The sequence below is a fragment of the Mustela putorius genome, unplaced genomic scaffold (assembly GCF_011764305.1).
Source record: "Mustela putorius furo isolate JIRA1106 unplaced genomic scaffold, ASM1176430v1.1 tig00537350_pilon_pilon_pilon, whole genome shotgun sequence".
Taxonomy (NCBI): domain Eukaryota; kingdom Metazoa; phylum Chordata; class Mammalia; order Carnivora; family Mustelidae; genus Mustela; species Mustela putorius.
This window is the reverse complement of record NW_025422471.1, coordinates 18971835-19116013: the sequence shown is the minus strand read 5'-3', so window position 1 is coordinate 19116013 and position 144179 is coordinate 18971835. Positions and strand designations below refer to the sequence as shown.

Here is a 144179-nt window from a genome sequence, read left to right as displayed (position 1 = left end):
TGGTGATGATTACTATCCAAACTTTGAATGGACCTCTGGTTTTACAAGAAAAAAGTGAGATAATCTTTCTCTACAGAAAACAAAAAACAAAAACAAAAAGAAGTGAATAAAGCAGCATGATTAAAAATATTTATTTCTTAAAGGCTAAGCCTGAAACGAAGTCTGAAATACAGGAATTAAAAACTACATTATTCAACGAATCATTCTGATGAAAAAGTTAAAAATTGAAAAATAGAAGCAAAGAAGATATATTGTAACTTCCCAGCAACTGAGTTGAGGAAAAGAAATTCAGATTCTGTGGGGAGCCCCCCAAAAATGCAGAAATGGGAGAATCCTTGGGAGTGAATTAATCTCAGAATAACTCCAGTTCCAAATCAGACCACCCTCTCCTGTGCCCATTAGCCAAGCTGAACCCACCAGCTGTTCAATAATATGTAGCGAGGACTTAACCATATGCCAGGCACCGTGCTAGATCTCCAGGAGAAACAAAACAGGCCAAGTCTCTGTCCCTGATGGGGCTTAGAGTCATGGGAAAGATTTGCAATGGCACTAAAACAGGAAAAGGTCTGATTTCTCAAAATGTTGTTGGCCAAAGCCTCCATTCTTGGCTGTCTCTTTGTGCTCCCCTCCATCTTTACCTGATTCTACCATCATCATTGCCGTAACGACTTTCTACATTATGATAACTTCCATATCTCTTTCTTGTGTGTGATGGGTCTGTATCCGGTTGGTTGGATTTTGTAGGCACATTAGCTGCATATGTCCCTAATTGAATCAGTATCCACCTCTTCCAATAACCATCTACACGTTTGTTGTTTTTTAAAGTAGGAGTCTAAGAGTCACTCTGCACTCATAATTTAATGCTCATATTCAGTTAAGAATGGAATCCTATTAATGTTACCTCTGCAAATTTCTCATATCCCTTGCCTTCTCTTTCTCACAAATGTCCTCAATATCTCAAAGAGTATTACTATCTCTAGACGCATCACTTTCAAAATCAGCTTTTAAATACTATAGGCATTCTTTAAAATATGCAAATAGAGTTTGGCATTCTCCAGCTCAAAATTCTTCAGAACCTATGACCTACAAAGTAAAATCTAATTTCATAGTATACCAAAATGCTTTAGGAGAAACAAAACCAAAAACCCTGTTCTAGGTGTTATGTGCCTAAGAAGAATGGAGGAATTGATTTTTTTTTTTTTAAATCGTAAGTAAATCAATCATTAAATTTATTTTTTTCTTTCTATTAGACCAGCGTGGCTTCCTGTTCATTCTCTGATCAAAAGCCAGACTCCCTTTGTACCAGTTGTGTACAAGGCAGAAGTGGAAGACCAGAAAAACTATCTGACTTAAGGAGACATACGTTTGCCCCTCCAGATATGCTCTATACCCTTCTCCTCCTGCTTTGTGCCCTGTGAGACTCTGTGAGACTGTTCCTATCAGGTTCAGCCATGGGAACCAATGGTGGGTGATCGCAGGGAAAGAAGGCTGACATCAGCGTGTGTTTCTTCTTGGCTTCTTCCCGACACTGTGGGATTTTCATAGGCTGCCCTATCCCTGCAATAATGTCATTAGCTTCTACAAGGTGCCCATCTCCAGATAACCTTCTCTGCCCCCTGGTTCCAACTGTTCTCTCTTCTTGACCCTTCAAGACTGAGGCAGTAAGACCTCACCACTATTGGCCCACTAGTACTGCACTACCAATTGTGGTTTCCTTAAGCTGCCCACCATTATAAATAGTTCCTTTATTAAACTATCTTTAAGTTATCCAATTTGATTATGCCATCTGTTTCCTACTAGATTCCTGACTGGCAGAGTGTTTTAGATGCATTTCTTTAGAGAAATTATGGCAGCAATCCAGTTCATATCAATCATAGGATGGGCATGCTACATTACAGTCTGGAAGACTATGTGTGAGTTCCTCTTGATTTCTTCCTATTGTGTGCTTTTATCTTTAGTTATCTTTAGTTCCTTCCTTACAACTACTAAACACTAACCACGTAATTGTCGTAACTGCCAGTCTTCTCAGTCGGGCCCCAGCTGTGCATAAACATAGCCATATGGCAACTGATTGGTCCTGGGGTTGTTTTCTCTGCCTTAAATTTCCAAAATAAAGTATGACACTCCTTAGCTTGAAATCATAAGCAGGTTTGGTTTTCAATGCTTGTCTTACAATTAGGAGTGAAGAAAAGAGTAGGAGTCAAGTTACACATGTGCGTCACAACTTTCTCTGAGGCTAAACCCCAATATTTTTGAAAGTGTTATGGCCATATATGGGGAAAGTGTGAAGAGTAGGGAGGGGAGGTTATTTTAAAGCTGCCAACCCATCCTGTTTCTCTGGATAGAGGCATGCCTTTATCCTTCAGAGAAGACTTTTCCCCCTTTGTTGTTGGAACACCCATTTCAGTAAGTCTTTGAGTTCTACAAGTTTAAGAATAAGCACCTACCTTGGAATGAATTGGTAAAAAAGAAAAGCTGGGCTGGTCTCCATTAAGAAGGTGATATTACTTTCTTTTACAAAATGTATTTTTAGAGTAAATTTTTACTTTAAGAAATATTCTTTTTTTTTTTTTTAAGATTTTGTTCCTTTACTTGTCAAAGAGAGAGTGAGTGAGCACAAGCATGGGGTGTGGCAGGCGGAGGGAGAAGGAGAAGCAGATTTCCCACTGAGAAGGGAGCCCAATCCGGGGCTCCATCCCAGGACCTCGGGATCATGATCTGAGCTGAAGGCAGCCACTTAACTAACTGAGCCAACCGGGAACCCCAAGAAATATTCTGTTCATTTTCTCTGGGGTCTTGATTCCAAGGAGTGGAAAATAATTGGCAGAAGGGCTTCCCTCTTCAACAGAGGTGATAGATGTGCTGAAAGGAAGAGAAACCTCTAGTGGAGTTCACTGGAACAGCCTGTAAACTCTGTAAGTAGTCCAGTAAAATACACAGTTTTAAGTGTTGCCTGGCTGGGTCAGAAATCTTTCTGTTCCCTCAAGTCCTCAGCATAATTTTGTTAAAGCTTAACTGACCTTCTCAGAAGTAAAGGTTGGGCCATTCCCTCACTGGGGAGGAATAGGGAGAAATCAGCTCCAGTTCCAGTTCGCCACCTAGCCACCTAGGGATGGTGTGATGCGTATGCATGGTATCGGACTTGCTGGGGTCAGAGTGACATGCAAGGTGGATTTATGAAACATACCGGTGTGCATTGAATGTTGGGGGAAAGGAGACTGCTAAAATTTTTCTGTATTTTTTTCAAGTACCATGTGGTCTTAGGAATATTGTTTTAGCGCTAAAAGGAGGTGCAATTTTTTTTAAACCTACATTTAAAAACACCTGTATGACATAGGCTTTCTTATAAGTAATATCTTCAATGCTTACTACGTGGCAATACTTTTGATTTTTTTAACTTTGAGTCTTTTCTCCCGAGAGTATTGTGGAAATTAACAGATACTTTTATTTTGTACAAGGATGTGTAGAACAAAAGAGTACTTTGGGAATTTAAAAAGGAATGTCATGAGCAAAGCAGAAAGGTAACCCAGGAAAATAAATAGCCAAGTAATTTCTGCAGAATGAGAGTAACACAACAATGTCATGGTTTTGGGAAAAGATTTAGGAAAGGAAGATCATTTTCTGGGATTGTTAGAGGTTGTACTAATTTAGGTAGAGCCAAAACGTGTCATTAAAAAGAAGGTGTTGTGGTTTGGTGAGGCTCTAATGAAGGCTGAAAGAAGAAAAATATTAATTGTAACATTTAGCATCCATAGTTAAGGAAAATAAATACTACAAAGGATTTATGCTAAAGATATAAGACAGTTCCTCTGAAAAAACAATAAATAGTTGAAGCTCACTAGCAATAGGGCAAATAGTTGCCTGGGATTTTCTTGTTGTATAAGGATGAAAAAAATTTGGAGTGATTTTTTTTTTTAACTAAATGCAGGATCAAAACACAAAAATAACATTCTTGTCCATCCACAAAGGAGAAGGTTCAGGATAGAGACTAGACCAAAGGATGAGAGATGCTGAAATAACAGAAAAGCTCGCAGGGCTGAAAAGAGCCTGGGCAGTGGATATTCATGGAATCATTACCAGAACCATATCTCTCTCCAGTAGACACCATGAGGTATTTGTTAAATTATGTCATTGCTCTTTTTGTTGCTGTTGTTAATTGACTATCTAAGTAACCAGCGCTCATTGTAAACGTGTTGGAAAATACAGAAAAACACAACTAGGAAAGAAAATGTTCAAGAGCGTATTTGCTTGAGATCACTATTTTTAACCCTCATGACTCCGAAGAGCGCTCAGTAACTAAGTGCAGAAGGACTGTTTATTGGGAACCAGTCACTCTCCTAAGTGTATTTCCAACTGTTTCTTCTCACAATAATGTGAGCTCCATGAGCACAGGGACTTTCTTTTCTGTCTTGATCATCACTCTGTTCCAAACACCAGCATAGTGCCTGGCATGCAGTGGGCACTCGATAAACATCTGTTCAATGGATGACCAAACCACCTTCCTTAAGATTCACATTGATGTTATGTCATTCCTATTTACTGACAGAGGAACAAGAACAGGGAGGTTACAGTGACAGCCCCAAGTCACTTGGTGCATAAGATAGGAGGGATACCCAGGAAGTTGGACTCTGGAGCTCATTAATACATTTGATTGTTACTCCTTAGGTGTGGGAGTTAAGGGGGAGCCTGTTGAAATTAAGGTCAGTGGGATGATGTTAATAACAGCACACCGAAACTAAGACAGAAACTCGTTACCTCCTTGCCACAGGTGCCATCAAGAACTTATGTTTTATTCACTGAGCAGCTCTACTAACCAGTAGCTTCAGAAGCTGAGGACAAAAGAAGAAAAAGGTGAAGCTGTTTGCCTCTCTGTCTCCCACCATTCTGCTCCAGGAATGTGCCATCCACGGTTGTCAGCCACCTAAGGTAAGTGGCTGAATGGTTTAGCAGATGAGGATATATGGACTATTGGGACTTGTAGACTATCACAGAAGTGAATGTTTTGAAAAATACAGGTGCAATTCATGTCTCAATAAGCCTATGTTGTCAGAGTAAATATCAGTGCCCTTTCTTGCTGGAGGTCAGTATGTTGTGACTTTCACTCTTGCCTGTTAAACCGAAGGAAATATTTGTCATTAGAACCGAACCAGAATTTGCTTTCCAGAAAGATGTGGGCAAATCTCCGTATAGCCATTTAACTTGATCCCAGAGATCAAGAAAGTATTGGAGGAAATTTGCAAGTATAACCCATATCATAACATGCACAATAGTGAAGTCCTGATACACTTTTACCACGTGTCCTGAGAATGCTTATCTAAGTATGTGAATATGCGAATTTTTGAAGTGAAAATAGAGGTCAAATAAAATATCCAACTTTTTACTTTCAAAGAAAAGATAACGAAAATAATTAGGTAAGTAATGTGCTCCAAGTTTTCATAACCCTTAGAAATCTCTTTAGGTTTAGGCTACCAACATAAAAGCAGAAATTGATTCATTTGTACACCAGTTTTTTCATTCACTCAACAAATATTTTTTGAGCTGGAACTATAACCCAGGAATGATTCTATTGACTTTCTTTGATTCATTTCTGACTTTATTACAAGGTTATGACAACAAAACAAGGTACCTCTGGCTTTTCAGTAGTTGCTCCTGAAAAGTTTGAAAGTTTTCAGCATTCTAGAAACAATTTGAGAACATTCTACATCTACAGTGACACACTAAAAACATATATCATCTCCTTCAGTATTAAAGACATTTTGGAACAAAACAGACTTTGCTGGAAACTAGAAATAGCCTGGGAGTTCAGAACGAAAATAAATGTTTGAGTGTGGAAAGGAAGATTTGTTTTCAAGCAGCATGTAGTTTGCGATAATTCTGTGGTAAATAAGAATCTTCTTGAAAACACTGTCTCAAATATTTCTCTTAAAGTCATGTCTTCTGCCATCTTGTAAGTTGATTTACAGTATACTGACATCGTGCCAAACAACATTTTGGCCCAACTTGATGTATTTACGTCTGCCAGTTCCTTGCTTGGGAGTTGGAAACTGTGTACTCAATGCTCCAAGTGGATGGGGAAGCCCCCTTTGTGTCTGGAACACCACGGAAAGATCCTAAGTTAACTCCCCAAAAGGTGCAGGGGAGGAGGGATTGTCAGACCACAGGAAATAGTGGCAGGTGAGGCGTGGCAGGAAGCAGATCTGCCTGAGATCAGCACCTGTGGAAATGTGGGCTCCAGCATCTCCATCGAATTTGGAAGGGGCTTCTTGAGCCTTGGTTCCGATAGGACTCAGTTTGCTCCCAAAATAGAACTGCTCCTACCACGACCTAAGCCGGTGTTTAGGATCTGGTGGTGTCTGATATATCCAAAGAGATAGTTCTGGGAAATCATGTACCTTGCTATGGGGAATTCTCATTTCGCTGAAAACTAAAGGGAAAGGTTTTTCATTTCTGTTCTTGGTGAGGAAGGAGGAGGACAAGGATCTACCCCATCTATGCTCACCACTGAAGCTGAGGGACTTTTTTTTTTTTTTTTTGAGAGACATTGAAACCAAGGCTTTTGCAGTGCTGTGGCTTTGGGATAAAAGGAATGACGTGTGACCCATAGTTAGGGGGAGAAGAGCAGAGCAAATCTAGTGGCTCTGGCAGAGTGTGGACTTTAGGGAACATACCACAGTGTCTGTGAGAGTGTCAAGACTCCCAGAAAGAACCAGAGGCTGCTTTGGGATCTAGGGATACTGCGAGGCCCTCTGAGCATAGCCAGAAGCAAGAGTTGTACTAATTTAGTTATTTCAGCCATCATGAGGCTGTTCTAGTGAAAATAGGGTAGATGAAGCCCAAAGCATTTCGTTGCAGTAGAGCCCTTATTACAATAAGAGCTTATTGCAAAATGGTGAAGGTAGAGCTTTGTGCGCTGAAATAGGAGAACCAGGAGCTCCCTGCTCAGCCTAGCTGTAATTTTTACAGCTCCTCCAAATGCTTCCGATTTGTAGCCAAGATTGAGAACGATTATGTCAGAGTAGTGCTTCTCAAACTTTAACGTGCCTACCTGTCACCTGGGGATTTTGTTCTAATGCAGACTCTACTTCAGGAGGTCTGGGATAGGTCTGAGATTCTGCATGTCCAACAAGCCCCCACGTGGTGCTGATGTTACTCGAAGGAAGGTAAAACATGCTCTGAATGGCAAGAGCTTAGAGCGCTGGTTTTCATCCTTTAGGGCATATCAAAATCTGCCAGAGGGTTTATTAAAGCACTGTGTCCTGCTCTCAGCTTCTGATTCACTTGGTCTAGTGTGGGGCCTGATGACTTGCCTTTCTTATAAGCTGGCAGGCAGTGCAGCTCTGGACATGATCTTGTAGGACAAGGGTTCTCAAACCTGCCCATTGGGTACACTTACAAAGCATGCTGAGGTTAGGCACCTCCAGCCCTCCCCAGCCTTCCCACCTCCCCATACCCTGCCCTCACAGATCTGATCTGATCCCCTCCCCCAGCCCCACGGATCCTGTTGGATCCTCCAGTTGGCTGGGAGAACCCTGGATAAAAGGCCTCCTAGGTCATGCGAGGACTTCAGACTTGATTCCAAATACAGTACTGTGTACTGGAGTTGATGAAATCCTGACATCTAAACTACATGCCTCTCTCATGGTGAATAAGTCATCCCCACGAGGCAGACACTATCTTCATTATTATCTCTTTTATTATAAATTAGGGAGACTCAGGAAGGTTAGCCGGACAGCTTTCTAATTCCTGCAGAGAAATACATTAAAAGGCACACAAATTGGTTTATTTTGAAATCTACTCATGCCAAACTGGCTATGTAGTTTTGTTCCTGCTTTCTATTAACTTTGGTCTGTTTCATTATGGGTTATGTGGCAGAAGCTAATTACCGAGAGTCTATAATTTGAAGTGGCAGGTAATTGAAACTTGGGTTCTCTGTGACTATCCCTGTAATGCATAATACATTATTAAATACTAATTATTTAAAACACAAATGAAGCCAATTGAAGTCAGCCCCAGCAGTTAGTGGTTAAAAATAAAATTGAGACTACAGATAATTACATGCATCCAAAAAAGCTCATTTCAAGTTAGCCTGCAAAAATTATTTTTTGTCATTTGGCATTAATTAGAGCATACTAATATATCTATTTTCATTTATTTTAAATTAATTTTATTTAAAATTATGTTTCATTTTATTTTATCGGCACTCACCTCATGTACTTGAAATAAAAAGCAGAACAAAGCTCTGAATCCAAGAAATAAAGAACATGATCTATCGCATACTTTTATTAATATTTAATTTTCTTTACTGAATTAATACTCTTATGTTGCCAATGCAAACCTCAGTGGAAATGGTGACTCTTTCAAAAGAATATGAAATTGCATTTTAGTTTCAAATGGGATGTTATTATCTTGTAAAATGTGATCGCTTGATTGTTTTCTAAAATTTGGAGGGGGGGAGCAGCAGAGGGAGAGAGAATCTTAAGCAGGCTCCACACCCAGTGAGAAGCCCAACACGGGGCTGGATCTCACAACTCTGAGATCATGACCTGAGCTGAAATCAAGAGTCAGATGCTTAGCTGACTGAGCCACCCAGGTGCCCCACACTTGATTGTTTTCTAAATGCAAAAATGTCTAATTAGAACAGTGAGATGTACACACTAAAGTAAATATAATAAAAATATAACTATAAAAATAGACACTATACAATAAATATTTACATAGCATATACATGATTTATCCATGTCTATATCTGTATCCATAAATTTTCATCCTGGATTTTTGCTTCTGAAATTGTCCACCTGAAAACTCGGACCCTGCATGGCATCATTTATAATGATACATCTTGTAGAAGAGCAGAAAAAATGTGCAGATTTCTAAAAGTATAGTCCAAGTAATCACTATTGCTAAACATATGTCTAGGAATTACAGAAAAGATTCCAGATTCTGTAGGGTGCACTTCTCCAGTAAAATTCACCAGGCTGCAGGGAAAATAACAGCTCGAACTTCCTCTGACATCTATCTGCATTGGGGGATTGGTAGCAAAATCCAGTTCTAAAATTGACAAAGACAAGACTTTCCAAAGGAACCCCAGCCAAGGAGGACACAACGGTTGTGTTTTATGCCAGTAACATTTGATCCAGTTGATTATTCACTGACGCTTCACCTGTAAACACTGTCTGCATTTCACTTCCAGGAATCACATCCTTCTCGTTTTTCTTCTACCTCTTGGGTGTCTCCTTTCCCTGTTGGTTCATCTACATCTTTCCTGCTTACATACTTTCTTTTGTTAATCTCATACAGACTCTTGTGACTGTAAACGTCAGGTTTATATTTATGACTCAGCCCAGATGTCTTCCTTGAACTCCAGACTCACAAAGGCTGTTGCCCATCTTACATCTCCACTTGAATGTTACTAGGCATCTCCAATGTAACATGTTCCAATACGAACTCCTTCCCTTCCCTTCTGTCTCATCTCTCCGCCGTCTTCCTAGCTCAGCACCTCCATTGCTACATACTGGTCCAAGCCGCTGTTATCTCTTGTCAGGATTAAGCAATAGCTTACTATCTGGATTCACAGGTCCATCCTGACTCCACTTTGGTTTAATCTTATCAGAGCAGCTAGACTACTAAAACCTAAGTCAGAGTATGTTCTTCCACTGTTGAATATCCTCCAGTGGCTCCCCATAGCTTTTGGAAAGGCGGCCACAAATGGGCCAAATTTGCGGAGGATCTTTGCACACCTGCCTCTATAATACCTCTCTAATTCCTTTTTCTACTGCTCTGCCTCATGTTCAGTCGGCTCCAGCCATACTGGTCTTCTTGCTGTTCCTTAAAGCGTACTGAGTCCGCTCCCACCTTAGCGCTCTATACTTGCTGTTCTGTTTGCCTGGACCTCTCTGCCTCCAGATACCTGCTTGGCTTGTTCTTTCATCTCCTTCAGATCTGTATTAAAATGTCACCTTCTCAGTGAAGACTTCACTGGACATCTACTGAAAATCCCAACTCCCTTGTTCAACACTCCTTGGCTCCCTTCTTTGATTTATTTTTCATGTTTAGCCTATCATTTGTTTATCAATTTTGTTTATTACCTCCCTCTAGATTGTATGGTCCAGGAGGGCAGGTATTTTTGTCTGTTTTGTTTACTACTGCAGTGACCAAGTACACCTGGCCTTTATGAACTAGCCAATAATACCCGTTGAATGAAAGAATGACTGTCTTCTTATATGCGGTTCTTCTAAACTTTTGAGCAATGTGTGACGTGGTTTACAAAACGATTTCTTAATATACTCTTTCTCTCTATTCCTCGTTATCTGTCGGTTATCTTTACCAAAAACTAGGCTTCCATTTTCAGGTTTTCTCATCCATGGCTTACTGAGTGATGGCTATGTTTTCAACACTGTGTTGGGTGCCGAAAAATACTGTAATGAAACACACGCTGTCCCTGGTGTCATAGAGTCTATCATACGGTTGTTGGAGAAAGACACTGGAAGAAAAAGGACACAAATACATGTAAACCATAGATTGTACTAAAAGATTACGAGGGCAGAAACAGAGTAGTGTAATAAAAAGGAAAAGAGTGTAGGGAGGGAACTCTAGACAGGATGAAATGTCCACCGTAGGGAGGTGACACTGAAGCGGAGGGAAGGTGTGAAGGATGAGGAGGAATGAGTAAAACAGGACATCAAATCTGGTGGGGGTGCATTTCAGGGAAAGAACACAAACCCATATGAAGTCCCCAGGGGAATAAAAAGACTATGACATTTCTGAGAAACCAAAAGAAAGCTAATGTGATTTAGGTGAGAGATTGGCAGTTCCTGTGGGTTCTACGACATTGTGTAATGGTAAAGAGATTGGAACTCTAGAGCCAGACCCCTGTGAGAGGCTTCACCTCTTACTTAACCTGTAATATTCAACAAGTTACTTAACTACGCTGTGCCTTAGTTTGCTCATCTGTAAAATTGGGATATTTATAGTGCCCACATCATATGGCCGTTGTAGTATCAAATGAGCTATCGCATGAAAGTACTTAGAACCATATCTGCAGTGTTGGAAATATTTTAATATAAATTTGAACGTGTATTCCAAATTTAATTGCTTCTCATCACACCTACAGCTGCCACTCGGGTCCACCATCGTTTCTTGCCTTCAATTTGCCTTCTATGTTGGCTCTTAGTATTCACTCCAAACCCAGTATAATCCATTCTCCACCCAGAAATCAGGGTGAATTATTTTTTGTTGAAATTTAATCATGTCATTCACTTGCTTAAAACGTTCTTAGATTTAAAGTAAATCCACTTAGAATAAAATACCAAGCTTTTTCCATGGGCCTTAAGGCCCTGCATGATCGGGCTTTTGCCTGCCGTTCTGGAATCATTTTCTACCAGGTTCCCGTCATTACCATGTTCTTCTGTCTCAGTCTCATTCTCCTCTCATGGTCTTTTGATGTCATGTTTTTCATATCCAGAATGTTCTATAGCTCTCTGCTCATCACTTCTCAGGTCTCTCAGCTCAAATGCCCTCTTAAAAATGACTTGTAGGGGGTGCCTGGGTGGCTCAGTCAGTTAGGCAGCTCAGGTCTTGGTTGCTGCCTTCAGCTCAGGTCATGATTCCAGGATCTTGGAATTGAGCCCCGCATTGGGCTCCCTGCTCGGCGGAGGGCCTGCTTCTCTCTCTCCTTCTGCCTGCCACTCTGCTTACTTGTGCTCTCTCTCTATGTCTCTGTCAAATAAATAAATAAAATCTTTTTTTAAAAAAATGACTTTTAGGATTATCATGCCTAAACAGGCACATACTCTGTCCTCAGTCCCAATGAATCATTTACTCTTTTATTGTTGGCTTTAGGCTCTTTCTCAGCGAAATTGTGTTACTTATTTCATTGTTTACTTGTTTCTTGTTTGTCTTCTTTACTGGCTGTGACAGCCTATAAGGATTATAAGGGACTCAATGCCTATTGTAGAATAAATGGATTCTTTTACATATTCTGAAAAATGAAAGAAGAATGATTGAAGATGTTTTCCCAGAGGTTGTGAATTATTTCCACTTTCAGCCATACAGGTGGAAAGGCATCATTTTAGTTGTTTCATTTGTCTCTCCTCTCTCAGGGGCTCTTGTCAGGTGCTGGAAACCCTTATTTTATAGATTTTCTCTGTTTTGTTGTTGTTTAAAAATGTAGAGTAAATCTGGTCCTCATTTCTCTGTCTTGGTGGAAATGAAATAATTCCACATATGTGACCCTTATGGCTCCAAATGACTGTTCTCTGTATGGACTTTAACAAACGGAGAGCATCTCGATAAAGGCAATTCATTTAGATTATTTTGTTTTCTCTCCATTTGTATCCCAGATCCTTGATATCCAAGTCAGTATGCTCCCTTCTTGGGATACCATGCATGATGTTGTACGGATGCAAACTTAGAAGGGTCTATTTAGCATTTCCTTGCTCTTGTCCTAGCACTCATTTTTGTTATTTCAGATGTAGTTGGTTGGAGAATTAGGGCAGATCCCAGAGTAGATGCTTCTGGGAGACCCCAAATCCAACATGTGTCTAGACCCTACATGGTGCTTTGAACAATTCTTGTTAATCTTTCCCTAAACCAGAGAGTGCTAGAAATGAAACACGCTAAGGTAATCTCAGTAAGAATTTAATTGTTCTGACAGTCAATACTAAAGTTTTTGTTGTAAAAAGAGTGCCCCTACCTCCCACCCTGGAAATAGATTTAAATGCTAAAATTGAATAGATGTGAAAATTTATCCAATCTATACTTAGATCTATACTTAGAGTATTGAATATGGTTCAAAACAAACAAAAAAGAAGGTATTTTTTAATAGAAAAATCAGGCTTCTATTACATTGATTTCTAGGCAAACTATTTCAACTTAAATAACCTGGAATTGCCTTTCTACAAACTAAGATGTGGATAATTAGATATGAAGTCATCCACTAGCCATTATACTTTCTATTTTCATTTAGAACAAAAAAAAATCCTCTCCATCAGTTAAAAGGCTGAAAATGGATAATATTATTATAGCCTAGAAAATTATTTGTTATTTAATCATTTGTGTCATCAAAATAAAGAACAAAAAGAACTTGTTGTCGGTAATTGTTCTAGTATGTGATGCCAGTTTCTGCAGTCAGACCTAATCTGGCTCCAAGAAGTTGTGTTAGATACATTTAATGTATTTTTTATTATATTTATAATATTATATTTGTAAGGCATAAAGAACATAATGATACCCTGGAAGGAGGGGGAAAAAAATCTAATTTAGACTGAACAACTAGTTCTAATATAAGTGGAGGATATCAACTAATGATTTTTTTTAATCACATAATTTGAATTTTAGATGTAAACAGAATATCAGGGTGCCTGGGTGGCTCAGTCAGGTAAGCATCTGCCTTTGGGTCAGGTCATGATCCCAGGGTCCTGGGAATGAGCCCCCTATCTCTTCCCTGCTTCTCCTCTCAGCTGGTGCTCTTTCTTGCTATCTCTGTCTCTCTCTCTCAAATATATGAAAATAAAAATCATTATTTAAAAAAAAGATGTTAACAGAATACAAAGTGTACTCTTCCATACTACTAGGTTAACCACAATGGCCTGGCATTGGCATCCAGCATTTAGGTACTAAATTGGATTAAAAGCTTCATTAAAGTATTTTGGTTAATAATCTGCTTAGAAGGCTTGACCTGTGAAAATCTCATTCATCAGAAATCTCTGGGTACTTGCTATTATTGAGCAGGAAATAAAGGGAGAATTATGACAAGAAAGGAAAGGAAAAAATCGTTTTCTCAGTCAAGCTTCCATGGGCCAGTCCTAAATTATTGCTTCTAGATTCACTTAGGGGTACCTGGATGATTCGGTTGGTTCAGCATCTTTTGATTTCGGCTCAGGTCTTGGACTCTAGGTCCTGAGATGGAGCCCCACATTGGGCTCTGTGTTGGGGATGGAGCCTACTTAAGATTCTCTCTCTCTCTCTTTCCCTCCTCTCTCTCTCTCTCACTCTCCCTCCCACTTGAAAAATAAATTAATTAATAAATAAACTTATTTTTAAAAATCGACTTAAAAGTTTTTCTGGGACCCTAGAACAAAATGTGAATGTACACTCATTCATTCAAGATATATGTAAATATACGATAGGCAGGAACAATGTTTCAACCATTGTTCTAGGTGATTTTTGGAAGCATCAGTAGACAAAACCAAAAATGCCTATAATTCCTGCCTTCATAGAGCTTAGGTCCTATTATGGGGTAGACACACAATACAAATAAACATAATAAATGAGTATATGACAATGTAGAGAAACTACATTTCCCCTAATACTTTAGGGGAAAATAATAGGAAGTGTGGTGGGGGCAGGCAAGCTATACTAAGGCATGCCCCTTCTGAAGCCTTGACTAAAAGTTTATAATGTTTACTAATGCATGTCCTCCTTGGTAAGGCTTAATGGATCTGGGTAGATCACATGGAAAAAAGAATGGTTTGATCAAAAACTTGAAGGAGATGAGGCATTCAACTCCAGTGATATCAGAGTAAATAGTGTTCCATGCTGAGGGAGTGGTCAGCACAAAGGCTCTAAGATGGGTGATTCCTTGCGAGTGGACAACAGCAAGGCCATGTGCACAGCAGTGGGAGAGAGAAGGGAGAGAGGAAAAAGATAGAGATAATACAGAGGTAGACCTGAGAGAGATAGTGGATCCACAATGTGGAGATGTCTGTCGAATCACCTCCCCATTCTTAAAGGGTTCTATGCTCGGAGACCTTTTTCGCCCTCTCAGTCGAAAATTAATTATGGGGGTGCCTGGGTGGCTCAGTGGGTTAAAGCCTCTGCCTTCGGCTTGGGTCATGATCCCAGGGTCCTGGGATCGAGCCCCGCATCGGGCTCTCTGCTCAGCAGGGAGCCTGCTTCCTCCTCTCTCTCTGCCTACCTCTCTGCCTACTTGTGATCTCTGTCAAATAAATAAATAAAAATGTTTAAAAAAAAAAAAGAAAATTAATTATGTGCATTGGTCATTATGGCCGACGTTGGACCACATCCTATCCTGAGCACCGACCACTTTCTTCTCTTCCACAAAATCAGCAGCATCACTCACTTTATGTTAAAGAGTGATAAGTTTATGGTACTTAGTTAATGAAGAAATTAATAGCAGTAATAGTTTCATACATTGCCACAGTCAAATTCCTTTTTACAGTGAGCTAGGGCATGAGTCAGCAAGCATTTCTTCTGCGAAGGAGTCCAGAGTAAATACCGTTAGCCTCTCTGGCCATAGGCGGTCTCTTGGAAATACTCAGCACCGCTGTGGTGGTGTGAGAGCAGCAAGAGATAGAGCGGAAATACAGAAGCACCGCTGGGCTCCAGTAAAAATTTATTTACAAAACCCAATGGCAGGCTCTAGTCTGCTTGACTTTATGACAGAATATGGAGGCTATATTAGCTTTGGAGTAGGGCCAAGTGGGTGAGGAGGGATGCTGCATGATCCTGGCAAGGAGCCATCATTAAACTCTGGCATCAGACGGACCTGTCCTTCAGGCTCAATTCCATGTGCAGAGTGCACACAGCAGGTGTTACGGGCTGAATGTTTGTGCCCTCCCCCGCCCCACCTCAAATTCATATGTTGAAGCCTAACTCTCAGTACAATAGTATATAAATGTGGGGCCTTTAGGAGGTAATTAGGTTTAGATGAGGTCATGAGGATGGGGCCCCAGGATGGAGTTAGTGTCCTTATAAGAAGAGAAAGCGAACCCAGAGCTTTCTTTTTTCCTCTTTACCACATGAGCACACAGCAAGAGGACAGCCTTTACAAACCAGGGAAAGGATCATTAATTAGGAGGAACTGAATCTGCCGGCACCTTGATTTTGCACTTTCCAGCCTCCAGAACTGTAAGAAATAAATGAGTGTTGTTTAAGCCTCTCAATCCTGACCTTGTTTTAGAGCAACCCATGCTGACTAAGAGAGCAGGTGTTCAAAATTACAATATGATATTTACCAGATATCAGGCTTCGAGCAAAACTTATCACTTCAGGATATAGTGATGACTTCGGAAATAAGGCAGCAAAGATGGTAGGATAGACTATTCCCTCCGAATTTTTCCTTTGTCCCCTTCTCTTACCCCCTCTTCCCAGTACACCAGTTACACAGATTTATCCCTTTTGCCTGTGCTGTACATGTCTCTTACGTTCTGTCTTGTTTCCTTTTTCTTTTTATGCCTCTGTTTTGCATATTCTTATCTACCTGTCTTCCAGTTCTCCAACCCTGGCTCATATTGTGTTCTGTCTGCTGTAAAACCCACCCAGTGTTTTCCCAATTTCAGACTCTAAAATGTCCATTTGATTTTTTTATGTATTCCACTTTTTCTGCTTAATGCTCAGTCTTTTCTATTCTTTGACCAACTTTTTCCTCTAATATATGAATTACCTGTGGATCTTCTTTGCCCTCTCTTGGTTTTTAGCAAACCTAATGTGTCCCATGTATTAGCATGCCTCATAAGTTTGGATATAGTGGATTAAAAAAAGAACCGTCAAGGCTCTGTTATTTCTTTCAAAAAGAGCTGGTTTTTGTTTGTTTTTGGCAGGCAGACAGATCCTGCTGAGGTGTGATTTTAGGCTTTCATAGGGCTAGACTGTTAAATTTTTTTTTACCTCATTTGACCTTATTTCTTGCGGGTTCCCTTTGCTATACTAAGGCATGCCCCTTCTGAAGCCTTGACTAAAATTTTATAATGTTTACTAATGCATGTCCTCCTTGGTAAGGCTTAAATTCTAAACTCTGTTTTCTTTGTACAGCATGCTGCTGAAATCTATGATCAGATTTTTATCTGTCCAGCTGCTGTTTTCATCTGGTTTGGCAGAATCTCACTGGACTCCTGCACAGCTTAGACACAGCCCAACAGCTTGTGGGAAATATGTACATCAGTTTCTGGGCCCCTTTTCTGAATTTCTCTCACTGTCCAGAAATTGCTTCTGGCATGCCTCACCCCTGCAAGACAGACACTCTCTACGTGGGCCCTATTTCCCCATGCTTGAAGGTAGAAAACTACCTCAGAGAAAAAGGCAGGGGGGAATGTGGAGCTCACATATTATGCTTTCTTCTCAAGGCTTACAGTACCTATATTGCCGGCTCCCCCGAGCTGTTGTTTTGTACCTTTTATCCAGTTCTTATGACTGTTCCAGTCATAGAATCCCATACATGAGACACTGCCATGGCGGGAATGAGCTCCCCATTACTCTTCAACTCACTGTCATGTAATTTCCATTCCGCTCCTCCTGTGAAGCTTCCTGCTGGGATCACCCGTGGCTTCCATGGTGTTTCTCCTATGGGTACTCTCAGTCCTTATTCGACTCTCTCTCTTAGTAACGTTTGACACAGTTGACTGATTCCTGTCTGTGGCTTTCTTGCCATACACTCTTGGAATTCCTGCTACCTCTGTGACCATTTTTTCTTAGTCTTATACGTTGACTTAATTTTCCTTATCCAACGTTTTCATGTTGGGGCCCCTCACACCCTCCGATAGCTGCTCTCTTCTCCTCACTCCATAACCCTTTTGTAGGTGATCTCATTGAAATCCGATGACTGCCACAATATCCTGGAAACTTTCAGTCTGTAGTCTCAGGCCAGGCCCCATTTCTCAGCTTCGCAACTTAGATCGACTTGGATGACTCATAGGGTTTCCAAATTTAGTATGTCTAAAGCTGAATTATTTCTGTGCTGTGTGCTGACCTCCCCCTCTTCCCGGGTTGTTTGTCTCAGTAAAGGACATGGTTCTCCCCAGCCTCCCTGCTCCGCCTGGTAGTTCTTGCCAGGCACTTGGGCATAACCTGAATTCTTCCCTCGCATTACAGCAGGGTACCATAGCTCACCTTTTGCTTAGTCTTTCAACTTTACGAGAGTCCATCTTTTTGCTGGATGACGACCTCGCTTTGCTCTTCTCTGGGCCAAGTGCACAGTTCTGGAGCCCATCAGGGTCTTTTTTGTTAGGGAGTTTGAGGTTTCAGGTGCTGTGAGCCTTGAAATCACACTGTAGGACAGATACAGAAAATCATAGGCAAGACCAAAGTCATCAAATATAGATTAATTTATGTGTGCTATGATTTGTGTTAGATGTTTAGAACATTTGAGATTAATTTTTAAATAACTTCTAAGGAACTTAGAAATTTGGAGCCTGCAATATGGTTTATAAGGTAAATTCTGTAAGACTTGTTTTACAGAAGACAAGCTATCTTACAGAAATGCATTTGCAATTTGTGGAACTTCTACCAGCTGGGTGGACTATCAATTTATGTTCCACAGGCTGGAATTTTAGGCTTTTTTTTACTCATGGATAACTGGGAGTTTCAGATTTATGCATGCCATCGAGTTTACTAAATGTCTCAAAAAAATTAAAATACTTTTAAAAAAGAAGAGTATGTTTTAGTTAATGAGTTTCTAGAGAGGTGATCTAAATATAATGATACTCTTATTTATTTTTTTTTTAATTTGCCTCAGATCCCTGAGATACAACACAGTACCCACTGACCCTGGGTGACCTTGGGCAAGTCACTCACCTTCTCTGTTTTTATTGTCCTCATTTATAACTTGGCAATAATCGTGCCTACATTGATTGTTCTGAGGCTTAAGTAATTTAGTATTTATAAAGTGCCTAGAATAGCACCTGGTACAGGGTAAACATGATGATAACTAGTAAATAAAGTGTGCCTGGCTTTTCCTTTTTCATTTCTGTATTATTTTGTGGAAGAACTAAGGAGTCGGCAGCCCTGGATTCTCACCTTGGAAGTATATGTTTAACCTTGTGGCCTTAGTACACTTAAATTTAGTATCCTGTTCTGTGTCTGGAACATAATAACACTAACTGGCTACTTCCTTTATGCTTCTATGAAGCACTTGACCTATATCGTGTCACAACTGCACACCTAGATAGACTGTAGGATAATAATCTTTATTTTATCTGAGGCTTAGAGAAGACGATAACTTACCTGAAGTTACACAGCTAGTAAACATGGCCCGCAGGCAGCCTTTCTGATTGCAGAACTCAAAGCTCCTGGCCACAGCACTCAGATGCCTCCTCCTTTCTCAGTGCTGCTTGCTTCTTACAGAGCTTTTAGGCATTGAAAAGCAGCCCAGATTTCAGCCAGGCCTCTGCCTCTGAAGACGTCTGTGACTTTGGCTGTGGAAATCCTTGAGACTGTCTCTTCAGGACAGAGTGAGACATCTCCATTGCCTCCTCCTGGTGCAGGCTCAGGGCCAGCCCACCTGAGCGGCTCACCAGCTCTCCCCAGAGATGTGGAGTAGGGCAATCTGGGCTGGCCTGCCTTCCCCCTGGGCTTCTGGCTCTCCTCAGTCTTTGCTTTCTTTTGGGAATGCATTTGCAATGATAAGAAAGGAATCGTGCAGACCCTAAGCCCAGAGTTTTCTCTAAATCATGTCCTCGTTTCTCTTGGCAACCATGTAGCTTGACCCCCCACAAAGCAGTTCTCCCTGTAGTTCCAGCATTTCAGGACTGAATCCTGTTGTCAATAGAACTATTGGTTTTCCAGAATCTAGATGATCCTAAATCCACAAGGTATTACTTTATTTGTCATTTACTACCTTTGTGATCCTAATGATGAGAAAAACAGGAGAGGAAGGAAGCATCAGAAGGTGGAGGGTAGTGTTCTGGGATCAGCAGAGTCTTGCGATAACCTCTTAAACCACACTGTATCTGGGCCAAGGGGAGGACTCATCTACTTCTCCACTCTGGGCCAGTAGAATCAACCGTCAGTGCTAGAAAGAATCTCAACCATAGAGTTGAGGTTATCAAGACCACTAGAGGCTAATTGCCTTGCTCAAGGTCCTATGTTCATCAACTTGGCTAGATCAGCCTCCTGGACTTCAAGGCTCTGCACGGTGTCACCTCCTTCACACCAAACTCACATGTGTAGCAGGTAGGAACCCCAGATCACAGACTCAGGTGTGTGGACCCCTGAAAAAGATGTTCTAGCCTTACCTCCTGCAATCTGTGGATAGGAATTTATTCAGAAATAGGGTCTTTTGGGACACGATCGAAGTAAGATAAGGTCGTACTGGTTTGGAGGAACCCTAGATCTGATGACTGGCGTCCTTATGAGATGAAGAGAGGACACAAATGGTCACACCCAGAGGGAAAGAGACAGTGTGAAGGAGACGGCCGGGGATTGTTGGTGAAGGGGCTCCGGACACACAGCCCTGAAATAGGCTTCTTTAGCACAAGGATTATTTTAGGTTGATGAATTTTAAGCAGGAGCAGCCACAGGAATGCTCTGAAGCCTGAGTCAAAGTTACCCTTTTGTAAGAGACATTTACATTTACAAGGGCAATCTCTGTTTCTAGTGTCTTCCTGTCTGTACCAGGAAGAGGAGGATAACCAAATCTCTAGAAACTCTTACCGGTGGAGAAAGCAAGGATGCAAATCCAAATCCGCTTAGCCACACTCGCTCCTTTCACTTACCGGGCTTTGTCTGGTCGCCTCTTATAACGGCCCCCCGCCAACATCTTCTGTTTTGAGCTGGAGATGGGATTTAAGGTCATGGCTTGGGCCATTTGGGGAAGTTATTCAATTTTCCTGGGATATCTCCCATGTGCACATGTTATTAAACTTCCGTGTGATTCTCTCATATTACCCTTGGCTCTCAGCTAAGACCTAGAATGGTCCGGGGAAATTATTTTTCCTCCCGTACACTGGTAACCACCAGAAGCCAAGAGGAGTCCAAAAGGGAGCTTTCTCTATAGTTTTTAGAGGGAGCATAGCCCTGCTGCCCCCGTCATTTTGTGTTTCTAGCCTTCAGAACTGAGAGAATACACTTCTTTCCTCTCAAGCCACCCACTTTATGGTAATTCATTACAGCAGTCTTAGGAAGCTAATACAAGGTGGCTATTAAATATACCTTTATTTCTCTGTAATCCAACATGAAATTTATTTAGTCCTTCAGTTCTTCCCCAGGGTAAACCCTTAAGCCCAGTCCAGTTAGATTCCCCACACCTCCCAGGGCTGTGTGTTAACTGTGCTCCATGCTAACGCAGCTCTCGGGGACGTGCCTTGTCTCTGCGACCTTGGCCTCTCCAAATCCGATGGTTCTAGCAGCTTCCAACCTACCACAGGGTGTGAGACTCTCAGACAGGTGGTTTATATTTACATACACCAGTTGAGATGCTACGGACATTTCCACAATGAATGCTTCTACCATGATGGCTCTGCCAGGGAAGAAGCCTCAGGGCCTCTCTTTCCATTGCATACCTGTCTTCTCTCAAATTTATCCCACCCCTTCCAGAAAAGAAGTAGACCCAGTTCCCTCCACCTCAATTCTGGGTACTTTTCCTACACTCTTCCTGTATGCCCTGAATCCTCTAACTTCCTAACTTAGACTTTTGCTCCCAAATATTTGCTGATGTTCACAGCTTTCTGTTTCCCCATAACCCTCCCCTGAGCCAATAAACCCAGATTATTTTTTACAAGGCAGGGGAGTTAGAAAAGTGGAAAATACTGGTGGAAAAACAAAGAATACTAGTTTATAAAAGCTATAATCTGGATGAATGCACTTTGGAAGAAAAATGGCTTCCTGAAGCCAAAGAGACATGGAATCAGTTGTCGACAAAATGCTCCTTTCTAGCTGTAACTAGAGCAGGTTACAGACTCTCTGAGATTTTTTTGTGTTCTCACTTACCAAAACAAGGAAGTAAAACACCTGCCTTCTAGAGTTGTTGTGGGGTCTAAATTTAGGGAGATCACCTATGCAAAAGCACAAAGAGGATATCAACTAGCCAAGTCAACATGGTCACAGAAATGACCGAAGACTGGGTCAGTTTCCCCGGTTCTCTCCCAGGAAGCCAGCCTCCAGGAATACCTCAGCCATTTAGCCAGAAGTTGCAGTCTGTGCATTTCCTCCCACTACTAGGCAAGATGCTGCTGTGGAGGATTGCGGGCTCTTTCATGGCCTTTCTTGTGCTAAGTAGCCTGAGGATGGGAACTGGGTTTCCCACTTTTCCCTATTCTTATTATTTCCTACCTTTGGTGCACCTCTGCTTTTGTACTTTCTTAAATTCAGATAAATACTCGGCAGATAGACAAACACCTTCTATTTCCATCTACTTTGCTGTGGAACTAGAACACTGCTGAACTTTTCTGGGGAATTAGGAGTGCTTTCCTGTTTTTTTTCAGGAACTGGTAAAACCCAGGCAGAGCCACTGTTGACTTTACCAGATTTTCCTTCTTTAAGAGGTTGTCATTCAGATGCAGAGCCACTAGATGTCACAAATGGGGAAGTGTTCTGCCCTGTCACTGTGTTTCTCCTGCAAGGAGAAATGGTGACGTACTATAATCCTTCTTGAAGAAATAAAACAAATCAAAACAAAACATTTTAAACAGACTTAATTTTGCAGACCACTTCTAAGTTTATAAAAAAATTGAGAGGAAGGTACAGAATTTCCCAACTCTCCGCTGGCCCACACACATGTGGCCTCTCCCAGCATTAACATCACTCACCAGAATGGTACATTTTTTGCCAGGGTTGAACCCACACTGACACATGATTATCACCAAAAGTCCATTGTTTACTTTAGGTTTACTCTTTTTGTTGTGTATTCAATGGATTTGAACAAATATGTAGTGACATATATCCATCATTATGCTTATTTGCCATCCGTCTATCTTCTTTGGTGAGGAGTCTGTTAAGGAATTTGGTCCACTTTTAAGTCAGGTTGTTTGGTTTCTTATTGAATTATAAGTGTTCTTGTATATTTTGAATAAAAGTCCTTTATCAGATGTATCCTTTGTAAATATTTTTCCATTCGGTGGCTTGTGTTCTCGTTCTCCTGCCATTGTCTTTCACAAACTAAAGTTTTAACTTGTAATTGAAGTCCAGCTTAGCAATTATTTCTTTCACAGATCACGTCTTTGCTGTTGCCTCTAAAAGGGCATCACTGTCCCAAAGGTCATCTGGGTTTTCTCCTATATGATCTATTAGGAGCTGTATAGATTTGCATTTTACATTTAGGACTGTGATCCATTTTGGGTGAATTTTCGTGAGGGCTATAATGTCTGCGTCTAATTCATTTTTTGCATGTTCAGTGGTTCCAGCAACATTTGTTGGAGAAATTACCTTTGCTATACTGTACATCAGTCCCCTCCCCCATATCCATGGTTTCACAGTCTGTGGTTCTAGTCAACCTGTCAAACACAGTCTGGACACAGATGATCTTTCTTCTGACGTCAGAAGGTCATTGGAAGCTTAATGCTACATCACAATGCTTATGTCATTCACCTCACTTCATCAGGCATTTTTTCATCTACATTATAATCAGAAGAAGATGAATGAATATAATCAGAAGAGAGAGAGAGAGAAAGACCACATTCACATAACTTTTATTATAGTATATGATGATAATTATTCTATTTTATTATTCATTATTGTTAATTTCTTACTTTTGCCCAATTTATAAGTTAAGTTTTATCACAGGTATGTATGTAGAGGAAAAAAACATAGCATATTCAGGGTTTGGTAATTTCTGTGGTCTTGGGCATCCACTAGGGTCTTGGAATATATCCCCAACAGGTTAGGTGGGGGCGCTGTTGTACCGCCTTTGCTCCTTAATTAAAGATCAGTTGACTAGATTTATAGATGTTTATTTCTGGGCTCCCTAGTCGGTTTCCTTGGTCTGTCTTCCCATTCTCTTGGCAACACCACGCTGTCTCGATTACTGTAGCTGGAGAGTTAAGTCTTAAAGTTGGGCGACATCAGTTTAACTTTGTTCTTCTCCTTCAATATTGGGTTGGCTGTTCTGTCTCTTTCACCCTCCATATAAACTTTAGAATCAGTTTGTTTATGTCCATAAAATAACCTATTGGGATTTTGACTGGGATTGCACTGAATCTCTAGGTCAACTCGGGAAGAACTGACCTCTTGTGTTTTGTGCCAGGCTCAGCCTGTCCATAAGCAGTGTTGTGGCTGGACCCACCCTTGCTGTTCTCATTACGACTGCAAGACACCCTCAGCAATAACCATCAGGAAACTTGTTTGTTTGTTTTTGTAAAGAGTGAGAAAGCGCACATGCATGAGGGTGAGGGTTTAGAGGGAGATGGAAAGAGAATCTTAAGCAGGCCCCACACCCAGTGTGGAGACCAATGTGGGGCTCCATCTCATGACCCTGAGATCAGGACTTAAGCTGAAATCAAGAGTCAGATGCTTAATCAACAGAGCCCCCAGGGGCCTCACATCAGGAACTTTAAAAAAAAAATGCTTATTCCTTTTAACTTCTGGAAATTATACAGCACACTGCGAGCATACCGTGAGGTTGTGGATAGAGAGAAAGAGATCTGCTTATTGGAGGGTAGAGGATTGACACTTAGGGTTTTGAGAGCTCACTTTTTTTTATATTTCTGATTTTTAAACCGTTAGAGAGGAAATTTAAATCACAGGAAGGGAAAAGCAAACAAACAAAAACAAACAATTGGTCCAAATGATCAGCTATCTAAACCAAGTAAGATCTCTAGAACAAAGGAGTCCCAGGCAGTGGGGGATAGGTAGCCTGGCTCTTTATCTAGTGTGGTTCTGTGTGGTTCTCACAGGGAACAAATGCTGAAGAAGCCAAGAATTGGTTAAATGAAGGCAAATGGCCCTTTTTGCTAGAATGATGGGGCAGAAGGTGGGAAAAGACAGAGCATTTCAGGGCTGGGGCTGGCTATAGGTAAGTGTTGCTGCTTATGCAAGGGCATACTTCCCTGAGGAGGCTCCCATTCAACTCCCATCAGGTGGTATATAAAGGCTCAGTCATTTGCCGTGAAAGACCATTTTAAGTCTAGAATTTCCTACAGGGTCAGCTGGAGCTGGTCTTAGGCCCACGTCACAGCTCGTGTTCTCCCTCAACGAACCCTGCTCCTCTCTCCCCCTTTCGGCAGGCACTTCCTCATATCCTTACCACGCGTGAGCCTCTGCCTCAGAGTCCGCTTCGCGGAGAAACTAAGCCGCATCCATGCGCATGGAAAACAGGGTTCTTTTCCCTCCCTCTCCCAAGAGTGAGAAAACCGAGTGAGTCAAATAATTGACTTGTTATGTTAAAGAATAGCAGCGGTACTTTTTTTTTTTTTTTTAAAGATTTACCCATTTGACATAGAGAGAAAGAGCATGGGGAGAAGGGCAGAGGAAAAGAGAGTCTCAAGCAGGCTCCATGCTGAGTGCAAAGCCAGACACCAGGCTTGAGCCCCGGCTCTGAGATCATGACTTCAGCTGAAACCAAGAGTTGGACTCTTAAACCAAGAGTCGACCCAGGCGCCCCAGCAACGGTACTACCTTCTTAGCTGACTACGGCTGAAGGTAATACTGGTAAATGAATAGTAATACACCACACAGAACAATGGGTTCCAAAACCCAGCAGGGAATTCCTATTTCATATTATTTAATTCTAGGTAACTAGGGGAACTCCTAGTTCTTTTCCAAATTCAGTGTAAATGTCACCGGCCTTGCTCTTCTTTCTGTCGCTTCCCCAGAAAAAGTCAATCTCTTCTTTCACTTTGCCCACACAGCAGTGGGAATCAGTGCCATCCACACTAAAGCTGGGAGAAGTGGGAGGGGGACAGCCACTGCCCTGGGAGCAAGCAAAAAAGGGGATATGTTGTTTGTGGAGAATTGAAAAACAATAATAAAACTGACTAGGGGTCAGCCGCTTTTTATTATCACCATGCACTGGCAACTCTAAACAATGTCAGTAACTAAAGATTCCTTCCTTCCCTGAGAAGTGCTCTGCCATATCTCTTACACCCCTTCCCACCTTGGCCTACTCTGACGCCGTCTCTACATCAATGATGGCACCTGTCACCTCGTGTATTACACTGTTCACCCCAGACTGTGGGTTCTTTATGATTTCGCTCCTTCTTTGTCATCTCTGTATCGATCCCTATTCTAGGTCCTGACCAAAGTCACCACCAATAATATTTAGTTGACTAAGTAAAAGATAGTAGTTCAGTTCTTCATCTACATGTGGGAGTTGCCGACAATTACAAAGATAGAAGTCTTCTAGCCCTAACGCTAACAACCAACCAGCCAACATCCAAAATCAATATCAATACCATCCTCTCAAACCTGATTTTCTTATACTTTTTTTAATGATTAAATCAAAACTGCACTTTTCCTGGAACCACCAACTTATTGGAACAGATGAAGTCAGGTAACAGTAATAAATTAGATATCCGTGTCCATGTCCCTACCTGGCTACTCAGGACTACCAACCCCACGCATTCATGCATGCTCTCCTGCAATGGGTAATTGTTCATAGTGAATAGATATTGATAACCATGTGCCAGGCACTGGGCTAGCACCCCTGAAATCTCATCCAAGTATGTCTAAGAGCTCCAAGTGAGTGTCTTAGCCATGACTGCAAACAGAGTAGATGCAAAACCCACATTTCTCTTGCTAAGAGTGACTTTCTTCCACAATGCAACTTTATTTTTTTTTTTTTTTAAGATTTATTTATTTGACAGACAGAGACCACAGTTAGGCAGAAAGGCAGGCAGAGAGAGAAAGGAGGAAGCAGGCTCCCCACCGAGCAGACAGCCTGAGGCAGGGCTCAATCCCCGGACCCTGGGATCATGACAGGAGCCGAAGGCAGAGGCTTTACCCACTGAGCCACCCAGGCGCCCCCACAATGCAACTTTAATGCATTATTTCATAGCAAGTCTCTGATGTATATGACTCTTTGCAAAGACTCCTTCTTAGGATTACTAGAAGAGGAAAAAAGGGAGAGAAAAGTCTCTTTTGCCATCTGTGTAACCCTTCATTTCTTCAATCTATCCTTTAGCTTTCAGCCAGACTACCTTGTATGTACATGGATAGGTTTAAACCACTTTCTTCACCAAATGTCATCAGTGGTTTCCTATTACTATAAAGTAAACCCAAATCTCATGACATTCAAGGTTACTTGAGGCAAAAAAACATACAAATACATGTCCTCGAACCCAAATGACTAATATAGGGAACTCACAAATTTCTTCTTCTCCTTGCCAACTGAAGAGTGATCTGTCTTTGCCCTGTTTGGGGTTTTCTTCCCCTTTTTCTCTTGAGGAAGGTTCTTCAGTGTTTTGTGCATAGCCCCTGACTGGTGATACAGTGCGGCAACTGCCCAAAGGCACCAGGGACAGTGGGGAGTGGCCCGGAGCTTTATCGTGTATGGCAAGTTTGTTTTACTGGCACAAAAGTCCTGCATAGTTGGTTTTTGTGATTTAAAATTGGGAGAACCTAAAAAGTCTGGGCAAGAGGACAGAAGGAAAGGGGACAGAGCGAGAATGGCTAGAGTGGGGAAAGAGGATTTTAGGGGGGTTAGAGGGAGAAAGGACCAGGTAAGTTGTGGTCAGTAAGGAAAAAGGGAAGACATGGGATTTTAAGAAGCATTGCTCAAAGACAGACTCTGAGTTAATTTGAAATTTCTTTTGGTTGCTGGACGATGCTTTCTTTGTCTGCCATAGTGTTAGAAAAATCATTTTACACTCCAGACTCTGTCTCAGTCTAGCTAGCTAACCAGTTAGCTAAGGTCTGCAACTGCCTTCCAGGAAAATGAGTGTTGGAAGAGGAAATCCTTTCATCCTTGCATTTTATCAGCCGTTTGACCTTGAGAGAGATAACACTTTTCTGAACTTCCATTTTTTTTTTCCCCCATCGGCAAACTAGGGTTAGTAATAGCATCTGCCTCGCAGAACAGACGTTAGGATGAAGTGAAATCATGTTTACCGAAAGCTGTCTGCTCAGTGTTCGGCCTAGTGTGAGTACTAAATGAATGATCCTATCCCATTACTGTTTATGTTGATCGATGGGAAAGATAAAACAGGATCCTCTTTTCTTCTAGGAAGCAATGACGTCTCCTGGCAAGCTGGCTGGGACCAAGAAGAGATCCTTGGGCTTGCGGACTTAGAGGGATGAGAATCCAATCATTCTACTCCCGCAGTGGTTCTTGTCGTCTGTAGACACAGCATCTTTCAATTTCTAGCTACTAACATGTCATACTTTCTCTAAGTAGTGGTTTCTTTCTTTCTTTTTTTTTTTTTAAGATTTTATTTACTCATTTATCTGACAGAGAGAGAGAGAAAGAGCACAGCAGGGAGAGCAGCAGGCAGAGGGAGAGGGGGTGGGGGAAACAGACTCCCCACTGAGAGAGGAGCCTGACGTGGGGCTCGATCTCAGGACCCTTGGATCATGACCTAGGCCGAAGGCAGACACTTAATCAACTGAGCCCCTCAGGAGCCCGCCCCTACTCCCAAGTAGTAGTTTGTTATGGTAAGCCTTTCATATAATTTTAACATTGTTCTGTATCTCATTTGCTAAGTTTGTTTGTTTTCCTTTTCTCTCCCACATTCTATCTTGTTTGCTTGTTTCCACTCAGCCCTATTTCTAAGAAGAGTTGAGGATTGCAAAGCTTCTCTGAACTTGAATTTAAGTGGTGAAAATAAGCTACCATCCCATCCCTTTCTCTCAGAACCGTCGCCCCTCCTGCAGCCTAACCCCTTGCCTCCTGCATTTCGCCCAAGAATGACTTGCTCCTCAAGATCTCAGCTCTCACCTCCAGAGGGGAAAGGATAGAGCCCTTTAATCAATAATATCTTTTTTTTTCATGTGGAATCAAAAACAGTAACATCAAACCACACTCCGTCAACAGCTAGTTGTAATCATAAGACCAATACAACTTGCAATTCAGACAAACACTGAAGCAAAAGCTCTTTGAGCCAGAGGGGTCCAGAGGGACACTGCTTCCTTTCTCGTGGCGTTCTTCTACTTTTTCCTAATGCTCATTCTTTGTTGTCTTATGGGGCTCTGCCCTCTCATACCATTTTCAGAGTCTCAGTGTTCTTAATCTGTGGGCTGAGGTTACTAGGGCAAAAGTTCACTGCTGGAATCCACAGATGATTTCAAGGGGAAAAGACCCTTTAAGACTCTCTTGGCTGGGTCCATATGGTGCTGTTGGTTAAGCATCCAACTCAGGTCATGATCTCAGGGTCGTGAGACCGAGCCCCTACTTGGGCTCTGTGCTCAGCGCGGAGCTGCTTGCCCATTCTCTCTTCCTTTCCCTCCCCCTCTGCCCTTCCCTAGGGTGCACACACATGCACATACACACTCTCTCTCTCTCTAAATTAAATAAAAATTAAATATATATTTTTAAAAAGTATCTTTTTTTAAAAAAAAATATCTTATTTATTTGACAGACAGAGATCACAAGTAGTCAGAGAAACAGGCAGAGAGAGAGGAGGAAGCAGGCTCCCTGCTGAGCAGAGAGCCCGATGCAGGGCTCAATCCCAGGACCCTGGGATCATGACCTGAGCCCAAGGCAGAGGCTTTAACCCACTGAGCCACCCAGGTGCCCCTTAAAAAGTATCTTATAGGGTTGTGTGTATCTGTGTGTGGGGAGGTTCATGTGTTCATATGTACAAGCAGATGCGTTTTTTAGGAAAAGGGTCATATTTGTAAAATTCCAAAGACCCCTCCAAAATTACTAAAAATGTGTAGGACTTTGAAATGCCAGTTGAATATTACCCCCACCTTAAAAGACCACCAGAGACGTGAGTCAAAGCCAATCAGCAAGGGTCGTTTATTGCAGGTTCGAACCTGGACCTCTGCGGCGCTCGTTGCGGATAACACCGAGAGGTCCAGAGCTGGGTTGGTGCAGGGTTTTTATAGACAGATACAAACAAGTTTCGGGTGGGGCTGAGCTGACTGATTGACAGTTTGAACAGGCATACTTGGCGTCAGTGAATTGGGTCAGGGGACCCCGCGCGAAAGCAGACAAAGCAATCTTACAGAAGCAGAACTGGCCGGTTAGCCCACGCATGCGGAAAAAAGCACTGTCAGGATATTGAAGGCCTAGTTACTATCAAGTAAAGACAATTGGGAGTCTCCTGGTGGAATCTTACATTCCTGCTATCAAGCATCCTTGTTAGTGAGAATTAGGTTTAGAAGAAATTTAACTTTATTTACTTTTCCTTCTACCTCCACCTCCTTCCATTTTTCATGGAGGGGAGGGTGACATTAGGGCTATTGATAAGGTAATTTCTTTGTTGTAAATCTCAAGGACATTTGCAAACCAAGGGAGACTCCTACCCTGCAGGATTGTGATCTCTGCAAGTTAACTATTTATCGTTTTATGGCAGTCAGGGGTGCCTGAGGAATGCTACACATATGGAGGGGAGCGAGTGAAGGGGGGGTGCAAGGCACCAGCTTTTGCTTTGTCCTCAGCCAGCCTCCTGCTCCTTCAACTTCAGTGGTTTCTTTAAACACTTAATTCCTTTTGTTTTGTTTTGTTCCTGCTTCTTTCATTGCACTTTTTTTCTTTATACACTAACAAGTCTTTCCAGGCATTACAGATCTCAAAGAACTATTTCTTCCTTATTCACTATCATTTGAGAGGATGACCTCCCAGTTTGGGCCTAGGTAATAGACATTTCAATTAAAATGATGGTTTCAAAGATGGGCCTAGGTAATAGACATTTCAATTAAAATGATGGTTTCAATTAAAATGATGCTGACACAAAAGATAATTCATTTGGCTCTTGCTGCTTGCTGTCCAGAAACTTATAACAGGAAGATAGACATATTTAAAAAAAAAAAAAAAAAAAAAAAAAAAAAGCTCCTCAACACTGCCATCACAGAAATCCAGAAACATATATATGGGCCATTAAGGGGGGAAAACTGATAAGTTTTTAAATCTTTTGGGGAGAGTTAGGATAGACCTGTTGAAATAGGTGATGTTCAAATGTATCTTGAGGGGTGCCTGGCTGGCTCCATACAGTGGACGGCTCTTTTTTTTTTTTTTTTTTTTTTTGAAGATTTTATTTATTTATTTGACAGAGATCACAAGTAGGCAGAGAGGCAGGCAGAGAGAGAGAGGAGGAATCAGGCTCCTCGCTGAGCAGAGAGCCCGATGTGGGGCTCAATCCCAAGACCCTGGGATCATGACCTGAGCCGAAGGCAGAGGCTTTAACCCACGGAGCCACCCAGGCACCCCCAGTGGACAGCTCTTGATCTTGGGGTTGTAAGTTCAAGCCCCATGTTGGGTGTAGAGATGACTTAAAAAAAAAAAAGTCTTTAAAAAAATGTATCTTGAAAGACCTTGGGGAATTTTTATAGGGAGATCAAGTGGGAATGAACATTTTTGGCAGGAATGAGAGCAATGGTTAGTTTGGGTATATGTGGGACCTGAGGTAAATGAGTAAGTATGAGGGGGTCTGTGACTGGTAGGAGATGTTGGAAGTAGGTGAACCATCCCAGGTGAATGACTTGGGATTCTAGGTAGAATCATGTGTGTGTATCTGTGTTTCTATATATATATATATATATATATATGTATATATAGACACACACACAAATCTAAAGAAAATGTACTTCTGCTCAGTTGCCAAGAACTTCCAGGGTGTGAGATGTGAGGAGGTATAGGGTGTGCAGACAGAAACCATTTGGAAACTGAGTGATCCAGCATCTGAGCCCTAGAAAGCCTCAGGTCCAATGGAGAGCTAGGGGGACAGTTCCCTTAGCCATAATTAAGAACTCAAGTCTACCAAGGGAAAGAAGACAAAGCTGCTATAAACACCATTGAATGCTATGAACACTTTAAAAGCCATCAATGAATGTAGAGCCTTAAACACTTCTCAGTATGCTTATTTAAACCAGGAACTTTTGGCTTCTTTTATCAAGAAGTATCTTGGGTTTTGTGAAGACAATTGTGCAGAGCACACAGTTTAGGTCATGCAATTATGTTCTAAATGAAATTCTATTATTCGCTTGTACAGGTTCGAAGTAAAATGACTATTTTTGAAAAGGTGACCTTCACATAATTCTTTTGCATTTTCACAGCATGTTCATGGACACTTTATTCTGAGGACATCTTTAGTGCCTTGGCAAACAGGCCTACGTAGTATTTTCACCGATAAACGCATTACTGATGGCAGAGCCTATAGACCAAAGAAGGCAAGACTAAACATTGTAAAGCTATTTGTAAGTTATGGCTCTCTGGAAAAGAACCATACATTTGTATCCTTTGCCTTAGGCTGCTTGGAGACCGTTCAGCTGTCAAATAAAGTTTCTAAATGGGCTTTTAATTTACTGTATGTATCACAACCTGAGGATAATGTTGCAAATATCTGAGAATTGGCTTGTGGAAGAAGCTAAATTTGACAGCTTTCACATTAAAGAGGCCATATTTGATTCATTGTTTTAGTTTGCAGAACTCAAGTATTTTTAAGGAGGTGCTGGGATAATATATTTGATTTAATTATGGGGAGTAGAGTTAACTAGGGAAAAGAGTTTTGGTCTGAAAATGACTTCTATTCAGATAAAAGGGCTTTGGCCCTTTTTCCATGGGGGGAGAAAACGGGAAGAAAATGTATAGGCTGTTGTTTTGTTTTTGTTTTGTTTTGTTTTCTCTGCCAAGTCCTATCTACTAGCTACCTTTCTTGATGACACAGGCCTTGCTTCTTCCCATTATTACCCTTGATGATTTTGTCTAAATGTGCTGCTAATATAAAAGTTTAAATCAAGAAACGCCAGGGATTTGTAGGCAGGAGGATACATAATGTATTACAGGTATAATCACAGAGCATAGGATTTGCCAGGAGTGAGGGGAGGTTGTTGAAGAAGCATCCACCTGAAAATTGCACTCCTCTTACCAACACCTACAGCAGTCTGTGGTGATCATGACCAACAGAGCCACAGAGAGAGGAGCCCCTGTGGGAGACCTCCCCAAAGGGTGCATTTGCAGATGGGAGTAAGTAGACAGAGACCCTCTCAGAGTCTAGCCCTGTAGGACTCTGGACATACCGGATACAGACTTTTTCCAGAAAAACTGAACTGTGTTAACAATAGCTGAAAAGTATTTCTTCATAGTTGGTATATTATCCCTAACACGATGATGTGATACGCTCAGGGCAGTCCAGTTCAGGACACAGAAGAAGTGAAGCAGAAAATAAAGATCATAAGGTCAGGACAGATGAAGCCCTGGGCAAAATCTTCCTCCAAGCCTTTCTCCTTGCGGACCAGGAACATCCAGCGTGTGCACTTGTTTGAAACTCGCTTAGGTAGATTTCTCTATAAGCTATAGATATTTGCTTGGATAGTGGGTTGAAGAAAAGATCTTAGCCACCCACAGTGGAATTTCTGTTGAAGAGAAGTGTCTTTCTTTAGGGAAATCATTTGTGCAGTGGCTCGGGGTTAGAGATGAGAGCATGGAGGCAAAGGAAGAGATGGGGGGTGTTTGGGGGTTGGGAATGCACCGGGGTCTGGAGAGAAGGGAGACAAAAGAAGAGGAGAAACAGAGACATGGTTGAAGGGGACACATGCCAAACAACACTTCAGAATAGATACTCTTAATGCTCGATTTGAAATTTTCACGACACATCTCATCCTGGCTCAGGAAGACAGTCGATACAGTTAGCTGGGTACCCCGAGGCTTGGTGCAGTTGCTAAGACATCTCTCTTTTTGGCCATTGGAGCCATGTGCAAATAAGAGAAGAATAAAAATATGTGCAAGTGTCTGACATCTGTTCTTCACCCCTTTAAGCAGAGTTTTAAGATGTTAAACTGTTAATCAGAATGTTAATATACATATCGTGTCTAGGGCCTTACCAGAATTATACAATAGTTAGACACTGTTTGCAACTGTGCTTTTCTACTTATTTTCATTTTTTGATAACTCATTAGAAATTTTGTCTGGACTATTTAAAAAGTAATTCTACCTGGGGGTTTAAAGTATCTTTGTCCTACCTTATATGGCAAGTTATGATTATTATTATTTAAAAGGCAATTTATTATTCCAATTTGGCAAATTGTCATAACCAATTGACTCTGGATACTGGCACTCTACTGTGATTTCTAGAGCCTTACATATCTTTTGCATATATGTTGTTAGCTAAAAACATTTTGACCAGAAATCTTACCAGTTAGAAATTTAACTCTTTTCAAAGGTTTCTCTTATTTAAATGTGAAATCACAGCTTCAACTTTTATCTAGGGACTACTTATCTAAAAACAGTCTTTTTTTTTTAAAAAAGATTTTATTTATTTATTTGACAGAGAGAGATCACAAGTAGGCAGAGAGGCAGGCAGAGAGAGAAAGAGAGAGAGAGGGAAGCAGGCCCCCTGCTGAGCAGAGAGCCCGATGTGGGACTCGATCCCAGGACCCTGAGATCATGACCTGAGTCAAAGGCAGCAGCTTAACCCACTGAGCCACCCAGGCGCCTCTAAAAACAGTTATTTAAATTGTGTAGAAACCTAGTCTCATAAAATTGTAGGATATGACATAGGTCAAAATATTACCACCTTTTCCGATCAAACTTAGTATCAGCAGCATTATTGCCCTGAATATTAGAAGAACCCTAGTTGCTAGTTAAGAAAAGTTTTCTCTAAAGACAAAGATGCTGTCGATGCTAGTTCAAAAGGATGTTAAGTAGTTGGTGTGTGGCATCTGATGCCTGAACACATTTTAAATGTGAGTCTAACAAATAAAATTAATCCAAATAGTCATTTTTAAAAATGTAATCAAATCAGGGCCTCTTGGTGTGAACGTGAGCACACACACACACATACACACACACTTTTATTTCTCTCTTCTTACTCCAATCTCAAATTCCCTGGGCATGTTTGTCTTATATCTCTGCCCACCTTAATCCCATTTCTCCAGCATTCTGTTCAGCAGTCCTCTATTACCATGAGGTTGTCCCCAATACCAATTTCGCATTCACTTTGAATTCACAGAGTTTCCCAGCTCTCAACGCTGAAAGAAAATGTTTATATGTGAAAAAAAAATTAAGTTCGTCTTCAGTGCTTATGTGGAAATTATTTACTTAAAATGCTTATTTCTTGAATTTTCATTCTATGATGGTATTTGTGCAATTCCATACCTTTCGATTTTTGCTGGAACAGAAAGCATAAAAAAGAGCTCTTATAAACATTAATATTTTATTGCCATGGTACATCAGAATCTTGAAAAACAGTCATTTGACCTATCAGATGAAATACGAAGGTAAATTAACTATGGAAGTCAGGAAAACCGTCTTTTGGACAGACCATTTCTGGGAAACAGCGATGGTGCAGACCTGCCCCCGGGACACTGTAGTCCCTCCAGAGAATCCCTTCCAGCAGGAGTGATGATACTGGCTGGCTGCTTCCAAGGGCTCTGCAAGGCTACAAAGAGAAAAAAGGATATGAGCTAGAATTTTAAAGTTTTGGCTCAAGGCATGGTCAGAGGATCAGGATTATTTTAGAATAATTTATCTTTTATTACCACCGGGGTGTCATAGCTAAAATAAGACCAGAGGCTTCCCAGTGATTAAGGAAGTTGACCTTAAAGCTTCCCTGGATCACTTGTCTGTGGTTGGGAAAGAAGAAGACCACGACAGGGACTGGGCAGGGGGCATTTGTGTCAGTGTGGATGGTGCTGAACATGGTGGTCCGTCCCTACGGGGCCTCTTTTGCCAGCACAGTAGCCCTTCCCTTGTCTGGGAAGCTGGTTCTGCCTCACCTGGAAGCCTGCAAAGGTGAAGCTGTCTCCCCCTCCTGGCCATCTTCGACACTTTCTTGTTTTTCCAAATTTACAGTTAGGTCCCAGCATGCCCTAGGGGAACAAATCCAGAGCGTGACTTGAGAGAGCAGGCATAAAAAAGTTGGCAAGACTTCGGCAAGTCCTGTAGGTAACCCAAGAGGTAAGGCGAGGGGGCGTGGGGATTGATACTAATGATCGTAGACAGGGAGGAATGGACCTGGTTTGGGGAGTTTCTCATTCTCCCCACAGCTGGGCATCTTGGCTGTGGAAAACTCACACCTGAGTCCCTCCCTTGGAGTTGATCTCTGCTGAAGGGACTTCTTGGGGCAGCCTGCATCCAAGGACTGGCCAGCTCAGGGACACGTAGACCTTGCTCCTTTCTTAATTCACTGCAAGCATTAATTCAGGAAAGCCCAGTCTCGCTCTTAAGTGCCGGTGGCATTGGCCAAGGCTTCTGTGGCTCCTGCCTTACAGTTTAGCGTTTCCCTCAGTTTCATTCTGCTTCTGTTGCTCCCTCAGTGTTATTGTGAGAGCACCGCTCTAGAAGCTTCCTGTGTACAAGCTGCAGCCTAGAATCTGGATGGTTCTAGAAGCAGACCTGAGACAGCTATGGCCAGGACTGATCCACAGAAACGGACTCTACAGTGCAATATTGGACCTGAGTCCTGGGCTGCTGGCTGGCAGGAAAAACCCAGCCTCCTCTCACAGGAGACACAGTTAGTGAGCCCTTTGGCTGGTTAAGGTATTGCAATTGTGAAGACTCAGTGGTAACAAATTGTTACGGAAATGTACTCGTGGATGTGGATGCGTTATCTCAAAAGAGACTGGAGAAAAATAATCATTATAAAAGCTGTGGAATGCGATGGCCAATGGCCCTGAGTAGTGGCCGAGGATACATTAGCGCGGAAACACAAAGAACAGCTGAGGGTGATTAATCACCCCCCTAAAGGCAAAGTGTGAGTCAGCAGGTGTTCTTGGAAGCCTGTGAAGCAACTCAGCCTTCTGTTACCGCGAGGCAGGGAAAGCTAAGGATCCGGCTCAGGAAGTCATTGCAAGAGTAGCAAAGCTGTAGAGACGCAAGAGACGCCCATCCCCAGCCAGTGTGCCTCTCAAGGTCGGGGCTGCCACAGGGCAGCATGGGGCCCAGAGACGGGTCTTTGGTGCACTGAAGCACCTTACGTGTCTGAACCGTCCGAGTCTGCAGGAGGGACCCACTCCCCGTGAGAGGCCTGTGCCCTGCTCTTGTTCTGACGATGACACACAGGCCTCTTTCTTGGGGGATCACAAGCAACCCACTCAGGATGTAACCCCACCTCTGCTACCGGCAACCAGATCAAACGCTCGAGTCGAGTCACGACCTAACCTGGCCAGAAAATGCCAGAACTACTCAGGGAGGAAAGCCAAGTATACTTTCAAGAAACCATGGGACGTAGCCCACCCATACCGGCCGGAGCTGGGAGACCATGGACTGGACCAGATTCTGAGGGTGCTGGGCCCAGGAATAGAGCGTCAAGTCGAGGAAGGGGTAGTTTTTCACTCTGTGACACGGGAGTAAACACCCTGACTGGGACCTGGGAGACGGCGCCAACGCCTTCTCAAGACAGCTCTCGGAAGCTTGAGAAAGGTAGCGGCCCACACCGCGTGAAGCAGAAATGTGAGAACAGCTGAGACCAATGGTGGAAAAAGACGAGGCTCGGGCTTGAGGTGAGTGTCCTCGGCGGCTAGGTCACGTAAGAGCAGAAAACACCGGCCTGATCGAACTCGTGAAGGAAAACAAAACTTGGGTTGTGTTCCGTGAACGCCGGGGTCCATGTCATCTACCCTCGGTGACCCGACCTGTCACATTCTGAGCTGTCCTTACTAGTATATGGTTCATAGGTGGTTTTGGGTTGGTTTTTCACCACATGTGTGTCCTGAGGAAGAGAGTGGGACGGGGGCAGTGTGTTCCACCTCAGGTCCCATTCTGCATAGCTCCCCCCTTGCTCGGGGAAGGGGCTTTCCCCTCTGTCGCAAGGTGTGCCCCTCTCCTGGCTGGTGGCCAGGTCTGGTAGGGGGCTGGGCAGTCTACAGACGCAACCCGTCATGGGTAGTGGGTGGATGAGTACGTGGCTCAGCGCGGGAGATGGGCGGCCTCGGTTCTGCACAGGCTCGGGCCCAGACCAGAGTCTTCCCGGCTTTCTTGATGCACTCTCCTGCATCATGTTTCTGATCCTGTGAGCGGTACACCTGTCTGCAAGCATGCGTCTGAAGCTCTCAACTCCTACCAGGCCAGAGTGTGGTTGAAGAATGGAGTATCTTGCTTTCTTTTTAGGCTCTGCATAGGTGACTTGCCTCTGTCTCCCAGCACTTGGGGGAGAAAGGAAACCCTCGGGGTGTACGTGAGCACATTCTGTATTTGGGAAGGAAAGACACAAACGCTACTTCAAAATATGATCGCGCCGTATCACAAAACTCCGTATTGTTTGTGGTGTGTGAGGTGAGAGAAAAATAGTCGGGAGAGCTGCTGAAATGGGTGACGTTGACTAGACCAGTCAGGACTATTTCCCGTCCACTTGGAAAATGGGTCTGCTTTGAAAATTTGTGGACTCTCGTTAAGTTCCACTGGGACAAGTTGCGTACATTTCCACTCCTGTATTTACCAAGCTGAGGAGCACCTGCAGACTAGCAAATTTATCTTAGGACCCTAAGATCTTCCCATATTTACCAAGACTAACTCACATTAAATCACCCAAGGAAACCCGAACAGGCATCCTAAGTTTGCCCCTCACACAATTTGCTTTTCATTAAAAGCTACATGAAGAGGAGAAACTCAATTATTTTGAGATAAAAAGTTAGATTAGGTGGAACTCTGCATATTTGCCAGCCATCTGGTTCAGTCTCAAACACCCCAGGGATCCTGAACATATTTGCAACTGAAAAGAATTTGAACTTGAATGACTTTTAAATTGGGATGTAAAATGTGGCAACCCAGACTATGCACAGATCTTTAGCAAGAACTAATGAATACAACTATTTTGAGCCTTATGCTCTACCATGTTGTTTTTCCTTCAGAGAGAACTGAAAGGATGCAAACACTTGTGAATCTTGATTTAAAGACTCTTTCCCTAAAATTAAACCATGCCTGCAAAATTGATTTTAAATGAATCCATTAACTATCCAAACTGTATTTACCTCCGCTGAGAGACCTCAGCCTTTATCACCACAGACCCAGACCATAGGTGTCTCAGGATTATCATTTAATGATATCTGAAACCTTCCATACATATAGTTGACAGTGAACAATTTCAAGACAGTTGACTCTAATTTTAAATCCCAGAGGGAGGATCTTAGGTCAATGAAAGAGAGCTTCAGGAGGAGTTGCTAAATTGGGGAAAAATATTTTCAGTTCACAGGTTATTCATCTTAAATTCATCTTAAATCTTAAATCCACCAGTTCAGCCCATGAGAAAACTATAAGAACACATGGATGCATAAATGTACATTTTACTTGATTTTACAACTCTAACTGTAAAAACATCTTTGTTAGAAAGCTTGGTAATCTTTTTTGAAAAATATGTTGTTGGGGCGCCTAGGTGACTCAGTGGGTTAAAGCCTCTGTCTTCGGCTCAGGTCAGGATCCCAGGGTGCTGGGATTAAGCCCCACATCTGGCTCTCTGCTCTGCGGGGAGCCTGCCTCCCCCCCTCTCTCTCTGCCTGCCTCTCTGCCTACTTGTGATCTCTGTCTGTCAAATAAATAAATAAAATCTTTAAAAAAAATACATTGTCAAGGATGAAATCATTGTGTCTATTAGAAATGTGGGTACAATTTACAGGGCTCAAATTTTGACTGTTGGGCAAGAACCGTTGAGGTCTTAAGCTGACCATTGCCAGATTGGAGATAACCTGCTTTGTACAGAACAGGGCATATAGGAGACTAAAAGGTACACATGGTCAACATCTGAGCCTGGGTCTTTGGACAAAATTGCTGTTTTGTATACTGAGCTTGAAAAGGAAATCACAGATGATGATGATGATGAGATGATGATGATACTGATGACAAATAAAGCATTTATCAATCACTTAGTAATGCCATAATTTAACATTTACTGAACACCTAGAAGTGCTTACACACATTAGCTGATTTCATTAACAGATAATCTTTACCAGTGGAATACTGAGATGAATTTCTTTCTTTCATAACTGAGGGCACTCCTAAAAGGATGGCAGCAGATAAAAGATTAGGGTTGGGTAAAATATCCCGGGGCTTCTCGGAGACTGTTCACCTTGACTGAGCCCCAGAGTAGTGGCTGGTTAAGGGAGCAGCACCCCCACCCAGCTCTGGTGGACATTAAGGCAGGAGTTTGGCTGTGGTCATCTAGCAGATGTCATGAAGGTCCACTGGAGAGCATGACTGTTGCTTTAGTTCCCCTTCTACTCAGATCTCAGATCAGTAAGAAAAAAGCTAGGCAGTTCTCAGGCGCTGCTATCTTGGGGATGTAGGGAAATGTGTGGTGTTTGGAGTTGTTATAATGATTGGAAGGGAGGAAATCTCTGGCCGTGAGTGTCTCGAAGAGTGAGGGATGTTAAGTGTCCTGAGAAGTGAGATAATCCCACCCAGTCGAGAATTACTGTATCTGAAATGCCCGTGACATTTCTTGAGAAGCAGGTCGTTCAGGCCATCTCTAAGAGATCTCAGATCTGACATAAAGGATGATGCAGCGGGGAGGAGTCTATGGAATTAAATATGGAACGTTTTTTCCAGTTCTTTTCAGAAATGGTTGGGCTCCAATGCACTAACATCATAGCACATTACTTTGTTAAATGATTTTTGTACAATAGAACTTGGTTGTGGAAACTCACGAAGTAGTTTCCTAGGCATGTAATTGGTTGATTACAGATAGTTGAGATCGTAAAGAAAACAGACTTTGTAAAATTGATATTTTTGATTATTTGCGTAGACATGAAGAACTTTCAAAACTCAAGTTAGTACTGTATACTTGTAAATGTTTCTTGAAGGCTTCTATATGGGAAGAGTCATTAAATGTTTACATATCAGAGGGGAGTAAGCTTTAATTCTATTTGCAGTGTTTTATGTATCCTTGTATTATTTCAAATAAGATTGGAGGGAGTTTATGCTCATTACGTGTCAAAATGGACTTGTACAGTCAAGCTTGAGCCAGTAAGAGGCAGGCGTTTCTCCAGACCAGTTGTCCCTGATTAGCTTTCATCCACGGACTCTCGGAAGCATAGGCTGCCGTCTCTGGACACTGTTAAGCTGTTTACTGGTTTGGTATTTCTTCTTTTTTTAAAAAGACTTTACTTATTTATTTGACAGAGTTCACAAGTAGGCAGAAAGGCAGGCAGAGAGAGAGGAGGGGAAGCAGGCTCCGACTCGGGGCTCGATCCCAGGACTCTGGGATCATGACTTGAGCCAAAGGCAGATGCTTAACCCACTGAGCCACCCAGATGCCCCCAGTTTGGTATTTCTGTTTCCAAAATACATCCTTAGGAGTGTTCTCCCACCAAACCCTCCAAACCCTCCAAACCCTGATGCCTCCACTTCCCTCCATGGAAGCTTTACTATGGAGTCGGCTCTCAGTGAATTTGTCAGATTTTGGTCACTTCCTTTATCTTTTGGTAGGAACTAACTGTTACAAGGTTAGTGTGCCTTTCTAATTAACGTTTGTTCTTTTTAATCCAGCCAGGTAATTGGTTATCATTCTTTTCTTTAAAATTTAGATTTAGTCTTGCCACTAGGGAACATACAAAATAGAACTTTATTCTTTCTTTTTGAATGGGAATTATTCTGATAGGAAGTCTTCATGTCTTTAGCCCCTAATCTTTCCTTTGTTTTGTCTAAAGCTAGGGAGGGAAGGTCTAGGCCTTTTCCCCTCTGCCGATGCCAGTCCACTGGCCTCTAAGCTCTGTATAAACCATGGAATTAAGGAAGCTGAAGGATGGCTAAAGGACATGTCATGCTAAATTAGCATCGAACTGCCTTGTTCATGGCTTACATTTGCCTCAGAGAGTTGTAGCAGACTCCAGTAGCTATACCAGACCCATAAGCCAATTAGGAAATCACCTACGGTTTTATTAATGGCATAGTGTACACATTTTATAATTTGTAGAATTGATTAATCAATTTATTTCGTATTTATTTATTTTTTTTTTATTTTTTTATTTTTTTTTTTATTTTTTTTAAAGATTTTATTTATTTATTTGACAGAGAGAGATCACAAGTAGACGGAGAGGCAGGCAGAGAGAGAGAGAGAGAGAGAGAGAAGCAGGCCCCCTGCTGAGCAGAGAGCCCGATGCGGGACTCGATCCCAGGACCCTGGGATCATGACCTGAGCCGAAGGCAGCGGCTTAACACACTGAGCCACCCAGGCGCCCCTTTATTTCGTATTTAAATAAAATTATAATGATCAAAATTTTATTAGAAATTATGACCTACTCACATGCGTAAGGGAAAATATGATACAATAAAACAAAATTTAACAGTGATTCCCGCATCCCCGGGTATATGGATTATGAGTGATCATCATTTTCTTGGGTGCTTATCTGTATTTTCTGGTATTTTTACTATAAATATGTATTATTTTGTGATAAAAACATTAATTTTCAATTTACATGTAGAGCACTATGCTAGCCTTTGCCGTGAAGTCTTATTAAAGTGATATTATATTGTCTGTGCTTTTGGAAACTTAAAATTTAGCATATTGGCCAAGAGAATATGCAAATAAAAATTTAAATAATTATATATTAAAGAGTTATATAGTAACAAAATGAACAAACCAAAGATACTCCAAGATAATATGTAATGATGAGTGATAATGAACTTTATACCTTCAAATCTCATTTCATTATGAGAAAAAAGAAGTTGTAATGTTGGTACCTTTTTTCAGGTGAGGAAACTGAGGCCTGTGTCTCTATTTGACTTGTGAATCTATGTATAGACTCTAACATGAGAAGAACTAATACCTACTGAGCTCTGGGCCAGGAGCTATTTTGGTCATTTGCCATGAGGTTAATTACGGTGCGGTGGTTAGGAGGGCAACTCTTTGAACCATCTGCTATCTTTAAATCTTTATTTTGCTACTTCTAAGAAGCCCTGGATTTGGGTGAGTCATTTAACCTCTCTGGGCCTTTATTTTCTCCTTATAAAAATGTAGGTGATGATACATATATACATTATAGGGCTAAGTGGATTAAATAAACTGGTGTACATACGTGCTTTTACTATAGTGTGGCATATTATGTTCGCTATTACCAAAATCTGCTAACCCAATCAAATTTTATAACCCTATGGGGCAGGAGCGCATAAGATCATTAATACTAATATCGCCACTTTTAGATGGGGATAGTGCATGATTTTCCCAGAATCAGTCGGCGGCAGATCTAGATTCAAATAGCAGCACCCTCGCTCTGGCGTCTGTGCCTTTAACTCCTGAGCAGAACTCTGCCTTCAGATTATTAATAGCCCGATATCTTTCATTTGGTGAGTGAATTAGTGATACAGTACTAAGGAATGCCTGCCACGGAATAAGCCTGTTTTTGGAAAATGGCCGTGTTTCTATATTTTAATGTGTACTCTTAAGAGTTATAGTAGAAAGTTGTCTCTGGTACTTGATAAGCTATTTTTATTGAACCATATGTCCTTACTCAGGGCACAGTTGCAGAGAATTCTTTCTCTTCTCTCCTTTATTTCCTGTATCTCTCTTAATTTTTGTGCCCTTCCATCTTCCATCCCTGAACCCCCAACCTGTTTTCTCCCTCACTGACATGGTGTTGGCTTTCTTCCCTTTTTTTTTTTTTTTGGTCTGAGTGTCCATGTTTGTAAAGTTCATGGTGAACATGGATCTTTTTTTCTGAGATAGAACTGGAATCTCAGAAGCCATTGACTTCAGCATGGAGTTTCTCGTCCCCAGAATGTTCTCCACCATTATTGCTCTAGTCTTTGACTAGCAGTACTGTAGATAGGATAGAGTTTGATTTCAGGATAACATATAAGTGGTTTCAAGTCCTTCTTTAGAAGGAGTGACAATCATAGGGCAGGCAGGCAGAAAAATAGCTTGTTAGATACACATTTGCTGACACGGATGGGAACCATCACTAGAAGAAAAAGCAAGGCGAATGAATTAAATATTTATACTTGAAGGATAGTCTTAAGTTCAATAAATTCAAATGAATTATACTGGTTTAAAAATCATTTATAATTATGAGCTATAAATAATCAGTTGAATCATGTATCCATTGAATGGCTTTGGTGTTTCATCTTAAATCTGTTAAGACTGGTGCTTCTCAGGGGCACCTGAGTGTCCCCGTCGGTTGGGGAGCCATCTCTTGGTTTCAGCTCAGGTCGTGGGATCAGCCAGCATCTGGCTCTGTGCTTAGTGCAGGCTCTCCTTGGGACGCTCTCTCCCCTGCTTGCTTTCTCTCTCTCTCTCTCAAATAAATAAATAAATCTTTAACTAAGATAAAAGGAAAAAAAAAAAAAGGGCAGGTGCTTCTCAACCCTGGCCACATCTTAGAATTGACTAGGGTTGGGAGAGTGGTTTAAAAATTTCCAAAGTCCAGATTGCACCCTTCAGCATCATCTAGGGAAACCTGTGTATCTCTGTGTCTTTTTCTAAAGTTCCCTAGGTGATTGCAGTGCACTGAATACAACAGCTTTAATAGATTACTGAATTTTCATGTGTATCGAACTGAAAGGTTGGCTTTTAAAAACTTTGTTTCTTCTTTTTAAAATAGATTGTATTAATTTATTTGAGAGAGAGAGAGAGCACAAGCAGGGGGAGAGGCAGAGGGACAAGTGGGTTAAGCCTCTGCCTTCGGCTCAGGTCATGATCTCAGGGTCCTGGGATCAAGCCCCACATTAGGCTCTCTGCTCAGCAGGGAACCTGCTTCCCTCTCTCCCTGCCTGCCTCTCTGCCTACTTGTGATCTCTCTCTCTGTCAAATAAATAAATAAAATCTTTGGAAAAAAAAAAAAGAAGACTCCTCACTGAGCATAGAGCCCGATGCAGAAATCAACCCCAGGACCCCGGGAACATGACCTGAGCCAGATTCAGACACTTAACTGACTGAGCCGCTAGGTGCCCCTAAAAACATTATTTCTGTCAGAACAACAGTATTTTCTTCTCAGCCATTTGAAATTTGGCTCTCATCACAGGATTAAGCATCTTCCCATGGAATAAGGGTATTCAGTTTGGCAGAACTCAAACACAAGAAGAACCGCAAAGGACTTTATTTATCTTTTCTCCGGGCTCATGGCAATCATTACACTTGAATCTGTTTATTTATCAGAATAATAAGTGAGTGGTTCTGCAAGCTCCGTTTTAGATTCACACACAAGATTCTCTCAGCATCTTCAAAGAAGAGCCTTTTAAAGACTCTAAAACCTCAAACTCAATCGCTTTTTATCTTTTTCTGCTCTCTACATATGTATGAGTTTGGGTAGGCAGAATTTTCATTGATCAAAATCAAAAGGAGAAATATTTTACAACACACACATTTTTAAAACCCAGATATTTTAAGCAGGATGGGGAGCTGATGATTGGGGCTCTTTCTTAGAAAGAAAAACGATGGGCATTAAATCCTCCTGGAATTCTTCGGCTGTCCAAGAATCTTCTATTTGTTGTTAAAGCCAGTAGATTTTCACTGTTAGGTACTGGGGAATCTGAGCTTTCTCTCCACCATGGGAGTATCCCCCTAAATAAACAGAGCTCAGCCTGTAGTCAGACACCAACTAAATAAAGAGTCATCTTTTAATAGCCGAAGCCACTGATGCTGAACAGCCCCAGTGGACCGAGAGAAGCTGAGAAGGAAAATTGGTTGATTTCAAGAAAGACATGGAATCACCCTCTGGGCTGACCCGAGTTGATTCAGATGACGAGTGGCTATGGAGGTGACACTTTATTGGCTGGAAAGAAATATAGAGAAGATAAATAAGCTTTGTTTGCTTCTTAGTGAAAAGAATATGTGTGTAATGAATTTCCTCCATCAGATTGGGGTGTGTAGCCTGCTGACAGTTTCCTAAATACATCATCTACAGAGAAGTAAAGACTGTAGAGCCATCTTAAGCTGTGCCTCTAAGTAATTCTAAATAGAGAGCCCAAGAAATCGAGACATAAAAGATTCTTTTCTTATGTTTTTGTATCAGTTTCTTCTTAGTGCTTCCTTCTCTCCCTCATCCTACCCATAATCCTTTACTGTTTTTAGTCTCCTTGTGTATATGACTGTCCCAGACAGGGACTGTTCTAGTTAAGAATTGTCTCAGGATTAAGGGTTATCACTTGGTAGGGAACTAAGAGCATCACATGTGAAAAGCTTCACTTATTTAAGCACTTTGAAATTCCATACAACTCTTTGATACTGGTACCAAGTGGGCTTTGTATTTGACCACGCATTAGTCAGACATGAAATTTGCTGGCAAAGTCGAAGATGGTATCTTTCATCTCTGTTAGAACTTAAGCACTTAAATATTATTTAACTTCATATTTACTCTTGTTCTTTCGTCTCCAAGGCTGTTTGCTATATTCCAAATAAGTATGGGAAAATTTTTAAAGTGTAGTTTAGTGTTTGAATGTCAATGGCTCAAACTGTTTTGGGTGTGTTTGCATTCAAGTCATTGTACCGGCTATAGATTCTTACACCCAAGAAGGGGTTTCTGTATGCCAGTGATCTCCAGAAAGTATTCTCCATGTTGAAAATTCAGGGAAGGTATATTCCTTGTTATTGGGGTATAAGGACTTTACTATGAAAATAAGGATCTTTCTTTTAATTCAGTGCTAATAATTGAGGTCATAAAGCATGTCAAGCATATTAATTTAACACCACAGATTTCTGGGATTGCTAACATGGTGAGCAAAATAAATGAAGATTTGAATCATATAAAAAGGAAAAAAAGCCAAAAATTTTGGGATATACTATGGGTGATTTAGCATTACCACAGATAGGCACTTTCCTCCCAACTTTGCAAAAATAGTAAGAAATGGAAATTTTGTTATGTTGTTTACAATTTGAACTGAAATGTATCAAAACAAGGATGGGTTAAATGTCTTTTCTTGAAATAATGTATATTTATAGAGTTTGACCAAAGATTAATAGCTAAGATTCTACAACTCAGACGAATCAAAAGATACTGGGGTAACACAAAATTGACTTTTAATGTTTGTTTACCAGTTCATTGTATCTTACAGAAAATGAAAACATTTTGTGGGGGGTAATACAGATTGGTTCTTCTCCTCAGATTTGTACTCAGTAGGTATTAAATGCCTTTAAATACTGGTTTTTCTTTTAATCATGTGGTTTAATGACTTGAATTTCTCATTTCTTTTGTTGTACATCATTGCTGCTCTGGCAGTAGTGAGCTATGATACAGTTCACTTCTCAACACAACTCTGTCAGTTTTCCATTGATCATTCTTGATGCATTCTTTGTTGAAAACTGATAGGTAATTCCCTTTTATTTCTCTCCTACTTAGTGGTCAGCTACTCTATGGGACCACCGTATTCTTTGGAGCACTGATCTGAAGAAACCCAGTATGGCTGCCAGCAACCAAATTGGAATCTCCTTTGAGTCTACTTCTAATTGCCAAAATAATAAGCAACTACATTACTGCATAAAATAAAGCTTAAACATAGGTACCGGCCCCCTTTCTATGACAGAAGGTTCAAATTTACAAATACCATATTTGACTAAAGATTACCATGATAAAATATGGCAGCAGTCATTTAAAGATGGTTTCCAGTGTTAATATGACTTATTTTCATTCCCATTCCCTCTTTCCATGCAAATCATTTCTTTTGGTTAGTGTTCTCAAATGTAGGTATCTCATTGAAATTTGCAAGTCAACTTTGTTCCTTGTATGGGCCACGATTGTTAATTATGGACAAAATGATCAAAACAAAATTTCCTAATTGAGACTCCCACCTCATCCCTCTGGTACTCTTGGAACCCAAGTCTGAGGAGCAATTTCTGAATTCGTCAGTGCTATACTGACTTTCTTTTAGGAATTATATGTATTAGGATAGCTTTTCTTTTTTAGAAATCCTCAGTGAGCTATCTTGGGGAATGAAGTAGGAAAAGAGACATTGATGGAAAAACTGTAAAATAAGAACATTTAAAAAACCCTCCTTCAGGAAGGAGTCCAAAGGAGGAAGGGGACTCTGATCCTTTGGGGGAAGTTAGGAGATAAAAATTCTGCCCAGCAGTATTCATTCCGTTAAGATTTTTTTTTTAATAAGCATGGAAAAATGGTGTTCAATCAGTATAGATTTTAATTAGCTAACAGTCACTCCAGAGATTTTGAACAGCACCAATTCCAATACTAGTAAGTATTCAAAAGTTAAGAAACCCTACTATGCTTAATATTATAAAGGTAGAGTTCTGCAGCAATAACTGAAAATTATATACCTGCTTCAATAGAAATGTGTTCCCACTTGCATTTCCAATAAAATTCTTGTAATGTGGGTCATAATCATTCGCACATGGTCTCCCTCCAATATGCTACCCCCCATATTTGAGGTGTTAAAGTTGCTGTTTTGGAGATGGTCCCCTCTTTAAATGATGTATTCATCTGACCCTAGATCATTCCGGTATTTTTAATTTAGAAGTTTGAATGCTAGTTGTATCAGCTGTGTTTGAGTTAAATTTTACGACCTCTTTGGATTTATATTTTTGTACAATTTGCATATCCAACCTAATGTAAAAATGTGCATGCATACACTCTCCTCTTTTAATATTGAAGCATCTGAAATTTCCCAGATATGCTTCGATAAAAGAAATGATCTACTTTTATTTACAATATTTTCTCTAGATAATGTATGGGTATAATTATGGTTTCATGGACTTCCAATTGTTCTATACCTTCCACACATGTACCTCTATAGAGTAAATTTATTAGAATTATTACAGAGCTTTAAATGCAACCACAATCAATTCAGGAAACAGATTTATTTACTCATGTTCATGGGAGGAAAATCTACATAAAAACATTCATGAAAGCATACCAGCTATGTCATACTTGGATTATTATACTAAATCCCATTTATTAGAACTCATTGTGAAACAATGGGAAACCATGAAATGTAATTTGAATACAAATATTGGTCCCTGTGGGGTCTCACAGTCATAAAAATATAGGAAAACAGAGCTTTATTTAATATTGGAGCTGCTAATGTCTAAAGTTGTTTTTCTAAAGCTGGCCTTACCCTTTCATTTAAAGCCCTGAAGATTTTAGTGTAAACTCTTTGATGGGAGGTTCTGCATTTCATTTAAGCCTAATGAAGGAAAGTGACATCACTGACCACGTTTTCTATTTGGAGGAAGGTTTAGAACGACTTTGTTCTCTTGTTTCTCCCCCCCCCCCCCACAGGCACCATTTGGGCTTTCTAGTATATACAAAGAAGAATAATGGGAATTTTGAAAGTTGGGTCTATATTTGGTTGTCTGTTGTTGGTTAGGCAAGTGTTGAGTTACTCATTTCTTTTGTGGTTTAAATTTCTTTCCTGTAAGGTAAATAAGAAGGAAATATTAAATAGCTTAAAGTTATTTTTATAGGACAATATATTTCATAGGCTAACATAAAATCAAGCTGCTAAATTTTACAATTTTTCTGTCCAGCAGTTTATCTATATAACTGCCCTGAGTAGATGCTAATGCTGCTTAGCAGACGGCCCTTAGAATTTAAATATAACTCGGTAAAGCTACTCAAAAGATTTAATGATTTTCTCAGGTACTTGTCATTTCAATTAAAAGAAGATAGGAGTCTCTCATTGGTTAAATATTATCTGCTCATTTATGTTTCATACTTCATATAAATGGGGTTATTAAGGAGTTTTAACTGTGCTTGTCACTATGCATTGGAGTCCATATAAATTTCCTTCTTTTTTTTTTTTTGGTCAAAAAGGCAGGATTTTAAAGACTAAAACGTTCTGTTTATTGGAGACTTGAAATAACATATTTTAGAAAAGTGTAGATTGTTCCCTTGTGAAACTGAGTTTTGTGCAACCCCTCGGAATCTCAGTTTCTGTAAAGAAGCCTGTATTTCAAATCCGTTGCTCTAATCTGTAGATTGTAGTGCATTTCAAAATTGTACAAATGTGTAAAATTTGTGCTTGTGGAAGCTGCTGCTCTGAGTAGCTGCACTTTCCTTAACGTCACCCTCACAACCCTCAAGCTATTGCGTGCCCCGTTCATGAAAGGGTACTTCACCGGGATGATGTAGCCTAAACAATTTGGCTCTAAAGCCTCCTTATCTAGCGCTTCCCTTAAAATTATATTAATTTATAATATATATTGAATGATAGCTTTACAAAAACAAATTCATGAATTGGTCTTTATGAAAATGACTCTTTCCAGTAAGTAAAAAAGGGTTATCACAGTTTTGGTAACTTGCACGAGTTCGTATTGAAAAAACAAACAAACAAACAAACAAAGAAAAAAACCAAACCCAAACAAAAAAAAACCAAAAAACCTTTCACATGTTCTTAATGACTTTAAAACTGATGTGCTCTAGGGGCACACTCAGTTGTATGCTCTGAAGCAGTAGACACCATACAGCTTATGCTTTTTATCTGGGAACCCCACGAAGCGCACGGCAGCCTCCGTGGGACTGCAGCGCCTCCTCGGCCGAGAGATGGGGTAGCGGACGCTGCCATCCGCCAGCCAGCCCGCATCGCAGCGGTCGTATCCCAGAAGTTTCCAGGCTGCGAAGATCTGGCCCACTTTTGCGATCTGAGCACCGTCGTTGAGACAAGCTTGCACCGCTTCTTCGTAGGTCAGCTTGGTGGGGTGGATCAGGTAGTAAAACCGGCCTGCGGAGAGAAGGGGAGAGAGTCATGCGTCGGTCTGCTGCTGAGCCGCCCAGAGATGGAAGCAGCCCAAACGGAAGTGTTCCCCATGGAAGGGGGAGATAGAGCGATGCAGGGTTGTGGGTTAAACGTAGCGCCCCCCGGGTCATTCTCCATTAAATTAGTTTTTTCCTTGTCCCTTAATATGAGTTCAGACGTGCCCTTTTAGAGCTTTGAAACCGAGAAGGGAAATGACAGATGCACTTTCTGTTAGCTAATTAGTGACTAAAAGGGCCCTTCTGTAGCACCACAGAAGACAGAATTCCATGTTAAAAGGAAGAGCTATTTAAATTCTAGCTGTACAAGACTGAACCCTAGCACAAGTTTCTGGAGAGGCAAAATTTGAATGTGAAAAGATCAAAAAACATTCCTGACATAAAAGTCCATTTAAAAAAAAATCAAAAGCCCACAAGTCCTTTTCATTACAGGTATCAATAAGACATTATTCTGATTCAAAGACTACAGTATGAAAATGCAAAAAATACAGGAAGTCACTTGCCATAAATAATGCGAACTCAGAATGTGAACCGAGTCTGTTCAGTTACTAGCAAAGAGGATGAATTTATGTATTCAGTGGGAGCTCTGACACCTAACCATTTCTTGATTGCACAAGAAAGAGCGGATTAATCTTAGCCACTCATTGAATAAAGTTAATTACTGAAATACCTTCAGTGTATATTAAATATGCATACAATGTATAAAGTAGGACATCAATTGGCTGAAATGCTACGCGGAAGATTTTCTCAGACTTTGAGTCTCAGTGGAATATAATCAGACTCTCTTACCTGATTACCCATTGTAGTGGGACATCTCCTCGCCCTCCATTACATATAACTTCCTGCAGTATAAATTAATGCTTGCCTGTTCTTTCGGGTGAGACTAAGACAGTGTGATTTGGAGGAAAGGTGGAGGCCACCAGAGCATGAGTTAGAAGGTTGACTCTGTCATCTATACCAGAGGTCCGCACACTACTGCACACGGGTCACCAGAAGTTGTATTGAAACACAGGCATACCCTTCCTTTTCATACTATCTGTGGCTGTTTTGCATTACAACGTATAAAACTACACTGAGTAGTTACAACAAGACTGTGCGGCCCACAAAAGCCAAAAATATTTATCTGGCCCTTTACAGAAAGTTGGTTCATCCCTGATCCCTCGCTGTTTTTCCCAAAGCATGTTGCCAGGGAACTAACATAGAAAATGATGGGGCCAGGGTTTGCTTTATGGGCGTGTGACCTGTGCAGTTACACAGGGCTCCATGTATGTTGAATGTACTTCTGTCACCATATTAAAATGCATAATTTTTGAACATAATTATGACCATAAATTTTGAAAATAAATATGAACATGAATTTTGAGCATAAATTTTGAACCCACATTTTCATTCTGCAATAGGTCCCACAAATTGTGTAGCTGGTTCTGGATGGGGAAGACTGGGTTGGGAGTTACACTGAAGGCAACAGACTTACCATCAACAACACAGAAACAACCCGTGTATCTCTTCTGCTTTCGTCTCCAGTGTCATTGCTACTTTTTTTGTTTCTTACTGTTGTCGGGCTTTTGTTTTTGTTTTGCAAAGTCCTCTTTACTCTGAGCTCTCTCATTATTGTGAGTTTTACTGATCAACTATGAACATAATTGACTTTGTAATTTAGAGTGTGACAGAGAGGCTACTCTCCCTTCAATTAGAGATCTGTAGCCCATGGCACACATCTCTATTATACTCTATTGTCTGTTCAATAACAGACCCTGTAGAATATCTCAACTTAAACCATTTTATAATTACAGTCAGATGCAATAATACCTAGGAATAGTGGAAATGGACATTTTTGCTCAGGTGAATTTTTTTTTAATTATGACATTAAAGAACTTTTCATCTTTTCTAACTCAGGGCAATACATCAAAGCATGTAAGATTAAAGATTGAGTGTGGTGTTATAGTACGTTTTGATCCCCAGGACAGGAAAGAAGGCAGTGATATCTTACTATTACTGAAGAGCTTAATAGCTTACCATTGAAGTTAGATGTAAAACAGAAAACATCATATCTGCTTTTGTCTTTATCCCAAAACCCGTAGTTCCTGACACCAGGCACCGTGTTTTGGCCCCCGCAAGGCTCTCTGGGCTTCGTGATGGGGTACTGCACAGACCCGTCGCTGAGCCAGCCGGCGTTGCACCAGTCTAGCCCGCCCCGCCAGGCATCGTAAAGCTGGTCAAAGGAGGCAATCACAGCATCCTGGTCCAGACACGCCTGCTGTGCCTCGTGGAAATTGAGATTGTAGCGCCCGAGTCGTGGGAAGTAAGGGAATACCACACCTGTCCAAAGGAGAGACCAAGGGATTAGTGGTACAGAAAGTAACAATCATGAGCAAATGTCACTTGAATGGTGAAAACAGAATACAGTCTCCATCAGATGAAGTTACAGTTTTTGGTCAGCTTGCAGGGATTTCTCGTGGTCCCTTTCCCCTACAAACAGCCTCTCAGCTCTGAGCATTTCACAGTTAAGGTATGTGGTTTGATGACTTCAGTGAATTACCCTTTCACTTAAGAGTTCAATTCAAACTTTAACATTCACCTTTTTGGAATGATTCACCCATGGGTTATATTTTTCAGATAGCTTCCTTGAGAATTTACCTTCTACTACTTCTTCTGTTAATAACTTTAAAATGGATTACTACTGAGTCCTTTGCAGCTAGGAAAAAGTCAATATTGAATATTGATAATGGGGGAAGATATAGAAATAGTGCTCAGAGAGAAGGAATTTATCAGAATTTGCATGTTTTTTGTTAGTAGTTATATAATTAGTAATTAGCTTAGGATAGCCTTTTTTTTTTTTTACTTATTTTTAAAAAGATTTTATTTATTTATTCGGGGAGAGAGTGCCTTGGGGGTAGGAGCAAAAGGAGAGGGAGAGAGGGAATCTCAAGCAGATTCTATGGCACAGAGTGTAGAGCCAGCTCAGGGCTTGATCCCAGACCCTGAGATAATGACCTGAGCCGAAATCAAGAGTTGGATGCTTAACCAACTGAGCCATCCAGGTGCCCCACTTATACAGCCTTTTATTTTTATTTATTTATTTATGATTCATTTCTTCATTTTCTTTTTTTTTTCTTTTTTTAGATTTTATTTATTTATTTGACAGAGAGAGGCACAGCGAGAGAGGGAACACAAGCAGAGAGGAGAGGGAGAAGCAGGCTTCCTGCTGAGCAGGGAGCCCCATGTGAGGCTGGATCCCAGGACCCTGGGATCATGACTGAGTGAAGGCAGTTACTTAAGAACTAAGCCACCGGGGTGCCCAGGCCAGCCTTTTAAATGTGTAAACAAACATGGTAACAAGTGGATTCAAATTAGATACATTATTTTATATATGCTCCTAAAAACTTACTTATCTAAGTAACTTTCACTTAGGGGGTTTCTTACTTAGAGAAACTGAAAAAATCATTTTACATATTTAACAAAAACCTAATTAAGCAGCTTTATTTCATATTAATAAGCCAATTCTTTACAATGGAGCATACCTCACTCCATACTCCATTGAGGGTATCCTGGCTCTGTTATCCATTTCAACTTTAAATTGTAGCCTTTGATCTTATTTTTTATTCTGTTCTGTATGCACAATAAAAATGAGAACTTTTGTTTAAAAATAATTCTTCAGCGTCCATATTCATATGTTGTAAATTGAAACGAGTTTTTAAAAACATTTTTCTCGCAAATAGGAAAAAAAAAAACCCTTCTCAAAGCTTGTCTTGTACAAGGCAGATACAGAATAAATATCGGTGGAGTTAATGCCAAAGAATTAAGTTAAATATTTGAGAGGGCAAAAACCCTTAACAAATATGAACAGTGTGACTTGACTTTGCCTGGGAAGATACAGTGGCTTCCCCAAAGCCTTCTTTGGGTCAGATAATCACTGGAGATGATTGAGCCATCTCCTAACTTTCTGTGCATTTTCTTTCAACGATAAGAATTACGTCATCAGAAAGCAAACTTGTATCATTTGCTGGACTTTCAGAAGGACTCCTGCCTCAAAATGTCTCCCCAGAAAAGACAATTAATTCAGAATGGCTATTTAAGGCCTTGCCTTGGATTTTTGGTTATAATTAGAAATAATTAATGCTTTAACTTGTGGAATATAATAAATTGTCCCACTGACACAGTAATGGGTGAGTTATATCACAAGTGCTGTTTTATGAGACCGCAGACCCTGTTCAAGATGAATATACAATTCACTAATCGTGTAACCAGGACACAGGAAATGTTTTCTTTTATAAATTGTCCTGGAAAACTCTACAAGAAGAAATTTCAATAGCCTAAATCCAGTCGTGTCCACCCAAGGCCTCTGCAGGACACGTTTGTCCCTCTAGGACAGTCCAACTGGCAATGTTCCCTAGAGGCAGGGATCCAGGAAGGCTTCCTGATCTCATCCTGCCTTCTCAGGTTCTTGGCTGAGGGATCTGTAAGTTGAATCAGAGCCAAAAGGAAGGAGGAAAAGACTCTCTCAGTTGCCACTGCCCCCTGCAGTGACGGGGGTTGGGGGGAGCCTGAGATGGTTCTATCGAAGAAGAGCTATTTCCAGGCATCCAGCTAAGAACCCAGTTAGGGCTGGGAAGGAACTGCTATAGCTCTCCCTGTCCCCTCATGCCTTTCATCCTCTTTCCTCAGAATCCCAGCAATGCCAACGAAAAGAAAAATTTTAATTTATCCAAGAAAGATTTCCTTGGCAGCTAGACCCCAAGTGAGAGAAAAATCTCAAAGTGTTTCAGTCTGGAGGGAGAAACCATTTGGGTTGGAGTCCGTTTCCCAAATGTCTCAAGAAGGGAATAGTGGAGACTGTCGAATATTTTAATTTACAATGGTTTTTAAGACTTAGATGGCCTTTCTGGTTTTAAATTCACTGTGGTGGTATTTGGTGGACTCTCGTGGGAATTAGGAAAAAATTTTCTTGAGTAGTTCTTGATTAATCGTTGAATGTTACCATGATTGATTCAGTTCCAAATTCAGTGTAATGTATTTTTATTTAAGTTCCTTTCAAATTTAACATAACTTCATGCAAACATTTCTTAAAGTCATAATGAAAAAAAAAAAAAAAAAAAGTCATAATGAGGGGCGCCTGAGTGGCTCAGTGGGTTAAACCTCTACCTTCAGCTCAGGTCATAGTCCCAGGGTTCTGGGATCGAGCCCTGTATCATCAGGCTCTCCGCTCAGCAGGGAGCCTGCTTCTTCCCTCTCTCTGCCTTCTCTCTGCCTACTTGTGATCTCTGTCTGTCAAATAAATAAATAAAATCTTATTAAAAAAAAAAGTCATAATGAAACCCAATACTGAAACTTCATTATTTTGCAACTGTAGGAATGAATGGCCAACTTATTGTTATATTAATTCAAAACATTTACTTGAATTTTAATTAATGTTTATGTTTATGGAAAAGAATGCATCCCAAGTAAATCAAGGTCTATTTCTGTGTCTCAGCCAAAGTTGTAAAAGTTTCACCATACTGTGCTCACTTGGTGCACACATTTCAATAATCAGATGTTTCTTACAAGCAGGGACATTTCTGAAGCTGCATGTTTGCTAGTGTTTTATTTATTTACTTATTTTACTTCCCCCGAATTAAGATTTCAACATCTAAGACTGTAATTGCCGAAACCTTTCTCTGTGGAAAAAATGTGCACTTCCTGTAGCTGAATTATAGAGGGAATGGATATTGCTTTCATCCAGCATTACAAAAATACAAAGTAAACTTCCATCGGTGGAAATGAAGGGCATGTGATTATTTTCCAAGTATGATTATTTTATCCTCATACGTCAAAATGTAATCAGAAGTTGTCTCTTTTCCCATGAACGGCTGGTAAGCATCATGACAAAGGAAATTAATAAAGATGATCTACGTATGGAGAAGAATGTGAGTGGTTTAGTCAATAGAAATACATTTTGAAAACATACCCTTTAATATTTATAATTGCACAGTCCAGTTCATCCTAGTTGTTGGCAAATGTCAATTTTCAGACATCTGAAGGATGTTCATTCCATAGCCCATATGAAAGCTAACGTCAATTCCAGTAACTTGAGTAATAGACACCACGAGTATAATTTTCCCTTCCTCAATGCCCCTTCTAGTGCCTCTCAGTGCTCTACACATGTCTGAATTTTTTTCTATTTCTAAAAGTTCTCAGACTATATTTTTTTGTAGCTAGCCCCATTGTCACTAGCAGAAAACCAATACAATGGGAGATTGGAAAAAAAAAAGTGTCACATTTTTCGTTTAGTTGAGTTGAGTTTGAATCCAAGACAGAATAAAATCTTGTACTATAAATACAAACCATATAATTTGGACATCTTAAAGAAGAATGACTTTTGTCCTAACTGGAGGAATTCTTTGGAGAACATAGCATTTAGCATGTATTAAAGGACCAATATAATTTAAAACATTGTACAAGTATAGCTGAAAAACCATCATCATGACATTTAAAATGATATGTTTCCTTGGCCTTATTTACATACATTAGCAGACTGATGAGGACTTTGACTGAAACTTGCCTAATGGTCACATGTAAGAATGTAGCTGATAATGAAAAAAAGTCAAACACTGGGTTGGAGCTATTAAGGGCTAACCACAAAATCTCTTTTGCCACATGGTCCTTAAACTCTTAAGTATATAATCACGGCACCTTGCTCATCTGTCCCAGACTATGTGGAAATTACCAAGTCACTCTCCATGTCTACCTTCAGGTTAGACCAACCAAGCTTCTTCAAATATTATTCTACAGTAACTATCTTAAATTTATTTTAGTAATTTCATTTTAAAATACGAGTCCTTGCCTCATATTGCAGCATACATAAATAGAATAATATGCTATCTGAGTTGTTCTTGAAAATTATTCAGTGCAAATGGGATTATCCAAAGCGAGATAAAATAAGGTGTCTTTAGGGTGCCTGGGTGGCTCACTGGGTTAAAGCCTCTGCCTTCAGCTCAGGTCATGATCTCAGGATCCTGGGATAGAGCCCCGCATGGGGCTCTCTGCTTGGCGGGAAGCCTGCCCTCTCCTCTCTCTGCCTGCCTTTCTGCCTACTTGTGATCTCTGTCTGTCAAATAAATTTAAAAATATAAATAAGGTGTCTTTATCATGGTAGTTTTTAAAAAAGATTTTATTTATTTATTTGACAGAGATATATCACAAGCAGATGGAGAGGCAGGCTGAGAGAGAGAGAGAGAGAGAAGCAGGCTCCCTGCTGAGCAGAGAGCCCGATACGGGACTCGATCCCAAGACCCTGAGATCATGACCTGAGCCGAAGGCAGTGGCTTAACCCACTGAGCCACCCAGGCGCCCTATCATGGTAATTTTTGAAGCTGGACAATGGTATACTGGGATTCAGTATACGAGTCATAACGTTTTTCTAAATGTTTGAAATTGGCTGTGATAAAAAATGTTTTTATCTTATCCTATTGCCAAGCTGAGAACCTTAAACCAATCCATGTGGATGCAGACTGTCTATAGCACCTGCTGCTCACATTTTTCCCCTTGAGGAGTTTCTCTCTCACACCCGTGATGTCTTCTCCCTTGCTTTTTTATGCTCTCTGCCTTTGGAAGGACCAGGTTCACCCAATCAAGTGTTCCTTGCTTTGCAGTACTTTCCATGGCCCGTCCATGGTGTGCATGTTTTGTTTATGTCTTTGAACATTTAAATCCATTGTATACAACATTCAATCTTGTAAACAAGTAGTTTACAAGAACAACTTTGTTCTTGGCACCTGACACCCTCAACTAGATTGTAGGTACTGGGTGGAGAAGGCCAAGTCGGCAAACTTTGCAAAACAAAACGTGATGAGAGCTATAATGGAACTTTCTGTAAGGTGCGAGAGCTTCACAGCTATGGAGCAGAAGGGACAGCGTGAAACTCGAATCTTACTCTTGGGAGATGTGTATGTTCTTCATTTGTTCAGAAATGGATTCGTGTGTGCCGAAGGTTAAAATGTTAGCTGTTTCAAGGCAGGTGCTCTGGTTAATGACTGCTTCTACCCTTTCTACCGCACACAAGAAAGGCAGAAAAAAACGCTACCTTCAGGGAGGGGAATGGAACCACCATGAGCCACCATGAGCACACCAATTAATGCAGTGTGACCAAAGACAGCCCGTAGATGATCACCCAAGTCACTCTGGGTGCTTTAAGAATCCTCTGCAGCCAGAAACTGACAAAGACTGCTACCTTTTGGAAGTCTCTGGTCTTCTCTCCAACAGAGAATTTCTCCTCCTTGGATAAAAGCAGAGGCTTCTTCCAGTGTTCTTGCTAGCAAATTCCAGTTCTAGCTCTTACTACTGGCCATGTTACCATAGAAAAGGAGTTCTCGCTAAGTCTCCTCTGTCAAGGGGGATTACTGAGGTGAACCAAACAGGGCGCATGGGAGTAGAGCAATGGCTTTGTACCTGCTTACTCTATAACCCAAGTCTACCTTATTTCCTTTATTTATTTATTGTATTTGAAGGGTAGTTGACCTACAATGTAATAATTTCTGCTTATTTTAAAATACTTACTTTCGAAAGTGTATTAGAATCTTTAATAGCCTGTCAGACTGTTGGATGAAAAGAACCAAGATTTGGAAATCTTCACATCTCCTGGCACCGAAATAGCACTTATAAAAATATTTATCAGTTAAATTGGTTTCTTGGACACATTTACTTGGCTCATATGTTAATGGGTTATATGGTAGGGAAGTGTTCCAATAGCATGGAAAATGTGGTGATTTGGGATGGGGAAGGGCCTAGGCAGAAAAAATTACTCTTTTTACATTTCCTTTTCAACACCTCTAAGTATGTCTTGAATACAGTCTCAGTTTGACCTTGGAGTGCATCATCCTTTGACACATTGTAAGTTTCCTTTTTAAACAAAAGTATAGCAGGCTCCATGCTCAAAGCTCTTAGCAAGCAGGGATCCAGGCGGAGTTTGGATATCTTATATTCACTGTATTTACTTTTTGGTTTCCTTCTATTTCTGGAAAGTTCTACTGCTTTCTAGTCACTTAAAATTTCATTTTAAAGTAAATGTAGGGAGATAGTAAATGTGGCATGGTATAGAAACAGAATTTTAGAAGAAAAAGTAACTGAACAAATAATGTAGTTCAACCTGTTTTTCATAAATGAAGAAGCCAGGTACAAGGATTAAATAACTTTCCCCAGTTTCAAAACTCATACTGGTAGAACTGGGACTAACCTGAAAGTTTTGGTTGGTACTACTAGCTCGAGGGTCTGTCCACTGCCTGCTGCCCCTTCGATAAAGAAAACTGGTTGTCATTCATATTTGATGATTAACTGTTTTCCCTAAACCAATCACTTCTTTCATCTTGAATAATGCCAATGTTTATAGATATTCATGTGACTCAATAAAAAAAAAAAAGTACAAGGTGATTCAGAATCAAGAGCCAAGAACTATGACTAAGAGAGACAAGAGGAAAAAGGAGAGACAAGAGAAGATCCAAAAAATGTACTTTATGACATCATGCAATTTATTAGATACATAAAGCTGAGAAGTCTCCATGTGTGTGATGGGATTCTGTGGGATTCAGAGGGTCACCTGTTCAGGGATACGCTAGTGGGGCAAACAGATGCTTTTCCAAAAGCACAAATCTGTCCTAGGTTACAAAAGGGACTTCTAGCAAACACACACCTCTAGTTTACACGCATAAGGAAGGAAAGTATTCTACCAAAGCAGCCAAAAATTCATCCTTCAGTGTAAAGAAACACTGAAATTCACGAATATAAGATGTTTTGAGATGCATGAGAAACAGAGAAGAGTTTCCCCACTGGTGGGGTCTATAGAGGGTGGACTTTAGGCAGCGAGGACACTTTTTATTGTTTAGCATTCTCTACATTTTGGTTTTTGAACCTACTGAGTAGATTACATATTTCAGGGGGAAAAAAATTCCCCCAGCATGCCTATATTGTTTGGTATTTGGTGTTTAAAAGAGTCTGGATCATTAAAAAAGTTTACTTCTTGACTTATTTATTTAAATAAACCTGGAGGGTGCTTTTTTGTTAAATTAAGATTTCACAGTTACTTTATAGAATACAATAACTGGTATTTTAGTTAGCAGATGTCCTTCACAAAAGTTGCCATTATTTTGAAACTGAGATAATGTTAGAAGCATAATAAAAATGCATCCAATCTAAATTTCTCAATAACCATGTCATAAGATTTCAATTTTGAATAGCATAAGGCAGTTTCCAAATATTATTAATTCAGTTCCACTGCACGTCGCTCCTACTTGCAAATAGCTTCAATTTTGTGTCTAACTATTGCGTGTACATTTCAAATACGAAAGCTGGAATCAGTGACAGACTGCAAAATACAAAAGAAAAGAAGCCTGCTATGCATGGACTTCTGATTTCTCACGTTAATCGCTATGGTTACCACTAGACATTACTCATCACAGAAAATGATTAATTATCATTTCCAAGTTTAAAATGATTTATAGATACCTACCTTGTAAATCTAATGCTACCACAGCAGTATCATCTTCCAATCCTTCAATCACCTCACACTTGTATTTCCCATAATCCTCCAGGGTGAGGTCTGCGATCACCAGAGAAGCATCATTATCACTGCCTCCCTTCAGAAACACTCTACCCTGGTAGCCTCCATAGGCTTTCTTGTGATATCCCATGGAAACAAAAACGTCCACTTCCTTGAGGTAATCTGAAGTTAACTTGGTCCACTTAATTCGGATCTTGTGGGTTCCTGAGCCAAATGCTGTAGGGTCTCGATAAAATTTACATGGCAGTGTAACATTGCCACCTCGATGTGAGAACACCCTGGCTTGTTCTGCTTCCACGAGTAGACGGGGGCCATTTTCTGCTAAAATAAAAAAAATAAAAATTAAAAAATTAAAAAAGAAGAAACATAAATATGCATTAGGCTTTTTTTTTTTAAATAAAATATGCTATCCATACAGGGTATCTGACAAAGAGTAGCATTGGGTGATAAGCTTCTTTGCATTCTTGAACAGTAAAATATTTTGAACTGCATAGAAAGATACCTTCAATACCTAGAGGGCACTTACAAGGTAGTCATGTCTTTTAAAACCACTGGAAAAAAGAAGGATGTTAGTTATAATAGTTGAAAATTACCGAATATAAAACTCCACAGTCATCAAAGTTTGATAATTTAACAACAAATTCTATTTTTTCCTCTATTTAAATATCAAAAACATGGAAATAAGACCAAGTGAAATGACATAATCTTATGATGAATTTTATCAATACAAATGAAAAATTTCAAAGTAGGCAAATTTCTCTTCCCACCTGAGCTTTCTAATACCATAAATATTTATTTTAATTGTAGCAAAATTATAAAGCAACGTGGTCAATTTTCACTGTACTATTCTGGCCAAAGAAAATATACTCACATTTGTGGTTTCTATTCAAATATACACTTGTGATATGCTATTCTCAAGCATTTCACACACAATGTATGTATTTTACTTTCACACAAAGACTAGACATCAAAGAGGTATTTTTAGCCAATGCTTAAAAACAAAAAACAAAAAACAAAAAACAAAAAAACAAAGAATCCCTCCAGGTTTTGAAATATAGTCCTCAAAACTGATATGCTGAAAGTATATCCAAAGTTGTATTTATTTCCTGATTAACCAAATAATTGTTTCTTTGTTCCCTTAAATCTCCTTCTACCCCGTCTTTGCTTTCTGATACACCTTGTTTTCTAGTAGATCTCATTCCCACCTTTCTTTTCCTTGCCCTTTGGTTTCCCTCCTCAGACTCCAAGACCGAGGTAGCCTTTCAGAGAGCGCTGCAATGGTCCCTGCCTGCCAAGTCTTTGGGGCTGCCCTTCCCCAGGGAGCCAGCTATGCTTTTCACATCTTGGCTTTCCCTGGGGTTCCCCCCACCACCCGGTGAGCTTATTGTGCGTTTGACCTTGACAAGGTCTCTTGAGGGCATGCAAGATTGGAAAATGAGAAAGCAATATAAAAACTCTTGGACACAGACATACCTTCTCATCTACACACAACTTTTGAAGCTTGCCAAAAACTGCTTTGCATGAACCTCTGCTGCCCTTCCTGCCTGAGGCAAGTAGGGACTGCGTTAAATCTCAGCTGTGAATCATTTAGGATGCACAGGTCAGAAAGAGTACCCACTCACCTCCAGACAGATCCCATAACTTACTTATTTAACGGCATACACAGAATTCAGATTTCAAAATAAAAAGTGTCCAAAGAGAGACACAGTGGTTATACTTTTTTTTTTTTAAGACTTTATTTATTTATTTGACTGACAGAGATCACAAGTAGGCGAAGAGGCAGGCAGAGAGAGAGGAGGAAGCAGGCTCCCTGCGGATGCAGGGATCAATCCCAGAACCCTGAGATCATGACCTGAGCCGAAGGCAGAGGCTTAACCCACTGAGCCACCCAGGCGCCCTAGTGGTTATAATTTTAACATATTGATCAGAATGAGTATTTTTTCAAAAGATTTATTTATTTATTTATTTATGAGAGAGAGAGAGAGAGAGAGAATGAGGGAGGGCACAAGACATAGGAAGGTTAGAGGGAGAAGCAGATTCCCCACTGAGCAGGGAGCCCGATGCAGGACTGGATCCCGGGACGCCAGATCACAACCAGAGCGGAGGAGAGTCACTTAACCAACTGAGCCACTCAGGCACCCCAGAATGACCATTTTAAAATGACCATATTTCATTTATAAGTCAGCCCCAATCCGCAGAAACTGAAAAGTTTAACAAAGCCATTAATGCCCCCGCTCTTGGAATAGATAGTAAGTAAGAGGATAATGGCTTAATTAAAATGAATCCTAAATCCAGTTCATTAAGCATTTCCTTTAGGTTTTATTATCTTTTTATTTAGGATCATAGAATCATAAGGGTTGAAAGGTATTAAATCTCTCCAATATAGATTAGTTCTATATTGGTAGATACATAGGTAGCTCCCCTACCTGTTATCTTCCCCCTACAATATCCCTAACTGCTGCATCCACACGTGTCCTCTTTCCGGGGGGGCGGGGAGGAAAGTGCTGTAGACCCCTCAGCAATGCCTGAGGGTTGTAGGGAACATGTCCTACCCGGGTGCCTGGAAGGACAGTTGGGCGGTGAGCTTCCCCTGCCAAGGCTTGAGCTGAGACCTGACACAGGGCTATAGGAGGCTGCAGTTTCATGACTCTCACAAGATTTTTACTTTCAAGTCAAAGCTAATGTCCAAATCCACAGGGACAAGGGATATTACAGTAGTTAGGAATAAGGGTTGTGATGTGATACCTTGTTATAACTGCACCTCCTTGATTAATAGCCCTGTAGCCTTGAGCAAGCTGTGCAAGCTCTAAGTTCTCATTTCTTTCTTTCTTTCGTTTTTTTAAAAAAGATTTTATTTATTTATTTGACAGAGATCACAAGTAGGCAGAGAGGCAGGCGGGGGTGGGGTCAGGCTCCATGCTGAGCAGAGAGCCTGATGCAGGGCTCCATCCCAGGACCCTGGGATCATGACCTGAGCTGAAGCAGAGGCTTTAACCCACTGAGCCACCCAGGCACCCCCTAAGCTCTCATTTCTTTACCTGTGAATTAGGGATAGTAATATCTAGCTTGTCTCCCTGACCTCTTAGACATGTGGGGCACTCACAGTCAGGTCTAATCAAAAGTAAGTGTGCACTCACCGTTAACTGTTCCTACTGCATACATCTCCCAGTTTTTCTCAAATATGATACCACCTGACACTGAGCATAATTTTGGCCTACATTAACTCCACTTACTTATAAAGCTTTGAACCATGTGGGCTGAAAAAATACATAAAATGCCACCTGTATGATAAAGGAGACATAGAAATTATTCTGTGTTTTCACATAATCATCAGGTGTTCCAGAATGAATACAAGGTCTGAGTGCTTCATAAATTAAAGAGTGAAAGCAAAGATCAAAACTCTTGTATAAGGGACTGAGACTTCTAAATTTTTTTTTCATGTGGTTACCTACATATCATCTTGTAGTATTTTAGAAGTGTACGCTTCTAATTTTTTTAGGTACTATTTGCTTATAATCCAACATTGTGAGTAGATGTGGTATAATATTGAGAATAGAGCAGATACCAAAGATCTACTGATCTCCCACAAAGTAATTTTTCTAACAAGCCTGCCAGAATGTCTTAAATTCTGCAATTCTTAGTTTTTGGGGGGGGGGGGGGGGAGGCTGTGGCATGGAGGTAATCAATGCCAGAAGTCCATGGCTGGAAGGTTAAGAAAGAAGTGTAATGTGTAACACATCAGGTGACTGAGGGTCATTAGTGTTCATTAATCTAAACCACCAGCATGGCATTGAGAACAATGCTTTTTGTTAGTTTGCTTGTTTTTAGAAGATCGGCACTGCAGATCATAAAGCACTGAGCATTTTGGTGAGAGTGACCTGTTGCAGAACAAAAAAGATATAGGAGAGAGCACTGGCCTGTGAGTCAGGAGCTCTGGGTGTTTCACTGACTGGTCTGCCTCATGAAAATATTGACTTTTTGGGATTTTTGTCAGGCTTATCATGGCAGGTGGTGGGGTGAGAGGGTGAGCCTCAACCTCCTGAGGGTGAGCCAGGAAACACATCAGCTGGAGAGGTGAGAGGGCAGGGACAAAGAGCAGGAAAGGGGATGGAGCATGAGTGCTTGACTGACCAACTTTGCACCCAATTGTCCAACTTTGCACCTGGCTTGCCTAGTAAGCCTTGAATTTCATCCTTGACTGCGAAAACCTAAGTGGTTTGAAATTAACGTTTAAATCAACCTGTTTGATCAACAGGCAGTTGCAAAGCAAATAAAATGTAAAAGCTAAAAATAAACCTTGATCATCAGAATAAGAATTCTTGTGCTTTTTTTAAAATTTTAATAAAAAGTATGAAAGAATACATAAAACTAGGCAGCATACATATGCTTCTTTTGGAAGGACTGGATTTTTTTTTAAAGTTTAATTTGTAAGTCACAGAAATTTCATATTTCTATTAGTGAGTATCAATGACAGTGACTTGAAAGATTTGATGCCCTTCAAAGACCACAGTTGTCTCCAGGGGAAACAGCAGGGCCTCATGATTATTTTACGAATTCTGCTGTGAAATCCAGGGGACATCATTCAATTTCACCAAATTATGAAAGCAAATCCATGACCAAACAACTCATCTTCTTATTGCTGTGTCATTTAGATGATCTCTTGCAAACAAGAGATCACAAGCAATTAATTCGTTGCAGAAAAACAATGTAGAAATATGGTATTGGATTTTTTTAAAAGATTTTATTTATTTATTTATTTATTTGTCAGAGAGAGAGAGAGAGAGAGAGAGCGAGTGAGTGCACGCACAAGCAGGCAAAGCAGCAGGCAGAGGTGGAGAAGCAGGCTCCCTGCCGAGCAAGGAGCCCAATGCAGGACTTGATCCCTGGACTCTGGGATCATGACTTGAGCCAAAGACAGCGGCTTAACCGACTGAACCACCCAGGCATCCCATGGATTGGATTATTACCTATTTTTCTTAGTTCTTTTAAAAGTATAGTAATTTTTTTATGGCAGTTCATTGCCGAAGAAATACATATGACAGAAAAAAAAGGTGTTACAGATTGAAGTTCGTCTTTTTACAGTGAATTGTGGATTGTGCAAAATAACCAGTCTTAGCATTAGTTACTTTCTCATTGGGGTATAGATGAAGTAGGGTCATGACTTTGGATTTCCTAGACTAATAAAATGTAAAACACAAAACAAGACAAAAGTGGGCAATATATTTAAGATGACTAAATAAGGACATTAAAAAATATTACTCTCCCAAGGGGGGAAAAAAAAAACTCTACAAACATCATTTGAATTTTTTTTATTGTGATGAAAATGTATGTAACATAAAATTTGCCATTTTAACCATTTTTAAGTGTAGAATTCAGTGGTATTAATTACCTTCACAGTGTTGTGCAACTACCAGAATTTTTATCATTCTGAAGAAAAGCTAATTCCTTCCTGACACTCCAACCTGGTTGGCAGAGACTCAATTGTCAGCTCCATGATGAGTCATTTGAGAAAACTGTACAAGGTTTAAAATTGGTTCCTTATTTTTGTGGTATTTGTTGTCACTTGGGGGTTTGGATGTGTAAGACTCACACTGTGGAAGGTGTTAGTTTCCTGCAGGTAGACAGACTGGTGCTATGTAGTTACAGTGGAGGCTTGCTTCCTGGCAGGCATTTTTGCTGCAAACCTTCAGCTGCATAAATAATTGGCCGTACACAATTTTGCAATAAAAGATAAGACAAAACACAACAAAACAACTGGTTGCCCATTTGGTTTGACAGTTTGTTGGTTTCATCAATTGGTGGACAGTTTGGTTTCATTTCTCCATTGATGCAATACTCCCAGTTTCTGTTGTGTAAAATCTTAGCCTTCATACAAGTGACATAGAGTTTGAACCCATGTTTCCCATAGAATGTTGGAATGTCTATCGACTATAAGCCAAGAACAAACAACAATGTAGCAGACTTCGACAATGCAACACAAAGCTCAGTTACAAGTGCATCTGGGTGGCTCAGTTGGCTAAGCAGCTGCTCTTGATTTTGGCTCGGGTCATTATCCCACGGTCCTGGGATGGAGCCCCTTGTGGGGCACTCTATTCAGCAGGGAGTCTACTCATGTACTCTATCTATGTATATAAAAAATAAATAAGACTTTTTTTAAAAAGCTCAATTATAAATATGCATCCAAGTGTTTGGAAACTGGTAAGTCTCTCAATGAAGAAGGAAATTTTATCAAGGAAAGAAAAAATAAGCTGCTGAACAAGGAAATGTACCAAGGCCAAAATAAATAAATACGTAAATAAAATCCATACACACAAAAAGTCATGATATCATGAATGAAAGACTTTGAAGGCAAGTACTTAGGTATAATCCACAAAATAAAATTAGTTCTTTGCTCAAATTTGCCATGACTCTACACACATTTTAAACATATTTAAATATTTTGTATTTCATAATAAAATGTTTTTAATTTTGTTACTCATATTTCATGTTTCATTATATCTTTAAAAATGAATGTCCTTTTTTAAAAGCATTTTATTTATTTACTTGATGGGCGTGGGGGTGGGTGGGTAGAGATTGTGCACAGGTGGGGGTAGAGGGAGAAGCAGACTCCCCACTGAGCATGGAGCACGATGTGGAGCTCCATCCCAGGACTCTGGGATTATGACCTGAGCCGAAGGCTGATGCTTAGCTGACTGAGTGACCCAGGTGTCCCATGAATGCCCCTTTCTAAAAATTTTTTAATAATTTTATCTTTTTTTTTTAAGATTTTATTTATTATTTGACAGAGATCACAAGCAGGCAGAGAGGCATGCAGAGAGAGAGAGGAGGAAGCAGGCTCCCTGCTGAGCAGAGAGCCTGATGCAGGGCTTGATCCCAGGACCCTGAGATCATGACCTGAGCTGAAGGCAGAGGCTTTAACCTACTGAGCCAGCCAGGTGCCCTATAATTTTATCTTTTATGGCACAATTGCCTTATCACTAATCATACCATGAAAATGCGGCAAAAATGCTTGTGGCGAAGACACGGCAAAAATATCAGATAGGAGCCAAACCTGCTGGAGGATGAGCAACCAAGATGGGTTTATATCCTTACGGCTTTGCTTACCCGAATCTTCTGAAAATGATCCCTGTGTCTCTGGGCCATGCCTTGTTAACACCGTTCCTCCCACTCCAGGGTAGTGCTTGGCGTGCAAGGTCTCTGTGTGTGACACAGGCTGGGGCTCCCTGGGGTCTGAGCTACCTACAGCACCAGGTGTGGGTGTGGCTGCATTTACTTTATAACATACTGTAGCTCAAAGACAAAAACGTTTTATAGGAACAATGAAACATAGACATGTGTTTCTCACTGTAACTTGTTATACTAGACTAGAATACATACTTCAGGAAAAAATTAAGGAGCGTCTTACTCATTAACCTTTAACTCTGAATCATGATTTTGTTTCCTTCAGACAGGAATGAATCTAGTTTTTTTCCTGAAGCTGTTCATCAGTTGTCCAAAGGTCCCATTGTTTGGCCATGATTCTGTTGGGTCTAGTCAGCTGTGCATCAGACACTTTTATGAGGGCCTTTTCCGTTGTCCTGGCTATCACCCTATCTCCCCACCCAGCCTTTAGCGTCCTTTTGGAGGGCTGGTTGCTTTTAGTCTGTCAGAGACTGAGCTTCTGTTCCTTTCCCAGCTGTTCTGAGCTTCGGAGGACCCTGAGCCTCTCCTCTGGGACTCAGCAGCTCGGGAAGAGTGGACCTGGGCTCTAGCGAGAATCCCTTCTTGCCCTCTGCCCTCTTGCCCCTTTCCCACGTGTCCTTCCTGTCAAGACCTATTGATCTGGCTTTCAGACCAGCTTGGATTTCAGACCACCTTTGCTCTCATCTGGAGTTTAAAGTCTGACCTGAAGACTCATAAGGGTGTGTGTGCTGCTTACTGTTTGTATCAATTCAAAAGAAACAGTTACATTTACTTAAACTGTATGAGAAAAGATTGATAAGAAACTAATGAGGGGCGCCTGGGTGGCTCAGTGGGCGCCTTCGGCTCAGGTCATGATCCCAGGGTTCTGGGATTGAGCCCCGCGTCGGGCTGTCTGCTCCGCGGAGAGCCTGCTTCCTCCTCTCTCTCTCTGCCTGCCTCTCTGCCTACTTGTGATCTCTGTCTGTCAAATAAATAAATAAAATCTTTAAAAAAAAAAAAAAGAAAGAAACTAATGACTTCGGTAGCCTGTGGGAAGGTGAGGTGGGTATCTGGCAGAGGTCTCTTGGAGATTTTCACTGTGTGTACTTAGATATTTAGAAAAAATGTGAACTATGCAAATATATCACCTACACTCACACTAAATAAAATAGTTGAGGGAATTTAACTGACAAATAAGTAAACACAAAGCCTTGACAAAAGTGTCTCAGGAGAGATACACAAGAAACCAGTAGCCACAGCCCAATATACTGTTGTGATTGCAGAATTACATTTTTGCAGACCTATGGCTCTGCTAATAAAAAGCTTCTCTTTAAACATGTCTTCAAGCATGCCAATTTCGCTTCATTTCCCCTCTTCTTCTTCTTCTTCTTTTTTTTTTTTTTTTTTTTACAGATTTTATTTATTTATTTGACAGAGAGAGATCACAAGCAGGCAGAGAGAGGAGGAAGCAGGCTCCCCGCCAAGCAGAGAGTCCAATGTGGGGCTCGATCCCAGGACCCTGAGATCATGACCAGAGCCAAGGGCAGCGGCTTAACCCACTGAGCCACCCAGGTGCCCTTCCCCTCTTCTTTTAAGAAACCATTGACCAAGGAATTGATTGCTGTCTAGCTTTGACTGTAAAGGAAAAGTCCTGCACTAAAAATAAGTGAAGGCTGCTCTTTGATGTAAAGTCACTGCTCTTTCTCACCATCTGTGACCTTGCCTTTTGGACTCCGAGGCTCTAAGGACACACCCCTCCCCACACTGCTCACTGCTCCTGCCCCCTGCCCAGGCTCACTTCTGACTATGGTATCATCTGTGCCCCCTGCTTGCTGCTGTCAATCTGCAGCTGAACCCAAGTGCTTAGAAATGGGCTTTCACAATGTCCTTAAATGGCAAGTGTCCTTCCAGTCAAGCATGTGATGTGCTGTGGCGCGTGCTCTCAGGGATTGACAGTATCCGTCTGCCTTCCTTGCCTTAGAGCTAACTTGCTTCTGTAATGGAAAACTGCCCAACACCAGCATACAGTATTGTTCTGAGTGATGTTTATCATGAATGGGTACCATGTTATTCTCTTATCCATAATTCATCGTAAAAAATAAGAATAAATGTTACCATCGTTTTAGAGCCTACAGGTTTGATCTAGGACACTTTTTTTTTTTTTAAGGTGGGTTTTTTTTGTTGTTTGCTTGTTTTGTTTTTGTTTTCTGGGACGGTGGAACTTTTTCTTCCTACAGGATGTCTTAGACAAAAGTCTGCCACATAAATCTGATCAAAGGTGAGCTTCTTTGCTTGAAACAGGCATCTAGAGCCTCCAAGCAGCTGTAGGCAGTCCACTGAACACTCTTTAAAAATCTCTTTTTTCAGAGGTAAACCTGAAAGCTATGTTAGTATCCTGAAAAATAGTCTGTCTTCATCTTTTTTTCTAGCAGGAAGAAGTAAAGTGTGAGGAGGATGTTTAATTCTTTCCAATGGCTATGTTCTCTGTGGCTTTGTTTTTCCTTATCCTTTCTGTCTGGTGGTGGTTTTTTTTTGTTTGTTTGTTGTTTGTTTTGTCAGTCATAATTTACTGGTTAAGCTTATGGACTCCCACGCTGTATCATTTAACATTTCTGTGACTCATTTTCCTCATGAGTAAAATGGAGTTAAGCCACCTTTTTCCTAGATTTCTTATGAGAGTTAAATGAGGTGATTCACTAAGAACTAAACTTTATGCCTGGTATCTGGTGAGTGCGCAGTGGCTCTTGCTGCCCAACATTTACTGAGGTCCAAAGTGTACTAGGTATGCAAACTGGCTTCTATCTTTGATATCGACTTCTCTCCTGTGCTCTTTCTGAAGACAGTTTCTGGAAGGCATTGGTTCCTGAGAAATCCATTCTCTCATCAACTTTGGATTGTTCTTTTAATCTACTAGGACAGGAGCTCATTCAGGAGCACTACCTTGAAGGCTTTTCAAAAAAACCCAAATCTATATCTATATAATCCAACTTCTTCCCGTCTCCTCCATTTCCTTGAGGATTCTAGACAGTCTTCATTTGGGTATAGGGACGGCATGTATTCATTTACAGCCGCTGCCCCACCTAGCTCCTCTACCTTCTTGTAAGAATCCCCACGGTGGCCAGGTTTCTCCAGGAAACAGGAACAATTCTTGGGTCACATGGCTGGCTCAGTCATTAAGGGTCTGCCTCCGGCCATGTATCTTTACACATGACACAAAATCCAGGCTAACTGACTCACTTGAATTGTAAGACAGACTACTTACAAAGTAGTAGAAGGAAGGTGCTGTATGGAATGCTAAAAGACAACAGAATTTGGGGGCACCTGGGTGGTTCAGCTGGTTAAGCATCTGCCTTCGACTGAGGTCGTGATCCCAGGGTCCTGGGATTGAGTCCTGTGTCGGGCTCCCTGCTCAGCACTGAGTCTGCTTCTCCCTCTGCCTCTCCCCACTGCTTGTGTACTCACTCTTGCTCTCTCTCTTTCCCTCTCAAATAAAGTCTTAAAAAAAAATAAGAATAGTCGTAAGAATAGTTTCTTCAAGGTCCACGATCAAACTTTTTTTCATAGTGATTTGCTTTCTTCTGAGACATACTTATAGCAATTGAATAGAAGATGACAGCCAATCTTTACACACTGACGGACTCAACAGTCTCTAAGAAAAGGCTTAGACAGAAGCTGTATTAGGAGCATGAGAATCAGCCTGCCTGAGTTTGAATCTCAGCTTTCCACTTAATAACCATATGAGTGGGAACGGCTTTGAACCTCTCTTAGCTTCAGTGGGGATAACCACCTTCATATAGTGCTATATGAGATGACCTATGCAGTCCATTTTCTCTTGTGCACCACACATAGTGGTTTTAAATGTAAATATTCACTAATTAATATTATTGCCATTGCTAAGTCCATTATAACTTGCCCCAGAAATAAAGACAACCTAAATATTGTTGTCATCTTAGGGTTATCTGCTCTAGATAATAATTTTCAGAGTTTAAATTTATCTATGATATCAAAGACTTATGCACAAAAATAGTAATTAATTTGTATAATTTTAGACTAAAAAACTTAATTGGGTTATCACATGATAGATTATGGAAAAAATGAAAAATAACATTTGAATATTTCACTAATATGGTCAATGGCATTCTTAATATAAACACTTTCCAAGATTTTACTTTTAATATAGGTTTCTTCCAAAGGGTACAGGGAAACCAAAACATTAGCGTGAGTCATTCTTCTTCATTTGGCTGTAATTAACCACACACTCTTTAATTATTGGAAATGTGTCTTTATGTGGTAAAGGGCTGGAGCTCAAATCTACTTGACTCTGCTCAGACCACTTCCACTTTGTGGTGAAATGTAAGGTCCAGTTATCCATAATCTGCAGAAAAGACATTTCGGTTTCATACACTGGTATGGTTAATGTCTTCACTTAGTATGCAAGACCTCAAGATAATACTATCACAGAGTCAATCCTGGACGCAAAAGGAATTCTTTGCTTTTTAATGAACAATCAAATTGATAACCTATAACGTGTCAAGTAATGAGTGCCGAAACAAATGAAAGCTAAGTCGAACGCAAATACCCAGGTGGGCAGGGCTGAGGGAACTGATGGGAGCACCATGGTGCTGAGAACACCAGGGAGTGGAACAGACCGTGCCACTGCAGTGTATGCATCCTCCATTCTGAAGGGGAGCAGGGTACTGGTTCCCGCTGATGATGTCCGATGCAATGCCGGTTGAAAAATAGCAGGTTATTTGGACTTTTCAACAGATGCCAGAAATGTGGATTTTCATGCAAATGTCTCCTATTTTTAAAGCCTTGCAATTAATTTAGATTTTTAAAAAATTACATGAGAAAAAAATAAATATGTGATGTCTGCATCCTCTTTTCGCGTTACCTATTGGAGCTGAGCGTCTCCAAAGCCCAGACCAGGCTAGCTGTCGAAGGGACAACTTGAGTCCTTCTTCCCCTGCCCACACCTGTCCTTTCCGCCATCTTCCTCAATTTCTTTATGCCTCACCATCCATTTGTTTTTGTTCAAGGCACAATCTAGAAGGTGTGTTTGATATACTCTTTTCCCTTAATCTCTATATCCAGTCTATCAGAAGTGTTGCCATCTCTACCTTCTTCTTACTTTTTCCCCTAATTGGTTGATATCTCTCTCTCTAACACCCATTTCCACTGCTGGGTCCTAGCACCTAGCGTCCACATCACTATGATTTCTCACCTAAGCTACCCCAAGACTCCCTTAAGGATCTCACTTTTCTTCTTGCAACACCATAATCCAGTACTCATGGGTCTTTTGTATTTGTAAGTCATATTACATCACTCTCTTGCTCAAAATCTTTAGCCATTTTTCAATGTTTTTAGAATAAAACCTGAACTCTGTACTCTAGACCAAATATAAAGTATTATGGCCTCACTCCTGCTTATTCTGTCCACCTCATCTAAAACCCTACTCTCTTCATGGTGAGGCTGCAGTCCCCCCAGCTTCTCTCGAGCTTGAAAGCGCTGTGTTTACTGCCCTCTTAGAGAATTCTTGTTACTCACTCACGTGGAGAGCTCTGTTTCCCGCTTTTGATGTGACACGTTCCTGCTTACTATTCAGATCTCAGCTCATAGAACCCCTCCTGACTCTGACTCCCCTCTAAATGATTCATCCCATGACCCTGTGGGCGCGCCCTCATAACAATTTTTCCCTTAAAAACACCTTATATTTATTGTTTGTGAGTTCATTTGTTTCACTGATTTAATTACATATGCAGGAGCTAAAGTTCAAGAAGCCTGGTCTTGAAGCAATGTTGATCTTAATATGTTGTGGGCAGTCTATAAAAACCTGTTACTTTATTCATCTTTTAGTATTCTTTTCCCTGAAAACGATCTCAGTGAAGTACAGTACTAGCCCTCTAATCAGCTTTTCAGTACTTTAAGCCTTAAGACCGTTTGTTAATGATTGTGCCATAAAAGACAAAGCAAAGTGAGAATTCAAAATAATCCTGTGCAGATTTTGGAGATTTAAAGACTATCAGCATAATTTATGACACCTTTCAAAAGAAAGTAAGAATTACTCATAACCCACATTACACTAGGGAACCAAATGTTGAAATTTACCCCTCTACTCTTAAAAAAAGCAACAAACAAACAAACAAACAAAAAAAGACCATTGTGTGAAATATTATTTTTTCCTAGTAAAATTATTAGCCACAGATAGTTATAAACCCATAGTGAAAAAATATAGTCATATAACTAAGACCATAAGAAATTTATGTAATGCCTCTTGCGACTTATAAGGAAACCTACCTAACTTTCACCTCTACCTAACCCACCTCTCGTTACCTGTGCCTTCACTACCATTCAGTAACTCTGAGCAAAATACACAAACATCATACCCAGTGCTTTCTAGGAACAAGGCAAAGCAAGAAGGTAAAGCGAGCACCATTACAAATAGAATCATCTAGAGATGGAAGTCTCCTCACTTCAAAGATATGTTTTCAATGGTGTTCTTATTTTAAATTTATAATCTCTTTCAGAAACAAGGTAAGACACTCTTTTTTCCCACTTTCTTCACCTAATTAATACACTTGACTTGTAGTGAACGCTCCCTGTTCTAACATGCCTTGTTAATTTCATGCATGATGAACTATGGACTTTCTGGGTTTTTACACGTAATGTCTCTGTCCCTTTTGAGTGGACAGTGTTTGGAAAAGGTAGGGAGAACTCTTGTTTAACTTCAGTTGTTCAATATACTTCAAAGAGTAATCCAAAAGTGGCTGGAAACATCCTGCTCAGAATTTACACATGTGGTAACTAGTCACTGAGTAAACGCTGAAGTCAAGTAACAACATGTGTAATGAAAACAAGATTAAAATGGCTACTATTTGTATTGACTACTTGATAGTCATTTGGGGGGCACACATGGTTATTGGTATAACATACACAAAATATGTTTGAAGAAATTTCATAGAACTTTTAGATTTCTTATGCTTTTAATGTCCTCATTTTGGAATAAAAATATTTCTATAGGGGCGCCTGAGTGGCTCAGTGGGTTAAAGCCTCTGCCTTCGGCTCAGGTCATGATCCCAGGGTCCTGGGATCGAGCCCCGCATCGGGCTCTCTGTGCCGCAGGGAGCCTGCTTCCTTCTCTCTCTCTCTCTGCTTGCCTCTCTGCCTACTTGTGATATCTGTCAAATAAATAAATAAAATCTTTAAAAAAAAATTTCTATAACAAAGGTTTATCTCCCCTGGGTATTATCACTTTGATAAACTCTTAATTGAATATATTAACTTCTTAGCATTTTGGTAGATTTTTCTCTGCCAGAAGACTTTCCTGAAACAGGAATTTTCCACTTTATGTTTAAAATAAAAAGCCAAAGCAATAAAGAAATCTAAATCTATTTTTTTCTTGATATCTAGTAAAGCCAGAGAAATAGCATGTTAAAATTACTTTAACATTAAGCAATTAAGCTAGAAGTCAGTGCTTTAGCTGAGTCAACATTAGTTCTTGCAAAGTTGCAACCAAAGGGAAAGGCTTCTTTATTTAATGGATTTTCTGGATACTTGGGAAAGTTTCCAAATAATTATTGGCTTCCGGCATGATTTGCCCATTTCAGAGAAAGCCGTAGCTGGTAGTGTGAATTTGTTGTTACCTGAAGAGATTATTAAATGTAGGTTTTTATACCTGGAAACAGTCTAAAATGTATTGCTTTAATATGCTTTATAGCATAACATAGAATCAGCATTCTAGGTGTTATTAGTTTAAAAATATTCTTAAGATGTATTTTATGGATTTAAATCTACTATGTGATAAAAAGTTCAGTGAGTATGGATACAAAGTTCTAAATAGTAAGAGTTGTTTTTTTTAATAGCTATTTACTCTTTTCTCCATATTTCCTCCTCTGTTTAATACTTATTTTATTCTTTTTTGTCACCTTTTTCTTGCCCAGTACTCTTGTCAGCAAGCTCACTGAGGAGATGGTCTGTCCTTCCTCAGAGAATAACCCAATTCTTTGCATGAAAGAGGCCAGTGTTTATTAAGTGACTAAAGATTTTCTCAAAAGGACACACAAATGCTGAGAAGACTAGGGCAGGGCTATCAGATGTAAAGTTGGTATGAAATCATACATATTTCTGAACCTGGATGAAGGAATTTATAGAAATTACATATTAATCTATAGTCATTTCAGTCCTTGCCTTTTCTGTTTATAACCCCTATGTATGCATATATATGTTTCACTATACATAGGTGTGCATGTACTATACATGCATGTAATTATACATGGGTAGCAACCATATAGTTGAAGAAAAGGACTGCCATGTTTGACTAAGATCTATAGGTCAAAGCAACTTGCTTTTTTGAGTATGTTTCTGTTTAAATAAAATTAATAACAGATAATGCTGTCTTCTGTCTGTAGTATTCCATAACTTTCCATCAGTTACCATAGGCAGTAGTAGTTCCATATTCCTAGCAATGTCTGTCTCTCACTAGATTAGAACTGCATGAAGACAAAGACCTTGTGTTTTGTTCATCATTCTATCCCCAGTGCCCAATGGACTAGGAGCTCGCTATAGCCTGAATGTTTGTATCCCTTCAAAATTCATATGTTAAACAGTGATCCCCATGTAATGGATTTTAGAGGCAGAGCCTTTGGTATGTAATAAATTCATGAGGGTAGAACCCTCATGAATGGGATTAATGCCCTTATAAAAAAAGACCCAGGAGGGATCCTGTGTTCTTTTCCATCCTGTGAGTTCACAGAGAAAAGACAGTCATCTATGAACCAGGAAGCTAGCTCTCATCAGACACCAAATTTGTCACTGCTATGACTTTTCAGCCTTCTAGAACTGTGAGAAATACGTTTCTGTTGTTTATAAGCCACCCCGTCTATGGTATTGTCTTACAGCAGCCCAAATAAGTGTACATATGTATGTATGGAGTACATGAGTATTTTTATGTAAGTATGTGTATGCCTTTATACACATTTCCTTCACTGGGGGACACATCTATTATATTCACATGGTGACAGTCTTAGTTTGATCAAATGATAAGTCTGTGTTTAATGTAATTGGTTCTTATTATCATATTTGGCTTTATGTCCTGTCAAAAACTAGTAGATTTTAGAAAGGTCATCCAATACTCATGATGTTGCTAATTTTTATAATGTCATGATTAAGCTAGCCAATATTTTATAGCCAATAATTTCTAGATAGAATTATTAATTATTAATAGCATATGTGTTTATCTAAATGCAATTTGGAAAATACGCTTGATATTTGTGGATTTTGCAATTGTGGCAGATAGCATTACCCTGGCTCAGAAACACAAAAATGAATTAATTTAACTTTGAAAACAGACTCAGAGTACAGATAAGTTTTAAGTGGAAGAGAGGAAATTAAGCTGGAGGAACACTTATCTAGTTCTCACATGAAATTCTGGCTCTGTGGATGGTTTGTGATCATACATTATTAAATTCACTCCCCCTCCCCTTGATCCACTCTGCACCACCAGATCCCGACTCTGCAGATATTACATAAGGAACAGGATAGCATAGCAGTGGCCATTTGTAATCTGAATACTCTACAAAAAGCTTCACGTACACATCAGGCAAATTGCTGCCCGTTGCTCTGGGTGCACTCTCATGGCGTGTAAGGTGCTGTGCGCAGTTTGGGAGCCACGCATATGACCGAATTTGCTCCCAAACTCATAATCATCTTCCTCATCTGCCATCCCTCGTCCCATGAACTAGAAAGACATCTCTGAGCTCTGGAAAGACTGACTGGGACTTGATTAGGGAAAGCGCCTGGATTTGGGTCCTGGATTTATTCCACAAATGTGAATTGATCACCTATTATGTGCAGGTCATGGTTTAGGTCACTGGGATACATCAGACCAAAATTCCCAACCTACCCTTGTGGAGCTGAAGGGCACAGGTGGCAGAAATGGATACAATTACATAAAATAAGTAGACTAGGTAACCAGTGTTATAGAGAAAAGTAAAAAAAGGCGAGAGACACTGGGGTGCCAGAGGAGGGGCAGAATGTAGTTGGCAGGGAGAATTCATTAAGAAAGTGGGAAATGATCCCAGATTTGAAGAAGGAGAAGAGATTAGTGGAGAGAAACTTCCCCTCAAAGCCATGTCACCTGGGATAAGCAACGCAAAAGCTATGGATCTTTATTTCTTCATTGCTATGATGGAATTTTGATCTAAATGATCTATGCTTGTTCTTTTAAGTTCTTAAATCCCATACATGATGATTTAACTTATGCCAACCATTACAGAATGGAAGCAGCCATATAATGTTCATCTAGCCCACACCGTGTGTCCTGTGTCGCTAAATGCTGTGAATGCCACAGGATTTCAGAAGTTCTCACTATGAGAGTAGTCATTTGGAAGTATCTCATTACACTCATTCATTTTTCAACAAACATGTTAAGCACCTACTATGTGCCAAGCAGTATTGAATAGTTGGGATATTCCAAAGCTCACAGTATGATGAGGGAAGGGAGGCATGTTAGCACAAAGGAACACATGTGACACTGGAACAGAAAGGTTGTTTGAGGCACACACCAGTTGGAGGGGGCCAACCACACTGAGTGGGAGTATCCGCTTTCAGTGGGGGTTCCAGATATGCATTATGTTTTCCTCTTATTATTATTTAAAAAAATTTAAAATAGCTTATATGTGTTTATAATAGCTTATAAATATTACTTAAGTTTGGAAAGCTTCAGTTCCCAAAAGGAAAGTAAAAATGATCAGATGACATTTAATACTATTGGGGAAATCTTAAATTGTGAAATTAAAGAGGACAAAGTAGGCAACTTAGAAAATATTTACTTCCATAGAACTAAGATAATGACGTGGTTCTGTTAACAAATGAATTTGAAACGTTGACCTTTTCCCACCAGTATTTGTGCTCCGTTTTATATTTAAAAGTCATTTTTTTGTTGCTGTCATTACTTTCATTAATATTTTCCCATGTTTTTATTTAAATTCTAGTTAGTTAAAATATAGTGCAACATTAGTTTCAGGTGTGAAATTTAGTGAGTCAACACTTCCACATAACACCCAGCACTCATCACAAATGCCATCCTTAATCCCAATCACCCATTTAACCTATCCCCCCCAAGCCTATAAAAGTCAGTTTTCTATGATGGTTAGGAAGCAATAACCATGACAATAATAACTGTTATCTATTGGAAGCTTATTGTGTGCCAGGCTCAGAACTAGGCAGTTTTCCATGTATTATCTAATTTAATTCTCACAAAGCTCTATGGAATCTGTGATCATCCCCCGTTTTCTAGATGCGGTAACTGAGACCTGAAAAGATGAAGTTAGTTGTCCAAGGTCTAAAACCAATAAATAGCAGTAAGTCTAACATTCTTGAACTTGCCATTAGAAGACCCTTTCTTGAACTCCAGAGGCAGAAAGTGCTGACTCTCTGACCCATGTAAGGTTAAACACTTAAATATTCAGTGTAACTATAATTGCTTTTCACATTGGTTAATGGGCAAATGGTCAAAACATTTCTCTGCTGTCTTAGGACTTATATTTTATAAAGTATATTCTTCATCTCTGAACTTCTTCTGGAAATTCAAAGTCTACACAGAGCGTTTTTAGACCCGATCTAAATATTTTAAAAATTGTGCTTCTGTGTGATTTGGTACGCCATACAAAATTCTTCTTCTTTTTAAAAAAAAAAAATTTTTTTTAAGACTATTTGAGAGAGGTAGAGAGAGAGCACAAGTAGGCAGAGCAGCAGGCAGAGGGAGAGGGAGAAGCAGGCTCCCCGCTGAGCAGGGAGCCCGATGCAAGCCTCAATCCCAGGACCCTTAGATCACGACCCAAGCTGAAGGCAGATGCCTAACTGACTGAGCCACCCAGGCACCCCCAAAATTCTTCTTAATGACCTCAAGTTTCAAAGGATTTATAAGTTGTTTGACGAGGCACCTTATGAAATAAGGAGTACAGTCCATTAGTTGAGAATGTTATGGAGAAGACATTAACAAAAGCTATCTCTTCTGATTGATGGAAGTAACTGAGGAAATTACCCTTCCCTACATTGAGGAGAGTATATGCTATACAAGCAAATATTCTGACTTACGCATTTTCAGCAGACTTCATGGGCAAGTGAAATTTCTTTCTTATGTAAACAAATTGGTTAAACAACAATAACAACAACAACAAAAATAATGGGAATGAATTGGTACTCATACAATTTTATTTAAAGCTGTGTTTTTCCCCATGAGAAGTTGGAAGAGTTTTCATCACAAGAAAATGCTTTTTACTAGGAACGCTTTGCACAGGGGCCTGCACTTACTGTTTCTTTTTTTCCCCCTGGTAACTTGACTTTTTTTTTTAAACCCAGTTTAAACCCAGTTTTTTGTGCCTATATCTCTATGGAAGCTTCCATGACAAAATTGGGAGGAAGCCCTCAGAAAAGTAATTAGGTGACCCTTATGCATGAGACTCAAGAATGTACTGAAGCGTTGAACATCTCTACCATGGCAGCCAAGGAGAATTCAAGGTTGATGGGCATTATTCCTCCACTATTATTTAGGCCTAGAGAACTTAGAGTACAAAAATAGAAATTAAACGAAAAATGGGAGATAGAAAAGGTGTTTCTGTAGTAATATGAATTTTGAACAATTTTCTATCGCTGAGAGAAGCTCATACTGCTTATCAGTCCAATTCAGGAATTTGAGATTTAGATTACTAATTTAATCTGCTGACTGTAAAGTTCATATCAAATTTTAGGAGGATTTCAGCTCCCTTAAATTCCTTCTGGGCCAAGTTTGAAAAATAACAGTTTTAAATGTGAGAAAATCATAAAGGATTTCCACAAGTAGTAAAGGTCATCTGCTTCAATGATTATCTACTGTGCTCTATGGTTTACTTTTGTGTTGTAAAAGACAACTGAAATTATGGCAGACCACTTGGAAGCGTTTCTCTGAAGGACTGAAGAAAAAGAAAGTTCAATCTGAGTGCAATCATAAAGGAAAAAGAAAACTTTTTATTAAATAAAATAACAATGATGGGTATTTAGAGAAATTTTAAAATAAATTCCAGACTTAGGATCATGTCTCAAGTCACATCTCAGTATCAACTTCCCCAAACAAAGTATAGGCTTTGTGGTTTTATTACTTGAAAGCTGTGAATAACTTTCTAAGAATATGAATTTACAATTAAAATGAAGTGGAGTATCCAGTCACTTAAAAAAAAAAAAGGGTATTGTATGCAAATGATCTGGATAATTCTGATCACTTGTGTCAAAAATTCCTTTGCACTAAATTTCAGCAGAGCATATGGGGTTGGAAAGGCTGGAGCAACAAAAGTTTTCATTGCTAAAAAAACTTGAGTCTGACTTATAGCCTCCTCAGGAGTATTTTAAAAATAATATTTTCATACTTTGGGTGCAATTTGGACTAAATGTTTTGTACATAGTTAATAATGTATCAAATTTAATAATTACTTAACACTGCTACTGTTAATGATGAGTTATTACTATTTTGGCTGAATTGAATTCTGTGATTAGATGTTCAAGGATGTTCTCCTTCCTCAAGAAATCTCTGTGTATAAGTGCCGTACAGCCTTTGGGAGACAGCTTTGATTCTACTACACACGTTAAAGAAATAGCTGAGTCAGCAGCTTGCATAGTAAAATTTGTGATTATATAATTCCTTTCCACGGTCCAACACTGGAAAACCTTAAAGCTGTGGGAAGCAAAGAGAACTGAAAGAGAGATGTCTAAAATAGCTAGACACCTTCAAATTCAGAATCCTATTCGTGTAGTTGTCATATACGCACGGAAATACTTCTAGTAAGACTTACACTATCATTTGACCTTCACAAACCATACTTTCCAACAGGGGATGACAGTTTTCTGAGACTATGCTTTTGACCTTGAAGATGTAACTTCATGTTTTATGTCTCTTGGCAAACTTATAATGCCTCTTGTCCCCAAACTGAGTTCATCTAAAATTAATATCATCATATGTTTAAGCTGTTCAGGTCTATAATAATTTTTATTTTAATTATTCAGCATCCAAGGGCAAAGAGAGATGCTGCAGCTCCTTTAAAACTCTCATTGCATAAGTCTTTCAGCTTTCCTAATGCAGGATGTCCCTCATCTGAAGCTGGGACTGAGGAAACAGCTGCATTGTACTGCATGCAGTCTCCAATCTTGCTACAGCTCTCAGCCTTAGGATTCAGCTGAGCTGGACAGAAATATGCAGGAGCAATATATTGGTCCGTGGGAAACGGAAGCTTTACCAGAGGAGATGGTCACAAGGTGAGTTACTCTCCTGAATCTTAGCTTGTCTGTCTTTCATTTTCACACTGTGTTTCTTAATGATTACTCTCACAAAAATGACTCTACATCCTAAGTTTCACTTCCTCTGTCTCCCCGCTTTTGCTTACATTTAAATAAACTTTATGCCCTGCATTCTACTTAGAAGACAGCCACTGTACTAAAAAGCCTTCAACAATGGCATCGACCCCCTGCCGCTGGACGTTCTTAAGCCATTCCACTTTGATCGTCCTCAATTCTTAGCCCTACTGAAATGCAACGGCACTCAAACGCCTGTGGAGAGCGAGTTCACCAATTAACAGAAAGGAAAAGAAAAAAGTCAATGCAGCAGAACTAAAATTCAGAAGCCCCAATCAAGCATCCCAACTCCAAGGAACTTGCAATTAATTTGACTTTCATAAGAGAACATGTGTTTTCTTACCTTGGATGTGAATCACTCTGTCATGATCTAGAGTGTAGTTGTCTGAATGATCAGCCCAGCAGATTGAAATCAGCACCAGAAGAAGTAGCCTCTTCATCTTTATAACCCAGGGAATCTTCTTCACTGCGAGAGCATCACATACAAAGAGGCTTGTGAGATTTAGAACCCTTTGGAGTGTTGCACTGCACTTCTTATTACTGCCTTATCATCAGAGAATGGGTCTGTAAAAATATTTAACCCAATCTGTTCAGAAAGTTACTGTAGCTGTCTTTGGGAGCTGAAGACTGCAGCTTTGAACAATTCCAGTTTCCCTTATGTAGCCAGAGTCCAAATCGTGTTTAACTCTATCTTTGCAGAATTCTAAATCTAGAAATTTACATCAGTATTGTTCTGATATGAAGAATTATAGTTGGTTACAAAAAGATATGGCAATGATACAGAAGGACTTTGAAAATATTTAAATCTCTGAATTGGAAGTATTACTTAACAAAACAATCATTTGATATATGTATACAGGAGTAATCCCCAGTCTAATTAGGAACTGAATCTTAAACTGGGGCAAATAATATTTGCTTGGAAGTTGACATCCTCATTCATTTTACATGTGGCTTCCTAAGCAGGTTAGATTTGCTTGTTCTGAATAGAAAAAAAGAAGACAAAAAAGAAAAAAAAATCCCTGGTGTGAAGCAAAAGCAGCACATTTATTCGAGATTCACTTACCATCTTAAACCTGACTTGGGTCGATGGTGAAGAGTTGAAAATGAGGGACCAACTAGGTTAGAGTCGTGCATGCTACCACTGCAGTCATCCTGATTGATTTTTCATTCATTTTTACCTAAAATGCTGACGCACCAACTTTGAGCGCCTGGTAGGGTCTCTGCAGCCGGGGGAGGCACGGCTGGCTGCAGGGAATATCCCTGCCTGCCTCCAGAGGAATGAGGCAGATGAAGACCAGAACCGGACAGCAAAGCCTAGCTCCAGTCCTGAGTCAAAGAGGCAGAGCCCTCGTTTGGCAGTCCTTTATGGCAAGACCGATTTGAGAAAGGGAGACATGCTCCCCCCAAATTTTGTCATCTGAAGGACTCCAAGTGATGGGAAGCCCATGACCTTGGCCGTATTTGTCAGGCAAGAATCTCAGGGTCGCTCCTCTGCTTTACCGTGAAAGCTGAGGCAAATATTAACAAGGGCTTTCTTTTTCTCTCATGCACATAGCAGCCTTAACAACACTTGGCTATTTTTAAAACTGAAATTGCACAGTACTGGCTTCTCACACTAATTTGTTTTTTCCAGGAAAGCCTGACTCTCTGGAATACTTATTAAAGAGCTCTGAGTCTGTTCCTGGAGGTCCTTGCAGGCTCGCCTAGACTCGGGAGCCCGATGATAACACGAGTCACCGGCGTCCCCTGTCTCTTGGGGGACAGAGGCACCTCCCTGCATTCTCCCCACTAAAACTTGGCATCGTTGGGATGCCTATGGCTTCAGTCGTTCATGTTTGCTTTACTCCTTTTTTTTCCTCTTCCTTATGTCACAGAAAGAACATGGTAGATGAGCAAATTAAGAAACTCACTTTTCTGGGAAACTGAGAGTGTCCCCTTCAAAATCCTACCTGACTTGCTAATCTTATGTTGTAAAGTTCACTTGCTTGTTCCTTCGAAGGCTTTTGGGAAATGAATTTTTTCTGAAGTTATAGATGTTTGTCCACACAAATATTACTGACAAATATGACCAGTTTTTAGCTCAGAATTACACTTTGGGTGAATAAACATAATAAAGGTGATCTTCTGGAATTTGGGGTGTAATTGGGGCAATTATATACACAAACAGAAAGCAATGGGCGAACCTGAGCAAGAGGTGTGGGTATGGCACTCTCTGCTTGTCGCGGGAATCGAAGGAAAGGGAAATGTGGAAGAGAGTGTGAGGAAAGCATACGATTTCAGCAGTTAAAGAAAGGAGAAATTCTAAGTGAGGGATCCGAAGAACGGAGGTGGAGACGTTGCTATGTTAATTTTACCATTTGTGTGGTCATTTACAGCATAATTTGCATACACATAATTTACATATACATGCATACACACACGCCCACTTTTAGACTTGTGCATCCTACCACTACAGTCATCCTGATTTTTATTCACTTTTACTCAAAATATATTATTCACAAATGTATGTATCTCCTTTAATTCCATACCATATGTAGTATTTTTTTTTAAGATTTTATTTATTTGATAGACAAAGATCACAAGTAGGCAGAGAGGCAGGCAGGGGTGGGGGTTGGTGGTGGGAAGCAGGCTCCCCGCTGAGCAGAGAGCCTGATGCAGGGCTCCATCCCAGGACCCTGAGCTCATGACCTGAGCCGAAAAGGCAGAGTCTTTAACACACTGAGCCACCCAGGTGCCCCCATGCCATATATAGTATAAAAAGTGGTATCACCAAGGGTTCATCCCTTTGAATTAATGTATTAACTGTCCAAGGGTCGGTTTTTAATTGCAAATATCCCAGGTGGTGTGGGGGGGGCTAAATAATAATTCTAACAGCGGTTCCTTTTAATTGAAAGTCGATTTGCCAGTGCTATGATAAGCATGGTACCTATGATGGCTCATGCAATCTTTGAGACCGTGAGACCAAAACTTCCATATTTCCTGATACAGTTACCTTGCTGAAGGTCACATACCTAGTAAGTAGTAAAGTTTGTATTCGCTTTCAAACAAAAGCAACACCTACTTTAAGTTACAGTGACTTTTCTGAAAGTGAAGCTTAATGTGTTCTTTGTTTAATTGCCTTGTTTATTTAGGCTCTTTAACTTGAACCTACTATGATCTTAAAACCATAACATGTGTTATAGGTAAATATACATTTTTTGCCCCAAGACTTAACTTGGGAGAAGGGAGATGGTATTTTCTTTAACATGACTGTGCCCTGCCTCATTTCTACTCATCTATAATACCATCAGGTGCCATGAACACTGCCTTGGTAGCTCAGATGTGCACACAAAGGCACACACACCCCATCATCATCATCCTCAGTTTAAAAAGCATATTGCAGGGGCACCTGGGTGGCTCAGGGGTTAAGCCTCTGTCTTCAGCCCAGGTCATGAACTCGGATTCCTGGGATCGAGCCCCACAACGGGCTCTCTGCTCGGAAGGGAGCCTGATTATCCCCTCTCTCTGCCTGCCTCTCTGCCCACTTCTGATCACTATCAAATAAATAAATAAAATCTTAAAAAAAAAAAAAGCATATTGCACACTTTCAGTGATTTGTGAATAGAATAGAGATGCATGTCGGTTTGCACTTCCTAGCACCCTGCCTGGCACTCAGGCACCCATGATATGAGAGATGGAGTTATCTTTGCTACCCTGGCAGTGGAGCAACTGTCTTACCAAAAGAGGTAAAACTAGACAAACAAACCCTGGGGACACAATCTTCATTGTTTAAGCAAACAGCAGGACAACAGAGGTACTGCACCTGGATGGAGGTTCGAGGACAAGGGCTGTGCCCACGGTCTGCGCGCTGGGCCTCAGTGAGGGATGCCTCAGGCTTTGCGGGTGGGCATGGGAGCGAATGAATGGAGTCCTGTTTATTTGCATTTTGTAACAACATTTTCTCTGTGTATCCATCTACGTTAGGTAAAAATTTTTTATTTTTTGATTCGAGTAAAAATCTGGGGAACTTGGGGGACTTTCATACTACCAATTACTACCAGCCTTGAACTAGTGCTTTGTTGAACTGCAACTCAGATGCAGATGGTCCCTTCTGCCAACCTTCTGGAGCCTTGCCGCCTGAGGGCACAGCCAGGGTCACGAGCAGTTCACTTGGAAATGGTCATGTTCTTGGTCAAAGACCTATGATAGGACTGTAATTTTACATTTCTGCTTTGGCCATAATGAAACCACTATTCAGAAGCAAGATACTGGGACCAACATAGAAGTCTAATAGTTTGATAGAAACAAAGATATGCTCATACCAACAGTCTAATGGCAAAGTGGCCAATTGCTATTCCTTAAACACTACTGTGTTACAATTAGTATTAAGATGGTGCCAACACTTGTGAGTACAAGGTAACATGTAGACTTGTCGAGTCATATTGTAAACCTGAAACTAATGTAATGTCTGTCAACTATACGTCAATGAGAAAATAAGAATAATAACATTACTGTTTTAGGTAATGGGGAACTAAGCCAAGCAGAAGGCATGTGTGCTATTTTCTGTACCGTGAGAGCTATGCCATATATTTCCTGAACAGCTTCTACATGTCTAGGCACTGCCCTGGGAGCATCACCCATTTAATTACTATTTCTCAAAACAACCCAATTGAAGAAGTATGTTATTTTTTTTTAAAAGGTTTTATTTATTTATTTGACAGATCACAAGTAGGCAGAGAGGCAGGCAGAGGTTGGGGGGGAAGTAGGCTCCCTGCTGAGCAGAGAGCCTGATGCAGGGCTCTATCCCAGGACCCTGGAATCATGACCTGAGCTGAAGGCAGAGGCATTAACCCACTGAGCCACCCAGGTGCCCCAAGAAGTATATTATTTTTTTTAAAAGATTTTATGTATTTATTTGAGGGGGGAGAGCACGAGCAGGGGGAGGGGCAGAGGGAGAAGCAGACTCCCCACTGAGCAGGGAACCAGATGTGGGACTCCATCCCTGGACCCTGGGGTCATAACTGGAGCTAAAGGCGGATGCCCCAGCTGACCGAGCCACCCAGGTACCCCAATGAAGTATGTTATTATGATGAGGGAGCAGGAGGCTGGCTGAGGACAAACCAAAAGCTGGTGCCTTGCACCCCCCCTTCCATCCGCTCCCCTCCATAGGTGTGGCATTCCTCAGGCACCCCTGACTGCCATAAAATGATAAATAGTTAACTTGCTAGGATCACAGTCCTGCAAGACAGGAGTCTCCCTTGGTTTGCAAATGTCCTTGAGATTTACAAACAAAGAAGTTACCTTATCAATAGCCCAAATTCCAAAGACACAGAACTCAGTTTCTCAAGCCTAATGTCACCCTCCCCTCCATAAAAACCGAAGGAGGTGGAGGTAGAAGGAAAAGTAAATAAAGTTAAATTTCTTCTAAACCTAAATCTCATTAACAAGGATGCTTGATAGCAGGAATGTAACATTCCACCAGGAGACTCTCAATTGTCTTTACTTGATAGTAACTAAGCCTTCAATATCCTGATAGTATTCTTTGCCCCAATAACCCTTTGTCCTCACCTACCCAACTCCTGCGTATATAACCAACCACCCCTCACAACCCGGGGCAGCCGCATCTCTGCCTGCCCACGGGCCCTGTCCCCGTGCTTTAATAAACCACCATTTTGCACCAATGACGTCTTAAGAATTCTTTCTTTAGTCGTCGGCTCCGAACCTCCTCACCCCACCGAACCTGACTTAGGTTCTGGGACTTCATCAATTATACACATTTTATAATTCTGGAAATAGAGTCAGTATGGTGGCATTCCAAGCATGTAAAGCAAGGTCCTGGGGATCTAGGCAGTCTGACCCCAGAGTCTGCGCTCCCCAGCGCCATTCATGGAGTGTCCCGTGTGCCCTGAGGATCGCCTTTGGCTGTCCTAGCTGATTCTGTCAGATCTCTTACAGTTCACCCAAGTCAGAATGCTGACCCTCATGCCTCTCTCACTGGGTTATAAGTAGTAGCACTTATTACAGTGCCATTTGCAAGAGACATGTTTGAGTTCAAAGTGTGAATGCTTTCCTCACTGTGTGCCCAGGACCCAGGACCTCCCTGGGCCAAGAGGAAGAATGAATGGAAATCTGGACCTGGGAGAAAAACAGATGTAAGGACTAAAGCAGCCAAGACTGAGGAGAGTTTAACACTGTTTCAAGAGTTACCCCTATTATTATATGGAGGATGGTGAGAGTTACTTTTTTTCCTCCACTGAGGACATAATGAATGAAACCATTTTTCAACTTAGCACTTGAAATGTAGTTTAAAAATTATAAGAATCAGGGATGCCTGGGTGGCTCAGTGGGTTAAGCAGATGCCTTCGGCTCAGGTCATGATCTCAGAGTCCTGGGATCGAGCCGCTCTCTGCTCAGCGGGGAGCCTGCTTCCTCCCCTCTCTGCCTGACTCTCTGCCTGCTTGTAATCTCTGTCTGTCAAATAAATAAATAAAATCTTTAAAAAAAATTATAAGAATCAATGCAGAGGTTGCTCAAAATTGAGTAAGAATCTCAGTTAACAGAATTAACTTTGAAATAGACTGAATTATTTCCTCCTTGGTATCTTTTAAGTCTGATCTAGTTAGAGGTGGAAGAGGGTTCATGATCAGTGTTTCTTAAAAATTGGTCAGTGGTGCGGTGCAATGAAAACAAAAATAAAAAAGAAAGAGGAGAAGTGACTGCTGAAGTGCATTTCTTCACTAGGTTACATTAATTCATTAAAAAATGTGGCGTTTTTGTGAAGTAACTTCTTTTAACCTTTTTTTCCAGTTAGAATGGCCTTTATTTGATGGAATTAAAAATTATAGGCTGCTCAGACTGTATTTTTTCTTTCTTTTTATTTTTCTGGTATTTTTTTCATGTTTAGCATTTTTTTTTTTTTTTTAAATTAAGAGACAGCCTTGTGCTGGCTCCTCAGGGGCTCTGCTGTTGTTGGCTTTGTTTTCGGCTATGAGTCACCTATCAATCCGGAGGTCACACCTCTGACCCAAATAATAGCTGAAGAATTCAGACTAAGGATGCATTTGAATCGTTCAGGGTGTGGAGGGACAATTGGTTCTTTACCTAAGCACACCGGGGTAATGCAGAACTGCTTGGAACATACCCAGCGCTCCAGAGAGAAGCCACAACTGGAAAAAAAAAAATCTTTGTCCAGTGATAGGACTCCCCTCAAGGAGTGAGTCTATGCAAACTTAAGGCGAACACAGCATTTCCCCCTGTTCTTTCCGTTGTTCTGTGAAAGCACCAGCTACTGAAGAAGCTGTAGAGCATTTATGATGCCCCACAGGAGATGGCCAGCCATAGGCCCTTTCTAATCTGGTCGTGGTCAACCTTTTGTTTTCTAGGATCCTCATGACTCTCAGAATAATCTGCATCTTAAAAATTATGAGTTATTTCTTTTTCTTTTCTTCTTCCGTGTTTTGGAATCACCTACTTTCTTTCCGTTTTCCCTCTGAATTTACAATCGTTTTATCTTTTCTTGCTTCTCGCCCTTTCTCCATTCATTACATAAGAATCTTACCCAACCTCTCCATTTTTCTCTCCACTTTTCTTATGTTTTATAATACTTATCACTGTAAGGGCCTATTTAGCAAGAGGCTTTCATTAAAGTTAAACTGTCCCTCCTCCCCTTCCCCCAGGGGATTCACTTAAAAACAAGTCTCGGAAACCAGCTCCAGGTAACAAAGCCCAGATACTCGGATACACGGGGGGTGGGGGGTGGGGGGGTCAGGCCAGGTGGAGACATCTCATCAGTGGGGGGGTGGGGAGATGGGGGGTAGGGGGGTCAGGCCAGGTGGAGACATCTCATCAGTGGGGGGGTGGGGGGATGGGGGTAGGGGGGTCAGGCCAGGTGGAGACATCTCATCAGTGGGGGGGTGGGGGGTGGGGGGGTCAGGCCAGGTGGAGAGATCTCATCAGTGGAGGGGATGCATACTGTCTCCCCGGTTACCAAGGAGTATGTGCCCTGCCCTTTGGGAGCCTTTTGGGCGCCAATCCCAACCAAGGTGATAGGCTAGGTCAAATGTCTACTAGGGTAAATTGTAATTCAGTTGGTCACCTGGCATCACTGTGGAGTTTCCTGTGTGTGTTACAATCTCATTGGCCACCTGTGCGTGGCCAGGCCTGACCGCATGGCCTTTCCCTTTAATAGCTAGTCTGTGAAACAGAGGTTTGCCCTCATAAGAGGTGTGTCCCCGAACGTTCGGTTAGATTCTTGATGCTTGGCACGAAATAAAGCTTTGCTTGACCTTTGCTTTTTATCAGTCTCGCTCCTTTAATCACGGACCCATTATTGGGGCATAACAATCACATTAGTTGATATTTGACACAATCATATGATTTATCATCTAAACCAGGGCAGAGAGGGAACAGGAGAACTATTTCTAGCTAGATGGAAAACCAGTAGCATGTGCATTGGAGCTCTCCTAGGCAGATGGGGAGATAAGGAGTTTGTGTAAGGGAGGAAGGAGAGAATTTCATTTCAGTCCTGGCTTGCTTTTTTCTAGTTGTGTGATTCTGACAGAAGTCATTCGGCTGCTTTTGGGTCATGTGTTTTTAGCTATCAGTTGGAATAGTCCATGACAAATGTCAGTGTCTCGTACACATTAGTTCATTACTTACTATTGTTATTATGTGATTTTTTTCTTACCAAAGTGTTCAGACCCTCTATTCTACTCATATTGCATTTTAGGACTGTCCTTCTAGGCAAATAAATTCATGAATTTTAAAGGGATAATATTCAGTAATGCTTGTTGAAATAGCAATTCAATTCACTTACTGTTTTTGGCTGGCTATTCTTTGCCAGCTCTCTCTTTTTCTCTCTCTCAGAGAATATTGATGGAATTAGGGAGAAACTCAGCATCCCTTCATTTAATTACAGTGCGTTTGTTCATTAATCCAACCACGCCTGCGTTAAATAATTCCTGAGATGAGAGTTAGAATTCCCCCAAACCAGTTTTATGAAAGGATTCTGCAGTGGTTTAGTTTATAAGTTTTCCAAAACAAATTGAAAAAAGGTGTATATGAATAAAAGTATGACTTGTGTTTGGTGTTCCCTATAGTGTTCAATTCTGCAAACTTTTGTTGAACACCTGGGGTGTGCGGGGGGGGGGGGTGGGGAAGCAGTGCGTACACATATTAACAAGTGTAGGGCCTTTCCTTGTTTCCAAGGAACAGTCTGGCATTGCTGGATGAATAATGAATGGAGTACATATAGCAGGATTCTGACCCTTCTAGACTGCAAACCGTCTAAAACCCTAACCTTAAAGTGATGCTTAGAAGTTGCGAACTTGTCACTCAAAATTTATTTGTTTGCAATACCTTCGCTTAGAATTGTGTTCTCTATCCCAGCTCACGTTGAGGTGGGGGATGCATTTCTAGGTATAATGAAGATAGTATTATATACTTATTTTCCATCTTATTTGACTTATTTTTCTACTATGAAAACAGTAAGCAGAGTCAACTAGGCCTCTCCAATTTTGTGGTGTGTCCTCTTCAGCCAGGAATCTCTTAAAAGGGGATAATACCACTGGACAGGTAGTTGTCAAAATTCACTCCTATGACAGGAAGGAAAGAATGTAAGTTGTAATTCTAGTAAAAGAGGGCTTTCTTGTCATTGCGTGTTCTTAGTGACTTTTGCATGTAGCCACATCATACATGAGAGGGCGGGTGTACGCAGACATTACATTACATTACATTACATTACATTCTGACATTACATACCAAAAATGTCTCTTTCCCTGTGCGTTTACCTGGGCGGTCAGTAAGACTCTCCTCCCTAGTCACTCAGGATATCATAGACTTGCTCTCAGTATATTCTAATATTCTCATGTGAACTCTAGTGGGTAATTCACAATATGTTGGAGACAAAAACTGGTACAATAGGTGGATGAGAAGATATATGTTCAAAATTCTTGAGCGTAGTAGAAATCCCTCCAGTAGTTTGGTGTGTTTCTGGCAGCTCTGTCTAGACACTATCTGCAGGGCTTCTTACCATTTACTCAAAAAACTTTTCAGTTACGTGAGAATTCTACATTTTCAGGGTTGGGCAGGAACCTGGCTTCTACAATTAACAGGGTGTTACAATTAACAGGGTATTTCTTAACTGGATAGTTGTTAGTAGGGGAAGTCGATAAACACGTTGTTAATGTATCAGCAATAAATGCATTTTGATGATAACAGTAATATTAAGAGAAAATCAACTTCTTCCCTTCTATTTATCTTTGGAGAATGTATCCTACTTTTTGCTGCCCTGAAAACCATAGTTTTACCCTAGAACATTAAAAATTGTACTATCATCAACATGAATATTATACTGCTATCCTCTTATAAGTGCATCCTTCATGGAATACACAAGAAAATATTCATTTTCTATCATTACACATAAAGAAAATGGTTAAAAAAAAATCAAGCCACGTCATGAAAAATTCTTAAAAGATAATTAAATCAGTCAGAATAGAAATTATCAATGTGGCCACTTCTCAGGTTCTCAGTTTCTTTATATTTTAACATGCTCAGTGCTGCCACAGTGTGTTGGCGTTGTAACAATGACCGAATTGTGGGACTAGTAAGTCCATATGGTAGAAGTAATTTTGACTAAAATAAAAGTTTCACTAAAATAAAAGTTTCACTAAAATTTTCTTCATTTCTTCTGGCCTAGAGTAATTTCCTCCCAAACCAGCAATAAAGCGTGCGTGCGTGTGTGTGTGTGTGTGTACTAGCATCATTCTGGGGGAAGAAAGTTTCCTCTAAAAGTGAATAAGTGTGTTCTAAAGATTATTCTTGCTTGGCCTACTTGTGTAAGAAAGACCTTATTTCCTTATTTTATAATTTATTCTTTGATTCCATGATCAAAAATCTCGGTAGTGTCAACAACAAAGCATTATATTAAGTAATATAAAATTAAACTTCAAAATATTTTTTCTTAATGTATAAAGTCAAATGACTTATTGTCATTATCAGTAATAATAAATGATTTCTGAACACTGAACAAGGAATTTGGCACTAAATTAAGAACTCTGCAAAGGTAGACGAATTCCCTAGTGAATTGCAATTCAAATAGAACTTAAGCACATATATTTAAAAGAGACTGAAAGGCCCCCTTCAACCAAAAATGTATAGTAAAAAGGTTTTTCTGAAACACTATAACAGAATGAAAAAAATATATATATATGAATATTAAGAGCTTAGGTTGTTAACTCATTCTTTCCCTAACAAATAACAAATCCCAAAACAAACTATAGCAAATAAAATAAAATTTCTATTTTTTAAAAATTACTCATCAACATCATTCTAAAATGGAAAATAACTCTTTTCTTTATATTTTAATGTGCAAATACGAACAAAATTGACAAGTGAGAGGACTGCTTTTAAATGTGGGTTATGTAAAAATGAGTTTAGAGTTGAGCGCACACAGGCCTTCAACTAAACGAATGCAAACCTCTACAGGCATTATAATTTGAAACAAAGGTTTTTAAATAAAATATTTAGAAGTAGGGTTTGAGTAAAAAACTTCATAACATCACTTTAAACTGTTTTTGAAAGTATTTCTAATTGAGCTAGCAAAACAATATTTTAAGACTTTAATTCACAATTTTAGCATTTCTTTAAAAGTTCAAAATCCCAACAGCTCCAGGTAAACATTATGTTAACCCTGGATCTAAAAATACAACCGCAAATCATCTACAAAACAGCTTTGGTGGCATCACAGATGCAGCAGTAACAAGCTTTCTACATAACACAAAATCCAACTCTAAACTCACCACTGGATCCCCATGTAATTCTAAACCAGTTGACAAACAATAAGAATCAGGCAACTCACATACATTTTATACGGTGATCAGACTCTGAGAAGGTGTAGAAAGATTTTAAACATGTCAATCCTGATTTTTTTTAATGAAATGCAAGGAACAGTTTTATGATCGATGATTTACTGAGGTATTTGGTTCTACTAAGTCATGATAAAAACAAAAAAAATCCATTAATGTTTGTTAGCAGCAGAAACTTCTGTCTCTTCTGGGCTTGGTGCAATCTCCACCTCTTTTGGCTGCCACTTTTAAGGTCTCTTCCAAGACCCTGAAGCAAATTTACGATTGGTTCACATCCTACGTCAAAGCATGATCCTCATCAGAATTCAGTTCCTTGGCTTATGAGTAACAAAGCCTGTTCTAGTCCAAAAGGCTGTGTCTACACAGCACAAAGAAGGAAAATATAATACTCTCCAATTAATTTGGCAGATATCAACAGCTAAGCTCATTAAATTAAATTTCAAAATTGGTTTTATGAAGTGAGTTACAGCCCAAGAATTCACCTTTGTAGGTTTTTAAGTTACAGTGATATTTCAAAGTGTTTTATAAGCTTTTAAAACGAAGTAATCCTCATTTACATCTTCTTTAGCTGAGCTATTTGTTTATTCTGAAAACAACTAATACCATTTAATCAACCTTCTTTATAGGCACTGAACCTCTGATTTACTTAGTCACTTAGAAATGACTACTCTAGATCCAAAGATATCTACATAATTTGCAACTTTCTTTTATAAATAATAATGCCATTTAATACTTTTGAGATATATAAGTGTTAGGTTTGTGTTTCACTCAAAACCAAATAACCATCTACATGTACAAAACCTAAAAATATGGGCAGTATTCTTACAAGAAGTAGAGAAAGTATGTACACCTAAATCTCAAAGGTTTCCCAATCCTTGAACACCATAAGTTACCATCCCCACCCTTCCCCCAAACCCTTCCTTTCAATCAGGATCCAATTTCCCACCACTAGAGTTACCAACACTAAGTCCGCCAAAGTCTTTTCCATTCAAATGTGACCGTGGCTTTGTAAAATTTCAAGAGAGTCTCAAGTCCATACTACTGAGAGCAGTGTAGAGGTACCATTGCTCCTGGTTGGGTTCTGTCAAAGTTCAAAGGAAAGGAGCAACCATAAAAACTACCTTTTCTTCCATAATTTTCATAGAAAGCAATGATTATTCCATGAACATAAAAGATCCAAATTTTCATCACTGCTGAGCAAGGTAGAGTTGAGGATGATTTGTGTAGTAATGACCTTTGAATATTCTCTTTCACCTTATGAACTTAAGCAGGTACGCAGATGTTTTTATACCTAGGTGATGAAATGTAATCCTGAGAGTATAGTACCTAGAAAGCAAGAGAAATGGTTGCATTGCACGACTCTTCAAAAAAGAAACTGCTATCCGAAAACCGTACATATAGCTCTCACACACAGCTCTCAGACACTGCAGTCAGACATTGGTAATAACTGCACACCTAAATATAATGTGTAGTGATAATTTGTAGCGTATACCAAGAGAACCACTAAAGATAAGAAGGTCATGGGAAATAAAATGTCACTGGTTGATTCAGAGACTGGCTTCTAAAAAAATATGCGAGCTTTTTGTAAGCAGTGGTTTGAAGGGCAAAAGCCCCTACTGCTGAGAAGCAATCAGAAGAGAAAAGGAGAGAATAAAGCCCTGGAGGAGCAAGAGGGGTATGGGGAACTGGGTGAGAGAGAGAAAAAGAGGAAAGAGAGGGGTAGGAGGAGGGGGGAGGATGGGAGGAGAGGGGGGCAGGGAAACACGGCAGCATGGAAGAGCAGAAGGAGGAGTGTCCCTTTGTGCTAATGGACACCTAAAAAGGCTGCCAGCAGCAACAGTCCCTGGAAACGGGAGAAATGACAGAAATCACAACAAAGAAAAACCCGCCCCAGATAGGCTAAATAAGTGAACAATCTGAGCCGCTTCTGGGAGGGAAAACCCAGCGTTATGCAGCTTAAGGGCCCCGGAATTACGTCCTGTACCACATTTAGTCACAATTCAAGTAATTATCCACTGATAAGTGGAACTAAGGCTTCAGATCCCAAAGCGGTCACCCCTCAGGGTGGCTGCGAAGGATTGAACAGAGCGGAATGCTAAGTGCATGGAGACCTACCCAGGAGACCACTGGAGAAGGGGAAGGGTCTCCCCAGGACGCCGTGCGAATGGTACCCTCCGAGGCCGTGCATTGCAGCAGCCTTGGCAGGCACCTCGCCCAGCCTGGGAGGGGACGGGAATGGTTTTACAGAGGAGATGATGGCTCAGCTGGATGGGCCAGACAAGGAGATAGAGAGGAGGGCAACAGATACTGCTGTCTATCAGGATAGTATGCACCAAGGAAATGAGCTAGAGAGGCCCTGCGCTGCTGTGCAGTGGCACACAGCTCCACGTGACTGCGAAAGAGGAGGAGACTCACGATGATGACGTGGAAAGCTGGGGCCGGGTTAGACAGGCAGCCAGGCCAGGGACCAGAAGGCCTTGCGCGTCACGCTCGTTTGCACTTTTTCTGATGCTAGCAGGTCTCTTAAACAATGCTTCAGCACCACCACCACCAGTTGTTTATCTTATCTTTACGTATCTCAAAATAATACCCTAAAAATAGAACTGTGAGAGCCCATTACAAAGAAGGATTGTCTTAATCGTGTCATGTATACTCTATTTAGTAAGGAAGGCGGCCAATGTTTTACAAAGGTAAAATGTAAAAATTTCAAAATATATCAGGCTCACTTTTAATTTTGGACTTTCACTTACTCTTCAGAAATGCCAGATTAAAAAGATATTGCTGTATGTTCAGCATCAGTGTAATCACAGAACACACCAAAAATTTAGTACATTTTCATATTGGGCTCTATCAAAAGACTGCCAGCTAGTTTAAAGTAGTTCTAGGAATATTGTATGGGATTCAAGAGCAGAATCCAAGCCCTGGTGTGGGTACATAACTACTGGAATACAGGCTCCAAAAGGGTAGAAACTATGTACCACGATATGCTCTGGGACCCACTAGGAGCTCTGGAAATTGGTTTTGCACCGGGCACTGCAGAGTGAGCGGTAACCCCCGGTGTTGTACAGTATGCAACCTGTACAACCCTATGCTGTAGCCCTCTAGATATTTGACATATGATGCACAAATACACACAACTTACCTCTTGAACAAATCATCACATTTCACACGAATGAAGGAAACCCTTATATAATTTTCAAATGATTAATGAAAACCTCAAAGTGATTCCATGCTGATGTTACCAAAGTTTATACTGACTGAGGATGAGAACCATTTTTTTGGGGGCGCCTGGGTGGCCCAGTGGGTTAAGCCGCTGCCTTCGGCTGGGGTCATGATCTCAGGGTCCTGGGATGGAGTCCTGTATCGGGCTCTCTGCTCAGCAGGGAGCCTGCTTCCTCCTCTCTCTTTTTGCCTCCCTCTCTGCCTACTTGTGATCTCTCTCTCTGTCAAATAAATAAATAAATAAAATCTTAAAAAAAAACCCATCTTTTATGAGTTATGATATTTTATAAAGATACTCCTAGCATCTAGTGAGTTTTCAGTGAGTGTACAATGAAGGAATAAAGGAGATTGGCATCTCTGCCATTTTAAGCATAACTGATACAAGGGAGAGTCAGAATTAACTAGATTGATCTGATCCTTTCCAGTCTGCCCCATCCTAGTCTGCCATGAGCAAATTTGCATGTTTGCTGCTCATCTGAAATGCCTCATCTCCTCTAACATAAAAACTCGCTTTTGGCCAAGGGCATACATCTGCCTATACCTTCCCACAAATATGTCCGCACATGTTTTTGTAGTCCATTTGTGGGAGAACATAAAGCATAAAGGTGATTAAGGCACTGACACGGGCTCTCATTGCTAACTATCCATGGCCTTTACCTCCAGAGCCAGTCTCCAGCCCATTTTTTGAGAGAATATTCTCACACTGATGGAAAAGAAGTGTAGCATAAGCCACTGATCGCTTAGTGTGAGTGGGTTGACACTTCATCAGTATTTACCATTGTATGCCTTCACCCTGGTACTCTGGAGTGTCTGAAGTTGTACTACGACCAATGGCAGTGTCAAACAAAGATTAGGGATGTAAAATATAGCCAAATATGGGGGTTGGGGGAGGGAAGGAAAGAACAGGAATCGAGACCAAATTACCTATCTCATTTCCTCCTACCTGCTAATTTAATATTTACTTAAGGATTGTGCCCTTCGTTTCACTCCTTGCATGATGATCCGAACTCTGTCTTAAAAAGGGAAAGGCGTGACAGGCCAAACAAAGACGCAGTTGCTACTTGTGGTGGAAAGGTAGAAGAGGAAACAAGACAAGTCTGTCTAATATAATCACCTCAGTGAGGCTTTCTGAACTCGGCTTGTCTCTTCCTACACAGCTTCTGGAAACCTCCCTTGACTCGTATGAGAGGCAAAGACAGTGAAATCCTCAGATTTGAATTCTTAACTGAGTTGGTAAGATCAAGAGCAGCAAGCAAACAAAAAAGCTCAATATCATTGGACTTCAGGTGGTAATTTCTAGCAATGAATTATGAGGCCACCATGTCACCTCTTCATTCTCCTAATGCTGACTGAAAATGGGATAGCACAAATCTGATGCCAACACAGACACATGCCCCATCTCTGACCCCACCGGCCATTTTAGAGACTCAGCAAATGAACTTAGGAGAAACTTTGAAGCCATGATGCCGGGGCCAAAGGGCGAGAGAAGAAAGTAAAGCAGGTGGGGTGCAAATAGACACAAAACAAAAGAAGGTCATTACATTTCAGGAATTTCAAAGCAGGATAAGGCTTATTTTCTCCACATCTGGAAGGGTGTGTTGTTTTGTTTTATTTTGTGTTTTTTTTTTTTCATTCCTTTCCAGGAATTTCAAGGGAAAAATTTCATTCTGTAAAAATGCCATTGGGAGGGAAAAGTTAATAGCTTAAGTAGGTTGTTTGTAAGTTAAGGTAGTTAGGGTGAAAGGTATTTTAAAATATGTACAAAAGAGGAAATGTACTTAAAAACAATGAAAGGCCTACAACATAAGGTTGTATAGGAAGGGCAACTGGTTATTAAAAGGAATTTTTTAAAAAACACAGGAAAAGAGACAAAGACAATGATCTCACTGAATCATTAACCTCAATGATCTTGTCAAGTCAAAATCAATTTTTAAAAACTGTAAAATTGGCAAATATTCTCTCAGTATGTAGTGAATGGCCTGAGGAGCCATCTGCTATTTCTCCCAGGGAGAGGAATAGCATGGTCCTCAGTTAAGGAACTTTTGACCGCAATTTGCATTTTTAGCGATAGTTTAGGCAGGTCTTTGCAAAATAACCCATTCAGCAAAAGCATACATTTTGTTTAGTCATCTGCATAGACTGTATAAGTCTCCACTTACTGGCATCATACTCAAAGATTTATTCAATGATATTTCTGAGGCAAGTGTGTAAAGTGCAATCCCTATCGCCAAATATCTCTCAGGATTATGGAATCCAAACCAGGAATGACCTCTTTAAATCGCATTGGACAGCAGTTGATGTCATAGTAATGTGGTTAGATTATCATCCCGCCGCCGCCCCATCAGAATGCAACTGCCTTGCCCAGAGTGGGTATCTGTCCTCGAATCTCCAGCGTGAACCTGGAAGAATGCCCTCATACTATTTTTCAACTTGTCTGTCAATTTTAATGTTTTAGAACATCTTATTCATTAATCTGGATAATGGAATAAAAAAGAAAGTATCAGGAGAATTGATTAACTTTTTCTTTGTGTTCTTTGGTGTTCCAATATCTAAATTATGGAAATGCATTTATGAGAACATTTCCAGTTCCTGCTCTTCAACTGACATGACACATCAAAAGGCTGGTTTTACCCCATTGGTTTTCATTAAGGTACAAATACTGGAGAGACAAGAATTTCTATATCCCAAAATAGGTCAAATGGGATAAAAAAAGATTTTGCTCTCGTATTCTTCTATTCCTTCTTTTGTTTCCATTCTTTCTTCTTTCTCTCATTAGAACACCCTGATGTCTGGGACATTTTAGCTACTCATGGATCTACCCTTCCAGGCTGTTTATTCAGACGTGCTGTCCCTACCCAGGGGAAAGCTCCTTTCTGACCCTCTCTGCCCTTGAAACCAGTGTTTCATCTTTCGTCTTCTGTTGGTCTCTTGCTTCTTTAACAATGCCTTTGATTTTTATCTTCCGTAGTGAATGTTTTAGGCAATGGGACAAACATTTCCCTCAAGAAGTCATCCCAGTGACCACTCAGTCACACCGTCCACCTTGGCTGCCCGTTCTGAGGCATAGGCTATGTTTATGTCCGTGTAACAGAGTAGTTCCTGCCATTCTTTATTTGGTTCTCTACACAAGTTAAACTTTTCCATATCCACAATGGATCTGGCATGAAATCACTGGCAGAATCCCCACTTTAGGAAGTCCTCATTCTCAATTGTAAAATGAAGTTGCTTCAAAATACTACCGTAATTTGGCAAAGCAAATTCTCTCCAATTACTAAATGCAAATGAAAAACAAATGGTTGTTGACCTCTTTTGTGGGCACCCACGATTGTGGATAATTTCCTGGGATAGTATTTGCCAAATGCAGGTAGCTTTGAGTCTTTCTAAAATTTGTTTTCCTTTTAACTTTGGCTAATGCGTATTTGAGGAAAGCTTATTTAAATGGAAACATCCATATAGACTGGGGAGACAATAACACTGGAAAATGATGCATTTAGGACAATGATGGATAGAGGCAGAAAACTTCTATCACTTTCTACTTATCTACAGGGAGAAGTAGTGACTAGTAATTCCACGAATAAAGCCACAAACCAAGAAAACTAAGCTGAAGGTCACAGCAATATTCATTTGCCAACCAATGTCCATTTGGCCAATAGCTGTTGAAGCTTAGCAGCACCGTGGGGGAACTTATTCAGGCTTATGTACAATTCTTAGTACAGATGTTGCATTAGTACAGCCAAAACTGCCATTTAGAATGAGCTTGCCTGGAGGATTTGCAAAATCTACAATGGGTATGTGGTCTACTTTATTTAAATTTGCTCAGTCCATTAGCCAATCATCCCAGCTATTCTGTCCCTGTTTGTAGATTTTCTTTTTTCATGATGAAATTAATTTAACCATCCTTCCTGTTTGGGGTGGATGGCAGGGAGGGTTTGGAGTCACTGGAGTTAGCCAAGGCCCAAACTGAACATTCTGAGCCTAAATGGTGACTGTTTCACTGTCCAGCTCTTTGGTAGACACAGCCAGAGTAGTAATGACAACCACAGTTAAGGGTATTTGAGTAGTGAGGATAACTAATAATGTCAGCTTGTCCTATGTTTCTCTGGAGGGGATAGCTGCCTAAATGGTTATTTTTTCCGGGCAATAAATGGCCTTGCAACTGAAATACAATTGTTTTTCACCGACCAGCCAAGAAGTGTAAAAAGGAAAAAGGACTCTTTGGAGGAATGGAGTGCTGACCAAAACAACTTTAACTAATTTAGTATTTTGCCTCTGGAAGGCTGTAACTGGCAAGGTGTGAGGGTGGTTAATATCTGGCTGATTTCAGTCTTGAAATTGGAATCAAATATGCAGACTAAGACCAAGTAATGGACAATTTTCTCAGAAGTGGAAGGAGTTCTCTATTTATTACATATCCTTAGATATTTTAATTTACCATACATTGACTTTCATATAGAAAGCAATGTGTGTGTAGGCATCTATTTACATATAAAAGTAAACCAAGTGATGTGGGAAACCGAAACATTACATTTCCTTACTATCTACAGTCCAATGACAAGTCCTTGAAATAGGCAGTGTGACATTCCTCTAGGATAATTTGCTAAGGGCAAAAAACCCTTAATACTTTGCTAAGGCCAAGAAGGAACCTTAGCCTGACCCCCAGGATCCCATAAGTCTACTTTAACATGTAAAAATTCCTTTGGAAATTTCTTGTATCTCTACCACGCAAGGTATATGTTGGCAATCATCCCCCAAGCATATGGCTCGCTGATATACATCTGGGGTTCATGCCTAAGATTTTATTAGATAGTAATAAATGAACTTTTATAGCTGGCCCCCTCAAGTTCCTGGAAATCTTGCTTCCAAATTCCTTAGAAATTTACTCTATCCCTGGGTACCTGGTGGCTCAGTCGGTTAAGTGGCTGCCTTGGGTTCAGGTCATGATCATATTGATTGGGTTTATTTTTTTAACCCTAAGATTTTATTTATTTATTTGAGAGAAAGCAAGCAAGAGAGAGAGCATGATTGGGGAGAGGCAGAGGGAGAAGAAATAGACTCCCTGCTGAGCAAGGAGCCCTTTGTGGGGCTTGATCCCAGGACCCCAGGATCATGACCTGAGCCAAAGGCAGACACTGACTAACTGACTGAGCCACCCAGGCAAACCCCAACTGGTTGACTTTTAAGTGGTCTCAGGTAGAACATAATTCAGTATTTAAATGAAGTTTGTTGGTTTAATTGAAATAGGTATATCTTTGGAGTTACCGGCTTTAAATATCAAACTTATTCTATCTAGGTTTGTTGAAAGTCAGATAAGCTTGTGTTATCTCTTGCAATTTGTTAGCAAAAAGATGCCTTAGAATGATGGTTAATCTCATCGGTGTTGGAGTTTTCATGGGTACTTGTTAAGAAAGCTTTCAGTCTTTGGTAAACTAAAACTGTAAAGTTTGCTTGGGTGATAAATGGGATTAAATTCATTGGACATCTAGGTCTTTCCAAAATAGGATAAAGTGCTAAAGCATTGATTAGTGGATATAGGTTTGTGCTTTGGACTTCCTATCGTGAAGAAACTAAGGATATTTGGGTGGGTTGGTAAAAATGTTTGTGCTTAACTTATTCATAAATTTGCTGTCTAAAGAATTCTGGTGTAACAGTTCACAATTAGTTACTACTTATTTTCACTGGAGACTAAGGTTTCTAAGAGTGCAAAATTCTGCTAAATGTAATTAAGCCCAGTGGAAATAAGGGAAGATAGTCTGTATGTGTAAGAAAGATCTAAGGAATGGGAATATATTTTTGATGAAAGTAAAAGAAAGTAATTTTGTCCTAAGTGAGACTGCTTGTTTGGAGAAAAATGGCTTGGTACAAAGGAAAGTTGTAGAAGGTTTGTGAAGGGAAATCTTTGGAAAGGTATTTTAGTCTGCTTTCTCTCAATTAAAAAGACAAAGTTTTCTTGAATTGTCACAAGTACTTTATACAAATACACACACACAATTAAACTCAGCTAATTCTAAGCCCAAATATATACACATCTTTAAGAAAGTATTTTTTTTTTTTCCATTGGATTTGTGTAGAGTTTTCCTCTTTTAAAAGATAGAGATAGGAAATTCTGTATTAATAAACAAAAAAGCCCACTAAATTACAGTTCATTCTTTGTTTGCTTCGAAGTTAAAGAACTAATACTATTTTATATTTACAGTATTATTAGTTCACTATTTTCTTCAAAGAGCTATTTTTTTAAAAAAGACCACCCAGAAGTTTGAACTAATTGAGGAAGCAATCTTCAGCTTACTTAAGAGGAAAGATTGCATGGGACACATTCCTGGCACTAGTCCTCTCTCATATCTATTTGGATGTAATGCAAAGGATAATCATTTTGAAAATATCTTGGTCTTTTCTTTTTGCCCTTAAAAACCCAAAGCACCCATAGTTAAGAATCTCGGATGCTTTTTTCAGAGAAATTGTTTCATAATTTGAGGTTTAGAAATGCCAGGAATAAACGAGCCACCCAAGGAGATCATAAAAGCCAAAGTCACAGATGTAGAAACAGGTTTTTAGTAGTGTGATGAATCTGAGTTTGGGGAAAGTGCAAGATTTTATTCAAAGTAGAGTATTTAGGCCATGGAATTCTCATTAGCTGTTTGGTCATGAGAGAAACATCTGTAAATGAGGACTAAAAGGCTTTATGAAAAAATATTGAGGGAACACATTGAAACCTAGAATAAGAAAAATGTTGGGTAATTTATATTTAGAACCAAGTTAATGCTATTTTCTTAAGTACCATTGTAGCATTTTAGGGTTTTTAAATATGAGTTTTACATATCTCAAGAGCCACAAGTCTTTTTTTATAGTTTTTTCCCCCAATTTTTCTTTCTTAAATTATGATATTTGTGTGCCTTTAATTTTCTCCTCTCAGGGAAAAGCTATCCGATATAATTCAGATGTTGGTAAAAAAGTTGAAAACTATATAATTTTTTCAAACATGTTAAATATGATACAAATACATATTTATATATTCAAACATGTTAAAATGATTAATTACCAAATAAATCCTTTAATACTATCCTGTTACCCTTATGAAAATAAGTCACATATTTTTCTTATTACAAGTTTCTATGTATGTGTGTATTATTTTAGAAAACTACAAAAATGAGGAAGAGCAAAAATATGAAAATAAAACCATATAGAACTTCTGTTTCTGGGGGCACCTGGGTGGTTCAGTGGGTTAAAGCCTCTACCTTCGGCTCAGGTCATGATCCCAGGGTCCTGGGATCAAGCCCAGCATTGGGCTCTCTGCTCAGCAGGGAGCCTGCTTCCTCCTCTTTCTGCCTGCTTCTCTGTGATCTCTGTCTGTCAAATAAATAAATAAAATCTTAAAAAAAAAAAAAAAAAAAAGAGTCACATGCTCTACAGGCTAAGTCAACCAGGCACACTGAAAAAATTTTTAATGCTAAAATTAATCCAAAAAAGGAGAAGAAAAGAACAGGGAGGGAATGAAAACTAGAAGAGGCAAATAGAAAAATTAGCAAGCTCACAGATTCAGAACCAACCATATCAATATTTATGTTAAATGTAAATGATCCAAGAAAAATTATTAAAAGGCAGAGATTGTCAACTGACTTTAAAAGAAAGATTTAACTGTGTATTTTCTAGAAGATATTCATTTTAAAGGACAAAAATATATTAAAAATAAGAGGATGCAAAACCATATAACATCTAATGTTAATAAAAAGGAAGGTGGAGAGACTATATGAAAATCAAACAAAGATTACAGAAAAAAATATCAGTAAGGAAAAGAGCACCATTTCTTAATGATAAAGTGATAAAATCTTCAGTAAGGCATTCTAGTCTTAAAAATGTGTATCCCTAATAACGTGAAGATTTTAACCTGATACAACTGTAAGGAGAGATTAGAATATCTCTTTATCCGGACGCCTGGGTGGCTCAGTTGGTTGAGCAGCTGCCTTTGGCGCAGGTCATGATCCCAGCGTCCTGGGATGGAGTCCCACATCGGGCTCCTTGCTTGGCAGGGAGTCTGCTTCTCCCTCTGCGTCTGCCTGTGTTCACCCTCTCTCTCTCTGACAAATAAATAAAATCTTTAAAAAAAAAAGAATATCTCTTTATCAATAATTTATAGAGTTAGTAGTCAGAAAAATCAGTAAACATGTAAAAGACTCAGAAACTATAAATCAACTTGATCTCATTGAGATAGTGTACAACATTCTTGCAATAACAGCAGAATATACATTCCTTTCAAGTGTATATCAGGGATGTACCAGGATTCTACAAGATATTACATCCTAGGCCATAAAATAATTCTCCATAAATGTGGAAGGATCCAACTCATGCGAAATATATTCCTGACCATAGTAGAATTAAGTTAGAAATCAATAGCAAAAGGAGAGATGGATACATAGATCAATGGAACAGGATAGAGAGTCCAGAAATAAACCCAAACTTATACAGTTAATTAATCTATAACAAATGATGTAAGAATATATAATGGAGGAAAAGACAGTTTTTTCAATTAAATGTATAGGGAAATCTGGACATCTACATGTGAAGAAATGAAGGCAGAAAGAAGGAAGAAAGAAGGAAAGAAACTGGATGACTTTCTTATAAAATATGAATGAATTCATTCAAAATGAATTAATGACCTAAATGTTAGACCTGAAAACATAAACTTTCTAAAAGAAAGTATGGGCAGTAAGCTCTTGGACATTACCCTTAGCAACATATTTATGGGTATATCTCCCCAGTGAAGGGAAACAATACAAAAAAAATTGATTGGGACTACATCAAAATTAAAAGCTTTTGCAAAGCAAAAGAAACTATCAATAAAATGAAAATGCAACCTACTGAATACGCAGAGAGATTTGCAAACGATATATCTGATGAGGGGTTGATATCCAAAATAGATGAAGAACTTATACAGCATAACACCAAAAAACCCCAGATAGTCTGATTAAAAGTGGGCAGATGAAATGGAATAGATCGTTTTCCAAAGAAGACATACAGATACTCAACATCACTAATCATCAGGGAAATGTAAATCAGAAAACAATAAGATACCACCTCATACCAGTCAGAACGGCTAGTATCAAAAAGACCAGAAATAAAAGTTTTCATAAGGATGTGGAGAAAAGGGAACACTTGTGCACTCTTGGTGGTAATGTAAATTGTTGCATCCACTGTAGAAAATAGTATGGACACTCCTTCAAAAATTAAAAATAAAACTACTATATAATCCAGGAATTCCACTAGTCAGTGTTTACCCAAAGAAAACAAAAATACTAACCCAAAATGAATACCACCATGTATTGAGGCATTATTTACAATAACCAGGATATTTATTGGATACCTATCCAAATGTTTTAGCTAAATACAAATGCTCCTTTTATTTTTACTGAAATAAAACCAAATTGTATGGTATTTCAAAAAGTGATTTTTAGAAATACAAATCAAAACCACAGTGAGATACCACCTCACACCAGTCAGAATGGCTAAAATAAATCAGTTAGGAGATGACAGGTATTGGCAAGGGTGTGGAGATAGGGGAGCCCTCCTACATTGTTGGTGGGAATGCAAGCTGGTGCAGCCACTCTGGAAAACAGTATGGAGGGTCCTCAAAAAAGTTGAAAATAGAGGTACTCTATTATCCAGCAATTGCACTACTGAGTATTTACCCTAAAAACACAAAGGTAGTGATCTAAAGGGACACGTGCACCAAATGTTTATAGCAGCAATGTCCACAATAGCCAAACTATGGAAAGAGCCTATATGTCCATCAGCAGATGAATGGATAAAGAAATTGTGGTGTGTATGTGTGTATATATAGTGTGTGTGTGTGTGTGTGTACATATATATATATATATATATATATATAACGGAATATTATGCACCTATCAAAAAGCTGTAATCTTGCCATTTGCAATGATGTGGATGGAACTAGAGGGTATTATGCTAAGTGAAATAAGTAATCACAGAAAGACAATTATCATATGATCCCTCTGATATGAGGAATTTGAGAGGCAGGGGGTCGTGGGAAGAAGGGAGGGAAAAATGAAACAAGATGGGACAAGGGAGGGAGACAAACCATAAGAGACATTATCTTAATTTCAGGAAACAATCTGAGGGTTGCCAGGGGATGGGCGGGGTGGGGGGTGAGGAGGGATAAGGTGGCTGGGTAATGGACACTGGGGAGAGTATGTGCTATGGTGAATGCTGTGAATTGTGTAAGACTGATGATTCACAGACCTGTATCCCTGAAACAAATAATACCTTATAGGTTAATAAAAATAAATTAAAAAAGTGATTTTTAAAAATTGAATATATCATGGGCACATTTCCATTCACTGAATCTTCTTTTTCATGGATGACAAAACTTTATGTGTATAAAGTTTTTATATTTTCTCAATTCTACAATGTGAAATTACTAAATTAAAGATCTACATCCACAAAATTGTGCAACCATTACAGCTACCTACTTCTGAAACATTTTGTTACTTCTAAAAGAAATTTTATACCCATGATGGTCACTCTCCATTCTTTGACAACCACAAATCTATTTTCTGTCTGTATGAATTACCTATTCTAGCCTTTTCATATAAGTGGAATAATATAGTATGTGGTCCTTTTATGACTGGCTTCCTTCATTTAGCATCATGGTTCATGATTCATCCATCAAGGTTCGTCCATTCTGTAACATATGTAAGGACTTCATTCTTTTTCATAGTCCTTTGTATGAATATGTAACATCTTGCTTATCCATTTAGAAGTTGGTGGATATTAGGGTTATTTTTTCACTTTTTGCCTCTGATGAATAATGCTGATATGAACTAGTAATGGAATTGTTCTTCACCCATTTAACATTCCCACAAACAATGCACAAGGGTTCCAATTTCTCCATGTCTTCACTAGGACATATAGAGAAAGAGCACCTGTGTGCACGGGGGAGGAGTAGGGTAGGAGGGGGAGAGGAAGAGGTAAGGAATCTCAGGCAGATGCCACACTGATCCCTCTCAACATAGGGTTTGATCCTGAGATCATGACCTGAGCTGAAACCAAGAGTCTGCCGCCCAACTGACTGAACCTTCAGGCACCCCTCATTTTGGTTTTATTTGCATTTTCCCAGTGATTAATGATGTTGAGCAACTTTTCATGTGCTTATTGCTCAGTTGTATAGCTTCTTGTGAGAAATGTCTATTTAAATTCTTTGCCTATTTTTCAATTAAGTTGTCTTTTTGCTGTTGAGTTGTTAAGTGTTCTTCATGTATTTTAGATACCATTTAATAGATACATGATTTGAAAGTATTTCTCTTCCAATCTATGTGTTGTCTTTTCATTTTTTATTTTTTATTAACATATAATGTATTATAGCCCCGGGGTATAGGTCTGTGAAATTGCCAGGTTTACACACTTCACAGCACTCACCATAGCACGTACCTTCCTCTTTTCATTTTCTTAACATTGTCCTTTAGAGCAAAAATATTTTAAATTTTGATGAAGCAAAATTTTTCTAATTTTTCTTTGGTTGCTTATGCTTTTACTGTCATATCTCAGAAACCATTGCTTAACCCAAGATCATGAATATCCATTCCTTTGTTTTCTTCTATGAGTTTTATAGTTTTAGCTCTGACATTTAGGTGTTTGATCTATATTAAATTAGTTTTGTGTATGGTATGTATTATGTATGGTATGTATTAATTCTTTTGTATATGGTTATGTAGTTGTCTCAGAATCATTTGTGGAAAAGATTATACTTTCTCCATTGAATTGTCTTGACAGTTTTGTTGAAACTGTGCTATTGATTTTTTAAAACTTTTTGCATATTAAGGTACTACTCCTTTTGTCTTCAATGCATATTGAAAGCCTTTTCCCTTCATTTTGTCTATAGTGTTTTTTAATGAATAAAATTATAACCATTTATGTTAACTAAATATATTAGTATTTTCCTCAATGATTTATTCTGCCACTATTGGCCAAATATTCACTTATATGTCCCTCCAGTAGTAGTTTATGAAAATACTATAAATAGCTATCAACTTTTTATTATTTTATATGGTACTTAACATGTGATTTTTTGGTAGATTCTCAGAACTACAAACACTATGAGAAAAATGCTATCAATCATTCTATTTTAAAATGGATAATGAAACTCAGGGCTTGAATGATTTGCACAAGGCATGCAGCAGCAAGTACATGGTAAAATCTGACTTGGAATTTAATGCAGGTCTACCTGAATCAATAGGACAAGTTCCAAAATAACTAAAATACCTTAAATTGGAGCTTTTTCAGCATGGATATAAAAGTTTCCCCAAAACTATTCTAACTTTTTTAATCTATGATCTTCAGTTTTATTTAAGGATCAAAATCTTTCGATTAAGTGAAAGTATTATATTTTAGTACAGAATATGCTATTTTAATCTTTCAAAACATGTTAAATAAATTCCCATGTAATATGTTGGATAAGAAAAATCAAATTCACTGCTGTGTGTAAATTATCAATAAATGATTAAAAAATAGAATGCTAAGTCAGTAAAATGTAAACTTTGTCAGAATATATAAAATAGAGTTGAGGTTTTCAAATACACCATTCAAGTTGCAAATTGTCAAGGCCCAGAATGCCATTGGTTGACCTCAAAGAGAAATCCTATGGGCGATGCAGAAAGAACCATGAAGTAACCAAACACATGTAAAATATTCAGTGTGGTGTCGCTTACCATCAGTAAACTACTGAAGGGGTTTTTTTTTTGTTTATTTTTTGGTTTGGGGTTTTTTTTTTTGGTAGAATTTATTCCTTCTGTTCTCTATCTCCTTCCATGCTGCCCCTTGAAAGAAGCTTCCAATCCTTGTTGCACTTTGTATTTCAGTCCATACGCAAAGGCTTTACAGCATTCAAACGTGAAGACCTGGCCTAATAAATAAAGATCCAGTCTGTTTTCATCTCCCTTCCCTTATCAATTTGCTGTTTAACCAGTTAGTAGTTTACCAAGAGCAGAGAATCTTGAAGGAGATTATTATTATTATTATTATTTTTTGTCAAACGTGTCTAAGATATTTTAGGTGAATTTATACGATGACTACCATTGTTAGGGTAACTTATATAGAACCTGCTCATGCTGAATGATACTCTACAGTTGTCCTTAAGGAACAAATCTATAGTTCAAACTGTAAATTACCAAGGTCCAGGTTGCCCTTGTTTTACCTCAAGAGTGATGCTATGGGCTGTGTAGAAAGTTGCTCCACTCCAGAACTTTATTCCTTAATCAGAGTATTGTCAGCATTACACAGAGCACGAATGCAATTATATAAAAATCTGAACTTCACAGGCAGTCAGTACACTGTAAGATGTTTTGTGTATGCTTAAATAATTTTCAATTGTATATCAGGGCACAGAAAAAGGGAAATGTTTTTACATAGTCCATTCAAACTTGAATTTCCTGTAGTGTTCACCCATGCACTAAAAATTTGGATTTGCAATTCATGAGAACATTCTGATACATAAATGAAATGTATAAACAAAAAGAGAACAGATTCTTCTTATATTTTATAGTAAATCAATCCTGTTCCATAGTTTAGGATAATAGGCTTAATCAGCAACTGATTAAAATGCTGATAATAATAGGAGCATAGTTCAAGCTACACTTCTACTTTACCATTGGGAGCAGAACCCAAGAATTCCCTCTGTTGGTAGGCAACAACACATGCTCTATTTAAAACTACATTTACTGGGGTGCCCGGGTGGCTCCTTTGTTAGCATCTGACTCCTGATTCGGCTCAGGTCATGATATCAGTGTCTTAAAATCAAGCCCTGTGTAGGGCTCTACACTGGGGGTGGAGCCTACCTAAGATTCTCTTTCTCCCTCTCCCCCTGGCCCCCCAAATGAATGAATGAATGAGTAAAATAAAACTACACTGATCTACTCTGCTGAACAGAAACCAGGATTTTTAAAAAGTGGGAACTCTGGTGTTCCAGGTACTACAGCTGTCTCATCCTTGAGGGAACTTTTCTCCTCCTATCATTTGAGGTGGCAGTTACTGGCCCAGAGAAAAGCCATAGAATAATTGTTATCTAGGATTCATAGATTATTTACTTTTTATCCTTAGCATGGCTATTTTCATGGTGGTGCAGGCAAAGAGGGATGAGGGGAGATAGTGCATTTTTTTTTTTTCAGAGAACATATAGCAATGCAAATTAAGAACACATTTTGCTTTTCACCAATTATAGTAAATCGGTATTTCCCTTTATCATTTAGATCTCCAACTCCTTGTACCATTTTGGTTTACCTTTGGGGAATTCATGCGCTACCATTAATGGTAACTATTAGATCACGCTACATGTCAACTTTTGATATGACCTAACATTTCATGGATGCAGATATTTAAATGATGATACATTGCTCTTCTCCTTCTGCTATCTGAAGATGAATTTGAAATAGTAACAACACGTAATGAGGAAGCCACAATAAGGGAGTGTAGAAGATCAATGCCTTCTATTTTGAAAATAAAGGTTTTCAACTCTGCATTGACATTTATTTTCCATTTCTCTGATGCACCAGCTATATGTTTAATAAAAGGAGACCTTTCCAGTGACAAGAACATTATCTTTTTCATTTCTATAATTTTGTGAGAACTATCAGTCAGGAGGTTTGCTTTCAAGTCCAGTTAACATAAATTAAGTTTCTCCTTTTAGTCATAGAGTTTCAAGACTCCTGTAAAGATAATACCAAGAATAATTGCAATGTGACTTGGAGGCTAGGGGAAATGAAGTGATCTGCAGAGTTTGAAGTGATGTGCCCCCCAAAACAAACTTATAGAACAAAACATACTGGTTTGCATTTAGAAGTGAATTGCCCAAATACGAACTAGGAAGATCATAAACTAATCCAAGGTAGCTTCACGGGACCAGACTAGAACAAATGGATGAGAGTTAAGGGACTCCATTTTGCACAATATCAGGAAGAACTTTTTGGGAAGTCCTCTAGAAGTGAAAAGAGTTGCCCTGAGGAAAACCTAGTGCTTTTGCCACTGCAGGTGTTGAAGCAGATCAACACTTTCTGTCACGCTAGGGGTTCCTGCAGCGGTTGGAACGCTGGAACAGACTGGGTCCTTTGAATCTGATTCAAATCTAGCATTTTGAGGTCAAAACTCTTAAGGAGTCAGATGGATAAAATGATCTAGTAACAAGGAAGCTCTAAATTTGTGAAAGACGCATCAACGGTTAATTATAATTTATTAAATAGAAAAGTGTGCCAAGTAGAGTAATGGTGGTGCAAATAAAATATTAGGAGGGAACTGAGAAAAAAGTGACTTATTTCGGTCTCCAGTACAATGTAAGGTTGCCCGGAGGAAGTGTTTTCTATTAATGATCCTGGGAGAAGCCATAGTTCAGGTGGGAGGGTTCAAGTGTGAGGGGTTCCTCCAGACACAAGTGAATGCACAAAGAATTAGAGCAAAACTGAGAGGAAGATTGGAAAGAGGGGCACCTGGGTGGCTCAGTTGTTGGGCGTCTGCCTTCTGCTCAGGTCATGATCCAGGCTTCCTGGGATAGAGCCCCTCTATCCAGCTCCTTGCTCGTTGGGAAGCCGGTTTCTCCCTCTCCCCCTGCTTGTGTTCTCTCTCTCTCTCTCTCTGTCAGATAAGTAAATAAATAAAATCTAAAAAAAAAAAAAAAAAAAAAAAAGCCAGACTCAACTAGCTTCCAGCTTTGAACACAAGTATGAAATGGGTTTAAAAAAAAAAAAAAAGAAAGTTTGGAAAGAGGATAGGCAATCTGGAGCCTTTAATTATCATTATCTTTGTGATAAGTTTGCATTTGCTTTAGTAAATTTGGTAAATGCAAATGACCTGCCTTTCGTACGTTAAGCAAATAGTTATAACTTTGTAAAATATCCTATAGAAATCGTAAGTTTGTGATCATTACATTGATTTCCTCTCTGTAATTTAAAGTAACTTTCCATAGTGATAAAGTTACAAAGTTAGGAAGCTTCTTCCCTCACAAGGCGGGGGAGGGGGAGGCGGGAAGAAATGATGTTTTAAGTCATATATTTAGTTTGGGTTTGCTCACAAGATCCATTGGGTCCATAATTCAGTGCAAGTGACTGTAAAATGCAGGTGGCAGTTTGTGTTTCACGTGACTCTCTTCTGAGTTCCATCCTTCAGTTATTCTCTTTAGAATTTTTTCTGGGTGACTGGTGTCTAGACTTTCCACTTCTTCAACAATGGGGTATTCCAGATAATCAAAATAAATGCATAGATACCATGAGACAGTGATACAGATGGCTACAAACTTCCCAAACTCTTGTCCAGAATTTTTCCTAGACAGCAGTAGGACTGTACAACATCTGGAAATAGATTGCAGGAGCTGAGTCACCACGACAATGGATCAGTCCAGCTGCTTCAGGGAACAAGGGACACTGAGAGCCCTGTGGGCTCGAAGACTCTATTTTCTCAGAGAAAGTAGGCCAAGAGAATAAGAACTATCCAGAATCCAGGCAAGACCACCTACTGACTTTGGGCATTTTCTAATGGGGAAAGAAAATGGCTAATTTTTCCAACTGGCTAATTTTGCTACCTGTTCATCTACCTGAAGTCTTTTGTTGCTAGAAGCTATTGATAGTCTCTTTTTGTTTTTGTCAGCAGATTCTCCATGCCATACCTGGGTGTAGGTGCTTTATTTTTATTCTGGTATCTATCCTGTTGTGGCTTTGTGGTGCTTGAATCTGTGACATGTTCAGTTACAAGCTGTTATTTCTTAAAAAATTGTTTATGCCCTGTTTACTGTTTCTCCATCTGAGATTGCAATGTCTGTACCCCATAGATCTTTTACTCCCCTCTCTCTGTGCACCCCACACCCCAGTACCTTCCTCCCTTTCCCTCTTAGGTTTCAGTCTGCTTTTTGTTGCTGTTGTTACTGTTGTTGTTATTGTTTTTCAGACCTATTTTCCATTTACTAATTATCTCTTCAGTGTGTCTTAACTTTTTATAAACTCATGTATTGAGTTCTTCATTTTAGTTATTACAATTTCTTAGTTTTAGAATTTCCATTTAAGTCCTTTTTTTGTAGTCTCCTGTTCTTTGGTAAGATTTCCTTAGAGTCTAATTTCTTTTTTTTTCTTTTTTAAAGATTTTATTTATTTATTTATTTGACAGAGATTACAAGTAGGCAGAGAGGCAATCAGAGAGAGGAGGAAGCAGGCTCCCTGAGGAGCAGAGAGCCCGATGTGGGGCTCAATCCCAGGACCCCAGGATCATGACCTGAGCCAAAGGCAGAGGCTTTAACCCACTGAGCCACCCAGGAGCCCCTCTTAGAGTCTAATTTCTTAAACATATTAGTCACGCAAAATCTGTATCTGGTAACTTTGATATTTAGATCTCCTATTGATCTGTCTCTATTTTCTATTTAGTATCTTGATTTTTTGTTTGTGTGTTTATTTGGTCCTCTTGGGTCCTGTCACCTGGTGTGCTGGGTAATTTTAGGTGAGGGGAGGTGAAACTGGAAATGTAAGCTAAACCTGGTTACTGAGAACCTTGCAAATAATATTAAATAGTTTGAAGTCAATTTTCACAGCAGTAGATAGGTGTTGAAGGGCGTAAGTAGGCAACAATATTCAGGTTTCATATCTTTTGTCTTTTTTTTTTTAAAGATTTTATTTATTTATTCGACAGAGAGAGAGAGAGAGAGAGAGATCACAGGTAGGCAGAGAGGCAGGCAGAGAGACAGGGGGAAGCAGGCTCCCCGCTGAGCAGAGAGCCCCATGTGGGGCTTGATCCCAGGACCCCGAGATCATGACCTGAGCCGAAGGCCGAGGCTTAACCCACTGAGCCACCCAGGCGCCCCTCATATCTTTTTGTCTTAAAAATACATAATTCTCCCTGATCTGGAGAAACATTACTCTAGCTTCAGTGTGGAGGAGTGCATCAGAAAGCAAGAAGATAGGAGAGGCAGAAACCAATCTGTAAGGTTTGCAGGAATTTGGGCAAGAGAGGATGGTCACAGAGGGTGATGGAGATAGAAAATGATGTATGTGTTCAAGAGATATCGATGAGATATTGATGAGATACAATCAACACGGTGATGCCCTTCTTTGTGGTTTTGGAAACAGAGTGGAGAGAAAATGGTGTCATTACTACAGTAGATAAAACCGGGAGAAGTTCACATTTAAGAGAAAGAAAACATTGAAAACAAATCATCGGTGATCCCAATGATGGAGCATTCCATTGGAATCATTGCGGGAGAGAGCACATTGCTGTGAATTGAGGGGTGGATGGGGTGAAGAGGTACAGAGTGACCAGAGGTAATTCATGAAGTGTGGCTCTGATGGGAAGGAGAATTTTATATCTATATGTGCATATCTATCTATCTATCTACAAATAGATATCTATATGTGTATATATATCTTTTTAAATTTAATTTTATTTTTTTCAGTGTTCTAAGATTCATTGTTTATGCACCAAAGCCTGTGCTCCACGTAATACGTGCCCATCTTAATACCCACTACCAGGCTCACCCAACCCCCCCTCCCCTCCCCTCCAAAACCCTGTTTGTTTCTCAGAGTCCATAGTCCCTCATGGTTTATCTCCCCTTCCGATTTCCCCCAATTTACTTTTCCTTTCCTAGTCCATCAACATGTTTTTCCTTATGCTCCACAAGTAAGTGAAACCATATGATAATTGACTTTCTCTGCTTGACTTATTTCACTCAGCATAATCACCTCCAGACCCGTCTAAGATTCCCTTAGAGTCTAATTTCTTTCTTTCTTTTTTTTAAAAAAGATTTTATTTATTTATTTGACAGACAGATTACAAGTAGGCAAAGAGGCAGGCAGAGAGAGAGAGGAGGAAGCAGGCTCCCCACTGAGCAGAGAGCCCAACGTGGGGCTCGATCCCAGGACCCTGGGATCATGACCTGAGCCGAAGGCAGAGGCTTTAACCCACTGAGCCACCCAGGCGCCCTGAGAATTATATATTTTTAAGACAAAAAGATATGACCATAATTAAATGCCATTAGGAAGAAATAACCAGAGTGGGAGAGGTTGAAGATGTAAGAGAGAAAAAGCTTAATTAATAGGGACTACCTCTGAGAAGACTGGGGGACATGGGATCTAGAGCTCAGGGTGTAATATCTGCTTTAGGCTCTTAGAGGTAAAGAGTATCTTTTTCTCCTAATAGAAGGGAAAAAAGAATATATGGGGATGCTGGTGGTCAAGGACTTGTTTTGGTGGCAGTACAGTGACAGAATTCTTTCTAGGTGGCTTCTGTTTTCAGGATGAATTAGGGAGGCCTGGACATCTGCTTCAGGGGGTTCAAGAAACAAAACTTTTAAGAAATACAGTAGAACTGCCACACAGTATTAAAGATTCAACTGAAGTCAGATACCGCGGTTATCTAGTGGCCCCATTATGCAGGGTGATAAGGGTTATTCTTAGCAGTTCCCAGCAATTTAGAGAAAGTGTGGAAGAAGTGGGGCAATTAGACTTTCCTGAAAAAAAGGATTTGGGGCTGGTGGGTTCCTCCGCAGACAATAGGACAAAGGCAGTGAGAATGTGGGAAAGCTGATGGACAGTGGAGGAGAAAGTGAAAGTAAAACGGAGTAAACAGGGAGAAGGAAGAAAAGAAGTCAGGGATGGCAGTTGCAGGTGATTTTGATGGACCCGTCGTCCGTAATCCAAGTATTCTAGTTTGGATGACTGGGACTATGATGATTTTTATCTTATATAACAAGGCCCCCAGTTTGGTTGACAGAGTCTTGGTCTCTGTCACTTTGCTGGAATAATTAGTCAGGTGCCCCGTTTCATTTTCAAAGTGTTCTGGTTTAGCTAATAAATTATATGGCCTTGGTATCTATATAGAGATGTCATAGACCAGGCTTGGTAGACGGACTATAATAAGTTCAGTTTTGGACATGTTAAGTTCCAGTATTTATGGGAAATTCAGGTTGAAAGGTCAAGTGAAGTTAATATACATGCAGATACAATCAAAATTCAGTCATAAAACATAAAGCAGTACTAAATGACTTATAATTTATTATCTTACGAATCACTTATTTGCAGACAATACATGAAACTTCTAGGAAATATGTGCATTAAATACTGGAGAGTCCTAAGTATAAAGTGTATGGCATTATTTGGTAAAGTGAAAAATATTAATCACCTGAGGAAATAATTTTAACTTTGAGTGGTTGGTTGGTTAATCTGCAAAAACATGTTGATGGACTGGTGAGGTTGAATTATCCCTCAACACATCACCAGGTGGCAGTATAACTACAGTCTGACATAATTAACAAGGGTAAGGCTCCCTTTCAGATATTTCTGCAGTTAGAATATTTGGGAATTTATACCCACTGTACATGTATGTATGAATGGAAGTTTTTTTCATTTAAAAATAATTGCTTGTTTTATTATTATTGCCAATTTGCAAAGGTGAAAATTAAAAAGTTTAATTTTTTAATATGTGCATTATTTTTTTAAAAAGATTTTTTGTTTATTTATTTGACAGAGATCAGAAGTAGGCAGAGAGGCAGGCAGAGGGGGCCGAGCAGAGAGCCTGCTGTAGGGCTCCATCTCAGGACTTGAGATCATGACCTGAGCTGAAGGCAGAGGCCCAACCCACTGAGTCACCCAGGTGCCCCTAATATGTATATTATTTTAAAACATTTAAAATAAACTAAAATATATGATCACTAATATACATTCATGGCATTCTTAATATAGTCATTAGTATACAGGTTATATATAAAAACCACTATTGTTATAGATGTTTAATACATTTGCATTGATTGGTATATAATAGGTAATTTTATTTTGATTATCTTTTTAATACATTTAACTAGTGAAGATAGATTCAATAACTTGATTTGTTGACTTTTGGGAGAGTGTTCAGAAGTTTCATGGGGAAATTCTTCTCTGCCGTATTCTATAATAGTAACTTCAAGTGTAGGGTAGAGTTATGTCCCATTTAGCCAATAAAAAATACAGGACACCCAGCTAACTTTGAACTTAGACGAACAACAAATAGTCTTATTGGCCTACGTATGCACCATGAACTATCTGAGACATACTTATACTAAACATTATTCAATTATCCTTTGGATTTTATATGGCAGCTCTAGTATGGGGAGTGGAAGGAAGGAAAACTGGGGGAAAAAAGCAAGTTGCTGGGAAAACCAGAGAAATCCAGGTTTCTGGGCTCCAAATTTGCTCTTAGATTTCGGAGGTCTTCAAGATCAAGGAACTAGGAAAAGAATTATAAATGGACCTGAACTAGGCTGCATTCTGTGGCGAGCTCATTTGTATGCTAAACTAAACAACACGGGCTAAGGTTAATCAGTACTCTGGTGAATTACCATCTACACCACACATTGATTACTGATTTTTAAACAACGAAATGTAACAACATATATTTAAAGCCAGCTCCGTATTGGGCAAAATTGAATAAATAACTACAATTCAGGCATTTTGGGGTCTTACCCAGGTTCAGAGTTATCATTATGAAAATCAGTCATTAGAGTATCAAGGTTCAGAAATGCCATTTTAATTTCATTTAATTCAACAAACATGTCTGGCACCTTCTATGTGCAGAGGACTAAGACTCTGAGATATAAAGATTAATAACACTGATGTTATCCAACTCAGTGGGCATTTATAGTTGATAAAACACAAGTTAAGATTATGCACAGACAATGACAAAACTCATTTTTATCAGTTTTTTCCTGGGTTTCAGTTCATGGTCAGCTGTTTTCTCCTTTGTTCTTTCCTGAACGCTTTCCCTCTTCTGTATGATTTTCAACTGCCATTTTAATACCAAAGACGTCCAGAGCTCTATTTTCAGCCACAACTTTTCCCCTGTGCTAAAGATACACACTCAACTTACACAAGTTCTTGGCTGTCCCACTGGTTCTTCCTAAATTAGAGTCCCTAGATTCTCCCAGAAACTTTTATTCTTCCTTTATTCTTACTCTTAGTCTGTCACATCTCTTTGTGTTATTTTCTGCCTTTGAAACAGTCCACTATCCTTGACTTCTCTCTTCCATCCAATAGATGGATCCTTATTAGATCATGCCTGCCATGCCTACACTGGTCCAAGGCCTCTCTCAACTCATTTCCAGCCTCTAGTCTTGCTTTCCTTAAATTTAGATATTTTTTTTTTTGAAATTATCAATTACTTCTATTTACATTATTCATTTTATACCAATTATTATTATCTGAATCTGGAATGATTTTATACATTTAACAACAATGAAAAATCAGAAGACTAAAAAGGAAATAAAGGCTGAGTCCGGGAATGGCCTAAGGTTGGGAAGTGTTCCGACCTCTGGAATATAGGCACTCGGGAGACCCCGAAAACCCCATGTTCTGCCCTGTACTGGGAGCTGCCAACGACAGTAAGCATTGGTAGGGCACCTATTAAATTTCCAGCATCTAGATCTCCCAGCTAGGTGAATAATACATACCAATGATCCCTTTCCTCTAGGACGCCGGGAAGAAGGGGAAGGAAAGTCTCTAAGTCTGGGTTCTCGGTCCTGGCTTTAAAAAGTAGTGAGCATATCTTCATGTAAGAACAGATCAGTACTTTGTAGGAGTACCAAACTATGGTGGCGCAATCAATGAGAACACAAAGCTGAAACAACTAATAAGATACGGCTTTCGTTATGCCATATGTTAATCAATCATAAAATGGGAAGGAATTACACAAATGGCTCTGATTGCGTTCTTTATATAAAGGCAAAGCAGATCTTCATTCCCCCTCCCCATAGTTAGTTTTCCAGAATTTATAATCAACATTAATGTCAAAATTCCTTGGTAACCAATTGTAGTGAAGTACCTTTCATTCAAAAGATGTTGACTTTTCAACATGGTATCTAATTCCTACACTTACCCTATGCCTATTTCATCTTCTTCCCTCAGCTCCTTCACTTAGAGGAGCCCTTAGACCAAATATGTGGCTTCCTATTGTTCCCTCCCTCTAGACCTGGACACTTAGGGTGGCCCAAGGGCTCAGTCAGTGGGATATAAAAGGCTCTAAGTGCTCTCTCTGTCCAGGAGCAGAAACCCAAGCATGGGGACGAAGGGCTGGGAGGTCTTCAGAGCAGGTTTTGGCAAAGTAAACGGAAGGGTTCAAACGGATGGGCTTTCCAGGTGGGAGAGGGGAAACCTGGTCCGGGCACAGCTCTGGAGAGAGTGTGAAAGGACAGGTTGATCAGGCTCAGTGAAAAGGAGCCTGTCATTAGCAAGACCCAAGATCCTTCCAGTCTCCAGAAACGGGCCTTGAGGGAGTCCCTCTAACCTCACATATGGAGTGGGGTAAGTGAGAGATTGAAGACCATGGAGACTAAATCAGCTTAATTACACCCTTTGGTGTAAGGATAGGAAGGCCCCTGAATGTTTGAAATTCTTTTCACAGAAAACAAAACATTTACTTTAGAGACATAAAAGGCTTGAAATGTAAATGCATGAGTGAAACTCATTCACACTGAAGTGTAATCAGTCAGTCAAGAAATCAATAAACCAGAGAAGTATCAGATCCTCTCGGCGTGGGGGTGGAGAGCCGGAGTCTTACTTATGAGACAGAGGCAGGGTGGAAAGTTTGGATAAAGGCACAGAAAAGAGACCCAGGAGACTAGGAAGGCAAACTTCACCTCCGTGGCAAATTTTACTAGTGATTCATGATGGGCATCCATCTGTCTTCTCCACTAGCTTGTGAACTCCTTGAGCCAATTACTCTGCAACACCTAGCATGGTGCCTGGTGCAAATGGTAGGCACTAAATCATTCTGTGTGCAATCTGAATTTTAGATGCAAACTGGCAGACAGCAACTGTGTGCAAATGAAGTTTTGCTTTTCCTGTCCATCCAAGCAGACAGATTATTGGAAGCTTTGTCCTCCTGGAGGTCTGCAGCATCAGAGCCGCCCTCCCAGGCCCATCTGTGCCCACACAACCAAAAACTAAAGTTCTTATCCACTCAGCTCGACACAAACAAGGAAAACGATTTTAAAGATGCGTGCCCAAAATTCTCTTAATACAAAAACTACGAGGCTAGAACTTTCTGCTTGTTTCTGTGTACCTCAGGATCTTGTAGCCTTTTAGTTTCCTTATTACAATCAATTTTGATGTTCTGAATTTTTCAGAATGAATTTTCATGGTATAAAGTGAGGGTCCCGGCACATAGTGCTAGTACAGTGCCTGGCAAAAAGCAAGTATTTCATAAATTTTTGTTGAATGAACAAATGAGAGCATGAATGATCAAATGAGGTGATCCCCAATTCAAAATAAGAGAGTCAAAATGAGAAAATCACATAGTATAGGTGGGGACTGATCCAGGATATTATCCATGAAACTGTATGGAAAGTTTAGGAAAATCCAGATTTACCACAAAAATAATGTGAATGTTATTTAACTTAATTGGATTTTATTTAATACAGTAAATGTAAAGGAGTACCATAATTGGAATTTAGTAACAAATCCAGTGATTTGTGTTCTCTCTGGGTTAAGGTAGTTTGGACAAAAGGGGAAATTTCTGTTGCCCTTACCAGTCTGAGAATCAACACCTGAACTGAAGGTAGTCAATGTTCCGTGACTTTCATTTGGGGAGTTTGTTTTGTTTGTTTTTGCTTTGCCTTGTTTTGCAAATAGCCTCCTGGCCTTCTTGCAACCCCGCCACCCCCCCCCCCCCATCTCAGGCATCATTCTCTCACTCCCCTGTTAAACGAAAACAATGAATAGATGCTCAAAATAGTCCAGCACCGTTTGCTATTTTAAACAAATCCTGGCTGGATCTGCATGTGGCTAAGAACTCTTCGCCACCAGCAGCCCTCTCCGGGTCCCCACTGCTGGGAGAAGCCATCAGGTGCACCGACTCCCTGATAGCACCAAGAACCCCGTAGCAGCCGACCATTTTGGAGAGCTTGGCGGGTTCTTATTCACAAATTTGTTCTTGCCTAGTATCACTAGGCCATCTGAAACCATGAATGACACATTTCCAATCCATGTCTAAAGTTCTACTTTCACGGCCTCTGACAGGTCCTCGAAGTACAAGGATGGGATTCATTCTAAATCACAAGGATGGTCTGAAGAAATTGTCAACAGGATGGTTTGTTTCTGGTGGATAACAACTTGTTGGAAATACGAATTAAGATAATATGCTTTCTTTTACATGATTGATAGTGTTTCCAGGCACCACCTCTGATCGACTTAGGCTATAATTTTGTGGCATTAATGAAAAAGGACTTAATGAGAGGGTTTCCTTCTTTCCCCATGTAGGTTTCACCGCCATACACAAAACCAAAGTGCCCTAACTAGGATGCTTCCATTCCACACAAACAGGCCCAACTCGATTTGTGGATTACACCGCTAGATCTCACTCAGCAAGTAATACATTAATCTTTTTTTTTTTCTTATGGAGGCATTTTACCTTCTAATGTGAATTTCAGAACTTGTCTTGATTAATGCTGATGTGCTGAACACTGTTGCCATTGAGTCATAGATCTTGCAAAAAGCCCCTTGGAATAATAATTCACATACCTCCTGAAGAAAAGTTTTTCAAAATTCTCAGTGCAATATTCTGATAGATTAATCTAGGGTATCCTGATACTTTTTTCAAACAGTGGCTTTCTTCCTAATAGTTCTTTTCTAGGATTTTTTTTTTTTTTTTTTTACTATCATGTCAATTTCATGAAAGCAGTGTTCCTGCTTCAAAGCTGCATGCAAACAACAGGTACTGAAAAAGTTGTTCTCTATGCTAATTTTTAGTGTTTAGGGCAATGCCTTTAGTAACCTCAAACAAATTTTACTATTATCCTTATACATTGAATGAAAAATATCTAGAGAATATATAATATACGTGAGTATCTGTGTACTAGCCTTTTAAGCTAGTAATTATTTACCCATTTAAACTCAGCAACACTGAACTTTACAGAAATGTATTTCCATATGAGAAACAGTGATTCAAGATTCAAAGTCTCCCCATCCTTTCTTGAACTAGGTCATGACATCTCTGTAAAAAAAAACACATTGTCTATTAGAAGTGAGTTACAGTTATTAAACTATATCCTCATGGGGGTAGAGAGTTGATGGTAAATTACCCAGGAAAGAGTAAACTGATTTTAAATGCAACCACCGGGGACTTAATCAACAGTTAAGTGGTGCCTTGATTTTTAAATTATATAAAAGTCACTTGCTGTATTTTCTGCTGTGAGCACCCACCCCGATGTCTGGCATGCAGCTAGTGTTCAATGTCAACAGAGAAGTCTCAGAAGTTTTTAATGTGGAGAGGCTGGAGAGAAAGGCTTCTCTGACTCAACCAGTAGGTGGCACACAGGGACCGTGCTTCACACACTGAACCCTCACAGACCCTACCTTTCATGGTGTAAATAAAGAGCTGCATTATTAATTTATGCCATCACGACCACTCTACGCCTAATATTTGTTTAGCCAGCTGTTTCCTCTAATTCCCCTTAACCACTATTGATTAAAATCCTAAGTATATTCGGGTTTCATCCCTTCCTATTTTCCTCCAACAATATTTTGTCACCTATAAATAACAGACTAAGTACATTGAAATAACACAGACCAAGTACCATGGTTACTAATAATGAATCCAGGGTGTTGGAAAATTAACCAAAGGCAACGGAAGACTCTGATGTAAAAGTTATTTTCAAATTTGCTTTGCATTTTGTTGGAATTTTAATTGGTGGAATACCATTATCTTAAAAAAAGTAATCTGGAAAATAAAACATGCATGGAAAACAAGCAAAAGGAAATGAAAAGAAAAGCCAACACTAGTGTTTTCTGGAAAAGGGAGTTATTTCCTGAAAAAGGATTTGTGTTCATTTTTCCAGAAACTTCTTCGACTCTTCAGAAAATACCAGTATTCTGCAACCAAGATGTTAAAATGCAGGACTTTGGTGAACTATCTACTCATAGAGTATCTTTCTGCATATTCTGCCAAATGTATTTATCCTGGATGTGTTACTTGCTCCCAAAGGAAGGAAGAGGAAGTGAAACCACTAGGGATATAATGAATTGATTCTTCTTTGTGAAAGTCTCTTCAGTACTTCTAAATTACAGTGTCAGTCATTCCTCTGAGAGACAGGGCCTGCTGACAATAAATAAATGGCTCACTTTATAAGAACATGACGGTCTTCTCTTTTTTGTTTCTCATAGAAAGCTCAGACCCCCAGGACACCTCTGGAACATTGGCCTCTGGGTATCTTCTCCCTGGGGGCCAGCAATCTTTTGAGGTTGTTGGTTTTCTCTCGCTCATTTAATTAAATTTAAGGAAAATTACTTCTACTTATCTAGTTTTCCCATTTTAAAAGCTGTTTCCAATTTTGTGAAGAGGTTACCTAAAATGTAACATCATTCTCCCAGCTTAAACAATTAAATTATTGAGAACAGATAGCCACCAAATGACTGAAGACTAATAAATGCTCAATAAACCTCTGGCATACGTTTTATTTTACTGAATGAAATAAAAACCTTCTTTATTAGTAGAAATAAATGGAAATGAAGGTAAACACTGATGTAAAAATTATCACTGTGAAAGTTACCAGAGAGAACTACTATGATACATTTTTGATAGAACGATGTTCCTACTTTATGATTGCATTGAAATATTGAAGTCACAGAAGTGTGTATAAAATTACTGCGATTCAGTACACTGAAATAATCAAATAGAATGTTACCAGAAATTACATTTGTAATGAATAAATATTACATTTCACTTAGAAATTAACTCATAGGCTTTATTTCTTAAAAACCGTTAGCTTCCAAGATGCCAGCCAGTATGTTTGATTTTATGACATCACATTGGAACATGTACAGGAACACTTTCCACCCTAAAAATTCCCAAATGTACTGGCCACTCAGTGTGTTTTTCCAGTGATAAATGAAAATAAAGTAACATATTTTTCAAAATAATAAACCATCTGATTTTGAACACAACAGTCAAATTCAGTGGAAGAAAACAACTTCATTTAAGCCCCAAAGTGTTCAGATTTGCTTAGAGTGGTAAACAGTCTCAACACATAAATCCTTTAAGCAACTTTCAATAGTAATCTCAAAAACTATGACTTTAAAATATTTTTCAGTATCTTAAAATTAATTATCAACATCATTCAATGTAGGAAAGGCATTGTAACTCTAAAATCTTAATTTCACAATTAACTGGAGGCGTGCGGACCAAAATTCATAACATCTCAAAGATTATCCATCTAACCAGTATTATCTGTGATTACAGTAACTTTCTTTTCCACACAAACCTATATATTCCCTAAAACAAAACTCAAAAATCTGGAATGGACATTCCCATTCCTCAGCATTTCCTTCAACCTATACTATCCTGTTTTTCATCTCAGGTGCTATTAAAATGCTTGTTGAAATACAGATGGAAAAGCCACCACTTGGAAACCACGCGCCTGCCAGATTTATAGTACCAGGAGCAAATGCCAGGATACTAGAGTTAATCCTTAGCCCAATCTAGACTGAGCTTTTTTATTGCAATTCAGGATTTTACCTGACAATATGACTCTTCAAAAAAAAAAAAAAAGTTGAGATGTCATGTTAAACTCAAAATGAAAGAAAATAAGAAAATTTGTTTTAATGTATATATACATCATAATATGTATTGCTCTCTGAAATCTTCAAGGCACTAAGGTTTGAGAGGAAGAGTGAAAAATTTATGGAAGTTTTACCTTGTCCTGAAATCCAGAAGTTCAGATGCTCTCAAGTCCTGTTGAGGTTGGAGCCTGAAGATCAAGTGAAGCTAGCGCTCTTTCTCCTCACCTTAAGTTTGTCTCTGGGCAAGTGTGTGTGTGTGTGTGTGTGTGTGTGTGTGTGTGAGAGAGAGAGAGAGAGAGAGACTGTGAGAGTGTGTGTGTGGTGTGTGTGCGTGTGCGTGCGCAGAATGTCTCTTTGTGGCGCTGGATGGCAGAAGTCCTGGTCCTGGGAAGAAGGAGGCACTTTCTCACCAAGAGCAGAAGAAAAGCAAAGCGTTACCAGGAAAGTTCTCCTCCCAGATCCCCTAATTACAGCCTAACGTGCACTTCATGCAAACTTCAGGGAGGAAGGGAGGGGCAGCTCTGTGCCCAGATCTTGTGAAACAGCAGCTTCTTAGATGACTTTCCACTCTGCTAATATCCCCGAGCATCCAGCTCAGGGGTTCAGGGAAAGCAGCAGCTACAGCCACAAACCCCCACTCACACCGCACCTCCTGCACCCTCACCACTCCTGGGTCTGTACAGAGATGCTGGGGCAACGGGTCAGGAGAATCCTCTATGGGGCAGCAGTGTGAAGCAGAAACGGGAGGGCAGTACATTCGTGCTTTGTTTTTTAGCCTCTGTTCAGAGGAAAATCCAAAGGTGGGAGAGGTCTCCCTTTCCCCAGTAGATCCAGGGTGACTTGGTGGAGAGACAGTTATGACAACAGCAGCCAAAGTTTCCTAAACTGGAGGTGCCCTTCCACTTCCACACTTCCAAATTGCAAGAAGTGTATTTTCTTCTGTACTGGACTCGATACCGATGTTGGGTTTGAACCTTGGCTAACAACTGCTATTGTACCCGGGCATGACAGAGCTCAAAGAACCTGGATTTATTTATAGAGTGAGGAATGCGAGGGGCAGACGAGATGGGTGGGGTTGGCTTATGGATCCATACCCAGGATTAGAACCAGATGGGCACAGGGCGCGCGCGCGCGCGGGTGCGCACACACACACATAGACACACACACATACATAGACACACACACACACACACACACACACACACACACACACACACCCTAAAATAACCACTGGGGAAGATGCTGGGACACGCGGGAAAACGCCTCCTGAACAAATAGACGTTTATTTATAACTCCTGGGAGAGTATATAGGTCCATTGATTCCCGCCTTGAGTAACCAAGGGTTTTGGAGAGGAAATGGCTTCATATTTCAATAACAGAGCCACCTTTGATGGAGCCTAGGAGGGGAAAAAAAGAAACACACCGCAGGAAGCAAACGGCTGTTGAAGCAGCCGGGAGGGAGCGGGGCTGGCCCGGGGATGAGGACAAGCAAACAAGCCCGAGGGCCCCCGAGCCAAGGAGGAGGCGAGACGCGGGCTGGCGTGCCGGAGAGCCGGGGGTGCGGGGCTCCTCGGGCGCGGGGCGCTGGGAGAGGGCCAGTGGCTCGCGGCAGAGCTGCTGTGCCCGCCCGAGGGCGCGGGGTGGTTGGGGCAGGAGGGACTGTGCCCAGGCAGGACCGCAGGCTCCGCGCGACCGCCGCCTCCGCTTCACCGGGGCGCTGCTGGGGCCGGGGGACCGGGGGACGCGGGGTCGGGCGGGCCAGAGGACTGATGAGCAGAGGGACTGGTGCGGCCGGGGGACTGGCGCGCAGACGAGCTAGTGGAGTAGGGGCGCCCGCGGGACAGAGGCGCAGGTGAGACGCGGGGACGTCCGTGGGGCAGGTGACTCGTGGGGCAGATGAGCTGGCTGGGCAGGGGGACAGGTAGGACGGGGGCTCGGGCAGGGCAGGGCGCGAGATCAGAGCTGTGCCCGAGGCGGCGAGAGGCGCTATTGTCTTAGATAAAGCCTGAGCCTCACCCCCGGTGGTGGTGGCTTCCCCTTCGGAGAGAGGCGGGAAAGAGATCTTCAAATAAATGAAGAAACAAACAGAAAATTCTTCCCCCGCTATGCCTTGCCGTATTTCACTGGTTCTTGCCCCCAGACTCGTCGTCCCTGCCATTCCGGCGCGTGGTGAATTAACACGTGCCTCTTGGAAAAGATTTTGTTGCGAAAACAAACCCAACACCCACAAATCCTCATTCAATGAAGACAGTTATATTCAAACTGGGAGAATCAGGAATGAATCCTCCAGCAGTCAGTTCAACACCTTTCTTGTGGAGTCATTCCAAAACCTGGGCAAGGCGCCTCTTTAGTCATTTTTTCTGTTTCTCCCCCGCAGAAAACAAGCCGCTGAAGGTTTTGCAATGTTCTGTCGTTAATTTAATGGCTATTGAGACAGCTGTTATACTGTAGGCCCCCACATTAACTGCCAGTAAAAATAAGATACATCTCAGCTTTTCAGCCATGAGAAGAGTGTTTATGTTATTTCTTGTAAATGTTCAGAATGATATGTGTTTTGAGGAACATAAAGGAATTAGAGTTAAAAACAAATGTCCTACAATTTTCCTATCGAAGCTTCATAAAGGTGGCGAGGCTGATAGTATGTGGTTATAAAGTCATATAAACACAGGATAAACACTACTCTTGTTCTTTCAACTTAAAAAACCTAATTTCTGGGAGTGGCCCCGGGAGCACATCAGATCAGCTGGCCCATGGATGGCACTTGTTCCCTTTATTTTGTGATCTGCTCCATACATTTATTCCAACGGAGCATTAAGAGAATGTACTGCCTTCTCTTCAGAAATTGTTAGCCACACAAGACATCTGTCTCATAATTCTGTCGGACCACAGTGAGTTACTCTGGAATTTTCGTTTGTTTCCGTTTCAGGTATAACCCCATCAACTGAGTTTAGCTTCCAGAAACAATGACAGGTACTTACTTACCATTGATGTTCCAGACAAGAGTTATCTCCTTAGTCCTTTCCTGCCCCTATTTCCTGGCTCCCTTTCCCAGGTACCTAGTTACTAGTCTTTGTCAAGTACTTAACCTACCAACAGTGTGTGTGTGTGTGTTTAAGATTTCATTTATTTATTTGACAGAGATCTCAAGTAGGGGGAGAGGCAGGCTGAGCAGAGAGCCCGATGTGGGGCTCTATCCCAGGACCCTGGGATCATGACCTGAGCCAAAGGCCGAGGCTTTAACCCACTGGACTAACCCAGGTGCCCCAATAGTGTGTGTTTTAAGTGTTATTCAGCCTTAATTTAATTGACATGATTTACGTTTCCATTCATTTTCAGTTTCTTTTTAAAGATTTTATTTATTTATTTATTTGTCAGAGAGAGAGAGAGAGAGACTGAGGACACAAGCATGGGGAGCAGCAGGCAGAAGGAGAAGCAGGTTCCCTGTGGAGCAAGGAGCCCAATGTAGGACTTGATCTCAGGACCTGAGATCATTACCTGAGCGGAAGGCAGACGCTTGACCTACTGAGCCACCCAGGTACCCCTCGTTTTTAGTTTCATATGCTTTAGCCATTATTTAAAGTTCATTGTGGAATCAACTTTAAGAGTCTTAAAATTTTTTTAATGGTTATATTAATTCATATTCACCTAAATAATGTTTTATAGAGGTAGATGTTACTTGGATCAGTTGTTACAATAATGCATTATAATTATATAATTATTACAATAATATGCATAATAATATGTTTTGGTTAAAAAAACCTAATGAAGTAATCAACTAAATAAATACAAATATACTTCATGACCAAATATTTTATAAAGGTGTAAGTTGTGCAAAAAATGCAAAGACCTAAATATCTGTACTCTGTATATGAAGATTTCTCTAATTATTAATATCAGTAATACATGTGGACAGTCATGTCTTTCATGGCATATGCAGTATTTTGTTTTGTTTGGGGGAAGGCAGGATAACCAGCTTTTTTAAGTTTTAAGAAAAAGCAAATATTTTCTTCAATATTAATTCTTAAAATGTATGTTAGATTCTACCTTAAATTCCCTCACTAGTGCTAGAGATTCAAAACCTAAAAATCGAAGTTGAAAATCAAGGCCAGTGCAAGGAAAACTGAACACGAATTTAGAGCTAACGGATATCTATTTATCAGCATATTTTGAAAAGATCTTGCTTAGCATAATGCAAAAAAATTTTTTTAAATGAAAATTAGGTCAGGATGGTGTTATAAAATGTGACTTTCCATTTTTTTGCTAATTGTAAGAAAACTTGTGTAATCAGGTTGAACCAAGTAAAATGGAATATTCAACCATTGTTGACCTACCAAAACAGGCAATTTTAACTGGCTTAACCTAATAAGACTTAAACATGTGCATAGCATAAACATAGCAGACACATTTTCAGCATTTAAAAAATGTCAATCTAAAGTATCATGAATCTTTAATATGTGATAAGTTTGCAAGCAGAATGGTATTCCTCCTGGCATATTATACGTCTAATGAAATATAGATTTGTATTCAAATGGTGATTATCTAAATTCATCTGTTCTCCAAACTCTGAAAGAGGTTGCTCTATTATCCACTGAATTCCAAAGATCTCCTACCCTGTGAGTCATGTTTCCTGGAATTTTCGCCTGAGGCTAATATTATACCTGGTTGAACATCTGTGAGGATAAAGGTGCAGCTATGTGCACTTTGAGGCACTGGGGGAGGAAAGCCATTTGACCTTTCCTGTCCGAGGGCTCAGAACTTCATTAAAGCATCCCCTGGGATTGCCGGCATAACCATGAGAAGGACATCATTTGTAATTAAGTCCTTCCCACTGGCTATATTCCTGTTGAACTCCATGATTAAAATACAAATTCAATATTCGAAATGGTCACAAAGCATTTGATAAAAGGTTATTTTGCTTTTAATGCAATGGGGGGAGACTAGCTTTCCAAGGGCCCACTTTTTGTGCTCTCACTCTCACAAAGTGTGCTGCAGAGAGACTCTTCAAAAGGGCAAACGAAATAATTAGGCAATAAATTGTTCAGATGTTAAGAACAGAGCTGTTCCAGAACTAGTGAGGCCATATGAGTATCATAGCAAGTGATAAATATCTTGAGAAGTAAGAGCCTCCATGTTCCCCTCCTTGCCTGTTGGACCGGTTTTGGTTTCAAAGCACCTTTCTTGTAACCTATTGTTCTCTCAATGTGTTTCTTTTATCCAGAATGCCCAAAACTGTTCTTCATTTTTTTTTTTCCAATAAGTGGCTGTCTATGTCTTTATTTACCAGACTCTACTCATTTTGCATCAAGGCCCAGATTCAGTCTCAGGACCTTTGTCATTGTTGTCTTTGATGGTCCTAATATCAGGAAACTTCCTCCTTCACAATCCCCTGTTACTGTTAAGATCACCCACGGGCTACTTGTAGGCTGCCTTACGTTTTATTTGTATTTTCATACAGTTGTTTTTTTTAATGAGCTATATCGCAAACTTTCTGAGAGACAATAGTATATCTTTGCATGTTCCGTTTCTAGCACACAGCCTTGTTGTTAGAAGCTGATAAAAAAATGTTTATTGCTATTGTTGAAGATAATGAGGAGATTCTCTATATTCAGGAGAGAAAGTAAAAGTAAACAAGGAAAGCTAGTTCTTGAACAAGCTAGTTCAGGGTATTTTGTATCTAGTAGCCAATGGCATAAAAAGTAAATCATCAAAGGTTGATTCACAATTTGTGACTCAGTTGGTTAAGCATCTGCCTTTGGCTCAGGTCATGATCCCAGGGTCCTGGGATTGAGTCCTGCATGGGTATCCTTGCTCAGCAGGAATCCTGCTTCCTCCTCTCTCCGCCCTTGTGCTTTCTCTCACTATCTCTCTCTCTTTCAAATAAATAAATAAATCTTAAAAGATAATTTGTATCATTTCTGTTGATCTCACAAAATTAAAAGAAACATAATACATATTTTTTCTTCCATGCTTGGCTGATGAGTGATTGTATAAATGAAAGCAAACAAAGGTAAACTGTTTTACTCTTTTAAAGAACTAGGTTGAGGTTAGTGACAAATAAGCTTATTGTCTTAGAATTACAGTTCTGATACTGAATATTAATTTTTTGCTTGCATTTATATAGTTATTTTAAAGTTAAGCCAATTATAACTATCAGTAAATGTAGCCCTTATTGTATTTTCTTATAACCTTCGAAGAAAAGGATGTCAAGTCTAACTGGGCTGATTCCTAGGTGAATTAACTAATGCACCAAGGTTTGCATAGAGCGAGACTGAAGTGTAGGTCTTTGATTATTTGAAAGTGAAGGAAATGGTCTAGAATGGTCAGGAAGATGGAGAGAAAGAATTATATTGTATCAAAGTCTATGAAGAATTTTAAAAAGGGGAGGTTAGTTAAAGCCAAGCTGAGGGACATTTCTACAGAAGGCTAGAAGAGAATATTAACATAAATACTTGGGACAATATGCTTCTTAGTAAATTTTGAGTTAAGCTTGGTTTGGAATAAACATTGAAATGTTTTGAAATTTTATATACAAGTCTGTGCTAAACTTGAAAGGTAAAAATCTTCTTTTTTCCTAATATCACCAGAAATATAGAATTAATTCTCTCCTTACATCCAAGTTTTAGGCAGGCACTAGGCAGTATTTGAAAGACTAGCTAGGGGCGCCTGGGTGGACACTTAATCCCAGCGTCCTGGGATCAAGCCCCGCACTGGGCTCTCTGCTCTCTCTCTGTAAAACAAATAAATAAAATTTTAAAATAAATAAAATAAAATAAAATAAAAGACTAGCTAAGTTTTGTTTTTTGTTTTTGTTTTTAAAACAGATTTTATTTATTTGGCAGAGAGAGATCACAAGTAGGCAGAGAGGCAGGCACAGAGAGAGGGAGAGACAGGCTCCCCGATGAACAGAGAGCCCAAGGCGGGGCTTAATCCTAGGACCTTGGGATCATGACCTGAGCTGAAGGCAATGGCTTAACCCACTGAGCCACCCAGGCACCAATCAGTTTTATTTTCTATATAAAACAGTAACAATAGGATTTGATTTGGGGCTCAACTTGACTCATTTTTTGGCCTCTTCCCTCCTAAGTTCTCCCTTCGGCATCTGAGTGTCTTGTGGCACAAATGTATGATCGGTCTTATGAGTTGGAAATTACCGTGTCAGGATCCTGTTGCCTCTAGCAGGTTGTCTGAGGTGTTTCTCACACCTGCCACCACTTTTTCATTTTGAATATCCCTTTTTTATTTGAACGCTACTCTTGGAGTAGCATCCTGGTTGCCTTCCTTGACTCTTAGGTCTCTTCAGGAGTCCATTTCTACATGCCATTAATACTATTTCCCTCTCTTATAGCTCTGAAAATAGCACTGCCTTCATCAAAACCTTTCTGACAAAGCTTGCTGGATAGATAAGCTCTAAAAACCTGGCATGTGTATTTGGTTTTGTGACCTAAATGTTAAAATCTACATTGCTTTACAATACTTGGCCTGAGTGTGGCATTCTTGACTCTCTGAATTAATTAAGTTATTTGGAGGAAGTAGAAACTATCTTTGGATAAAGTTGAGTGAATATAATTGTTCATCCAACTCTGGCAACTCCAAATATGTTTTTTGATTACCTAAATTACTATGCATGAAAATGAAACAAATAGGTCACTGCTGAATGGAATTTTGTTCTCCCATTTATTTCATAGACTGTCACTAGGCTCCATTTTTGTGTGTCTAAACCCAAAACAATTGAGAAATATTTATAGATCACTAAGTATACTTGATCATTTTGTATTATGGTTTGGTCCCTTTGTGGATTTCCTGGTGACTGTTACGGTCTTGAACTATTACTTGAATATCACTATTACAACAATATATAGAGAGTTTAGAAGCTACCAGCCTCAACTGGAATATCCGTAAGAAAAAAACCACAAAAAGCTGTATGTGGCCTTCTTGACTCTATTTAAAAAAAAATAAAAAAATAAAAAAAATTTTTTAGAGCAGTTTTAGGTTCATAGCAAAATTAAGAAGAAGATATGGATATTCCCCAAATACTCCTTTCCCACACACACGCATCATCTCCCCCATTATCAACACCCTGCTGGAGTGAGTCACTGATTACAAATGCCGAGTCCACGACACTGACACCAAAGTCCTCCAGAGTCCTTCGTCACCCTTGGTGGTGGACATTCTGTGGGTTTGGATAAAAGTATCACGATTTGTATCTACTATTAGAGTATCACTCAAACTATTTTCACTGCCCCAAAAATCCTCTGTGGTCCACTTATTCATCTCTCCTCCCACCTAACCCCTGGCAGTCACTGACTTGAGTTTCCATTTTTGGTGCTTCTAAATAATTGAAGAAGCTGGCAGTGAGCGCCTATGCGATCCCATCCTGAATGAGAATGTATAGTCCTACCAACCACTTAGAAAGCACAATAAAGCACACATTTGGGAGCTTAGAAAACATGTAATTTATTTCAAAATATTTCCCACTATTGTCTAGCTTCTATATAGGAGAGGATAAACAAAAGTTTTTAGGTAAAATCAGTGCAGTACGAGTATGTTCCTGGCCCTTTAATAAGAGTAAAGTTTCTTTCTACCTAGTGGGCTGTCATGAAGTCTCCTTCACTACTCCTGATAATTAATTCAATAATTAACCTTTGATTCTTTATTTGTGGTGGTATTATTTTCTGTTTTATAATTTTGCTGTTAAAAATCATGAAGTTTTTTTTTTTAATCAACTACATTCTTGAAGGTAAAATTAAGGTTCATAGCCTTATTTTCATTTCAGTGTAAAGTATGTATGTCATTTTGTGAGTACTCTTTTAAAAGTTAACTGTGAAAATGATTTCTTTCTACTGTTTTCAAAAATAATTGAATTTAAAGCAGATTTTGTCTCAGTGATTCTTCAAAGTTCTGGTTGTCAAAAGATATCTTTTTTCCCTTAGGGTTTAGAGAAAAAAGATGACTCTTAAATAATAAAATGCTTAATTTTAATGCCTGTAATCTTTCTGATATTATGTATGCTGGTATTATCAAATAATAAGAAAAATAATAGACCCCTGGCTGTTATTTCCATTCTTTACTTGACTTCTAGGAAGGGGATAATTTGATACAATACGTCTTTGTTGTTTTGAATCAATAACTATGTTGGTTAAGATTTTTGTTGTTTTCATTCTGAAATGGAAGCAGACTTTACCCCAAACCATGGATTGCGCAATGACATTAACTGACTGATCAGTAAAATAAAATAACAATAATCTGTTCTTTATGCTTTGAGTCATCTAGCTTGCGTTCTTGTGTCAAAATATTCATCAGCAATTGTTCAGGCTGTTTGGATTATTCATGCAATGAAAATAATAATAATTCATAGAATAAAAGATACACACACACACATATATTTATGTATCTTAGACAAGTGAGCATTACAGTACCTCCATATAATTTTGAGGGCACATGCTTAGAGGGACATCTATTTTATATATTGGTAAAATCATTCTCTATAGAAGCCTTTGTGTTCTCCTATTCAACAGAACACATGGTTCTGTCAGGGAGAAGTTTATACCTGTGAGTATTTGGTATTTGGAAAAGTTGTAAGAGGCAGTAATTTTAGAACCCCAATTGCCTTGCCAGATAAATTTCTGTTGGTTTTTCTCAGAGACATTGTATGATTTGTCTAAGTGTTTACAGGTGTATTGGTAGAAGGGACTGTAATCACTTCTATTTTTATTTGTACTTGAGGAATAGTTTTTGGGGAAAACCACCCATTTGATGTGTCAAAACACTGGAAGACTTCTGTCTATGCTATCTTTGAATTTCAATCTCTATAAAATTATACTTTAAACTGTATTGAATTGTCATGGTTAGACTATATAAGATTACTACCTACCACATTCTAACCCTTTTTAGAAATTAAAAGAAATGGGAATCTGAAAATGACGTCAATCAGGTTCTCAAAAAGAACCTCTTTTGCTTTTATTTTCTAATGGTATTTTTCATGTCAGGAATAATAAACTGTGGACACTGTAATAGATTTGGAAGTAACTGATACCTATATTTTTCCTCTTAAGAATTATAGCTTTATTGGGGTGCCTGGGTGGCTCAATGGGTTAAGTATCTGTCTTCAGCTCAGGGCATGATCCCAGGGACCTAGGATCAAGCCCCAACATTGGGCTTTCTGTTCAGCAGGGAACCTTCTCCATCTCTCTCTGCCTGCAACTCTCCCTGCTTGTGCTCGCTCTCGCTCTCAAATAAATAAATATAGTCTTTAAAAAAAAGAATTATAGGGGCGCCTGGGTGGCTCAGTGGGTTAAAGCCTCTGCCTGCGGCTCAGGTCATGATCCCAGAGTCCTGGGATGAGCTGGCATTGGGCTTTCTGCCCGGCGGGGAGCCTGCTTCCCTTCTCTGCCTGCCTCTCTGACTACTTGTGACCTGTCTGTTAAAAAAATACATAAAAATCTTAAAAAAAAAAAAAAGGAATTATACCTTCATTACCTATAATTATAATGCTTATTAATATTTCTGTAGGGATAGTGGCTTATGGAATGAGTAGGATGATAGGGCCAGAGTTTAATGAGCTGCCATGGGCGGGACAGATACGAGGGCCATGAAGATAAGTTGCTTAGCAACTCAAAGGCCATAGAGCAATGGTACCTTGTCTTAGGGAATCACCAGCTGCCCCTTCACCTAAGCCAGGAAGCGAAGGAGAATTGGGGCTGGGGGTGGTACAAATTTCGCTTGTTCTCCATAAAGCTAACTGTGATACTGTGATTTATAATAAAAATATAGATTTGATCTTCATCCTTGTTGCTTGCAGAGAGCTCCTAAAACCCTCGGAATTTCTTCAGTGATGAGAGTAACAAAGACGTCTTTTTTATGTTAATGAAGTGATTTTTGTATTCCTGCCCCAAGGGTGGGACTAGTTGCCAGTGGGACTAGTCTCCAGCCATGATTGGAGAGTTAGAACTTTCAGTCCCACCCCAGAACTCCTGGGAAAGGGGCGGGGCTGGAAGCTGACTCAATCGCTAATGGCCAATGATTTAGTCAATCATGCCTATGTAATAAATTTGTTCTATAAAACCAAAAGGTGAGGGTTTGGCAAGCTTTCAGGTTGGTGAACAGATGGAGGCTCCAGGAGCGGGGTGTATCCTGAGAAGGCACAGAAACGCCATACCCTTCCCTCCTATCTTGCTTTATACATCTGTCATCTGTTTCTGAATTTTATAATAAACAGGTAATCAAAGGGGAAAAAAGAGAGAGAGGGAGGCAAACCGAGAAACAGACTCTTAACTGTAGAGAACGAACTGATAATTACCAGAGGGATGGCGGTGGGAGGTTGGGTGAAATAGGTGTTGGGATTAAGGAGGGCACTTGCTGTGATATGGACCAGGTGTTGAAAAGAAGTGTTGAGCCACTATATGGCACACCAGAAGCTAATATTGCACTGTATGTTAGTTGGGATTTATATAAAAACTTAAAAAATTTTTAAATAAGCAGGTGATTGGGTAAGTAAAATATTTCCCAGTTCTGTGAACTGCTCTAGCAAATTAATCAAATTCAAGGAGGGAGATGGGAGAACCTCTCTCTGATTTATAGGCAGTTGTCAGAGCACAGGTACCAACCTGCCCTTGAGACTGTTATCTGAAGTTGGGGGTTAAGGAGGGGCCAACACTGAACTCTTAAACTCGTGGGAGCTAATGCTCTCTCCAGGTAGAAAATGTCAGAATTGAGTTGAATTATAGGACAGTCATGTGGTCTCCTGAGAATTGCTTGGTGGGGGGAACTCTCGCCCCCCACACCTATTGGGATTGAGTGCTATTTGGTGGTATGGGAAAAGCCTTCACACACTGGGTAACTAGAAGTGAAGTGCTCTGTGTGAGTCTGGCAGTAGTGTGAGAAAAAAGAAACCAGAAATCTTATACCAGTGGACTGAACTGAGTTTTTGCTATTTACTGACTTCCTTGTTTGAGTAGAAAAACCTGAAAGACTCCACCAAAAAATTGACAGAACTGATACATGAATTCAGTAAAGTTGCAGGATATAAAATCAACATCTAGAAATTAGTTGCATTTCTATGCACATTGACCTATGGGTCTTAGTTTTGTGCCAGTACCATACTGTTTTGATTCTACAGTTCTGTAATATAACTTGAAATTCGAAATTGTGATGCTTTTTAAATTTTTAACTTTGTTTTTCAAGATTGCTTTGGTTATTTGCCGTCTCTTGTGGTTCCATACAAATTTTAGGATTGTTTGTTCTAGCTCTGTGAAAAATGCTGTTGGTATCTTGATAGGGATTGCATTGAATACGTAGATTGCTTTGAGTAGTACTGACATTGTAGCAATATTTGTTGTTCCAATCCATGAGCATGGAATGTTTTTCCATTTCTTTGTGTAGGTTTTGGTTAGATTTGTTCCTAAGTATCTTACTGTTTTGGGTGCAACTGTAAATGGGATTGATTCCTTGATTTCTCTTTCTGCTGTTACATTATTGGGGTATAGTTTTAATTAAATACCGTTTAGTAACACACAGTGTCATATTAGTTTCAGGTGTGCTATATAGCGATTCAATACTTAAATACAGAAGCTGGTGCTCATCACAACATGTGCATTCCTTCATCTCCATCACCTGCTTACAAAGGTTAACCTGTTTGGGAACTGCTAGGGAGAGGCCATGCTCAGATTTGAGTATAAATAGTATAAATAGTCAATGAGCCGACTAAGGCTGGTTCATTCTTTGGCTTCTCTTCTATCGGTATGTCATTGATTTATTCAGTGGAGAAAAAGTTGGTTAAGAAAACAAGTGAAAATTGACTCAAATTTGTAATGATTTAGGAGCCTGAATATTTATGAGACGAATTGATCTATTATTGTCCTTTCTTTTTTCCTGATTTTTGCCGAATAGCCACTGGAGAAGACATCACCTTTCACAGAGAGAAGGCAGAAATAGAAAAGGTAAACTAAACCAACTTTGTTGGTTTTTATCATCAATGAAAACCAGCTTTGAGGGTTTTTATCATGAATGAATATTGGACTTTGTCAAATGCTCTTTGTGCATTGAGAGAATCATATGGTCCTTAGCCCTTCTATTAATGTGGTAAAACACGCTGATTGATTTGCAAATATTGAACTACCCTTTAAAACTAGGAATAAATTCCACTTGGTGGTGAATGCTTTTTTAAATGTACTATTAGATTTGGTTTGCTAGTATTTTTGCAAGATTTTTGCATCCATATTCATTAGGAATATTGGCTTATCCTTCTCTTGTAATGGTGTCTTTATCTGGTTTTGGTGTCGGGCTCCGCTGGCTTCATAGAATGAATTTGAAAGTTTCCCTTCCTTTTCTATTTTTTTGGGACTAGTTTGAGAAGAAGAGGTAGACTCTTTTTTAAATGTTTAGTGTAATTAGCCACAAAGTTCACTGTCCTTACCAAAACCTACCTATTTTTCTTGAGTAACACCCCCTGGATTCTGGCAAGCATTCATTAATTTTTAGAGCTCTGGTAAATTGGTTTTGTTCGTGTTCCCATTACTTTTATGGAGGAGATCTTTATCCCACCATTCCAGAAACCTGGCTCCTAAACAGTGTCCAAAGAGCCTCCTTTCTTCCCAACCTTGAACAAGCATGTTGCTTAACATCAGTGGGCCCTAATTCCTCATCTGTAATGTGAAAACTCTAGTAAGCCTCTTGGGGTTGCTGCAAGTACTAAAAGAAGCTGTTGACAATCGTGCCCAAACTGGAGGAGGCTGTTAAAGGGAGGTTGTTTCTCCCTCCCTGTTCTGTACTTCTTGTCAATTTTGCACCACTAAAATCTTTCCAAAGTCTAGCTTAAACACCAGAAGTTATTCTTACTTATTAAAATTATTTATACTTGTTATCTGTCATTGCCTTTGCTGTTTGTATCCTAGCTCCCCTTTCCTTTTAGAGTCCTTTTTTCTACTCTGGCATTAATGTTTGGCGCCAGTCAACCCGTTTCATTCAGTTGTCCTTGGATTGCGTAGGACGTGGAGAGTTTTTCAACCATTTACGTTTATTTTCTGGATTTGCTTCTCCTTTATCTCTGCTCTCTCACTGGTACCCCATTGACTCTTCCCCCCTCCTTCCCAAACCAGAGCAGAAGCAATGAATCAAGACATTACTTACTTGAGTGAAAGGTAAAAGCATTTGGTCCCTGTTAGCAGAGCTGTTTCTTAGTCTCCTTATTTAAATAACCTTCAAATCTCTCTCTGTCCTTACCCTATACATTTTTCAGGATTTCAAGTTCTGCCATTTCCTTTAAATCTCCTTCATGTGCAATTTGGAGCTCCCTCTGTTTTTGCACATGATTGCAATCAATTTATTTAGCTACTTTATCTTTTGGTCTGTTTGATGGCATTATGACCAAAGCTTTGGCGGCCTGTATATTAGCATATCAGTCCAGTGTTAAAAAAATCAGAAGAAAATACAATTTTAAAAAGTTTGAGTATAAAAATAGGCAATATTTCAAAGAGGCATTTATAAAAGGAATTTTTGTGCAGTTTGTCCCTGCATAATTTTGCCCACGGCTCCCAAGATAAAATGAGTTATCTTTTAAACAACGCCATTTAGAAAATGTTAACTTTAGACAGTATCAATTAAAAGCCTGCTGTAAACGATTAGGAAATCAATTGCACACACATTTTCCACTTCTTATCAAACAACTTCATACTACTTTTGTCAGGCATATTACTACTTTTTACATTCTCAGGGTTCTCCGGGTTTATAGTGTACACATTCTTTAAACTGGCCTTTTACACCGAGCAACAAAAAATCTATACCCTTTTAAGATAATAAATATTTTGCAGCATTTGTTGTAGGGATGCATAATATTTGCCATTGCAAACCTGTACCATTACTTATGTAACACATGTCCTATTCTAGGACATGCAGGATCTCTTTCATTTTTCTTATACAAGTGATATTCTGATGATTACTCTTACATAGTTTTGCTTACATAAATTCTTTTCTCATTCTTCCTTAACTTGATGAAAGAAAAACGAAGAAAAGTTTCAAAAAAAAATTTAAGTCTGGGTAATCATTGGCTATCAGCTTGACCAAGCATACAGGAATTTCAGTTAATGGATACTAAACCTACCGTAGTTCATCCATAAAATTAAAATGTAACTGCCTTTTGTTCCCCTGAGGTTTTGAAAGTTGTAGTTAGATAACAACTGAAAAAGATACGCTATCAAACAGTGTGGTATCTGACTAATTTCATTGTTGAGGCAGGTTTGCGAAACTCTTGTCACACAGCTCTGCTTTGATGCTTCATGACTTTTTGACATAAATGACTACTTAGAAAAACTGAAAACCCCATGAAAATCTCAAAATCATCCTGGGTTCTACACTTCCCTGGCTTTATAGACTCTAGCAGATTGTGAGGTTTCAAGGTAGGCTATTGTTAGGAATTTGTAACCCCTAACTTTTTGGAACAGTACGTGATACTCTTTCAACTATTTCATTTCCCAAATATTGTATTATAAATTATAAACCTACAAATTTAATAGGGACATTATTGTTCCTCTCATTGTGGTACAATTACACCCATTGTCGTGATGGTATTTTGGGTACTTAATAAAAAAAATCATCAGAGGCTCTGCGTGTACAATGTAAATACAGACATTAAAATCACTTTTAGCTTGTTAGTACCTTTCGTAGTATTTCCAAAAATTATACTGAAACACATGACTTTGCAGAATGGGTTAAGGTTAGAGTTTATTTTGAAGACTCTACCTGAATATGTGCTTGGGTTAAAGGAGAGACCGTGTGCATTAATAATTCAAAATGCTACCGTTTATACTTGCCTAATTATAAAAAGCTCTTCACTGAATCTGTGGAGTGGAGTGTCTGTATGTTACTAAACTCTCTGCACCATTAGCTTTCCCCTTCTGTTTAGAAGTGTTTAACTGAGAAGCAAATGCTACTGTAAATATGCCAGGACTTTGCAAGGGATAGAGCATTAAATAAACATTATGAAGATCCCACTATGTAAAGATCCCTAGAGTAGGTGCTGGGGGGCCCAAGATCAATGTTTTGTGGTTTCTGTCTCTGATGAATTTATTGTGTAGAGAGAGGAACAGACCCACAGGCAGTTCATCTCATATAATTTTAAAGTTGGTTTTGAGGCAGAAGCATTACAAACATTTTGGGGAACAGAGTATTGACCCCATCTGGTAAGGTGTGGTAATGCTTGAACTCAATCTTTCAAGATAAAAGCGAGTCATAGAGCCGGTCCTTGCACCTGGAATGAGGGAGCAATTTCAATCTGTTTTTTTTCAAGTCCCGCCGTGGCCAGTATGTTGAGTGCAGGTGTGCGGGCTGTGTGCTGAAGCCCAGCCTGTGATGTTCTGACTTGCTCCCTTAGGCTGTTTTATAATTCATCTGCCTAGAGGAGGCACCTTTCTGTCCTCTCTCTACTGAAAATGGTTCCTTTTTGTATTTGTTCACTTGGAAGGGGCACTTATACATTTATACAAGTTATTTGTATAAATTAAACAATATATACAATGCTACTGTGCTTTTACCTTGCACTGTTGATCAGAGGGTGAGGTCTTCTCTTCCTATCATCTCTAACTCAAATTTTCTAAGCATCTACTATCCCTTACTTTCTCTTCTAGAAGCCTCCAACTATCCTGAACTTTCTGCCCATAGGTGGCCAAGAGCTAGCTGATTGAGAAGTGGATGGAGAGGGTAGGTCTGCACTCCGGGCTACCTGTGGTCTAGATCCAAGTCAGTACAAACTGAAGGAAACTTAGGCAATTGGTTGACCAGTCAAGGCAGTGTTTCTTAAAAGGCAACAGCTATACAATTCGTCTCCAGAAAAGTCAGCTTCCAGGGACTCGAGGTCTCCCCACTTTCTTCTTTCTACATGGTGTATGCCTTCCTCCCATTGGGTTGCTTCTAGAGACTCTACCAGTGCAAAACTTCCCATGCCATAGCTCCAAATCTTTGTTTTCCGTTGTTATTGGGCTTTGTTTATGTTTCTGCAGTGGCTGATTCTCATCTATCTGACCCTCTGCAGCCTTGGGAGAGGGAAGATGTCCCTGGGGGAAACAACTGGAAAGGTTCAGAGAAGTAAGTTCGGAGAAGGTGTGTGTGTATAGGGAAAAACAGATTAAAATCGGAAAACACTATATTGCCACATGTGTATATGCTGGAAATCACTTTCAAAAGAATGTTTTAGAAGTACTTAGGATAGTGGCCAGTCCATATAGTCAGTTGTTTTATCTGAATCCTTCATTCAGTGAAACTCAGTCTCTCAGAAATAGGTCTGTAGTACTGGTAATGAACAGTGTGCAATAGAATATCAGAACTCCAGTCATAAAGAGATAAGCTTGGTCAGTCGCTATCTTTGAAGTGGTTAGGCAAATATTAACCCCATAGATAATGAAGAATTGATAGTAGTTTAAATTGCTGTTCTACTCCTTGAGGGAGACCAGAGGAGCCTTAAGAGTATTCAAAAGCCTTTGAGGCCCTTGGCTGGCTAAGTCAGTAGAGCATGCGACTCTTGATCTTGGGGTCCTGAGTTTGAGCCTTTAAATTTCTTACTAGGCATCTCTAAGGAGCTCCAAGGAAAAGGTTGCAAACTGGGAAGCATGACTTTGAACAGAAGTGGTGTGATCTTTGGGAAGTCCCAACCCAGCAGTCTTATTTCTACTTAAAAGCTGGACACAAAAGTCTGATCCTTATCCAAGAAACCCAGCAGTAGTGGGTGGGTTATGAACATTGGGGAGGGTATGTGCTATGGTGAGTGCTGTGAAGTGTGTAAGCCTGATGATTTACAGACCTGTACTCCTGGGGCTAATAATACATTTTTAAAAATTATTTTTTAAAAATTTATTTTCAGCATAACAGTATTCATTGTTTTTGCACCACACATAGTGCTCCATGCAATCCGTGCCCTCTCTAATACCCACCACCTGGCTCTCCCAACCTCCCACCCTTCCCCCCACTTCAAACCCCTCAGATTGTTTTTCAGAGTCCATAGTCTCTCATGGTTCACCTCCCCCTCCAATTTCCCCCAACTCCCTTCTCCTCTCCATCTCCCCATGTCCTCCATGCTATTTGTTATGCTCCACAACTAATGATACATTTTATGTTAAAAAAAGAAAAAGGAAAAGAAACCCAGCAGTAGCTGTTCAGTAGCAATCAACTGGCAAGTAAAATAGA

General features: G+C 39.8%; 1 protein-coding gene across 2 annotated transcripts; it reads right to left on the bottom strand.

Annotated features, from left to right (window-relative positions):
- Positions 1 to 46618: 46618 nt before the first annotated feature.
- HAPLN1 (hyaluronan and proteoglycan link protein 1) lies at positions 46619 to 126477 on the bottom strand. 2 transcript variants are annotated; one of them, XM_045074437.1, is made up of 5 exons: positions 126146 to 126477; positions 82740 to 82862; positions 60806 to 61174; positions 52345 to 52647; positions 46619 to 50296 (listed from the first exon to the last, which is right to left on the bottom strand). In XM_045074437.1, exons 2-5 carry the CDS (start codon positions 82834 to 82836, stop codon positions 50007 to 50009), a joined length of 1059 nt encoding a protein of 352 aa, XP_044930372.1. In that variant the 5' UTR covers positions 82837 to 82862; positions 126146 to 126477; the 3' UTR covers positions 46619 to 50006. The 2 variants fall into 2 exon arrangements, with proteins under 2 accessions (XP_044930372.1, XP_044930371.1); XM_045074436.1 differs by having other exon boundaries at positions 60806 to 61177; positions 126146 to 126475.
- Positions 126478 to 144179: the final 17702 nt, after the last annotated feature.

Coding starts and splice junctions, on each gene's coding strand:
- HAPLN1 (XM_045074436.1), bottom strand. CDS start 82,836: ATGAAGAGGCTACTTCTTCTGGTGCTGATTTCAATCTGCTGGGCTGAT. Junction 61,178..82,739: donor CAGAGTGATTCACATCCAAG/GTAAGAAAACAC, acceptor TTTTTATTTTAG/CAGAAAATGGCCCCCGTCTA. Junction 52,648..60,805: donor GGTAGCATTAGATTTACAAG/GTAGGTATCTAT, acceptor TCCTTTGGACAG/GTGTGGTATTCCCTTACTTC.